Here is a 140553-nt window from a genome sequence, read left to right as displayed (position 1 = left end):
AGAATTGTTGGGAAGGTCAGATGAGAAAATGGATATGAAAGCGCAATATCGATGCTAGATGCTACCACCTACTCTAGGCAGTTGGGAAGGCAGATGAGGCTTGGAAGAGAGATGAGGTGGCCATTTAGAAATCATCTGCAAAGAGCTCCTAGCTGAAGCTCTGGAAGTGGACAAGATCACTCGGGAAAAACAGAGAGTGAGGACAGAGAGGACCAGAAAAAATGGTACCTTGAAGAATATCTCCAGCTAACCAGAGAAAGGAATTGAGAGGGAGGCACCAGAGAGGTAGGAGAAGACCCAAACTTTCCAGATGCTAAAGGCCTAACCTCCTGTGAAAAGCTGTCCTCATAGGCCAGGCCAAGATGAAGTCTATTACATTTGCCTTCTGCTCCCATCCTCAGCGGGGCCCAAAGCCATCTGGCTCTCATACCTCCTTCCCCTATTTGAACAGGGAAGGATCTGATGTCATTCATTTAAGAAGATTTCTAGTCTGTGTCCATTCTTGTGCTCATCACTTGGGATGCCAACATGAGTAAGAACTTGGGATCTGCCCTTGAGAAGTCCCTAGTCTGAAAGGATCAGGGCTGGGACTCGGGTGTGGCAACTGAGGCACCCTGGGCACAGAATTTAAGAAGACTCTTGTGCTCAGGGTTGTATAAGCACAGGGCTGGCACTTGCACAATCCAGAGTAAGGGCCTCCTTAAATTTTGCACCCTGGGTGTCTTGATTGCCTTACCCTAGTTCTGACCCTGGGGAAGATTCACATGTCAATGAAATAAGCAGAGTAGAATGTAATTGTTTCCCATTCTCCCCCAAGGAAGTTCAAGAAAGACCTCAGAGGTGACATGGGAGGTGGGTTTTCATGAAGAGTGGGCAGCAGTTTGTCAGGCAGAATAGAAGTGCAGGGAACCTTGTGTGCAAAGGTGAGTAGGTATAACAGAACATGGAATGTCTTCAAGGAAGGGAAGTTGAGCTGGAGAAAAGGTAGAGAGGGCATAGTGAAAGTTGTAGGTGTTTCTGGGAATGGAAGGAAAGATGAGGTTGTGAAAGGCATTGAATGCCATGCCACCCCATGCCCTGCCCTGCCAGGGTGACCAACCATCTCTGCTTGCCTGGTTCTTGCCCAGTTTTTAGTACTGAAAATCCTGCATCCCGGGAAACCAGCAAACAGGGACGGTTGGCATTCTAGCCCTGTCATACTTTGTCCCAGAAGCAGTGAAAAGCCATCAAAGGATTTCCACAGGGAACTGGCAAGACACGTTTCATGTTTTAAGATGACTCTAGCGTGTCTGGGTGATAGGGAAGAAGACCGGGTGCTGGAGAAACACAGGGGAGGCCAATTATGGGGAGACGATATGGCACAGAAGTGGTTATGGGCTTCACCTTTAGCATCTGGCAAGCATGAGTTCTTTCCTAACTGTGCAGCCTGGACAAGTTGCTTAACTGGTCTGGGCCTCAATTTCCTCATCTATAAAATGGGGACAATAATGGTGCTTACCTTCATGAATGGTAAGGAGATAACGCTTAGCACAGTGCCTAGTAGTTCTTTTTATCTACATTATCAGTTAGGAGATTATTGCAAGGTCCAAAGGAAGGCAACAGGGACAAAGGGAATGCTGAACAAGAAAGGGATTTGAAAAAGACTTGGGCAGCAGAATTACTGGGCCTTGTTGGTTGGTTACTTGATTATATTTTAGCATGAATGAATTGTGGTTGGTGCGAATTCCTCAAGGTAGCTGCATTTCAAGATATTTCTCTCTAATTGAGAAGTGAAGGACTTTGTTCCTTGTTCAAGGAATTTCAGGCATGGGGAAGGGAAGCCAGAGGGGGAACAGAAGGGGGAGAAAGGCAACTGCAGTCGCTGGCAGGTCTCAAAAGCTTATCTTGATTTAGGCCATGGGGGATAGAGGTTCTCTCCCCATCCCTGCACTCCCCAAATTGTCTTGCTTCCCAGGGATGGGTTATTTCTGTATCCTGCTCCAGGCAGATGTCCATAAACTGGCCCTCTCCCTCCTGATCACCCTTCTCTGTCTGAGTGCAGGGCAGCCCCTTCCTCAACCTTCACCATTTCTCTCCCTTAACTTTAGGAGTCCCAAACGCACATTTTGTTTTCTGGCAGGTTAATATTTAGGGATACTTTCGCATCATACTGAGCTCCTTCCACCTCCCCACCATATCTTGAAACACTTCCTAAGGCAGCATACATAGAGTGGGGTTACTTTAGTACTGGAGAAACAGTCCAGATTTGGGATTGGGATAGGCCTAGGTTTTAATTCTAGCTCTGCAGTTTTAAGCTGTGCAACCTTTAGACCGATTGCTTAGCCTCTCTGAGCCTCCATTTCCTCATCTACAAGTAAGGGGCTAATAGGAGCTACCTTGCCATTATTGAGAACAGGTATGTAAGTGCTTAATTTAGCACCATATCTGGCATATACTGGGTGCTCAAAAAACCGTATCTCCTTTCACCTGCCTGCATTCTTACTGAAAAGAAAAACCCATCCTTTTCATTAAAATTACAGCCAGCCTCCCACATACATACGAACGTGGTCATATGGACAGCCTCATATGGATGCAAACATACAGACTCACTTCTTCAAGCACACACATAGCTTATGACAATCAAGAGAGCATGTTGATTAGGTGAGACAGAGTTCAGCTCAGTGTTTAAGAGGGTTGGTGAAGAGCTGGGGGAATTGCAAAGTTGGTAAGATGAAATAGCACCCACTTATATAGCACTTACCATAGGCCTTGAAGTCCACTGTGAAATCACTCTGCCCTTTCTTCCATGGTTCACCAGCAATCTTAATACATCTATTTGTGCAGTTGTGGCCCTGACCTGAATCTCCTCAAGATCATCACAAGTCTCTCTATAATTTTGAGTGCAGAACTGCCTGTTGGTCTAGTAGGGGGATAACTTTGAAGCCTGCACGGGATAATTGAGAGGCTGAATTCCTGCACAAACTTCTGTGCAGGGTTTCTGAGACCCTTCACTGACTGGCCCCAACCTACAGTGCCAGTCTCACCTCCTACTCCAACCACCCCATCCCTAATCCCAAGCATTCTCAGCTCTAATCACACCAAAGGCACTCCACGCTTTCATGAGGCTGAACCTATTGTGGATTAAGCACATGCAAGTAATTACCGCACAGTACAATCAGCACTTCAATAGACATACCCTACAAGGTACTATGGGAGTTCAGGATGGAGGGGATGACAACTTCTCTCTGAGGGACTTGGGTAGGGGGAAGACAGAAGAAAGTTGAGGTTTTCCCATAGGAAATGACATTTGAGCTGAATTCTGAAGGATCAGGAGTTTGCCAGTCAAGGAAGGGGAAGGAAACCTCCAAATTATCTTTGGCTCCTCCTCCCCACACTCAGACATCAAGTCCTGTTGTAGATTCTCCATCCAAAATGGCTCACACCTGTCTCATCTTCTTATTCCTTCTGCCACTGCCCCAGTCCTACAGGCCCCACTTGGGTTATTGCAGTAGCTCCATAACGGGGTGTTCTGCCTCTAGTCTTTCCAACCCCCAATCCATTCTCCCTGCAGCTGCCAGAGTGAACCTCCAAACACCCAAATGTGAAGGACTTACTCCCCTGCTCAACACCCTTAATAGTTTCCCACTACATATAGGACAGAGTCTGAACCCCTTATAATAACATACCAGGCCCAACACCAGCTGGTCAGAGTTTATCTTTCCCATCTCACCTCTAAGCCATTCCACTCCTCCAATCCTCCATTCTAGCCACAAGCAGATTATTTGCCTAATTCTGAAGACACACCATATCCCTTTCAGTCATTTGTGTGTTTTTACCCTGCCTTATTCCCCCTCCCTAGAATACCCCCATTTTTTCCCCCACTAGACCCCGCAGGTTTAGCCTGGCCTAGTCCAGGAATCAGAGGGAGCCCAGCTTGGTAGGATTTCATAGCCCCTTCTCTAGCATAGGTCAGGTCTGACATTTTAGTATTGTGGAATCAGTAAATGGATCAAACATTCCCCTCTGGCCCCAACTGTGTGTGCCCAGGCTGTCTGATTAGGCATCTGAACCAGTTCGTGGTTGCCATGCCAATTCTCTATGGATACTGCAGCCTGCTCTGAAATCCCAAGTCAGCTGGCTGAGGCCTTGACTACTCTCCAATTCAGCCAGCCCTCTCCATCCAGAAGCTGACCCTGTGCCTTTACCCCCAGCTCCTGTCATCTCTGCACATAGATGTCCCTAAAAGACTAGAGAGGTCCCTAAAACCACTAATACCATGAGAAACAGTGTGTGAGAACACTAAGGTCCTTTCTCCCCCCAGATCGGATCCCTTGAATATTGACACTTAAATGTGTCACACTTGAGTTTGCAATATCGAACCAGACTTTGCTGTTTGGACTGCTGTCCACTCCCTGGAGGGAGCCAACCCTATTGCTGGTTCTTTCCAACAGCTCCAGCCTAGCTGAATCAGCCTCACTCCTTTCCAGCTCATCGGGAGTTCCCAGCATGCCTCAAGGCCATGATCTGGGTGCTTATGATGCCATCTTATTTTAATTTACAGTTTGTAAACAGCTTTTTTTTAAATTAGAGAAGTTGTAGGTTTACAGAATAATCATGCAGAAAATAGAGAGTTCCCATCTACCACCCTATTATTAGCACCTTGCATAAGTGTGGTACATTTGTTACAATTCACAATGGAATATTTCTATAACTGTACTATTCACTTTAGTCCTATAAACAGCTTTTGAGTACACCTTGTTTGATTCTCACAAAAGCCCTGGGAAAGAGGTGAGGAGGTTATTAACAGCCCTATGTCACAGATGAGGAAACTGAGACCTGGAGAGGGTGAGTATAATGTGTCTAAGGGGAGATAGCTAATAAATGAAGAAGCAGGTTTCCTAATTCCAGTACCTTCTTCATTACCCTGGTATCTACCATGCATCTACTAAGTGGCAGGGACGAAACCCCACTTGTCTCCTTGTCTCAAGTGAAAGGGTCAGCCCTGGGGTTAGCCTGACCGTCTCTTCTACCTCCCTGAGTCACAGGACACAAGAATAATGTGTCACCCATTTGGCTGTAACACCCAGCCCTGGTAGCTTTATTGTGCCACCACTGCCCCCTGGGGAGGAAAGCCTGGATCTGGAGTTGGAGACTCTCCAATGGAGACTGGTAGAATCCTTTGAAGAGAAAACAGATTTCTAAGGAGATGAGAGGTTTAGCATTTCTCAGTGTGGGGAGGGCATGACGTTCCCTCATGGACCAGGATGAAATTTTTAAAAAAAGAAAGTCTCTTGGTGGCTTTTTTTGGACGGAGGGGAGATGCTCTGCATTTGTTGTGTTGTGCTGTGTTATGGGTGGAGGGGATGGATTTCAATATGAAAAGGAACCTCTCCCACCATGAGGGGTGGGGTGGGGACTTCTCTGACAGGGTATGATGTCAGTTTCTAAGAAAAAAGGAAATCTCTAGCAGGAAAGGAATATTCCTCTAAAAGAGAAGGGGGTGGAGGAGGGAGTTCTCGTTCTCTTCCCTTTCTTTTCGAAAGGAGAAACTTCCTTGAATGAGGAAACCTCCCAAGCTTTCTCTCTGAAGGGAAAATAAACTGTCTTGAGAGGGAGAACAATTCTGATGAGATTTTATGCCTGACCCTCTCTTCCTTTCTGATATATTTCCCATCATGGAGTCAGCAAACTCTGAGAGGGAGTGGCAAATAATTTTTTTCTGTTTGGGAGGTAGGGCAGCTGAGAAGGGAACTCTTACCCTGTGGGGCCATTTGTCCGGCAGTAACTCAGAGATCGGGAAACCCCTGTGAGGCTAGGAAAGTCTTTCAGGAACCCCAGCAGCACAGAGCGTTGAAGAGAGCTTAGAGATGTGCTGGGCCAGCTCTTGTTTGCTCACCAGGAAACTGAGACTTGGGGAAGGGAATGCCTTGCCAATAAGTGACGGAACCAGGACTTGAACCCAGCTTTGTCAACTGGCACCAGTACTTTTCCTGCCACAGCTAACAGCAGCTGGAGGGGAGGCTACCTCCTGCTTCAAAGAGTGATGCCGGCCAGGAAACTGCTGCTGTGATATTTTTGACCTGTGGTAGAGGCATCTCTGGGGAGGGGGGGCATTGATTCCTGAGGGAAGGAAACTGGGGAAGAAGACAGAATCAGGGGCTATGTCCAGAGGAAAGGGTAGGATTTCAAGACATTGATTCGCAGGAAATGCTGAGTCTTGAGGGAGTAAAGGGGGATATCTTTCCCAGGAGTCTGGGGGAGGGAGCCCTTGCAAAGGTGCTGAGGGTGTGGGGGAGTATGTGCAAGTCTCTGGGATTGGAGAAATTTCTCTTATCACTTCCTGTCTCTCCAGAGGGAGTTGTCATTTTCATCTTTTCGAAATTAGTGGAGGGAGGCAAGCAAATTATATCTCAATACAGCCTGTTATTTAAAAAAAAACGTGAAAAACAAAAACAGAGGTGAGAATGGCCCAGGGTCTGGCTTTGCCAGGCCGGGAGTGCAGTGGTCCTTCATTTTGTAACTTTACCTACTTCAAATCACTATTTCTCTGGCCCCATTCCTTTCTCCATCAGCAAAAAGCCAAGGCCAGCTCGTCCACGGGGGAGGTCAGAGGTTGCAGGAGAAAGAACTTAAACACACAAGTCACCTCCTCATTTACTGCAAAATCCTGTTTAATGTGTAACATTTCAGGCAGAGAGAAATCTTGGGGACTAGAGGCAAAGGCAGCCCTGACCAACCCCCACTCCAACTTATCTGCCTGCTCCTCCTGTCCCTAACCCCCCCACCTCAGACCTGCCCTCCTTTTGCTTGTTCTTGCTACCCTCCCTCCTCCACCCGTGTGTCCACAGCACCCCTCCCTCCATGCCACTTGCCCACATCGCTCCTCTGCTGACATGACCCCCCAGAAATAGGGTCTCTGACAGCATGGGGTTAAGATTAGTTTCATAATCGGAGAAACTATCAGAGCATCCCATTTATGGTCCCCAGGGGGTCCCAGGAAGAGGGAGAGCTGCCTACATCCTCCCCCCAACACAACAACCTTGAGCACTGAGGTTAGGTGGCTTCCAGCTCCCCACCCCTCCAGCCCCTCAGATCAAAGGCCTCTGGGGGAAGAGGAGGAGGGGGGCTGGGAAGATTTCGCTCGAGCCTTCCATCCCTGGCAGGTAGAGAGGCCTGTGCCCTGGCAGGGAAGAGAAGGAGGGGCAGGCCTCTGGGAAGGGTGGGGTGGGACGGGAGGTGGCCTTCGAGGCGGCCTCAGCAGGCTGAGCAGCGGTCGCTCTTCTCAACCAGCCCGGCCCCAGTGCCCGGGCTGCGGCGCAGTATGTCTTTCAGGGAGCCATCCTGCTCGCTCAGCAGCTTGTTGATCTCATTCTGCTTGTATTCAGGGGAGAGCCGGTGGCCAAAGCCCGAGCCCTTGCGGGAGGGGGGATTGGAGCGGCGTTGGGCTCGGCGGGCACAGGCCCGGATGATGAGGTACACCACCTCAGCCACGTTGAGGATGATGCAGATGCCCGAGGCGGCCAGCATGAACACGGTGAAAACGGTTTTCTCAGTGGGGCGGGACACAAAGCAGTCCACTGTGTTGGGGCAGGGGTAGGTGTCACACTTGACCAGCCGCACCATGGTGTAGCCGGGGTAGAGCAGATAAAAGACATACATGAAGACAGCCTCGAACAGCAGCCGGAACACCACGCTGATGACATAGGTCCACCACAGTGTCCCCGAGATGTGGACCTTGTGCCTCTTCACCTCCTCCAGGTGCAGGGGGTCCCCGTGTCCCTCAAGCCGCAGCATTTTCTTCTCTATGTGCTGCTGGTGAGCCACATGCATGGCCACGAGGAGAGCTGGGGTGGAAACCAAGATGAGCTGCAAGGACCACAGGCGCACATGGGAAATGGGGAAAAAGTGGTCGTAGCAGACGCTGTTGCAGCCGGGCTGGAGGGTGTTGCAGATGAAGGAGGACTTCTCGTCACCCCACACGCTCTCGGCAGCCACCACCAGCACCATGATTCGGAAGATGAAGATGACCGAGAGCCACACTCGGCCGATGGCGGTGGAATGCCGGTTCACACCACTGAGCAACGTGTACAAACCTGTCCAGTTCATCCTGCCTCATTCACACCTGCAAAACATGAGCCGTAAAGCAAGCTTGTCGGAGAGCCGTGGCAGAGAGCTGGGCCCCAGCACTTAGCCATAGCTTTAGTCGTCAATCACCCCATCACCCTTACCTGCCTTTCCTCCTCCTCACTCATTTGAGGAGGGAGGATTTTAGAGTTCCAAGCACCCCCTGAGCCCCATCCCCCTTCTTTGCTTTCCTCCAACATTCTTTCCTCTCCGGCCCCTTTCTTTTCCAGGCTCGTCTTGTTCTCCCGACAGCCAGCCCCTCCCGCTCCCCATCCCTCAGCTCCTTACTTAGCTCTGGGCCTGGGGCGAACCCAAGCAAGCCCTGTTACCTTGGGGAGCGCCTATCCCTGAGGCCACCCAGACAGGTCCCCTATGGTCTCATGTCTGTGGAGGGGGAGTGGTCCCTGGGTCCGCGCCTGCGTCCCAATTCATCACCGCCCGGTGCTGGGGAGTCATATGCTGCTTTATACCCAGTGTCTGCACAATGGGACCTTTGTGGGGCTCTGAACAACGCCCTTTAGAATTCAGATCAAACGCCCTGACTTCCGCCCACCCTACACACACAGAGCACTTGTGTCCCAGCGCCGGACACCCAGCCTGCACCCACCTGTTCTGTGCCCACCCGGTCCATCGCCGCACCCGCCCCACAGCCCCGCCAGAAGAATGGCCCACCGGGGTGGGGGCAGGAGAGATGGAACAGAGACAGGTACACGTAAGAGGGGACTCCAGTGGACCAGGATTCTCTGGGCCGAGGGCCTACCCCAAGGCCCTACCAGAAACTTAGGGTCAACAGGATTTTTCTAGGATTGGGTCCCCTCTAGAGTATGGGTGAGCTAGAGAAAAGGAGGAAAGGAAAGGGAGCTCATATTTATCAAGCCAGGAACCTTGCTAAGTGTTTTCCTATACAGAATTTCTTTTAACACAACCAGTAAGCCTCTAAAGGCTGCTCCACCCGTTTTCCAGATGAGGAAGCTGAAGCTCAGATAAGTAACTGGCTCAAGATCACATAACTAGGAAGTGGTAGGGTAAGATGAAACAAAAGTATCTGAAGCAGAAGTCTAGGTTCTTTCCACAGTACACTCCTTGTGCTTTTGCAGATGGTGTCAGCAAAAGCAAAGGCTAGCAGTTAAGAAAAAAAAAAGAAGAAAAGCAAAGGCTAATGTTACCTATAAAAGCACAAGAAGAATGGAAGCTGTCGACCTGTGAGCACATTCCAACTCCTGTGTCACAGAGCAAACCTTGACCATCCCTTCCTGAGCTTCAGGAAAGGGAACCCAGCCAGGAGGTGGTCAGGTGGGTACCCGATGGGTATCAGGCAGCAGGAGAAAGCAGAGGGTCACTAAACAAACAGAAGGTCAGGAGATGCAATAGATAAGTCACCGAGCCTTGGGTTTGAATCCCAGTTCTTCACTTCATTCGACCTCGGGCTAGTTACTGAACTTCTCTGAGCCTGTTCACTCATCTACAGATGGGGTTAATACCCAGGGTTATTGGAAAGCTCAATGAGGCAACCTGCGAAAGTTCTTAGCCCAGCTCCAGTTCCATAGTCGGTGATCAAGGGGGGGCCAGCTCCTTCTGAGGAAGAGAAAACAATGTTGCTTGGGAGGGACTAAGGGGTCTGCCAAACCCCAAGAGCCCTCTTTTTTCTTCCCCAATGCTGTTGTTAACTTAGAATATCTGCCTGAGATAGAACAGACTGTTCCGTCCCTGCCCTGCCCCCAATGTCAAGTGCATACTGTAACTGGCTTTCATGAGCCTGCCAGTTGCTCTAGGGAAGAAATTACCTTCTCTGTCCCTTAGGTGGGCGAAAAAGACCTCCCCCACCTCCTGCCACTTTTGCTTTTAAATTCCAAGGACATCGTGCTAGAAGTAGAGAGCTGGGATGTGAGGAGAACACACAGGCCTTCCACACCACCCCCCGCCATCAACACTCCATGGCAGGGGCAGTGGTTGTGGTTGAAGCCTTATATCCATTTCTGGCTGGTCCTCTCTGTTGCAGAGGGCAGGGATCAAGAGTATCAGCAACTGGAAAAGGTTGGAAGATGGGATAAAAGAAACTGGGAGAAGAAGAAGGGACAGTCCATAAGACATAGGTTATGTTTTGGGGCAAGGCTTCTTCATTTAGCTAAAAAAAAAAAAAATACTCAAAAACAAAAAAGCCTTAATGTGTTCATGTTGAGTGCCCAAAACCTGTGTGGGGAAGAAGGAACACTGTGCCCTTTCTCCCAAGCCTGGGTTTCTGAAGGCAGAGCTGCAGCCGCAGGAGGCACCATAGTTAGCTCTCCAGAAGTGCTTCTTCTGGTGGTCACAGAGAATTCTTGATAATAACCATTGACTGAGCACCTGCTGGGTACCACACCTTGCACACACACTATCTCATTTAGTCCTCAGAACAACCCTGTGGGGTAGGTGTGCTTTTTTTTTTTTTTTTTTAATCATCATTTTATTGAGATATATTCACATACCACGCAGTCATACAAAACAAATTGTACTTTCGATTGTTTACAGTACCATTACATAGTTGTACATTCATCACCTAAATCAATCCCTGACACCTTCATTAGCACACACACAAAAATAACAAGAATAATAATTAGAGTGAAAAAGAGCAATTGAAGTAAAAAAGAACACTAGGTACCTTTGTCTGTTTGTTTGCTTCCCCTACTTTTCTACACATCGATCCATAAACTAGACAAAGTGGAGTTTGGTCCTTATGGCATTCCCAATCCCACTGTCACCCCTCATAAGCTACATTTTTATACAACTGTCTTCGAGATTCATGGGTTCTGGGTTGTAGTTTAATAGTTTCAGGTATCCACCACCAGCTACCCCAATTCTTTAGAACCTAAAAAAGGTTGTCTAAAGTGTGCGTAAGAGTGCCCACCAGAGTGATCTCTCGGCTCGTTTTGGAATCTCTCTGCCACTGAAGCTTATTTCATTTCCTTTCACATCCCCCTTTTGGTCAAGAAGATGTTCTCCATCCCACGATGCCGGGTCTACATTCCTCCCCGGGAGTCATATTCCACGTTGCCAGGGAGATTCACTTCCCTGGGTGTCTGATCCCACGTAGGGGGGAGGGCAGTGATTTCACCTTTCAAGTTGGCTCAGCCAGAGAGAGAGGGCCACATCTGAGCAACAAAGAGGCATTCAGGAGGAGACTCTTAGGCACAAACACAGGGAGGCCTAGCCTCTCCTTTGCAGCAACCGTCTTCCCAAGGGTAAAACTTATGGTAGAGGGCTCAACCCATCAAACCACCAGTCCCCCATGTCTGTGGTCATGTTAGCAACCATGGAGGTGGGGTAGGCGAATACCCCTGCATTCTCCACAGGCTCCTCAAGGGGGCACTACATCTTTTTTTTTTTTTTTTCCTTGTTTGTCTTTTTTCTTTTTTTTTTTTTTTTTAACTTTCCCTTCTTTTTTGAAATCAACTGTATGAAAAAAAAAGTTAAAAAGAAAACAAACATACAATAAAAGAACATTTCAAAGAGACCATAGCAAGGGAGTAAGAAAAAGACAACTAACCTAAGATAACTGCTTAACTTCCAACATGTTCCTACTTTACCCCAAGAAAGTTACATACTATAGCAACATTTCAGTGAACTTGTTCCTACTACATCCATCAGAAATTAACAGACCATAGTCATTTCTGGGCATCCCCAGAACGTTAAATAGCTTATCTGTTCTTCTTGGATTATTGTTCCCCCTTCCTTAATTGCTCTCTACTGCTAGTTCCCCTACATTCTACATTATAAACCATTTGTTTTACATTTTTCAAAGTTCACATTAGTGGTAGCATATAATATTTCTCTTTTTGTGCCTGGCTTATTTCGCTCAGCATTATGTCTTCAAGGTTCATCCATGTTGTCATATGTTTCACCAGATCGTTCCTTCTTACTGCCGCGTAGTATTCCATCGTGTGTATATACCACATTTTATTTATCCACTCATCTGTTGATGGACATTTGGGTTGTTTCCATCTCTTGGCAATTGTGAATAATGCTGCTATGAACATTGGCGTGCAGATATCTGTTCGTGTCACTGCTTTCCGATCTTCCGGGTATATCCCGAGAAGTGCAATCGCTGGATCGAATGGTAGCTCTATCTCTAGTTTTCTAAGGAACTGCCAGACTGACTTCCAGAGTGGCTGAACCATTATACAGTCCCACCAACAATGAATAAGAGTTCCAATTTCTCCACATCCCCTCCAGCATTTGTAGTTTCCTGTTTGTTTAATGGCAGCCATTCTAACCGGTGTTAGATGGTATCTCATTGTGGTCTTAATTTGCATCTCTCTAATAGCTAGTGAAGCTGAACATTTTTTCATGTGTTTCTTGGCCATTTGTATTTCCTCTTCAGAGAACTGTCTTTTCATATCTTTTGCCCATTTTATAATTGGGCTGTCTGTACTATTGTCATTGAGTTGTAGGATTTCCTTGTATATGCAAGATATCAGTCTTTTGTCAGATACATGGTTTCCAAAAATTTTTTCCCATTGAGTTGGCTGCCTCTTTACCTTTTTGAGAAATTCCTTTGAGGTGCAGAAACTTCTAAGCTTGAGGAGTTCCCATTTATCTATTTTCTCTTTTGTTGCTTGTGCTTTGGGTGTAAAGTCTAGGAAGTGGCCTCCTAATACAAGGTCTTGAAGATGTTTCCTACATTATCTTCTAGGAGTTTTATGGTACTTTCTTTTATATTGAGATCTTTGGTCCATTTTGAGTTAATTTTTGTGTAGGGGGTGAGGTAGGGGTCCTCTTTCATTCTTTTGGATATGGATATCCAACTCTCCCAGCCCCATTTGTTGAAAAGACCATTATGGCTCAGTTCGGTGACTTTGGGGGCCTTATCAAAGATCAGTCGGCCATAGATCTGAGGGTCTATCTCTGAATTCTCAATTCGATTCCATTGATCTATATGTCTATCTTTGTGCCAGTACCATGCTGTTTTGGCAACTGTGGCTTTATAATAAGCTTCAAAGTCAGGGAGTGTAAGTCCTCCCACTTCGTTTTTCTTTTTTAGAGTGTCTTTAGCAATTCGAGGCATCTTCCCTTTCCAAATAAATTTGATAACTAGCTTTTCCAAGTCTGCAAAGTAGGTTGTTGGAATTCTGATTGGGATTGCATTGAATCTGTAGATGAGTTTGGGTAGAATTGACATCTTAATGACATTTAGCCTTCCTATCCATGAACATGGAATATTTTTCCATCTTTTAAGGTCCCCTTCTATTTCTTTTAGTAGAGTTATGTAGTTTTCTTTGTATAGGTCTTTTACATCTTTGGTTAAGTTTATTCCTAGGTACTTGATTTTTTTAGTTGCTATTGAAAATGGTATCTTTTTCTTGAGTGTCTCTTCAGTTTGTTCATTTCTAGCATATAGAAACATTACTGACTTATGTGCATTAATCTTGTATCCCGCTACTTTGCTAAATTTGTTTATTAGCTCTAGTAGGTGTATCGTTGATTTCTCAGGGTTTTCTAGATATAAGATCATATCATCTGCAAACAATGACAGTTTTACTTCTTCTTTTCCAATTTGGATGCCTTTTATTTCTTTGTCTTGCCGGATTGCCCTGGCTAGCACTTCCAGCACAATGTTGAATAACAGTGGTGACAGCGGGCATCCTTGTCTTGTTCCTGATCTTAGAGGGAAGGCTTTCAGTCTCTCACCATTGAGTACTATGCTGGCTGTGGGTTTTTCATATATGCTCTTTATCATGTTGAGGAAGTTTCCTTCAATTCCTACCTTTTGAAGTGTTTTTATCAAAAAGGGATGTTGGATTTTGTCAAATGCTTTTTCAGCATCTATTGAGATGATCAATTGATTTTTCCCTTTCGAGTTTTTAATGTGTTGTAATACATTGATTGTTTTTCTTATGTTGAACCATCCTTGCATGCCTGGAATGAACCCCACTTGGTCATGGTGTATGATTTTTTTGATGTGTCTTTGGATTCGATTTGCAAGTATTTTGTTGAGGATTTTTGCATCTATATTCATTAGGGAGATTGGCCGGTAGTTTTCCTTTTTTGTAGCATCTTTGCCTGGTTTTGGTATTAGATTGATGTTAGCTTCATAAAATGAGTTAGGTAGTGTTCCATTTTCTTCAATGTTTTGAAAGAGTTTGAGTAAGATTGGTGTCAGTTCTTTCTGGAAAGTTTGGTAGAATTCCCCTGTGAAGCCATCTGGCCCTGGGCATTTATTTGTGGGAAGATTTTTGATGACTGATTGGATCTCTTTGCTTGTGATGGGTTGGTTGAGGTCTTCTATTTCTTCTCTGGTCAGTCTAGGTTGTTCATATGTTTCCAGGAAATTGTCCATTTCTTCTACATTATCCAGTTTGTTGCCATACAGTTGTTCATAATATCCTCTTATAATTTTTTTAATTTCTTCAGGATCTGCAGTTATGTCACCTTTTTCATCATTATTTTTGTTTATATGGGTCTTCTCTCTTTTGATTTTGTCAGTCTAGCTAGGGGCTTGTCAATCTTGTTGATCTTCTCAAAGAACCAACTTTTGGTGATATTTATCTTCTCTATTGTTTTTTTGTTCTCTATGTCATTTATTTCTGCTTTAATCCTTGTTATTTCTTTTCTTCTACTTGGTTTAGGATTGGTTTGCTGTTCATTTCTAGCTTCTTCAGTTGATCCATTAGTTCTTTGATTTTGGCTCTTTCTTCCTTTTTAATATATGCGTTTAGTGCTATAAATTTCCCCCTCAGCACTGCTTTTGCTGCATCCCACAGGTTTTGGTATGTTGTGTTCTCATTTTCATTCGTCTCTATATATTTAGCAATTTCTCTTGCTATTTCTTCTTTAACCCACTGATTGTTTAGGAGTGTGTTGTTTAACCTCCAGGTATTTGTGAATTTTCTAAGTCTCTGATGGTTATTGACTTCTAATTATATTCCATTGTGGTCAGAGAATGTGCTTTGAATAATTTCAATCTTTTTAAATTTATTGAGGCTTGTTTTATGTCCCAGCATATGATCTATTCTGGAGAAAGTTCCGTGAGCACTAGAAAAGTATGTGTATCCTGTTGATTTGGGATGTAATGTCCTGTAGATGTCTGTTAAATCTAATTCATTTATCAGATTGTTTAGGTTTTCAATTTCCTTATTGGTCTTCTGTCTGGTTGATCTATCTATAGGAGAGAGTGATGTGTTGAAGTCTCCCACAATTATTGTGGACACATCAATTGCTTCCTTTAGTTTTGCCAATGTTTCTCTCATGTATTTTGTGGCACCTTGATTGGGTGCATAGACATTTACGATTGTTATTTCTTCTTGCTGAATTGCCCCTTTTATTAGTATGTAGTGGCCTTCTTTGTCTCTCAAAACATCCCTGCATTTGAAGTCTATTTTATCTGAGATTAATATTGCTACACCTGCTTTCTTTTGGCTGTAGCTTGCATGAAATATTTTTTTCCATCCTTTCACTTTCAGTTTCTTTGTGTCCCTGTGTCTAAGATGAGTCTCTTGTATGCAACATATTGATGGTTCATTTTTTTTGATCCATTCTGCGAATCTATATCTTTTAATTGGGGAGTTTAATCCATTTACATTCAACGTTAAAACCGTGAAGGCATTTCTTGAATCGGCCATCTTATCCTTTGGATTATGTTTGCCATATTTTTCCCTCTCTCTATTAATATCCTTTATTGTACCCATACCGAATCTCTTTAGTACTGAACCTTTCTCCAAGTCTCTCTGTCCTGTCTTTGTTTCTCTGTCTGTAGGGCTCCCTTTAGTATCTCCAGTAGGGCAGGTCTCTTGTTAGCAAATTCTCTCAGCATTTCTTTGTCTGTGAAAAATTTAAGCTCTCCCTCAAATTTGAAGGAGAGCTTTGCTGGATAGAGTATTCTTGGCTGGAAATTCCTCTCACTCAGAATTTTAAATATATCGTGCCACTGCCTTCTCGCCTCCATGGTGGCTGCTGAGTAGTCACTACTTAGTCTTATGCTGTTTCCTTGTATGTGGTGAATTGCTTTTCTCTTGCTGCTTTCAGAACTTGCTCCTTCTCTTCTATGTTTGACAGTGTGATCAGTATATGTCTCGGAGTGGGTTTTTTTGGATTTATTCTATTTGGAGTTCGCTGAGCATTTATGATTTGTGTATTTATGTTGTTTAGAAGATTTGGGAAGTTTTCCCCAACAATTTCTTTGAATACTCTTCCTAGACCTTTACCCTTTTCTTCCCCTTCTGGGACACCAATGAGTCTTATATTCGGACGTTTCATATTATCTATCATATCCCTGAGGTCCATTTCGAGTTTTTCAATTTTTTCCCCATTCTTTCTTTTATGCTTTCATTTTCCATTCTGTCATCTTCCAGGTCACTGATTCGTTGTTCAACTTCCTCTAGTCTTGTACTATGAGTGTCCAGAATCGTTTTAATTTGGTCAACAGTTTCTTTAATTTCCATAAGATCATCCATTTTTTTATTTAGTCTTGCAATGTCTTCTTTATGCTCTTCTAGGGTCTTCTTGATTTCCTTCATATCCCGTACTAGGGTCTCATTGTTCATCTTTAGTTCTTTGAGTAGCTGCTCTAGGTGTGTCTCTTCTGGTCTTTTGATTTGGGTGCTTGGGCTTGGGTTATCCATATCGTCTGGTTTTTTCATATGCTTTATAATTTTCTGTTGTTTTTGGCCTCGTGGCATTTGCTGACCTTGATAGGGTTCTTTTAGGGTTTGTAGACCAGTTGAAGTCCTTATCTCTAATTTATCAGATCTACAGCTTCGTGGAGTACACTTTCTCTAACTAACCAGCAGGTGGCGTCCACGAGCCACCTGTTCTCCACAAGCCAGATCTCCCCTGCTTAGCCTTTTTGGTGAGTGGGGGAGTGAGTCTTGTGGGGCCCAATTGGTGTCCCAAGCTTGCGTGTGTAGTTGGTGTTGCCTGCCCTGTATGTGGGGCGTGTTTCTGGGCAGTCGGGGAGGGGGGGTGGCCCTAACAATCAAATCTCCCTGATGATCCTAGAGTTTTAAAGCTACTGCAATAGTCTAATCCTTCAGTTCAGTCCTGCCACAGTTTGTCTCTGCCACTGACCCACAAGTCTTTGGTATTGGCGTATGGCTCCTGAGACTTGCAAGTGGGCCCCTCTTCCAGGCTGTGCACCCCGGGTCCTCTGTTGAGGGATGACTGTGCTATGTCACAGGTGAGTGCCGTCCCCCCAGGGCAGTTCTGGGCTGCTGGGCTGTGTTGGGAGGCTCCCAGTCTGCTCAAATGATGGCTGAATGGGGCTCTGTTAATTCACACTGCTCCCCCTTCCCAGCTCTGGGACATTCAGCTGAGGTTGCAGGGAAGGCTAATGTCCACGCCCAGTTTTGTGGTGTGTGCCTGTTATTTGAAGCACTTCCGTCACACTGGGTTGTCTGGGACAGCTCTGGGCTATGGGGCTGGCGATGGGCAGGAGTGTTTCCTGTCCACCAGGATGGTGGCTGTGAGCGGACACCCCCCTTTTCTTGGGAAGTTGTGTTGTTTAGTGAATTTTCTCAGCCACTGGATTATTGCCTTTTGTCTCAGAGCTCTCTTAGTTCTGCTCTTGACTTGACGTGCCCAAATTTCAATTCTTTGAAGCTTTCTGTATTGAGCTTCTTAGAGTAATTGTTTTAGAAAAAGCAAAAAGGATTTAAAAAAAAAAAAAAAAAAAAAAAAAAAAAAAAAAAAAACGGTCCTCCTCAGAGATTTAATGGGTTATTGAAATGCTAATAGACAAAGCAACCAGGGCCATTAAGGAAAGGTGCCCAGGGCAGAGAGATCAGCCTTGCTTCGGGATTTGCATATGTGCCTCAAGGCCTGATCTCCGCCCTTCCCCTTTCTGTGTTCACCAGAACTCCAAAAATCCTCTGCTTTTATTTTGGAGTTTTTCGTGTTGTTTTTGTTCTATGCCTGTCTCCTCTCTGCTGGGCTGGCTGCTCTCAGAGTCTCTGGTGTCTGGCTTCAGTCTATCTATGGTTGGAGTTTTTTTTTTTTTTTTTTTTTTTTTTTTAATCATCATTTTATTGAGATATATTCACATACCACGCAGTCATACAAAACAAATTGTACTTTCGATTGTTTACAGTACCATTACATAGTTGTACATTCATCACCTAAATCAATCCCTGACACCTTCATTAGCACACACACAAAAATAACAAGAATAATAATTAGAGTGAAAAAGAGCAATTGAAGTAAAAAAGAACACTAGGTACCTTTGTCTGTTTGTTTGCTTCCCCTACTTTTCTACACATCGATCCATAAACTAGACAAAGTGGAGTTTGGTCCTTATGGCATTCCCAATCCCACTGTCACCCCTCATAAGCTACATTTTTATACAACTGTCTTCGAGATTCATGGGTTCTGGGTTGTAGTTTAATAGTTTCAGGTATCCACCACCAGCTACCCCAATTCTTTAGAACCTAAAAAAGGTTGTCTAAAGTGTGCGTAAGAGTGCCCACCAGAGTGATCTCTCGGCTCGTTTTGGAATCTCTCTGCCACTGAAGCTTATTTCATTTCCTTTCACATCCCCCTTTTGGTCAAGAAGATGTTCTCCATCCCACGATGCCGGGTCTACATTCCTCCCCGGGAGTCATATTCCACGTTGCCAGGGAGATTCACTTCCCTGGGTGTCTGATCCCACGTAGGGGGGAGGGCAGTGATTTCACCTTTCAAGTTGGCTTAGCCAGAGAGAGAGGGCCACATCTGAGCAACAAAGAGGCATTCAGGAGGAGACTCTTAGGCACAAATACAGGGAGGCCTAGCCTCTCCTTTGCAGCAAATATGGTTGGAGTTTGAATCAGTAGAATGAGTTTCCGGTAAGAGCAGCCACTGCAATTCTCGCTTCTCCTTCCTGGAGCTGACAGCCCCTCCTCCCCCGGGACTGAGCCTGGCAGGGAGGGGCGCGGGTCCCCTGGCCGCAAAAACTTACAGATTTCGCTGATCTCAGCAGTTCCACGTTTTCATGAGTGTTGTATGAAGTATGCCCAAAGACAGATTGCTCTGTGGTGTCCAGTCCACGCAGTTCCTGGCTTTTTACCTACTTTCCTGGAGGAGTAACTAAAACATACAGCTCACCAGTCTGCCATCTTGCCCCGCCTCTCCGGTAGGTGTGCTTTTGATCCTCATTTCACAAAGGAGGCAACAGAGGCAAAGGAACGACTTGAAGGGACTTGTCCAGGGGTCACACAGTTAGTGAGTGACAGAGCTGGGGTTGGAGCCCGGCCAAGCTGACTTCAGAGCCCAAACTCTTTCCCGTCAGCTCTACTGCCTTGGATAGGATTATAACTTTTCTTTCCATGGCTGTTCTCCCTCTCGCCCCCTGTCCTTCCTTCCCTGTGCAGTTTGTCCCTTCCTTTCCTCCCTCGGGCTGCTCACGCTAACTCCAAAGCAAACCCCAGCTGTTCTCTTCTCTTTTTCCCTTCAGTGGTGCCCCACAGTCGGCCTGGCCACAGCTGAGTTCCCAGATCCTCGTAGCTTTTCGCCTCTCATGCCTCAGGCCTCTAGGGCATAGCTGATAGCTCCTTTCAGGGGCTCCTAAGGACCCTTGTGTGGGCACTGGGATCTCCAGTTTTGTCTTCCTCTTTGGCAGGGGAGCTGATGGCTTATGTCAACATCAATACCTCGACGGTTTCATTTAAGAAACCAACAACCAAAAACATCCAGAGGTGGGGAGGGGGGTGACCTGATTTTGAAATCCAAACCGTTTTAGTGACTTTGGGTTTAAAGTCCAGGTACTGATATGCTCTGTGTTGCTCCAGGCATGTTTTGTTCTCATGTTTAATTAGACAGGCCCTCTCTGCCCGTGGCAGGCTTTGGCCCTGTCCTCAACTTCAGATTTGCCCCAGGACTCGAGCACGGTTCAAAATCAGGGGATCACATTGAATCCTTACAACGGTCCTGTAATATTATCCCCATTTTTCAGACAAGGAAATGGAGGCTCCAAGAGATTAAGTGACTTGCCTCAATAGCAGTTGTTGCACTGCTGCTAAGTGGAGAGTCAAGTTTCAAATGTATTTTCCTCTGACCCCAAAGCCTTTGTAACAAGCACTGCATTTGGCGGCTTCTCTGTCTTTAAGAGACCCGACTCACAACTCATAAGCTTATACTTTTTTCTGAGCACCCACACGCACACACATTCACCAAGTCTGTCTGTCCGTCTCTCTCTCTCTCTCTCTGCCCCCTCTGCTTCCCCTGTCCCTCCTTCCAACTATGGGAAAATCCTTGTGATTTGGGGGGTTTGGAGAAGAGGGGCCTGAAGGGTGGCTGAAGTTACATTCAGCCTCAGACTCCACACTCTGTCCCCTATTTCGCAGACAGCCCTAGACTCTCTTTCAGTGGCTTTAGTGAACTCCTCTCCACAGGCAACCCATTACCCAGCCTCTGGTCAGGAAAGCAGATGGGGCTGTCTTTTGAGATTTCCTTCCGAATTTTGGGCTGCCTTCATCAGTTTGGCGTGGTGAAGGCCAAACCCTGTCAAGCCCTCTTCCTCTTCCCTGCTTCTTTTCTCTGCCTCCATCCTGTGGCTGGACAGCATTTCAGTCACTGGACTTACCCTCTTCTCCCCTGCCATACACCCTCTGTGGCCAGGCTTGGGTCAGGACCAGTCGAGCTCATTAGGACTTTCTCTTGCCCTCGCTCTGCTGTGGTCTTTGCACAGAACTTCCGCTACTGTCTGCTCCCTTACCCACTGTTTGAACTACACCTCCTTACTCCTCTGTCACTCATCCAACTTCCTGCTGCTTGCTCCTAGAGCATATTATAACAGCAGCCACCTATGGAATGTCTACTGTGTGCTAAGAACCATATGTTCATTAACTCTCACCCTCACAACAACCCTGCAAACCATGGGTTATTGACCCATCTACACACGAGGAGATGGAGGCTCAAAGAAGCCAAGTAACTTCTCGCAGGGCTGCTAAGTGCTGGAGCTCGGATAAGGACCTCACCAAAGCGTGGGTCCCTTCCTCACTGCCATGCTGTGTCCTCAGCTATACTTCTCTCCAGTCAGAGCCTTCTTGCCTCTATTCTCCTTTCCTCATCTCATTTTCTAAGTCCATGCATTCTGCCACGCCATTCCCAACAGCTGGAACAACTTTCAAACAGATGGGGGGGCCACCTCTCCTGCAGATCTACAAACCATCGGTTTTTCTAAGCTCGGCTTCAGTCTGCCTGTCTCTCTCAAGAAAATGGAAATGCATGCTCCCCAATCCTCAGCCCTGTTGGCTGGCCCTCTGTTGCCCACTGAGTGCACCGTAGTCATCCACCTGCAGCACAGCAGCCCCCGTGTTGGTTGTATGCCTTGTTTATCTTGCAGTCGCAATCAGGGAAAGAAAACAGCTCCTGGCTGTGCCCAACAGTCCCGCCTAACCTTAATCCCGTGTGGCAGGAAACGTCTTATGGAAAAGAACTTGGCCATCCTGAGCCTAGAGGGTCCCTCAAGTCTTCCTGGGAATCTGGCCCAGTGGGGATGAGGGAAATCCTTGGCTGGGAAGAAAGAGTGACAGGACAAGGAACTTGGAGCCTAGAAAGGGGATGAGAGTTGGGGGCTGCAGAGGCTAAGCAGGCCTGACACCTGGCAGGACAGGCTTCCCCCCAGCTCAGAGGGAAGCACGGAAGGGATCTATGTGGCTGAATGCTGAGGCCAAAAGAAGGCAGGACCCGGGTCTCTTCCCAGCCCCCATTTCTGCCTCCCTGCTCCCCCTGCCCCCATGCCACACCAGCCCTCCCTGGCCCCTCTCCCTCAGCCCCCAGCCTCCTCACCTCCCCGACAGTGCCACACCTGGCTGCTGCTGCCCTTTCCTAGGCAATGTCTGCAGGCGTGTCTGCTCTATGCCACCAGGTACTGTCAGCCTAGCCCAGGGGAGGGACAAGGAGCCCAGGGCCGGAGCCAGATATGGCCCACAGCCCAAGAGGAACCAGACAAACATTAACCAGCTCCACCTCCTCCCACACTCAATCATTAAACAAGATTGATCCCCTGAGCTTCCAATGGGTTTGGAGAGGCAAATCACATAGCCTGGAGTCACTGCCCTGTCCCAGAGGGAGAGAGAGAGCCATCACTGTCACCCATGTGCCCATGTTTACCCCATCTGGAGGAACTGAACTGAACCTGGGCTCATCAGCGGGCCTCAGCCTTCCTCCACCCCCTGAAGCTGGCCTCAGGTGGGTCCAGTGTATCAGTGTATGGGCCAGCTGCAGAGAGGGCTCCTGCACTCAGTGCCAAGTCTAACTTTCTGACCCCTGACATCCCTTCCAGCACCTAGTCTCTAAAACTATAAGACTCTGGGGAGGAAAAAAGCCATGGGCGATGCCCACGGGCACCTGGGGTCGAGGTGGGGGGTGGCAGGGCTTCCCACCCAAATAGCAGTATCAAGGGGCTGCTCTTTGGTCCTCTGCTTATTGTCCACGTCCTGAGTTGCTGGGGATGGACCAAAGTATTTCCAGGCCTATCCCAGAATTCTACAACATCCTCAGAAATTGCCTTCCACCCTGGGGGCCAAAGCAGTTGAACTGCAAAATGTATTGTGCGTGGCAGCAAATCTTGGCAGGCATTAAGTAAACAGAGAATGTCAACCATTAACTGAGGGATCAGTCTAGCTTCAAAGTCTCCACAATTGAGGGTTTACCTGAAGACCCTGCTAACCCTGGAGGCCTCAGTGGCAGGGAAGAAATAAGCGAAATCAGCAGAAACCGGCCCATGGCCTACTGCTCTCTACCTCGGCTTGAGCTCACTGCCAGCAAGACAGCCAAAGCCTGAGCCTCTCTTGGCCAAATGCAGGCATATCAATACATCAACTTACAAGTCTTTACCGGACTCCTATTGGGTGCCTAGCCTACGACAACGTGCTAGGGGGTAGGTACAGGAGAGGGAAAAACATATCAACTGTTCTCAAATAATGTATTAATTTCCAGAGTAGATAAGGCCAAGACCCAAGAAATAGCCATGAAAGATATCAGTGTATGTTCACTTTTGTGGTTCTAAGTTTGACTGTGAAGGGAGTTCAAAGAAGGGGAAGACGAAAGTAAACTGAAGTAATCAGGGAAGACTTCCTGGAGGAGGCGAGGTTTGTGTGGAGAAGTAAAGGATGGGTAGAATTTGGAAAGGGGATGGGTTGTGTTAGCATTTCAGGGAGGAAGAACAGTGTGAGTAAGGCTCACAGGCAGGAATGAGCAACGCACATTTGGAAGACAGGAAGGAGGCAGGACTATGCTGGAGAGCAGTAAAAGATACTGTCAGTCAGGCAAGGGGCTCGGTGTATGGAGGACATTGTCAGGTAGAGATTTGTTTAGTGAGTGTCTGGTAAGTTTTTTTTTTAATTTTAAATTCAGTTTTATTGAGATATATTCACAAACCATACAATCATCCACAGTGTACAATCAACTGTTCACAGTTCCATCATATAGTTGTGCGTTCATCACCAGAATCAATTTTTGAATGTTTTCCTTACTCCAGAAAGAAAATATAAAAATAGAAGTAAAAAAGAACACCTAAAACATTCCATCCCCCCATCCCAGCCTATTTTCCATTTAGTTTTGTCCCCATTTTTCTACTCATCTGTCCATACACTGGATAAGGGAGTGTGAGCCACGAGGTTTTCACAATCACACAGTCACACCATGTAAGCTACATAGTAATGCAATCACCTTCAAGAATCAAGGCTACTGGGTTGCATTTCCACAGTTTCAGGTATTTCCTTCTAGCTATTCCAATACATTAAAAACTAAAAAGGGATATCTATATAGTGCATAAAAATGCCCTCCAGAGTGACCTTTTGACTCCATTTGAAATTTCTCAGCCACTGAAACTTTATTTTGTTTCATTTCTCTTCCCCCTTTTGGTCAAGAAGATTTTCTCAATCCCACGATGCCAGGTCCAGGCTCATCCCCGGGAGTCATGTCCCGCATTGCCAAGGAGATATACACCCCTGGGAGTCATGTCCCACGTAGGGTCTGGTAAGTTTTGTACCAGGTAAAACTGAGCCAGACACCATGAGGGACAGGTCGAATGCCATCCTTTGGTATTTGACAATTCCTGCTCAGAGTACAGGTTGCATTCCTTGAGTATTTAACGTGTGAAAGGCAATATTCAAAGTACTTTACATGTATTACCTTGTTTGATCTCCAAAATAGCCCTATGAAGTAGGGACTTTTTTTTTTTTTACCTAAATTTAAAAATTTTTTTTTTTTGAAGTAGGCACTGTTACTATCCCCACATTACAGGGAGAATTAAAGCACAGAGAGGTTAAGTGACATAATTGAGGTCACCCAGCTAGTAAGTAGCAAAGCTACTTTTGTACTCAGGCAGTCTGGCTCCAGAACTTGTTCACTTAACCACTACAGCACAGCTGATAAGCTCTGCAGGTCCCCTTGAGAATCTAGGTAAGAAATGGTCCCTAACTCTAGAAGGTTCCAAGCTAGTAGGAGAGATGAGACATGCACCCAAATGACTACAATAAGAGAGTATGTAGTAAGTGTCATATGCAGATACAAGGTGTCAGAAGGAATTCAGATATAGGAGAAAAGGCTAGATTTAATGGAAGGCAGAGTTGGACTTGGGTCATAAAGGAGATGGAGGGGCCAAGCATTCCAGGTGACAGGAAGCTGTGAGATGTGCTTAGGGAACCATGGGTAGACCTGTTTGACCAGAAGAGAGAGCTCCTATAGCAGAGTTCCTAGGGAGGGGGAACTACAGGTCAATATTAGTGTGCACTCATTGTTCCTTGGAGTTCTGGCAGGGTTTCTTTGGGGTGTTTGTAGTTCTAGGGTATAGTAAGTCTATTTGAATAGTTTTTAGATGTATAAAAATACTGTTGTTAGAATTGACTTGTCCCCTGCTTGTTTACTGCTACTTGAGAGCATCTTCAGAAAGGGGAGAGAGAGAGAGAGAGAAGAGAGAAGAGAGAAGGGAGGGGAAGGGAGGAAGAGGAGGGAAGGGAAAATGAAGAGAAGAGAGAGAAGAGAGGAGGAAACTGTACTCGAGCAAACAATGTAAATCCATTTGCTGTCAGCAGCTGAATGCAGCATCCACCTCGAAGCCTGGGCAGACTTTCTTATGAAGGATGTTCTGGGGAAATATTTTAAAACTGTATGTCAGTCAGCTTATTTCCTAGGATTCACTCAGGATCACTTCATTAGATCTTGAGACAAACAAGATAAGAGAGCCTGAATAGAAAGAAGCCTGCTGTCTCTGGCATGGCTTGAACATTCAAACATCAGCCCAAACACGGGCTGTCAGCATTCCTGTTCCACTGAAGTCTAGGACAGTCGATGGAGGAAACAGATCCCATCATTTAAGAGCACATTTCACCAGCAACATCCGTCATAGTTCAGAGGTTTGGATTTCAGAAACGGAATCAGCAGCCTGGTGAGAGCTCTGCTCATTACGTCATGGACTAGCGCCGGCTGCCCCAGCATGGCAATCTTGAGGCTTTCTTCAAGGATGGCATGCGGCAGCACTGCCTTGCATGTGGAGTCCATCATCCCAGCCCATCCCTGGGCCTCATTACTGAACAAAATGTGGCATCTTGTATGGCTTTGATCAATGAGACAGCATTGCTGTATGGCTCAGAAATCAAAGGGGACAGCCTCCAATATAAATGTTACTTGTGATACGCAGGCAAAAAAATCTTCCCAAATGCGTCCATAGGATTAAGGAAATAGCTAGCCCTGAAAATCTGCAGAACATTCCAGAAGTCTCCACCCCAGCTCAGGCTGTGGAAGGTTATGCAAACTGTTCCCAGTAAGGGCTGCTAGGGAAAGATGGAAGTGGCCTGGTATTCATAATTGGTAATGTTTTGCACAAAGCCTTTGCAAAAGTTCACACAATTATATGAATGCATCTGTGCCCCAGGAATTCATATTCTTAGAAGAGGCCAACTACAGGGAGATTATCGATATTTTTCCAAGGGGTTTTCTGAAGAACTGTACCCAGATATTACACCAATTCACTCGACAGATGTACACCTTTTGCTGTAAGAACAGTGGGGAGTGGGGAACGAAAGCAAAATTATTTCACTGTCCCCCCCAAAATCTAATTGTCTTAAATAGCTTAAAACCAAGTCCACATAGTCAGGATGGTACACTCATTCTGCCAGTAGTAAAGTTTAAAGGTAGAGCCTATAGATTTAAAGAGAGTAAAACTCTTAAGCAGCACTATATCCCCTCCCTGCAATTTGGAATTCATTTTGCCCTTTTTCCTTGTTTTATAAAGACCATAATTCCTGGGATTTGAGAATGGTAACCATATTTCACTGATGTCTGATCACGGGATCACCAGAGGGTGTGCTTGCAAAAGATTCCAAGAAGTTCCGCGTACTTTTCGTAGCCCAGGTAGTCAAGTGAAAAAAGTAAAATGGGAGATTGAAATTTTCGGGCTGCTGTCTTCATGTTGTTCATATTCAGCCCATACAGTGTGATGCTCATTTCCTGCTCTTGGGGGTGTAGTGGAGCACAGCAGGACGTGGCCCAGTGGCAGAACCTGCCCAGGTTGAATCCAATGCTGGATTTTTATCCAAGGGGACTAGAGGTAGTGTGGGAAGGGTGAGGAATCATACAGAAGTCAAGGTCATGGCCAGAAAAATGGGGCCAAGAGTCAAGTGTGAAGGGAGAGGTGAAAAGGATACAGAATTTAGCCTGTTCTTCTAATGGCCCAAGTTTAGGCTGCCAACCTGATGAGCTGCTGCCCTTCCCATTACGCTGTAAATAGCTTAGTCTATGTTTCCAGTTTTCTTTCTTTATATACACACCCATCATTAAAATCATATTTTGTATACAGGAGGTCCCCCCCCCCCCATAGGATCTTTCCCTGATGCTCTGGGGAGTGCCAGGCTGCTGCTGATACCCCGTAGGCCAAAGCTTCTGTTGACAAGCAATGCTGACAAAGGCAGTTTTCCTCCTACCCCACCTGACCCAGCCAACTCTGCTGAAAACTAGAAGACTGATTCTTAGGCCCATCCAGATCTCTGAGATTGTGAACTCCATTGCATTCTGCCCAAAGTGCTCCACCTTCCTGTCTAGGCACATCCATCTATCCATCTTATCAGAGATAGGAAGCTGGGGTATGAGATTACAGGGATTCCTGAACTCCAAGCCCCAGCAAGGCCAATTCCAGCACCTGGCCCAGGGAGAGAACTAGGGGCTAGAGGGGCACCTGTAAGAGCTTGAGTCCAACCTTAACCTTCAACCTGTAATGCTTTGTGCCTTCCATAGGACCAATTCAGCTCTAGCCCCAGTCAATACAGTGGAGATGGGGTGGAAGAGGTGTGGGAGACTCAAGAGGAAAAGGGGGTTCCAGTTCTGTATGCCTTCTTTAAACTCCCATAACTTTCCCTGCAAGACAGATGAGCAAAGGCTCTGCGCATGATGTAAAAGCGGAGCTCTATTATACCTTCACCTTCCACGGCCTTCGTTCTAACCTATTCGCCCTTAATCTGTTCCTTGCACCTGAACAGGGCAATCTTCCTCCCAAGCCTCCCAGTGAAAGATTCTGTCTCCCTTCTTTCTTCTATTTCTATCTTTGCCTTACCATTTGATTGAAGATTATGGTTCTCTCTTAAGGCTCTGCTGCCCTGGGCCTCCTCAGGTAAAAACCTCTTCTAGTTGGATGCCTCTCTCTGCTCACCCCAGAAGCAGACAAACCCAGAGAAGAAGGATTCCACAATCCATGGGGCCCCTGTTTCACATTAAAATAAGAGCTTCAGGCCCTCTGAGGAGGCCTTCATTTTGGTTATGTTTTCCTCCTACAAAAGATAAGGATTATCAAGCTACTTTATTGTCTCCTAGGAAATGGATGTTTAGTGGCCCTGGACCTGTCAGCCTGAGGGCGCTTTCCAGAATGTCAAGCAATTATTGTTGATTTCCAAATCTACACTAGTGCTTTACAATAAACATAAACTGCCCTCACTGTTGACATTTCACCTCACAGTGTTGGGCTGGGTGCACAGAACTGAGCTACACACATTGAGAAAGAAGTCCTCACTGTTATCAAATGAGTCACAAGAACTTCCATAACTTCTTAAAAATGCAGCCATGATTCATATTCATCAGAAGCCTTGGGGGGTGGGGGTGGGGGGCTCTTTTCCAAGAATTAACCTACACTCAAAATTATGTGACTACATATGCAGCCTTGGAGTATTTTGCTCAGTTTTGATGATGATAACGTTTGTCTCTGAGCCTGGTAGAGTAAGTTATGATGTTGATGGACTGAGCTGACTGCCACTTCCAATTCCAGACTGTGCTCTATCCTTTACACTGAGTCTGGATGTCAGAAGACCTTCAACGCCACCAAACATAGTGTGGGATTTCCAAACTGGATGATATCTTAAAGTGGGTTTCTGCCCTATCTCTTTCCTTTCCTAGCCAAGGTTTTGGTTGAGTTTTGGCTAAGTTTTGTAGACTTGCTGTCTACTCTTCTTCATCTCCAATTCCTCTTCAATTCCACTCCAATCTGACTTTTGTCTCCACTCCCCACTCCCCTGAAACAATTTTTACCAAGGTCGCTTTGTTGCTAAATCCAATAGACAGCCCTCAGAACTACTTTTCTTTTATAAACAGCTTTATTGAGATATAATTCACATACCATACAATTCACTCATTTAAAGTGTATAAATCAATGGTCTTCAGTATTTTCACAGATATACACAACCATCACTACAGTCAATTTTACAACATCTTCATTGCCTCATAAAGAAACCCTTTAGCTATCACCACCCCCTCACGCCCCCGCCCCAGCTTTCCATCCTCCTCTCAACCCTAAGCACTCAGAACAAGTCTTACAGTGCTTTTTGAGGGGTTTGATCCAGTTGATCAATCCCACCTTCTTGAAACTTTCTTTCTTTTTTGTTTTTACTTTTTATGATAACATTTTAATTTTTGCTGATAATACAAATGTGTGCTCTTTATAGAAAAACCAGGAAACAGAAAAAATAATAATGAAGAAAATAAATATAATCTGTAACACCACCACCCACAGATAACCATTACTAACAGGTGTGAAACCTTAGAATAGTTTTTCTATGAAAACTATATACATATACTTTTTAAACAAAATTGCTATTTGATAAATATTATTTTTGTATCCTACTTTTCTCAATTGCCATTATATCATGATCATTATAGAATGTTTTAGAATATTCCTCTAAAACATGATTTTTAATGGCTGCATAGTCTTCTTTGATATTTGTTACACTTTTCTCTACCGGCCTCTCTCTTATTTCTCGGACTACTCCTTCTTCTTCCTCCATGCTTTCCTCTTACTCTGCCCCTTAAATGTCGATATTCCTCAGAGTTCCATTCGCTGTTCTTTTTTTCCTTAAGCTTTTTATTTTTGCAATAATTTCAAACTTACAGGACAGCTGCAAAATAATACAAAACCCATACAGAGAACTCCAACACTCCACCCATACCCAGATCCACTGATTTTCACATTTTACTACCTTTGCTGCATCATTCTGTCAATCTATCATCTATCTATTTTCTAAACATTTGAGAATAGTTTATATACATCATGCTCTTTGAACATATAATACTTCCATGCACATTTTCTAAGAACAAGGATATTCACTTATGTATCCACCTTAAGTACAGTTATCCAGTTCAAGAAATTTAACATTGGTATAAAGCTTACAGTCTATATTCCAATTTTTTCCTATGTCTCAATAAAACCCTTCTGGGCATTTCCCCTTCCATTATTAGATCCAGTCTAGGATCATGTATTGCATTTAATTGTCATCTCTTTAGTTGCCCTTTTTTAAAAAAAATTGTGAAAAAATATACAAACATAAACTTTCCCATCTCAACCACCCCCGCCCCCCGCATATCACTCAGTGGGATTAATCACATTCACAATGTTGTGTAACTGTCACCACCTTTCATTCTCAGAACTTTCTCATCACCCAAACAGAAACCCTACACCCATTATGCATTAACTCCCCATTCCTCCTGCTCCCCACCAACCTGAACTCAACTTTCTGTCTCTGTGTATTTGCATATTCTATTTCTTATTAAGTGGAATCATACAACATTTGTTCCTTTGTGTCTGACTTCTTTCACTCAACATGATGTCTTCAAGGCTCATCCATATAGTGGCATGCATCAGGACTTCATTCCTTTTTAGGGCTGAATAATATTCCATTGTATACATATTTTGTTTATCCATTCATCTGCTGATGGACAGTTGGGTTGTTTCCATCTTTGGACTATTGTGAATAATGCTGCTATGAACATCGGTGTACAAATATCTGTCCAAGTCCCTACTCTCAATTCTTTTGGGTATATGCCTAGAAGTGGGATTGCCCGGTTATATGGTAATTCTATGTTTAACTTTTTGAGGAACTACCAAACTGTTTTCCACAGTGGCTGTACCATTTTATAGTCCCACCAACAATGTCTAAGGGTTCCTATTTTTCTGCATATCAGTCAGCACTTATTACTTTCCATTTTATAAAAATAATAGCCATTCTAGTGACTGTGAACTGGTATCTCATTGTGGTTTTGATTTGCATTTCTCTAGTGGCTAAGGATGTTGAGCATCTTTTCATGTGCTTATTGGCCATTTGTATTTCTTCTTTCATCTTCTCACTTTTTAAACTCTTCCTATGCTGTCTCACAGTCTTGTCCACTCCCATGGCTTTAACTACAGATACTTCCAAATCTGTATCTTCAAGCCAGACCTCACCCCTGGTCTCCAAAAATATATATCTCATCTCTTCTGCTCCCAAAAGTGCTTCTCCTCCAGTATCCCCTTTTCCCATGGACCCAGTTTTCCACGCCAAGAATCTGGGGAATCAGCATTGGCTGCCCCCTCTTGCTTATCCCCACCACTCCATATTCAATAAATAACCAAATCCTGTGGATTCTACCTCCTCACATCTTTTGACTCTTTCTCTTCCTTTATATCCAACTTCCACCACCTTAGTACAGACTCCCATAATGTTTCAACTGGATTAATAAATCTTCTTCCTAATTACCTCCCTACCTTCATTCATGGAGCTCTCCAATCCATTCTAAGTTTGGATCTAAAGCATGTCACTCTCCTGCCTAAAATCCTTCATTGATTCTTACTGCCTTTAGGATAAATCCACCTATGACACATACCGTTTCTCCATTTCTTTATCAACTCTTACTCATTCTTCAAAATTCAGCTCAGATATTCCGCCCTTCACATACAAAGGCTGAGAAGTGGTGAAAGGTAGCCAGTGGCCTTTTTTTTCTGGGTGGGGGGAGGGGCATGCCAAATTACTTTATTTGAAGGAATGGTACAAATGAAAGATCTTGGTGGATGTTCATACAACTTATGGAAAAGGTAAAGGTTAACCCAACATGCATGCACTGCCATGGTAGCCACAGAAGTCACTACATGGCTATGGGGAGAAGCCAGCCTAAGGCTTAGCTCTTGTCACCACTGTTTCCCAGGGTGTGCTTGTCAAAGAGATACTCTGCCAAGCCAGATTCCAGGGGCCCCATCTTGTGCAAGTTGGTTACCTAGTCACCTGATTCTTTGATGGATTTCACCTGCTCATTCAGATAAAGAGGCTCAATGAAATCACACAAGTGGGGGGCATTTTTGTCAGTAGCCAATTTGTGCAGTTCCAGTAGCGACTGATTCACCCTTTTTTCCAAGTGTAATGCAAACTCCATTGCCTTCAGCCCACTCTCCCAGTCGTCAAATTCTGGTTTCCTGATATCCTGAAGGAAGATTCAGCCACCTCGTTGGTTCTGCAACTTCATGAGTTTCTCAGCATGTTTCCTCTCCTCATGAGATAGGTGAAGAAAATATTTGACAAAGTTCTTCAAAGCCACATCCTCACCATCAAAGTAGTAAGGCATGGACAGGTAGAGGTAAGAAGTGCAGAGCTCCAGGTTGATCTGACAGTTGATGGCGGCCTGGCTGTAATTCTGACACACCTGTGATGGTGACGTGGTTAGCATGGCAGGCGGCTGAGGAGAGGCAGCGGCAGGTGGCCTTGTGGGGGCCCAAGGTGGCAGAGGGCTGGCTCTAGGCACCAGGTTCCATTCAGGCACTGTTGAAGCAGGAAACTAAGGCGACTCTCTGCTAAGACATCTGGCACCAGTGACCTTTTATGCTAAATTTAGGAGTTTAAGTTTTATTCCCTCCACTTTTCTTATCCCTCTGTGTCTCCTCTGCCCTGCATATCTCTATAACTCTTACCATAATCCACCATATTGTCTATTTACTTGTGTACCTAATAGTTGTGTACCTAAATAGTTTTTTTCAGGTATTCATCTCTGTATCAGGACCTATGTTCCTGGCATGTGATAGGTGTTTCAGAAAAAATTTGATGAATGATGATTGAATGGAATGAATGGAGGTGGCCAAAAAGGAAATGACTTGATGCGTTCAAGTTGCATTGAAGCTGTCAATGTGAGAAGGCAGTCATTTTTTTATCTTGGCCATACCCCAGGCAGCACTTCCAGAATTGGAATGTTCTGCACAGCAGTCTTAGCTAAAAGCCATGTCCAGAATGGCCTGGAACAGACCCTGCTACTGAAAGACCATAAAGGTGTGTCACACACGCCAAACTACTTGGCCTGCATCACCATCACAATTATCCATTCTTCCAAGGGAAATGACCCAGCAACCTCGGTGAAGAATCCCTTTCCAGGGAAATATTAATTTCTGGATCCTGGTAGCCTCCTTTTACAAATGGCTCCCAAGAGCATCTGCTCCCACCTCCTTGCCTCTTCAGCACCAGTCACTGCTCTCTGCAGCTTCTTATAACCCAGTGGTTGGGGACAATGGGTCTGCATTGACCTCAGTTGATTTTAAAGAACGGGTAAACAAGAACCTTATCTGAGCTGTCACCACTCCTCCCTCCTCACCCTCAATCAAATTCTTAGGTTGAAAGAGGAGTGAAAATTACTCAGGTTGCTCTGAAGCACATTGTTGGAGATTCACCAACAAGGTTTCCCAGATTTGTCTTCTCTCAACATGTCACTCCAAGTTCAACAACTGTAGTTGGCCTTGCTGAATTAATAATGAGATGATTTTGCAAGACTTGGCTCCACAGTTTTCATTTCATTCTATTTCATTTCAATAAATATGTGTTAAGTACCTAATGTGTGCCAGGAACTCTGTTTGGGGCCATAGAGGATGCAAAAATGAATGAGCCAAGTCTCTCTAGTTGTTTAAATAACTAGCTCTAATACAAAGTAAGAGAAATAAGTGTTAAACAGCAGTATAAGCATTATGTTGTGGGAGCACAGGTGAAGAAAGGAAGGGGGACAGGAACTCACATTTACTAAACACTTATCTAAGGCTAGTCCTGTACATATATTGTCACAGAGATTAAGTCTGACTAAGGGAATCTGAAAAGTCTTCATGCACCAGAACATTTGAGTTGGGCCTTAAAAGATGAGTAAGAATTTGATAGGAGGAAAAATCAAAAGAAGAACATTTAAAGTTGCAAGAACAGTATGTAAAAAGGCAAGAGAGCACAAAAGTGCATGAGCTTTTCAAGGAATACAAAGTACTGGGCAGGCTGGACCATGGGGGTATAAAAGGGTAGTATGGGAAATGAGGCATGGAAAGGTGGGCTGGCACCAGATTTTGGAGGAGTTGGAGATTTGGAATGTATTTAGTAAGTAATGAGGAAGTACTAAAACCTTTTCAATGAAGAGCACGACAAGGTAGAACTGATGTTTTTGGGAGATGAATTTGGCAGGATAAACCAGGGATGGGATAGACTAGAAGTCGCAAGAGTAGATGGGAGGCTGTGTCAACAATCCAGGCATGATGTTATAAGGATTTGATCTAGGAAGGTGGCAGTGGTGATGAAAAAGAGGTGACATAGCCAGCAAGACTGCAGGAGGCACCATGGTGTAGTACAGAGTACATTGTATTGGGGCTCCAATCACCCTGGGTTCCAGTCCTGACTTCCAAGTACAGGCTATGTGGTTTTACCTTTCAGGTGAAGCTTTGAGAAATAAGCATCTTCAAGGTCTCTTACAGCTCTAATGGTCTCTGGTTCAGGCTTAGTAACTTGCCCAAGGTCACAGAGCCAGGATTTGGGCCCAGGCAGTCTTCTCTCTCGAGTCGGTATACTTTCATTGACATTTATACAGGACTAAAGGACCCAACTTGGTAAGGGATTAGCTGAGTAGGAGATTGGAACTGCCATTAATAGGAATAGGGAAGGTAGCTATGGTTGTTTGGAGCTATGTAGCCCAGAAAAACATGTTCTTAAACTTAATCTATTCCTGCAAATGTAGACCCATCATAAGTAGGTCCTTTTGAAGAGGCTACTTCAGTTAAAGTGTGGCCCACCTCAGTCAGGATGAGTCTCAATCCTCTTACTGGAGTCCTTTATAAGAATGAAATTCAGACACACAGGAGAGAAAGCCAGGGGGAGCAAGAAACTGAAGGTCAATGGAACCCAGAAGAGAAGGCAGAGGCCAGGAGAGGCCACTACATATATTGCCATATGACAGAGGAGCCCAGAACCATGGATCACCAGTAGCCAGCCCCAGAACATCACAGTCCTCGGGGACAAAGCATCACCTTGATGATGCCTTGATTTGGACTTTTCTCCTAGCCTCATAACCCTGAGCTAACATATTCCCATTGTTTAAGTCAACCTATTGCAAGGCATTTGCTTGAGCAGCCAAGGAAACTAAAACAGTAGCCTTGTGGGGGAAAATGGTGTTTCAGACATGTTGAGTGTGGGTGTTAGTGGAACAACTAGCTAGCTATTAGAAAGGTGGGATAGCAGCTTCTGGAGAGAGGCAAGGACAGGAAATTTCAAATTAGCAATCAAAAGCCTAAAGGCAATACTTGAAGCTAGGCAAACAGAGGAGTTTATAGAAAGAGGAAGCGAGTATAGGAGAGCAAAGAGCAAAAGCTGTGGGAAGTAAGAAAAGGATAAAAAAGACAAGGAACAACTGACTATGAATCTTGAACAAGTTGCTTCCATTTTCTGGCTCTTTAGTCTCCTGATTTGTAAAATGAGGGGGCTGGAATAAGTGAGCTCTATAAGGCTTTCAGGTCTGACATCTTATGCATAACCAGAGAAGATCGAAGACAACAGAACACCATGGAAACTGAAAAAGAGAGTTTCTAAAACTTGTATCCAATGCTTCAGAGATGTCAGGGACTGAGGACTTAGATGAAGCCACCACATTTAGCGATTTGAAGACCCTGTGAAAGGTAAGCACACTCTCTCTCCCTCTCATGATACTTATTTTCTCCTACCATCTCTAAATGTGAAGATTCTGCACAATTCCATTCTCTGCCTTTCACAAAGGCTCAACCACTCTGTGAACTGTTATCTCGACAAGGTGAATCCAAAGTCTCTGGTCCATACGATCCATTTTCACTTCCAAGCATATTTCCAACTGTCTATTGTACATATCTACCAGTCATTGAAATTTAGCTTACAGTAAAAAATAATATTAATAATAATAGCTAACATTTATTGAATACTTACTCTGTTTGGGGCCCTGTGCTAATCATATCACATACATTACCTCCTTTACTTTTTACAACTATTCTGTAAGGTTAGGTATTTTATTATGTCCATTTTGCAGGTGAGGAAGCTGAGGCTCAGAGATGTCGAATAATGTGCCCAAGGTCACACAACTGGGGATATTTCAGAGACAGGATTCTTCCTGATTCCAGAGCCCAAGAACATAATAATTTTACTATGATCAATCTAAAATCAAGTCATCATCTTTATTTCCTAAACCAGCTCACCTCTCTTACTTCTCTATTTCTATTTCTTTCTTCCCTAACATCTTGCCACTGTCTTAGAACAGGCCCTCATCCCCTGATGCTCAGATAATTATGGAAGTCTCTCAACTGGTCTCCCTGCTTGCAGTTTTACCCTTCCAATTTTGGACACGCAACCGACCTGACTTAAAAAAAAAAATTGCTGAAGCTTTCTCATTGTCTACATTACAGAATAAAGTCCAAACTCCTTAACATGGCTAGAAGACCCACCCTTCACAATCTGGCTCTGAGCACCCTTCACTTGAGGTGTATTGAGCCATTAGTCATCCCCAGACATGAACACAGACCTTCATATTTGCATGCCTGTGCTCACGCAGCCTTCTATCTACAATGCCCTCTCCACCCTTCACCAGAACTTCTACTCACCTTTCAAATCTCAGCTCCAACGTCATTTCCTCTGTGAAGACGTCTCTGATTCAACTCCTTCTTCCAACAGAAATGATGCTCCCTCTTCAGTACCCCCAGGTCTCTATGCCTCTCTTCTACTACACTGTGAATACCTTGGGGATAGCAACCATGACTTCTTCCTCTTCCTCTTCATATTCCTGACAGCCAAGGCACCCAATAAATGTTTGCTGGAATTAAAAGAGAGTTTGATAGTCATTTTCTGTCCATTGGTTACTGAATACATGGTGACTGGTATTGCTACTTTTTTTTTTCTAAGTGCACAGACTCTGGTCTCCTTGTGATGACCCACCGGGGTCCTTGCTTTCTCATCTCTCCTATCTCTACAACAAGAATCACCCACAGCCTCAGTCCTGATCCAGTCTCTCTAGACAGGCCTGCATCTACGCAGGGGGGACTTTGAAGGAATTTGACAGCTTGGCACGAAGCCAGATATGCATTTAAACTTTTTCCTCTTATAGAGACCTCGTTCTATCAGTAATCTCTCTCTTGCAAATTCTTCCTCTTCATTTTTTTCTACCAACCTGTACAATGTTCAACTCTCCAGAAACTTAAAAAAAAAAGGTTTTCCCTCTAGCTACAGCCCTATCTTCTGCCTTCTTTTCTCAGCCAGCTTTTCAGAAAAAGTAGTTCACACTCACCTTACCTCCCATCATACTTCAGTCCATTACAATCTGGCTTCTGCTCAACCAACCACTAAAAGTACTTTCATTATGGTCAGAAGTGACCTACACATTGCAAAAGCTAATGGACATACTTCAGAGGGAACTTCTCTGTAGTAGCCAATGCTATGAACAAACCACAATTCTGGAAAATTTCTCCTCTTTCAGTTTCCATGATATCATGCTCATGATTTCCTTCCTTGCTCTCCTTCCTCAGCTACTCCTCCTCTGTAGGTGTACCCCGAATCCTAGTCTCAGATTTCTTCCCTTCTTACTCCAACACTCTTAGTGAGTGATCTTGACTTCAACTGCCATCTGTCTGCAGATGACGCCTCCATCTTTATCTCAGATATTGATAGCTCCTGCCCACTCCCACCCCACCCCTCCAGCCCATTCCAGCTATTCCCAATATGAGCATCCATTTATCTGCAGACTGCCTCACTCCTCTCCTGGAATCTGTGTGAGGTCAGTGGATGAATATGCCAACAGTCTTCACCTTACATATGGGAAGATTTTTAAATTTATTTATATCCTATCGTGTGGTGAAGAGCAAAGTTTCTGGGGACTCCTGTGAGTGTATCGGATAGCAGCCATTTGTGGATATAGTGATGTCCGTTATAAGCATATTAAACTGAGATGAATGGATTCACCTAAAGATTTAGAGAGAGAAAAAAAATTAGATAGTCCAGGGGTTTCCCCCTCTCCCCACCACTATTCTCAATCAATAAATGTGGGCCCTGTAGTGAGATATGGCAGGAGATGTAGATCTCTTGCTTTTTCCTAATTGATCTCTGGCCCCATGGGAAAGTATGTTGGTCTCCAGTGTGACATCTTCCTCATGGATTTTTATTTAGGATGAATGTAACTGCTGTTGCTGGGGAGGAAGAGAAAATACAAAAGGGGAGGAGGCATTGGATTAAGGGCAATTTAAAGAAAAATCTTAAGTAAATAATAGTAAAAGTGGCCACATGGATATGGCAAAAATTGTGAGGGTAATGTTTGAATGACCAAAGTTTGGGAAACGTTGCTGGAGTATTCAGGTGGGAGGACTGGGCTAAACTGTGTCCTGGGAGAGTCTAGCAAGACACTCTAGCACTGAGTTGCAAAAAGACTAAATCACAATCCAACTGGTTTGTGGGGGGTGAATTCCTTTGGTTCTAGCTGAGGGCTGAGGGAGCCTATCCCAAGAGGGCAAGCGCATGGGCAGGCTCATCGGGAATAGCTGGGGCAGGGCAAGGACTGAGGCAAGGACCAACCAGGGCAAGGGCAGATGATCCCCGACCTTGCTAACTCTAGATCTGTGTTCCCAAAGGCCTTCTAAACACCGCTTGGATGTTCCTCAGGCACCTCTACTGGTATGCTGGAGCTGGCTTATACTGGCAGCCAATTGTTAACTCTTCAGGAATTTCACGAGTGGGTTGATGTCACATTGGCAGTTTGAAATTGGCCATGATGGGAATATTCACACCATGGAACTTGGTAAATCAAGCCTCCCCTTTCTAGAGCTGATGTTAAACATTTACCAACATTTACCAGCTCACCACTGGGCATCTCCAACTCAATATGCCCCAAAGTGAATTCCTTATGCCCTCCGTCAATAAAACCTGCTCCCCCTCCTATATTCCATAGCTCTATGTGAATGGTGTAACTATGAACCCACTTCAAGCAAGAAATCGTTGGAGTTGTCCACAACTCCCCTCTCTCCCTCGCTCACCATAGCAATCAATGAGTCTTGCCAACTCTCACTCAGAAATGTCTTCCTGAACTAATTCTCTCTGTCACTGTCTTAGTTCCAGCTCCCATCATTTTTTGCATGGACAATTGCAATAAGTCCCTGAGTGATCTGCCTGCCTCCAGTGCATCTCAGCACTGCTTCCCATGTGGTCTTCCTGAGATACTCCAATGCAATCCAGTCACTTGCCAACTTAAAGACCCCTTCCTAAGCTGGCTCTCCTTTACCTATAGGAGAATGTTCAAGATCTTCAGCGGCACTCACAAAAGCCTTCATAATCTGGTCAGGCCTTCTCCAGACTCACTACCATCTACCTCATGGTTCAGTATGAATTGCTTACTATTTCCCCAAACATGCCCTACTCTTCCAAAACTTTGGGCCTTTGCCCATGTTATTCCTTCTGCATAAATCCTCCTCACCATTCTAAGCCTGGAAGATTTCCCCTCTCCTTTTAAATACCCAGCTCAGAGTTAATATTCTTTGTGAACTCTCCTCGAGAAAAGTTAGTCCCCTCTGCCAACTACACACAATCTGTTTGTGCCTCTAATATAGGACTTGTCCTACAGTATTGTAGCTACCTGTTTTACAATGTGGCTCCCCCACTAGACTGTGTCTGACTTTTCATTGTACCCCAGAGCCTAGCATAGCACTGGAAACATAGTGCAAGCTCCAAAACACGTTGTTGAAAGAATAGATGGGAGAGAGAATGCGCGGGGTTGGTCCCCAGCTCTAATAACTGGGCTGTTCCCTGGTACATTGTATATAAAAGTCCCGGCCTTACACCCCTCTTCTGGTGCCCCCCGAATCCTACCTTGGTGCCCTGTCTGGCACCTCAGTTTTTGCAGGATTAGTGCTTCATCTAGTTCTTGCCAGTCCTTTTGACACCTGGCATCCTGCTCTGGAAGCCCAGGCCCTGTGGCAGGGCCTCTGTCTATGGCTGCCAGACACTCTAGCTGCCAACCACCTGCCTGCCTGGGCTTCCCCCAAGTGTCTGCTGCCTCCTGGTTACCCAGATGCTTGTTCTACTGCCTGTCTAAATAGCTGGCCAAGGGCTCTGTTTCTGCTTCTGCTGGGACCTTGTGGGACCTTCTGCTTTATCTTGGCCCATCCACCTGCTCTCAAAGCCATGCCCTCCTGTTCTGGCTTCCCTTGCCACCAAGAGTCCCATTTCTATCATTGTTCAACTTGAAGATGGAGATTAGGTAGAACATATTGGTGACATTCATGGGCTCTCGACTCTAACTGCCTCGAGTCAAATCCCACCTCTTCCACTTACAGCTATCTTGTGTGATCTTGGGGCAGGTCACTTCATCTCTTTGATCTACGTTTGCCTCACCCGCAAAATGGGCATAATGATGACACCTACATCATAAGATCAATGCGAGATTTAAATAAGATAATGTGTTTAACACAGTAACTGGCACATAGTAAACATCAGTAACTATTTACTTTCATTATTATTTTTATGCTCCATCCAGGACAAAGTTGGCACCCAGCAAATGTGGGTTGAGAGGAGAGGAAGAGGAGGAATAAGAATCACTGGTTATTGACAGTGTGCTGATTAAAGTCTATTCTAGCTGCTAACCCCACTCCCACCTCAAGATGCAAATAAATACCTTGTGGACATGTGGTTCTGTCACTTAGCTATTTCTGAAATCCTACCTCCTCTAGGAATCCTTTGCCTGTGAGAGCCAATAGGTTTCCCGGTCCCAATCTGCCTACATCTAAACCTCTTCCCACCCCCACTTTTCACTGTAATTACATGCATTCATCCTGATTTCTTAGCCCCAAATTGCACTGACCTCTCAGATGTGAGGTTGATGTGAACATTCTGGGATTACACATTTTACACATTAGCCTCTCTACCTACCCACGGCATGCACACTTTCTGCATTTTTCGGAGTCACTCAGCCTTTGCTGTCACTGATTGTTAGGGCAAGGACCGTTTATAAACTAACCAGGATAGAGCTTTGGATAGAGAGATGCTTCAGAATTGTTTGGTGATGAAGATGAAGGAGAGGAGCTGGAAGCAGAAGCCAGGGAGGGAGTAGGATTTGTGTCTCCACTCACTCTTCACCCCAGCAGGGACAGAAAGCATGCTGCCTTTTTCCTGTTCATTGGCTGCATTCCTCCCAGAGGCCAGAGGGGCAAGCCTGGACGATGCAAATGAGCCCTAGATGGGACTTAGCCAAGGGGCCTCCTACGGGAGAGCAGGGGGGCTTGGCCAGGAGGGAATAGAAAAGGAAGGTGCCTATGTTTTTCTCAGCACCTTCTTTCTTTTCCCCAAGCGGCAAACTACTTTCCTCTCCCAGATCCTGAAGTGCAACAGCTCCCTCAGAATGTATTCCTGAGTCTGAGAACACGAACTCTTTGCAGACCAGGTGGTCCCTGAGGCTCTAGCCTTTAGTATGAGACACCGACTCAGGGGTATGTGTTGTGCACCCATTGTGTACAATGTCTTATACAAGACAGTATGAAACCTATGTGAAACTGGAAGCTTTCAATCACAGGGTTTAGCTGAGGGATAAGAGACATACCAGAGAAGTGATGATGATTGTGTGAGCATGAAGGAGCAGCTAAAACTACAGGAAGCAGCCCAAAGGCCAATTCATTGCCAACTTCCCACTACAGATCTTCTACTGGCTACACCTGACCCTATGCAGCAAAGCACTGTCATGAGGATATGTGTGGGCATGACATAGCTAGGGTCCCTTGCCCAGTCAGGTGAGAGTTCATTCATTCATCTATTTAAGCAGACTGGTTCGAAGACAGCTTCTTAGTTCAGTCTCAGCCCCAATTCTCTTGCCCCCACCCCCCAGCCCCAGCCCCATCCATTAGCGACTGCAGGTGTATTTCCTCTTTAGGGCTGCAGTCCCCAGCAAAGTTGTCAGGTGCCTGATGCAAATGCCCAAGGGAAACACGGAAACATCTGTCAACTTCCAACCCTAACTGTGCCTCCCTCGAGTCCTCCTTTAGTTAGGCCGGGGTCCTAGGGTCTGGAGTTGAACCGAACACCTAAGAGGCAAAAATCCCGGCTATCGTTTCTCCCTTACCCACCCCCAACATGTGAATGGGAAAGCTCCAAGAATAGTGACGGGTTAAGCTCCTTATAAGGAAATGAACCTCCTCTTTCCTGTGCGGAAATTGTTTTTTGCTTCTATATGTTTAAAGTACTTTAACACTGTAAAAACCATACCCGACGGGATTCACAAAAACCACTCCCCGAGGTGAGGGGGTGGGGAAGTAGGAGCGAAGGGGAAACGATGGCGGGGAGGGGCGGGTATCAGGAAGGCGAGTGAGCGAAGAATCTGAGGTGTGAGTCATCAAAAAGAAGCCGGGAAAGCGAGCGGAACTAGTAATCTGAGCTGGGAAATAGACGATCATTCATTAGTCGCAGGTTGTGTCAATCACATCCGCTCCGCAAATGACCGGCGAGCCTCTCGGGCCTCTCAGACCGGAAAAAGGGTCTTGGTGGGCGGGCTAAAGGCTTTGAAATCGGAAAAGGCAGAGCATGAGTGCGCCGTCAGAGGGGTCTGATGCAGCGTCGGCGGGCTTCGTAGAAAGATGGCGTATGCCATCAAGGTCACATGGCCTCTTTAGGGGACTAAAACAAAATACTAGCTAAAAACGATAGGAAAGGCCATCACATGATTCACATTTTCAGAAGTAGCCTCGATTCCAATTTTTTTTTTCAATTAGATTCATGAACTCACTTTTATTTGTTAGAACACGTGTCCTAATTTGGGGTTCAGAAAATGTCATCTGAACAGTATTATGTGAAGGTAGGAGTTTCATTGGGGCCCGTCTCCCTCAGGGGGACGGGAACCAGGGGTTGAGGGGAAGCCAGGGGACCAAGGCAACTGCAGAATCAGAAGGCAGCACAGGCCAGACCGGAAGCTCAGGCTCTAAGGTCTTTGCGTAGAGAGCAATGTGGGAAGCAGATTTTGGGAGGGACGGCAAATCTCACCAGATCTACGTCAGGCTAAAGTCTAGGCAGCTTTGTCTAACCTCTGACCACTCACCTATTTTGAAAGCTGCCCTGGCAAAAAGGACTTTATGTTGGGCACCCAGAAGGTTCATCTGTGGTTAGTAGTGGGGTACCACAGAAATTAAACTCAGGCTTCAAAGGTGTGCAAGAACAGAGGCAGTAGCAGAGGGATTAACCTTTTCATTAGGCTGGTCTTGTTAAGAAGCTCTGTCCATCCCAGTTCAAGCCATCCCCTCAATCTACTAAAACCCCAATTATGAGGAATAATCAGGCCATTCTAGTTCTAGCTTTATTGATAGCTTTGAATCTATTCAGGAATAGGGTTTGAGGGAAAAGGGGGCCACCATCTGTCTTATTCCTTGAGGCCCCGTTTCTCCCTCCCCTAACTTTCTAGAAGGGCTGTACGGATCCTAAGTATAGACTTAGGGAACAGATTTCTTGTGGAGGAGTTTGGGCTCAGTCATTCTAGAACGGAATAGTCCATTCAGGAGGAAATGTCACCTGAACTTGAACTCATGAGGGAACCAGACCTTTTTACCATTTACTCCCTTGGCCACCCTAGAGATGCACAATAATTTCTCTTGGTCAAATCTGAAAGAGAGATCTTGTATCATCTGTTCCAGATATTCAAGCCATCATAAGAGTGTGTGTGAGTTGGGGGTGGGTGGAGAGAGGGGGGCTGGCACCGTTACCCAGATCAGAGTGCCTCTGAAAGGCTGACTACACCCTACATAGATGTCTGTAGTCTGGTGCTCTCAATTTAGGAAGGAGGGAAAGGAGGTTGCTATGCAAGTGTGCTGTATCCTAGCTCTGCCACCAGGTGGCACCAAATCACAACCATAGCTCCAAAGGAAATCAGGAAATGGACCTTGAGAGCCCTTGAACTATTTTTCTCTCCCTCGCAGCACCCCTCATGGAATTAAAGACTAAGAAGCCTTTCAGATATGGTGGATAACTAAAGAACACTCCTTCATTGAGAACGCGTGAATCCTTACGCTAGAGCCACTTTCAGCTGAAGATTCCTAGGATTTAAATGTGGCCTTAGTTCCCACCCTTCCCTGAGAACTGTTTCTCAGTTTCTCTCAGATAAGGAGAAAGGTGATTTTCCTAGAATCCTTCCAGATGCCTCCATCCTCCAGAAAAGTTATTTTTCTTCAAGAAAGTCAGTTGAAGAACAACAGACATGAGACCAAGGAGGCTTTGCTCAAATTCTGGTCCCCCATCTGAATGTTCTATCATGGGCATGCTGGGAAGACCTTTATGTAATGTAAAGGAGTTAAGTGGCCAACTAGCCTCTCATCGCCTGTTAGAGTAGAACAGAACTGCTTCGAGCACCTCAAACATGCTCCACGAATTCCCATTCCCTGGAGGCTACCTTCTCTCAGCCGTCTCTATCTGTTGAATCAGTCCCACTTGTCAAGGTGCAGATTAAATTTCATGAAGCCTTCTTGGGTTTCCCCCAGTCTGAAGGGATTGCCTTCTCTTCTAAACTGCCACAACAATTTGTACTCCTCTTGTGCCGTTTGACCCAGTTTTCTACTTTATATTATGGCTATTCGTGAATATATCTCCCCTACAAAATTGTGAGCTCCCCGAGGGCAAGGACCATGTCTTATTTATCTTTTTATGCCCTGTACTGATAAACACAGTAGGCACTCCATTAGTAATAATAATAGTAATAATATTTTACATTTTTATAGCACTTACAGTTTACAAAGCACATTCACATACATTTTCTCATTTAGTCCTGACAACAACAACCCTGTGAGGTAGGTTTTATGATCCCTGTTTTACAGATGAGCAAACAGACTCGGAGAAGTTAAACAACTTGCCCAAGGTCATAAGGCTAGGAAGGGGCAGAGTGGATCTGAGAGAGAATGTAGGTCTTCTAACCCTAAATTCAGTTCTTTCAACGTGAGCCGAGCCGTTTGACTGGAAATTCTTTCATGGGGACAAGCCTTGGGGCTCATTCTGGGGACTGGGGAGAAGGAAGGAGAAGATCTAAAGGTCAAACTCCTCTCATTTCAGTCCCACTCCCTTTTCCCTCCCCACTCCCTTGTTTCAAAAGAGGATTTTGGAAAACACTCTTATTTTAAGAATGACCTGATGGGAGATATCTTGTGGATAAGAAGGGAAAATGTGGAAATGTGGGGTGAAGATAGGCCAGTAAGGTGTACTCGCAGCTGGATGAACAGCTATAACCCGAAGAGTGTTGACTAATGGATCTTTGTCAGCCTGGAGGGAGGTCTACCAACGTGTTCTGTCCTTGTCTCTGGCCTGTCCAATAATTTAATTGATGACTTGGATTGGGACATTGATGGCATACTGATCAAATTTGTAAATGACATGAAGCTGGTTTCGTTTAAGATCCCAAGAGGCTCTAATGAGTCAGGAAGATGCAGTGTAAAGTTTCATATTCGAGCTTGTCACAACCAAATGCTTAAGTGCAAGGTAGTAGAGACACAACTTAATAACAGTCTGTGTGAAAAGATTTTAGGTGTTCGAGGGGACGGTAAGCTCCTCTATTTTTGACACTAGCTGCCCAAAATGCTAATGCATTCAGATCCAGAATGAGGGAGATTACAGTTCTGCTTTCTTCTCTGCTCATTAGACCACAGTGGAGTCTTGTCTTCAGTCTTGGACATCTTACATGAACAGGGACATTTGCAGCCTGGAGCATGTACAAAAGAGAGGGACCAGGAGTGTGGAAGGACTTTAAAAATGTTCTTATATGATCCTCTGGAGCTATTTATTCTGGAGAAGGGATCAAAAGAGTGATCAACAGGTGGGGGGTTGGGATCCAGTTTTCAAATATTGGAAGCTCCATTATATAAAAGAGGGATTTGGATGTGTTTTTCTTTGTAAGAGAGCACAATCAAGAGCAAAAGGTGGGTGCTATGGGGAAACAGATTTTGACTTATCCTAAGGAACAACTTTAACATGGTTTGGGATGACCAGATACGCCATGGTCTGCTTTGAGAGGAAGAGATTTTCCCATCACTGGAGGCATTTAAGTGGAAGCAAGATAACTACGTGGCAAGGAGGTTGCTGAAGGGAATCAAGCATCAGATCATAAGGGAGGGGAACTAGGCAACCATTAAGGCTGACACTATAATTTTGGGATTCAAGTGGGGGGGATAGAGGTGAAAATAGTTGGCGGTCTTAGAGTGGGTACCTCTTAACTAGCTATTAGCTGTTTCCAGTCTCTCCTTCTCCAGCTCGCCCTGCACCTAGGCTCCAGAAATATTTTCCTGAAAACTTGACCATGAGACCTTCCAGCTCAAGGGTCGTGAAAATCTCAGTAACCCTAGCAGTCATCTGGTTCTGTCCTTTATTAGAGGTTTCAATCCCCTTCACGTTGTCCATGCTGAATGGGTATCCTGTCACTGCTTGGATATCTCTAGTGATGGAGAGCTGTGTGCCTTTTAAGCAATTTTGGAGAGCACTACTAATCATTAGAAAGCTCTTCCTGAAACAGCGCGAAATGCTTATGCTAGGATGTTGGGATTAGGAATTTTTTTTCTTCTCTGTTTTTCAAACTGTTGGTAATAAATTTCAAAGGACGTCGACAGGCTGGAATCATGAGTCAAATTTTTTTATTACCTATTTTTTTCTTTATAAAAAAGAAGGAGAAGAAAACCATCTTCCTGATATTAAACCAAGATCTGCTTTCCTATAACTTCTCCCCATTAGATCTTGGCACTCTTGGAGTCATACGGAAATAATCTACAGCCTCCTCTTCCCCATGAGTCCTGTTATGATCTGGTGACAGTGGCCAAGTTTCTCCCGGGGTTCCCTGGTCCCTTAGCTATTCTCAATACTCTTCTCTGGATATGCTTTTGTTAACATCTGAATATGCTTTTGGCAACATCTCCCCTGTCGTGTGGTGCCCGTAACTGAACAGAGGTGTGGCCTGACCTGTGTACAGTAGCACAAGATGATCACCACCTTTATTCTGGGTATCATTCTCTTTTAATACAGCCCAAGGTCACAACAGTTTTTGTAGCAACCAAACAACACTTTCAGCTCATGACTCATGATGAGCTTTCATTTACACTAAAAACCCTCTAAGCCACATATCTCACATCCTACACATGTACTGTTACATTTTGGAATGCAAATAAGGGATTTTATATTTGTCCCTGTTCATTTTCATTTTGCCTTGGTGAGTCCATCATTACCAGCCTCTTGACATCTCTATGAATCCTGATTCTGTCATCTCACATATTGGCTCTACCTCCCAGCTTTGTGTAATTTGCAAATTTGATCTAGTGACATTAAAACAGAGCCCTTTTGTGTGCAGTTATTCAACCAGTTAATAATCCACCTAGGTTTACCTTTACCCACTCCACATGTCTCCAAATTGTCCCAAGAGTATCATAAGAGAACGTTTTGTTGAACTCCAGATTCACCCTGGGTATAGCATTCCTCTCATCTATCCATCCAGTCTCCCTATCAAAGGAAATGAGCTGAGCAAGGGCATGATTTGTTTTTCCTGAATCCATGCAGGAGCTGAGTGGTCTTCAAGTGCTCACCAACCATCCTTTTAATCATTTGCCCTATAATTTTGCTCTGAATCAATATCAAAGTTATTGATCTGCAATTTGTGGAATTCATCTCGTCCCATTTGTAAAAGCAGGGGGCCCACATCTGCCCATCCACAAGCTGCAGCATGCATCTTCTCCATTCCCCCTGTGGGGTTTTCAAAACCGCCACCAATTGTCCTGCAATTTGAGCTGCAAGTCCTCTCAGTGCCCTGGGCTGTTATTGACCAAGACTGTGAGGTGGAGTTACTCAGAGCAGCTAAAAGCTCTCTTTTACTCGACTGCTTTCAGGAGCCTCTCTCTTGGTGTTCATTCTGTCCTTTCTGTTCATTCTGAAAATCCTTCTTGTGGCAGAAGAGGAGGTGAGGAGTCTTTGTTTTCTCTCTAAAACCCTTAGTAAAAGAGTTCTGTCAGGGCGTTCCCATCACTCATCCCATAATACCCAAACTCTTCTGCTGCTATGAAAACCTCCACGACCCGCCTTTCCAATCGGATTTCTCACCATTTCCTTTGAACATTCTACTTCGGTCAGGTCAGTCTCCCTACTGCTCCCTAAATGTGCCTTAGGCCTTATCTCCGTGCTTTGGCTGAGGCTCTTCTCCCAATCTGGAATGCCCACTACTCCACCCACCCACTCACCCCCACAAATCCCACCATAACCTTTCTTGAAATTTCCCCTGCCTCTTTACCCTTTACCGTACACTGGAGTTCACATGCTAGATTATCTGTTTCATTCAGTTGATCATGGTCCAGTTTTGTCTTCCAGATTGTCTGCCTATCCCCACCCCCCCAAAGGGGTGTCTTCTATCCCTCATAGTATATAAACTAGCACTGGGTCAGGCCCACAGTCCTGGTAATGCTTCCTATGGAGACTTCCACAGGAACCAACTTCTGGTCCCTAGATAGTTGTGTCCAGCTCTCAAAAGGACTAGAATAGAAACCAGAGAAATCTATGGAGGCAGACGGGACCCAGTCTAGGCACGAATGAGTTTTGCATTGTGAAATGAAATCCAAGTATATCCTCAGCCTCTCTTCAAACAGGGAGCTGGACTTTTCAGGTGGGCTGAGGGTAGTCAGCATCAAGGCTGAGAATACTGCTACCCTGGGGCACAGCATTGACTGTCAGTTAGAAGGAAATCCTGCTTGTCTTGGAGGTCACCTTTTCCATCCAGACTTCTCAAAGGTGTGAAGACCAACTGAAACCACTCACTGATGGGCTCCCAATAGGGTTGGATCTGGTTTTGCCATAACACCTTTTTTTTTTTTTTAATCTTCATTTTATTGAGATATATTCACATACCACGCAGTCATACAAAACAAATCGTACATTCGATTGTTCACAGTACCATTACATAGTTGTACATTCATCACCTAAATCAATCCCTGACACCTTCATTAGCATACACACAAAAATAATAAGAATAATAATTAAAGTGAAAAAGAGCAATTGAAGTAAAAAAGAACACTGGGTACCTTTGTCTGTTTGTTTGTTTGTTTCCTTCCCCTATTTTTCTACTCATCCATCCATAAACTAGACAAAGTGGAGTGTGGTCCTCATGGTTTTCCCAATCCCATTGTCACTCCTCATAAGCAACATTTTTATACAATTGTCTTCGAGATTCATGGGTTCTGGGTTGTAGTTTGATAGTTTTAGGTATTTACTGCTAGCTATTCCAATTCATTAGAACCTAAAAGGGTTGTCTAAATTGTGCGTAAGAGTGCCCACCAGAGTGACCTCTCGGCTCCTTTTGGAATCTCTCTGCCACTGAAGCTTATTTCATTTCCTTTCACATCCCCCTTTTGGTCAAGAAGATGTTCTCCGTCCCACGATGCCGGGTCTACATTCCTCCCCGGGAGTCATATTCCACGTTGCCAGGGAGATTCACTCCCTTGGGTGTCTGATCCCACGTAGGGGGGAGGGCAGTGATTTCACCTTTCAAGTTGGCTTAGCTAGAGAGACAGGGCCACATCTGAGCAACAAAGAGGCATTCGGGAGGAGGCTCTTAGGCACAATTATAGGGAGGCCTAGCCTCTCCTTTGCAGCAACCGTCTTCCCAAGGGTAAAACCTACGGTAGAGGGCTCAACCCATCAAACCACCAGTTCCCTATGTCTGTGGCCATGTTAGCAACCATTGAGGTGGGGTAGGCCAATACCCCTGCATTCTCCACAGGCTCCTCAAGGGGGCACTACATATTTTTTTCCTGTTTTTTTTTTTGTTTGTTTGTTTGTTTTTTAACCTGTTCTTCCTTTTTAAATCAACTGTATGGAAAAAAAAAATTAAAAACAAACAAACAAACAAACAAACAAACAAAAAGGAAAAACATACAATAAAAGAACATTTCAAAGAGACCATAACAAGGGAGTAAGAAAAAGACAACTAACCTAAGATAACTGCTTTACTTCCAACCTGTTCCTACTTTACCCCAAGGAAGTTACATAATATAGCAACATTTCTGTGAACTTGCTCCTACTATATCCATCAGAAATTAACAGACCATAGTCATTCCTGGGCATCCCCAGAACGTTAAATAGCATATCTGTTCTTCTTGGATTACTGTTCCCCCTTCCTTAATTGCTCTCTATTACTAGTTCCCCTACATTCTACATTATAAACCATTCGTTTTACATTTTTCAAAGTTCACATTAGTGGTAGCATGTAATATTTCTCTTTCTGTGCCTGGCTTATTTCGCTCAGCATTATGTCTTCAAGGTTCATCCATGTTGTCATATGTTTCACGAGGTCGTTCCTTCTCACTGCCGTGTAGTATTCCACCGTGTGTATATACCACATTTTATTTATCCACTCATCTGTTGAAGGACATTTGGGTTGTTTCCATCTTTTGGCAATTGTGAATAATGCTGCTATGAACATTGGCGTGCAGATATCTGTTCGTGTCACTGCTTTCCGCTCTTCCGGGTATATACCGAGAAGTGCAATCGCTGGATCGAATGGTAACTCTATATCTAGTTTTCTAAGGAACTGCCAGACCGACTTCCAGAGTGGCTGAACCATTATACAGTCCCACCAACAATGAATAAGAGTTCCAGTTTCTCCACATCCCCTCCAGCATTTGTAGTTTCCTGTTTGTTTAATGGCAGCCACTCTAATAGGTGTTAGATGGTATCTCATTGTGGTCTTAATTTGCATCTCTCTAATAGCTAGTGAAGCCGAACATTTTTTCATGTGTTTCTTGGCCATTTGTATTTCCTCTTCAGAGAACTGTCTTTTCATATCTTTTGCCCATTTTATAATTGGGCTGTCTGTACTATTGTCATTGAGTTGTAGGATTTCTTTATATATGCAAGATATCAGTCTTTTGTCAGATACATGGTTTCCAAAAATTTTTTCCCATTGAGTTGGCTGCCTCTTTACCTTTTTGAGAAATTCCTTTGAGGTGCAGAAACTTCTAAGCTTGAGGAGTTCCCATTTATCTATTTTCTCTTTTGTTGCTTGTGCTTTGGGTGTAAAGTCTAGGAAGTGGCCGCCTAATACAAGGTCTTGAAGATGTTTTCCTACATTATCTTCTAGGAGTTTTATGGTACTTTCTTTTATATTGAGATCTTTGGTCCATTTTGAGTTAATTTTTGTGTAGGGTGTGAGGTAGGGGTCCTCTTTCATTCTTTTGGATATGGATAGCCAACTCTCCCAGCCCCATTTGTTGAATAGACCATTATGACTCAGTTCATTGACTTTGGGGGCCTTATCAAAGATCAGTCGGCCATAGATCTGAGGGTCTATCTCTGAATTCTCAATTCGATTCCATTGATCTATATGTCTATCTTTGTGCCAGTACCATGCTGTTTTGACAACTGTGGCTTTATAATAAGCTTCAAAGTCAGGGAGTGTACGTCATTGCCATAACACCTTGAATTCTTAAAGGAGAGGCAGTGTCTAAGTACCCACCCACCCCACCCCCGTCAAATAGAGAGCCTCCTAATTTGGAGGTACACACACACACACACACACACACACACCAGGATAGGAGGCCCAGTTTGGTAATATCTGAGATGGAACAATCAAAGGATCATAAAACCGAAGACTCTGAATCAGCCTCATAAGGTCACAAAATCCAGCCCTCAGTTTTCAGGAAGATGAAAACCACCAGCGCTTTTCTTTGTAATCATTCATTCAATTTGGCAACTGTTACTGAGGATTTACTAGGTGCCCATGATCATCTCCTATCCATACCAGAGTTTTTCTGAGTGTCTAACTTAATCTCATTTTCCCCTCTACCATTCTCAGATGAAATGGAGAACAAGTCATAAGCTCTGTCCTGATTTAGGAGTAACCATTTTTAAGATGGTTACACACACTTGTCACATAGTAGGTACACTGCAGTGATCGAATGTTACTTCATCAGCTTCTGTCTTTCTAAATTAAAAAAAAAAACAAAACCACTCAGTCTTTTGGCATATTGTTTTTGCTCTTTTCCAGACCCCCTCCAAGCTTTTCCACACACTGTGAAAATTGTTGACCAAGGGTAGACCCATTAATACTTTAAAGGGCCTAACTGGTGCTAGGTAGAGTGGGAAAAGTCGAGTAATCTCAACTTGATTTTATTTGATAACTGGATTGCATTCTAGGTCTGTTTCTGACATTCACTGTGAGGTTGGATTTTTCTGGGCCCATTTCCCCAGCTATAAAATGAGTGCATTGGACCAGATGACGCGAAGGTTTCTTCTAGTTCTAAAATTCAGACTCTGATTACTTCCCAACTCCTCCATTGCTGTATTTTTATGATATGCCAGTATCCACATTAGTTTTAGAAAGCAGAAAGGAAAGAAGGGAGGAATAAAGGAAGAAAATCAGTTCTACACTATAGACTCCTTCTACTTGTGACTCACCCTGACGCCTTCCTCCCCCCACCCCCAGCCCCCAGTTTTTAAAATTAAAAAAAAAATTTTTAAGTGTACTTGTGTCAAGTCAATCATTGTCCATCTCTCTCATACCCATGTACCATATTACTAGATCAGTTCTGGCTTTTGGTCTTTGTGTATACTACCTGTCTTCGTCCCCTCTGAGTATCATCCTGGTCATGATGGTTCATTTCACTCGTTTTGTCAGGGTCACTTTGAAGAATTCTATTCCTGGTTTCTGAGGTGTCAGCAACCCCACCCAATTGTCATACTCGATGAGCAGACTCCCAGTTCAATCCTTCAAGTCAGTGCGAATAATACAAAAGACCACAAATACTAACCCAGTGGGGCCCCACTGAATCCATCCCCCAGGGTTGACAGGGAGCCACGTTATCACAATCCTGGAGACATCTCGCTCCCAGGGCCCCAAGGCCTTTTCCAATTCTAATTCACAGAACAGGAAACAAACATCCCTGGGGAAGGAGAGTGCCTCTGCTCTGTCAGTCACCCAAGGACAGGGAGTCCACATGTCTGATGCTGCACTGGATTCAGATACAACACAGAATTTCAGGATGTTAGAGGTCAAACCTCCTCCCAGCCCCTAGTCCAGGATGGGGGCAGAGAGTGGTGGCGATGGCGGTGGTGGAAGTGGAGACAGCAGTGGCGGCAGCAGAGGAGGAAGGAAGTATTATGTTTGCCGTTTAATAAGGAGGCCCGAGGTATTGAGAGAAGGCTTCAGCAGCAGGAACCCAGAGCCGTGGGGAATGGGGAGCGAAGGGGGGGGGTGCGGTTGGGGAGGTGGGGACAGTGACTTGTTTCAGATTGGAAAGGCCTTGGTGCAGGGGGCCAGCACAGTGAAACCCAGACTTGTGTCAACTTAAAGGTGTAGGAGGCAGAGGGAACATGGCTAATTCCTAGCCCCCAGAGGCATTCCACTTGGAGGTCTGTTAGGGCAAGGCCTGTGCAAGGGAGGCAGGTTGGGAGTGCTAACTGGATTTTTTTATTTTTATATCAAGACACTGTGTTTAAAATTTTTACAAAGGACAAACTCCATGGGTTTCTGTTAGTGTTTTAAGAATTTTTCTTTAAAAAAGAAAAAAGCCAAAGACAACGACAACAACAACAAAAAAACACCGCCTTTTTAAAAAGAGAAATGACAGACACAAAAGAGACTCCATAAAGAAAATGGGGTGATTTTCTGATAGCATTACCCCAAGGTCAGAGGCAGAGCCCAGATTATACCCAGGGGCCCAATAATGACATGGCCTCCACAGAACCTTGTTCACCAAATCCAGTGTCCCTTGGTCTAGCTAGGCCAATGCCACTGGCTTTTGGGGGAAGCAGGTCACCCTGCAGTCTCTGCAGCCCTCCACCGAGACACAGAGATGGTTGGAGATCTCTTCCCTATGGCCCTCCAACCCCATTCATCATTAGCCCCTTCCTCCTTCCACCCCATGGTTTCTTTCTTGGGGGTTCTGCTCCTCGGTATGATGGTGTGAACACGGGCTTCCAGAGCCAGAGAGACCTGGGCCTAAGTCTTCCCTTCCAGAGCCTCTTTGAACTCATGGGTTGGAGAGGCATTTGCTCCAAAATTTAAAAAAAAATCAACAAAAATGAGACCCAGAAAAAAGATCAAGTCTGGGGGAGGAAGAGCTACTCTGCTCTTTAAAGCTCCCAAGTCTGGAGTTGGTTGGTGGTGCAGTTCCAAGAGAGGCCGAAGGCGAGCACCAAGGGGGTGTCTGGCTGTGGCTTTCGGGTCCCCCCAGGAGTGTCTGTGGTCAGGCTCAGGGAGCTGGGTTCAGCTGCTGTTCCACGGGTCCTCAGTTTACCAAGAACTTGCTTGCATCCCCACTTGAAGGGACTGTTAGGGTTTACATCAGTAGTTGTGTTTTTGTACATGCGGGTGCATGTCCACATCTGTCTGTCTGTGCGGATGATTTGCTGTAGGGTGTGGGTGCACGCATATACATATGTCTGTATGTGTCTGTGCATGGTGTGTGTATGTGTGTGTGTGTCGGGATGTGTGCATGTTTGTGGATCTGGGAGGGAGTGAGCCGGGAGACGGGCTATGCTCTGGGCTGGAGCTATACCCGGGTGGTGGAGTGTGAGTGGGGCAGACCAGTACTGTTGAACCCTGCGGCGAAGGTGTTATAGGGGTGCAGTGTCTGCAGCCCTACCAGGGAGTTGGGAATCATCGTGATGGTGTTGGGGGTCATGAGTGGGATGTCGTTGGGGGAGCGCCGCAAGGTCAGGGTGTAGTCGGGCAGTGCAGTGAGGCGCAGTGTGTCATGGGGGGGGCCTGCCTCACACTCATGGTGGGCGGGACCCAGCTGTAATGCTGCCAACTCCTCCTCAGGAGCAGCTCCCAATTCAGGGGCCCCAGCACCTCTCTGAGGGCTGGGCTGCCGCAGGGGCTCCTGACGCCGTTTGTCCTTACGGTAGTAGAGGGCAGCAAAGGCCAGAACATTAAGAAACAGGAGGGAGGCCCCCACAGCAATGGTGACACTTAATTCAGTGGAGTAGTCTCGAGGGTTCTCCACCAGAAGTGGCCCTGCATCCTGGTCCCCGTTCCAGGACCCTTGGGCGTTCTCGTTGCTGTAGGCAGGTGAGATGGCTGGCCGCTTGGTGCTCCAGGTCTTGCCGTTGGGTCGGCGGGTAATGTGGGAGCTGTGGGTGGTATCCGGGGGTGGCACTTTGGTGGTTGTGGACGTATAGTGGAACATGTCATGCAGGTTGTATAGGTGGGGCACCAGGTGTTTCCAAAAGGCCACCTTAGTGGCCCGGTAATGGTCGCGGACCCTTGGTTTCAGCCCGATGTGAAGGTAGAGCTGGTCTCGGGGATTGTATTTGGACCAGGCCACTTCCTCAAAGCGGTTGGCCTTGGTGTGAATGAACTTGGTGTCCTGGGGGACCGGCTTGTTGGGATCCCTGAAATACCACATGGAAATCTGGGGTCACCACTCTACCTGGATGAGAAAACGGCCCAGCATTCTTCCTCTCACACCCACCCCGAAACCTCCTGCCCAGTTCAAAACGTCCCACCTATTCCATCTTTCTTAGGGTCCCTCCCTCTGCCCATATCCCTCTTTTTCCCCAGGACTTGAATTCCTATGCCCTATGGCATCATGGAAACTGTCTCATCCTCTAAGATCAGGCTGTATGTACTTTTCCTTCTCACATGCTCCCGAGCATCCATCAATCCTTTCAGCTGCCCAGTTGCCCTGATGTACTTTATCCCCACTTCACATGGCCTCTGACCATCTAACCTTGAATCCCATAGTTCTGCCAATAACTCTCCCTCTTGCTTAGTCATAATGCTAACGAAGTTCTGAGACATGGCAAAATTTTTGAAGGAAGAAAAATGTCATGAAAGACTTCAGGGTGGGAGGGAGGGAGGGGAGCAAAAGAGTTACCCAGCAAGAGTTGAGGGACTATCTCAGGAAGGGAGATTACGGCTGAGGTTTGGAGAGAGGAGCAGAGAGCATGCTGGGGGTCCAAAAGAAGAAGAACGCCCATATCTCCTTACCCAGTCTTGGCAAAGTTGGTCCAGTAGGTCATGACGACAGCACTGAGCATGACGTCATTCTTGGAGAAGTTGCAGGGGAAGAGGTCGGTGGGGCCTACCATAGGGACACCAAAAACGTAGGGTACTTCATCCCCATGAGCTGCATCTGACCAAGCAGGCTTCATGAGGCTCTGGCAGTGATGATAGAAGGCGTAGAAGTAGGTAGGTGAGCCATAGCGTGCATGCAGATCAGCTGTCACTACTGAGGGCTCCACCCACTGATGGTCAGTGAAGAGTGCCACCAGTGTTTTACGGCGGGTCTCGGGGTTGTCACGGTCTGCCCAGTCTGTGTACATGAACTTGATGGTCTCCCGCAGGGTGTCCTTACCCTCTGGATAGCCATACAGATTGTCCACAAAGTTGGAGACTGAATAGTCAAAGTCAGTGCCAGAGACTCCATCCTCAGGATCCACTACCCCTTCCACAAATTTGAGACCCTCACCCTGGTTGACACCTAGCATGATATCATAGTTGAGGAACTCGCCCTGTTCCATGAGGATCTCAGGGTCATCAGGAATGACATCACCATCAATCACAGGACCAAAGGCCACATGGTAGCGGGCTGGCTGGATGTCCTGCTCTACCAGCTCCTTAGCACTCTTTTGCCGAAGACAGTCCACCATATCCACTGTGTCTAGCACGTTACAGCCCACCTTGTCTGCCAGCAGGCTGGTATACTTCACCGGCTGGTAGTTCACAGCCCAGCTAGACAGAGCAGAACCACTTTGGATGATGGCTCTCTGGAAAAGCCCTATAGAAGACAGGCAGCACCACGTCAGATCTGTCACATCACCCATAGCCTAGGCCTCCCTTGCCTGTCCCTGAGGAACACACATAACACCTCCTCATTCCTTTGTAACCAAGGCTGCCCTGTGGTTTGAATGGGCTAGGAAGGAGGAAGGACTCTTTTAGGCTGGGGGTGATGGGTTGAGACCAGAGGAGGGGTTTCTGTGTCCCTTCCCTGACTGGTCCCCTGCATGGTTCTTCCTTGGCTTCCCTATCCTATGGCTGTGGTTGGTAACGTGGGGGTTAAGGACATACCAGGGGGAATTAACCCCTTGGATCCCAGACATCAGCTTCCTTATGCTCCCTCTCTCTATCTCTCATTGTCTTCCCCTCTTGCTTCCTGCCCAGCTGGACCCAGCTCTGTGCCAGCGCACCACCAGGGAGCTGGCGCTTACACCACAAAGGGGTCTTTTTCATGAGAGATGAGAAATGCAGGCAGGAGAGAGCCTCACATTCTGGGAGTGTGGCGATGGACCCTAGGGCAAAGGCCTTGGGGCCTGAAAGTCGCCAGGAAACGTGCCCTCTCAGTCTGTGGTCTCCACAATATGAGAGATTCCTTTTACTGAAGCGACTGATGCCTCAGATAAAGAGTTCCCTCTAGCTGAGAGGGAGCCAGTCCCCCAAACTCAAAATGAGGATGACTGCCCTTCTTAGGAAAAAAAACAGGGTACAGTTCTTGCCCTGGTCTCGACATTCCCAGGAGAGAATTTGGCCCTTGGACACATAATTCCCCTCTAAGAGAAAGGCAGTTTGCCTAGGTGGAAAGAGGAGGCGAGAAATATAGATTGCTGGTTAAGAGAGACAGCTTCGTTTCTTTAAAGATTATTCTCCATGAGTCAATTACAGAAAGAGAGAAAAAATCTTTAAAGAAGCCAGGCCTCCAGAGACAGAGGCCCCCTCTGCGAGAGATTATAGCATCATTCCAGAAAAGTCCTTCTCCTCCCAGGGAAATAGTCCCCGGTCAGAGGAGGCCCCACTCCACTTTTCAGATACAGGCATCCTCACAGGCAGTCATTTTACCCTCCTTTGTGAGAAAAAGGGGTTCCTCTTCTCACTGCCGACCCCGAGAAACACATTCTCTCTTTAGAGAAGCAGAGCCCACCTTAGTCTTCCCTTGTCAGGGAAGTCCCTGGAGGGGCAGAGACAGAATTGCAGGTTCAGAGAATGTGGTTTTTCTCTCTCAAAGACAGACAGGCCATCTTCAAAGAGAGACTGAAAGTCATGTCTTCCTGTGAGAATATCACAAACTCATGGGGTTGATTTCAATGAAAAAAAAAAACCTGTCCTCTCTCACAGATTTCCTTACTTCAGAGAAGGACACCTATTGCAGGAAGATCTTTACTTTGTGGGAAGTTCAGCTTTGCCTCTCAGAGACAGTATGTTCCCTGTAGTCCAGAGGTGGAGAGAACACTTCCTCCCAAGCATCAAAGGGCCTATCGGGCCTCCTTGGAAGAGTCGATTGGCAAAGAGGCCCATTGCAAGGAGAGAGGCTTCCCTTCAGGCTGAAAATGAGTGTCTCCCCTTAGGTAGGCTGCCCAGCCCTGGAGGAGGTTTGGAGTATGAGAACTGACCACAGACCCTCAGCAAAAGCCCACCTCATGGCTTAACAATTCTCACTTCAGACCCACCTCCCCTCTCAAGGACACTTCCCCTCTTGTACAGAGAGCAAGGCAGAGAATGAGTGTTGTTTTCCCCTAAGAACTGGTTCCCACCCTACAGCTGTACCCTAAAGTAACATGTTTTTCACAAACTGAAAGATTTCCCCTGCCCAAGATCAACCTTTGTTCCTTCAGAGAGAGGTCTCTTAATCCCAGTCCCCAGATAAGATTCCCTTGCCAGAGGGTGGGGGATGACCTTGTGTTCTCAGAATATAAACAGGATTCTCTCCTTCCTTCTCTTACATCAGGAGAATTACTTCTTCCTCCAGATAAACATTTCCCTTCCATTCCTCCCAAAGGGATCCTAAGCTGGAAGGAGAGGGTGGCCTGATCCCTCTGGGTGCTCCTGGGGCATGGGGCTAGGCCTTCTGGAGCCTAGAAGGCCTGAGGTTCAGGGGTGGGCAGCCAGCACTTTTCTAGTTCGCCTTTGGCCTCAAGAGCTACTCACCCTCAGAGTGATGTGACAGTGTGAGGAGGCTGACACAGGATGCCCCAATGCCTGAACCAAAGACGGTAATACGGCGGGGGTCTCCACCGAAGAAGGCGATGTTCTCGCTCACCCAGCGGAGGGCCTGGATTTGGTCAAGGAGCCCATAGTTGCCCTTGGCAGCCTGATCTCCAGTGCTCAGGAAACCTGGATTCGACAAAGTACATGAGGACAGTGAAGGCAGAGGGATGGAGGATTTAGGTTACGGTGGGAGGTAGGAATTGGGGGGAGGTGAGAACAAAGGAAGATCATGTAGTGCAGCCCTTTCCACCTAATTAATATAAACCATTGCTCCTTTATACAAGATTCAGCATCCTCAGTGTAGGAAGAGATGATTCCCTGCCCCCACCCCCACCCCCACCCCCACAACCCATTACCCAGTTTGGGAGGAAGAGTCTCCAGACAGTTTGAAATGGATGCTTCCAGTTAAGAGACTTAAATGGCCTGCAAATGGCCAGAACTCAGCATCCTCTGTCCTGATGTACTAGGCGGGGACATTATCCTAGTACCTGGCAAGATACGGAAAGGGTAGGGACCTTGGCATCAGATAGTCCTGGGCTGAAATCCTGGCTCTAATCAGTTATGTAGCCTTGGGTGAGAAATTTTAAATCTCTGGGCCATAGTTTCCTCTTATGTAAAATGGGGATAAAATTACCTCATAGGGTGTGATAACAGCACTGAATTATGTGATTATGGTTGAAAGGGGAACTTTAGGGTCATGTTTGTCAGTAGAAGAAAAGCTAGAGGATAAAACATGGGACCCTACAACCCTCTTGTGGATGATGACAGTGGTTAATAACACAAATATAAGAATGTCCTTCCATGAATTAGAACAAATGTATGTTACTATTACAAGGTGTTTAATAATAGGGTGGTATATGGGGTGTGTGTGTGTGTGTGTGTGTGTGTGAAATGCACCTATTGCAAACTATGGACTACAAGTTAACAGTAACATTGTAATATTTTTTCATCAACTGTAACAAAAGTACTACGCCAATGATAAGGGTCAATAATAGAGGGGGGATAAGGGGTATGGTGTTTTTTTTCAGAGTCCTGAAAATGTCTAAAATTGATTGTGGTGATGAATGCAGAACTCTGTGATGATACTGCGAGCCATTGATTGTATACTTTGGATAGAGTACATGGTGTGTGAATATATCTCAATAAAACTGCTTTTACAAAAAAATCTCAGAGGGTTATATCAAGGATAAAATGAACATGAGCATATACAATATGCTCAGTGCAGGGTAAGATCCAAAGTTACTTCTCTTTTCCCTTTCTTCTCTCTCTAAAGGAAGTGACCATCCCCAAAGGCAACAATCCCTAAGCAATCTTGCACTTCCTGTTCAAGTTAGTCCATCTCCACTTCTTTCCAGGGCCTCGGCTGGCCTCCTTCCCCTCATTCTCATCGCAGGTCCTCGTTTCTTTTGCTCCCAGACCTAATGAATCAGAAACTCTGGAGGCGGGGCCCAGCAAGCTGTGTTTGTAACAAGCCCTCCAGGTGATCCTGATGCCTGCTGAAGTTGGAAAACCTCTGGGTTAGGCCATCTTTTTGGTCTGATGGAGAAACGGGGAAGTCAGTGCAGTGTGTTACCACAGAAACAGGTCTTCCCGCCCACCCACTGGGATTTGCTGCTGAGGAGACATGTCACCATGGAGACTACCTTCCCACCCACCTGCTGGGATTTGCTGCTGTGGAGACTTGTTGCCATGGAGACTACCTTCCCGCCCACCTGCTGGCTATCCCACAGAGATGTCCTATATTTCCCCCAACCCTGCCTCCATTTTAGCCTGATCCTGCTGCCTTATTTCATCTCTCTTCCCTTATCCTTTGGTTCCTTGAAAGGCCCTATCTTCTCCTGCCCTAGACTTTTGGGAGGGTTCTTTCCAGGTGGGTAATCGTAGTGCTCCTACACACTGGAAACCCATCCCTGGATCAGTAGTCTTTGCCTCACCAGTTAAAAGCTCATTTGCAGCACCTGAAGTCAGCTTTCTGTGCTGCTGTTTGCAAGAGGCACCCCGGGCTCAGAGAAAGCTCTCTGAAAGTCTATGCGCAGAAAGTGGATTCAAGTAGACCAAAAGCAGGCACAAGACCTCATCACTGTCTTTCTCAAGTCCTTCTCTGTCTAGCTTCTACAAAAGAGCTCATTTCACCCTCTTCAAGTGTGTTATTAATTTACCTTTGTTACAATTAAGTATGTAAAGTACTTAGTCATTCCTCTCAGGACCTTGTTACAAGCCCTCTTCAACCCCAGGTTCCAGATGAGGAAATGAGAAGGAATTAAAGAAAGCTTGAATGGGGATGAAGGGAGGAGCCCTTGTTCCTCTTGACAAGGGAACCAGCTTCTCCTTTGTCTGGTCCATTCACAAACTTAAGCTGCTGCTGTGAGTCTTAAAAACTACGCTGATGAAGATCCAACCCATCTGTCCAAGCCTTAAGACCCTCCAGCAAAAGTGACGATGTGCTTCTCTTAGCCTGTCTTCTCTCCCTACCCCTTCCTTCCCCCAGATTCTCTTTTCCTTTTCTCTCATTTAGGCAGTAGCAGACTTGGCTTCAGCCTTTGCCAAGACATCATTCAGTGAAATGTGTCAAATATGTCGGCCCTCATCAGCAGGAAGAGCCTGCATTTGGATGTAGTAAAGTAGATCTCTCCAAAATGGACTGATTTACTGGGTTAGGAATGAAGGCCTGAAAAGTCTGGGTGGAGGATTCCACCATCGCTGCCTGCTGCCTTGAATCCCACGAACCTTGAGATGAGGGGCACTGAAGCACACAGGTGATGCCATGCCAGCCACTGGAAAAGTCCTGCTTGTAGCACTACCTCCAACAGACTCAGGCTGATGATCCTGCAAACACGACCAACCACAAGCACGCGAAACCTGGCAGTCTGGGAGAGTTGTCACTCTCTGTTATTCCCCCCAGTAACTCAGCCATCCACAAAAACAACATGAGGATGGGGGCTGAAATACCAAACTCTGTAAACTGATGGTATAAATTAAAGCCAGTCTCTTTGAACCCAAGTTTTTATGGTGGTATATGGTAAACTGCTTGTCAACAGAAGACAGAGGATCTGGCAGATTGTATCAAAACCAGATATTTGTGTCACTCAAGGCCAGACGTTTACTTGGTTTTCAGTTTGCCTGAAGGGTACCAAAGCAAGGATGTAGAATTAAATTCTGGGACCCAGAATAAAACTTGGCGAGCCCCTACTTCCTCAGCCCAGGGATATCCACATCCTATTTCCTATCTTTTATTGGCCCCAAGCCCAGTGGGAGCTTCTCAAATAATGGCTACCCTTCTGCCTTGGAGGGATGAGTGGATTAGCCTGTGACATTCTCAACATATGTGAATCATCTTAGATGTCTAGAGATGCACCTTAGAGTGAACCATCTGTTTGGGCTCAGTGTTCCAAGAAGCTGACAGAAGGAAGGGTAAACTAATGTACATGATTGGGATCCACAACTGGCCACCTGTTCTTAGATGCTTTGGAAAATGAAACAACAAAAGCCTTCAGCTACACAGCAACCCCCCCCCACCAAGTATCAGGAACAAACCCATGTTCTCTATCTGGTGCCAAGAGCCAAAAACATCTGGGATGTGTCCACAATCCAATCAGTGGCTTCTGGATTATATTTGTGTTTCGGAACAGGACTGAAGGGTACATAGGAAGGGTTGGGGAACTCGGGACCAAATCTCAGTTTAATGACTCCTTCTGAAGTTTGGGTAATGTTATTTCGATCAGTAACTGTTTAAGCCCAAAGAATAATATACCTGCCTCTCAGACATGCTATTCTGGTCATCCTAATGAGAGGAGGTTGTAAAGTGAGGGTCCTTCACCTGGGTTTCATGAAGAAGCATCAGGAAGGTCAGTGAGATTGTTTCTCTAAGTTTTTATGTGCACGTGCCTTTTTTGGCCTTCATAGAATTCCAAAGGGTCCACGACCCCAAAACAGGTTGAGAACTTCTGATCTAGAAGCTCAAGGATTAGAGCAGTTGAAGTGATGTGAAGAAATCAGCTAATCAGAATATCTTAGGGAGTGCTCACCAGCAATAATAGCTTTCTGTGCAGCCCGCAGCTCCCAACTCAGCCTTCAAATCCCATGAGTCTCCCTCCTGGTTCCTCTCTGCTTCCTTCCCATGTCACTCTCTTCCTCTTTTTTTTCTCCCCCCTCATTTTCTTCTCTTCCTTACTTTCTCCTATCCCCTCTCCTTCATTCCGAGCTGGTCCTAAAATTTGGAACCGAGGCATCTTTTTGATAATTTCTGTACTCAATAAACTTTATAGAAGGGAGCTTTGTGTTTGTCACTTAAAAAAAAGCAGCTAATTTAAACATTTTCCAACACTCATTAAGAAAAGAAAGTCGCTAATATACTTTTGGCCTTCAGTGACTGTGTGCGTGTCTGTATATCTGTGTGTGATTATGTTTGTATATTAATTAATCTTGAAGGAACTGCACAGACTGAGTGTTTGAGCTTGCAGCCACCTTCATGATACCAACTTTACTGTCAAGAGACTCAGATCCCCTTTCTCAACTGGAGAGAACAGCTAACGGGAGCCTTCCATGATGCCTGAAGCAACTCAGAAAGACAAGGGAACAGCAGTAGAACAATGAAATCCCAAACCCACCAGACAGTTGAGAGAGACCAAAGAGATGCCTTGCACACTCCATTCCTGGTATCCCAGGTGCCACTGAAGGGGACTCAAACTCCACTGTTGTCAGGGCATATTGTTTCTCCATTCTGAATTCAAACAAGGTGTCTTCCCATCCCACATAGTAGAAAAGAAGTCAAGAGGAGACTGCCATTCTGCACACTCAATCGCACCCAGAAGTGAAATGCAGCCCCACGGCCTTGGGGATTGGAACTGGCAAAGCAATATACTCAACAGCAAATTAAAATAAGGTCCTGTCAGCCAGTTGGTCATGGAGTAAGCCATACCTAACTGGTGGTTCAGCACTCCGGCCTAGAGACCTGTCAAACAGCCTAGCCCCTTACTGGAATGTTGAGGACACAAACCCTCTGGGCAAGAAGTTGGCTTCTTCATGCTACTACAGAGATATGGGGCTGCACATGTCCTCTGAGGCATCTGAGGTGAGCATCAAAAGGGAGCAAGGCCCTGAGGGCTTGCTTGCCCTCTCTGAAGCATATGTTTACCTCAAGACCTTGGACACTGATAGGCATCAGCAGTCATTAAGGGAGGTACAAGGTAGAGGGGTCAGTGTAAATCTCTGAAACAAGCATGGGGACTATAGAGTATGTGTGGGAAGGGTGTATGGGTGTGTACAAGGAGGTCTTTGAGAGATAATTTGTGGTAGTGTGCATGCAACATGGGGTAAGAGTATATGGGGATGAGTGTGTGGAGAGGGTAGAAGGAATGTGTGTGTGTGTACATACAGGATGTGGAAGGGTGGGGTGTGAATGAGTGTAGTTGAGGGTGGGGAGAGCTGTGTGTTTATGGATGTTGATGGCAGGAGTGGGTATATGGATGCATATATAATTGTGGAGTGGGGTGAGGGAATACGTACGTGTATATTTTAGGTGGATCTTTGTGGAGTATGTATGGGAAGAGTGTATGTGTGTGTGTGTTGTGTTTGTGTGGGTATATGTGTAGGGGGCCTATGGGTGTGGGCATATGTGGGGGGAATATATAAGTAGTTTATGAGATGTGTATAGATGTGGAAGCAGGGATGTAGGGGTATGTGCGTGTGTATGTGTGTGTAATATTAGTGTATGTGTGGGCCTGGGAGGTATGGACATGCAGGTATGGGTATATGTGGTGTAGGGTAGATCTATGTGGTTTGTGTCTACGTGGGGAAGGTGAGGGAAATGTGCGTATGTGTGTAGTATGTGGGTATGTAGAGTGGATGTGGAAGTGGGGCTGTATAGGGAGATGTGAGTATATAAGTGCATGTGTGTCAGAGGCTGGAAGGGATAGTTATCTACATGTAAGATGTGTATGTGGAAGTTGTGTATGTGTGGAGTTTGTGTGTAGACGTGCAGGGTATGAGTCTTGGTGTAGAGCATATATATGGGGATAGAGGAAAGTGTGAGTGTGGATAAGTGTAGTGTGGAAGAGTGTATGGGAATGTGTGTGGCTATATGGGAAGGGTGAGAAAATCTGTATATATGTGCAGCATGAGTGTGGAGTGTATTGGGGTACATGCTCCATACCTGGATATATGTGGAGTTGGGGAGGAGACTATGTGTAGAGTGTATATGTATGTGTGTATATGGGTGGGGGTCTGTAGATGTGCATGTGGGGTATATATGTGTCCAGGTATGTGTGAATGCTTGTGGGGGTGGGTGAGAGAAGTAATTGTATACATATGAATGGATGTGTGTGAGGTGTGAGTATATGGATATGTGGTGGGTTAGAAGGATGATTTGTGTGTGGGTAGGGATGAGGACAGGACACTAGAAAAACAAATGGACCCTATAAAACTCAGCCAAGCAAAGAAAAAAAAAACAAAACAAAACTTGTAGCAGAGAGAAGGTGTGGAGGTTGAATGGCCAGTGACTTCGAAACATTCTGAGAAAGGGCCTGAGGGTATGGGGAAACTTCCAGCGCTTGGGATAGCAAGTTTGGCTGTGGTAGTCAGCACCAGCTAGAGACCCGAGGCTGCCTGTTCTTAACTCCTCAGCATTCTTTCCTTCCCCCTCGAGAACTCCGCCTTCCTTTCAGGCACCTGGCAGGGAACCATACCTAGCACCCCAACCCGATAGTTGAGGGTGATGACGATGACATTGCCATAACTGGCGAGGACACTGCCGTCAATCATGTTGCCTGTGCCTTCCATGTATGAGCCTCCGTGGATGTAGACCATGACGGGCTTAGCACCACTGTCCCGGATGTCTACAAGGAGAAGGGGTGGGACATAGGCTGGGTGGGATGCCCTTCTACCCCCACCCCCACTGTCCCTGCGGTGGGGAGGGGAGTGCGGGCAGCAAAGCTATCCCAGGTGCCAGGACACCACTGCCATCCCTGAGGGCAGGACTCACAGGGTTGCTCAGTCTGGGGCTTGAGCAATGGCCAGAGCCAGAGCCAGTAATGTTTTTAAAGACTCTGTTCCAAGTGCCTCCCAGCTGACGGCAGGCAGGCAGGCCTGGTCCTAGGTTGAGAGCTAGGCCTAGGCGGGCCATGGCTGGGCTTTGGGGGTGGGAGCAGCTGGAAGAGGAAGGGCTGGTCCCTTGACTGGATCAAGTGAGTCCCTGCCCTGGGCACCCAGGAGTCCTGGGACCTGACATGGCTTTAGAGAGCAGGGGCTGGGGAGCCCTGAAACCCCCACAACTAGACCAGTTACATGGAAATATGGCCATTGGCAGCAGCTGGCCCCCCAGTGCAGACAGAGACAAGAGGGGTGGGAATAAGGGGTGGATGGGGAGAGACCAAGGAAGGATGTGGGGAAAAGGGAGTGAATGGCAGAGATGGGGGGGGGGGGGCCACGAGGACATGGTTTCTCAGCCATGTGCCCATTTTACCCCATTCTCCCTGGGCTCCAGGCAGACTTAACTGGAAACACTAGGGATGGGGAAGAGGAAAGGGGCAGAACTAAGAACAAGGGAGCCTGCCCCCAGTCAGTCATTGAGATGAAGACGGAGCCTCCCAGAGGTCATTCAATGAGGGACATCAATGTGGCTGCTCCCAAGCCCGGACAACATGGGGTTGGGGCTGGGAAGTCAAGAGAAAGCTCCAGGCCTGACCACCTCTGCCCATAGCCCTCTCCATTTGTGAGCTGGACCAACACCCCGCCACATCCATTCCACCCTACTGGTCACCAGTGGGCCCACCTGAGCTGTCTGACCCCTCCAGGGGCAGGGGGGCAGGGCCAGGGCATGGAGATAAAAGGAAATGCTCTCTGCTGAGGAGCACAAACAGAACCCATTTTCCCGAGAAGGAAGGCTGGTCCGATAACCACCCAAGGAACATACCATCTACTGACCGGGCTCTGGTGCCCTGGCCTCAGCCTGGCATTTAGCCCACAGTTTTTCTGGCCCTGGCCTAAGCTTTATAGCAGCCCCTGGCCCTGAGATCACCTCTCCCTTTCTGGGAGAAGGCTGGGGAGGTTGTAGGTGGTGCTATTTTCCGGTCCCACCCCACCCCACCCCTCGGTCATCACTGTCTCACTGCTCAGTTCAACATCCTGCTGGGCCCCTCTTCCAGGAGCCAGTCTCCCCATGAAACGCAGGTGTCTCCTCAGTGAAACACAGGCATCTCCTCACCATCCAGTTTCCTTTGAGCCTCTCCCCAGGCCCGGCCTTCTTGCCACTCTCCCTGCTGCTCAGTAGGGGCAGGTGCCCGCGAGCCATAAAAGATAGGGAAGGAAACTGTCACCAACAGTGACCGTTCCTACTGTAGAACTGAGGACAGGGGTGGGGAACCCAGGTCCAGCCAGCCGTGTCCATCACCCCGGAACTCCCAGTGGCCAACCAGGCCAAAGACGGATGAACAGATCAACGGCCTTGTACAGGAACAGAAACACACCAACGGACGGACAGACAGACAGACGGGGCTTCTCCCCATCGAGAGGGGGAGGGGCTCTGTGCCATGCACCAGCCGCCGCGCCCTGCAGCCCCCAAATACCTTCATCTTCATCCCCGTCATTATCCGCTAAGTCCTCGCCCTGTTTCTTAGCGCCGGATCCTGGGGACCAGACACGGGGAGACACAACAGCACAGAACAGAGAACAAAACAGAGAGAATTCAAAAACAGCATGACTGCAGTGTGGCCCAGCAAGCCAGCTCTGGGCCTGGGCCCAGGACAGGCAGGAGGGATGGCAAGAACTGAGGGAATGGGTGGGCTGAGACCTTCGTCAGGATGATGGTGTGGCAGGCCCCTGCCGTGCTGACCTCCCTGCACCTCCCTGCCCCACCTCTCTGTCCCCGATGGCCCATCTCGACCTTGGCACACCCTAGGCCTTCCCAGTGAGGAAGGAGGTAGAAGGAGGTGGGCCAGGACGCAGCGCCAGAGACCCACTCAAGGAGAGGATTTGTTCTGGGTGGAAGGGGCCGTGCGTGTGGACACAGGCAGGGTGAGCTGGGAGAGCGGGGCCAGGCACTGAGAACAAGAGGTGGCCCTGCCAGCATGTATGGATATCGATGTGAGGTATTGGGGCAGAGATATGCCCTAGCCCTGAACTCACTACCCAGGCCTGGTGGACAGGCTCCAGCTGGCCCTCAGCTGACCCCGATTCCCACAGAAGATGGAAGACGCAGCAGCTTTCCCTCCGGTCCTGCTCTGGTTAATGGCAAATGGAGTTTCTGCCCTCAGGGACCAGGCCTGAGAGTGGCCAGCATTGCTCTGAGATATAGAGCGAGCCAGAGAGAGAGGGAGGGAAAGAAGAAATGGGAAAAGGAGAAAGGGGCAATGAGAGAGAGAAACAAAGAGATAAGAATAATGGGAATAGCTCCTACCACATACTGAATCTTTACCATGTGCCAGAGCTCTACTTAGACCACAGCTCTCGATCATCATACCCCAATGAGGTAGGTGCTATTCTTATTCCTGTTTCACAGATGGGGAAACTGAGGTTCAGAGAGGTAAAGTGACTTGCTCAAGACCCCACAGCTAGAAGTGCTAGAGGTGGGATTCAAACCCAGGTCTGCTTGATTCCAAAGCCCATGGTCTTTCCACTGCACCATTCCACCTCTCTGGAACAGGGGAAAGGGAAGGGAAGAAGGAGCTAAGAAAGGAAGTGGAGCATGGAAGGGAGGGGAAGAGAGAGGAGGAGAGCAAAGAAGAGACTAAAAGAGAGAAGAGAGACGTTTAGGACCCAGGGGTAAAGCTGGCACCGATCCTCCTTTCTGTTCTAAGGAGACTAGAAGTGCACCTTGGAGCTGAGAATGGCTGTGGAGAAAGAGGACCTACGGCCTGGATGCCTGTCAGTGAGTGTGGAAACGGGTAATTGTGGCCAGAACCCTCTCAGGTCTAGGACACCAGATACCTTCAGCCCAGAGGCAGCAACCCTTCTCTCTCAGCTGGTTTGCACTCTGGTGACAGACTTTCCTTACGACTATTAATTAAACCAGGGCCCTCCTCTCCTCCTACTACACAACTTGCAACTTTTCAACTGGAACAAGAGCCCAGCCCTAGGGGTAGAAACCTCCTGGGGCCTCCTGAACTTCCCTTGGCGCCTACAATCTCAAAACACTCAACACCTGCCAACACTTGCCCTCAGAAGCCCTGTGGGGATGGGGCCTTATCACCCACACAGGGACGGCCCAACAAACAGAAAGGAATTACCCCATTCCCAGACGTGAATTCCCTCCAACTTGACAGGGGGTGGGTCGGGGAGGGGTTGGGCAGGTCTTCCGCCAGAATCCTCTGCTTCCCATCAGCCCTAACTTAGATGAGGTGCCCCCTGTGCCCCTACTCTGGAGGGGGGTGTCCCTGGGTTGCAGCATTGTCCCAGTCTTCTCCGCACAGTTGCCTTTGCTCCTTCGGCTTAGCACTTGCTGAGCAACCCCTTGCTGCCATGCCTCTCACCCAGGCCAACTCGACCACCATCCCCAGACACTGAGCCGCCCCAGGACCCCATCGAGGTAAAGCTCAAGATGGCCTCTGGGCATGGATGGGTCTCTCCCCAACCCCGGAGGCAGGACTGGTAACTGTGTTCCAAATGCTATACAGATCCTGGATAGGGAACTAATTTCAACAGCCAAATGACCCTTGCCACACTGTCTGGAATCCCACCTCCCAGCTTGGCCTCTGGGGCTTAGGGAAACTAGCTGGGTTTTAACACTAGGCTGGGAGTGTCTTCAGAGTAGCGGGATAGGACTTTTCTAAATCTAGGAGTAGTCCTTTCTAACTTTTTCCTCGACCTCACATCCCTCCACATCCCAACAGTACCCAGTGCAGGGCCTTGCCCATAGTCAACAATTGTGATTGGTAAATGTTTGTACTCGAGCGGTGGTCTTCCAGTCAGCTCTCTGGTCAAACTCTCTGGGCTGTACTGTACTGCCCTGGGCTCTTACTGGAATAATGCTAATGTCACCTTTTCCCTGTCCCTCTTCCTCACAGGAGCAGATTTAAGAGATCTGCTTCCTGACTTTGTTCCTAGGCTAAGGGACTGTTAAGGTCAGAATGGTTCCCTACCACCTTCAGATGTGGAAACAGAGGTTCTTCAAGGAAAAGACTTGCCTAAGGTCTTAGAAGCAGAACTGGGCCTCAGTCCCAGACCCGTAGTCTTTCTGCCGCACCATAATGCTTCTTCATTTGTTCAAAAAATATTTACTGACTGTCCCCTGTGCACGAGGTCGTGGACTGGGTGTGGGTATATGGTGAAACACTACCTCTAGGGCAGCAGATCTCACTCAGTGTTCTCATGTGCATCAGAATCGCTCAGGGCACATACTCAACAGGCAGAGTCTTGGGATCTGCCCCCAGAGATTCTTGTTCAGTAGGTCTGGGGATCATCGTGTCCCAGGAATCCTGCTGACCCACTCTGAGAAACCCTGCCCTAGGATCATTAAAAGGAGAAACAAACTCCAAGCCTGCCTCAGGGTGGTAGTGACCAGGGCTGTGGTTTTCCACCTGTTCCTCAGGCTGTCACTGTACCCAAATCTGCCCAGCCCATTTACATTTCACTACTTTTTCGGACGTGAGGAGGTCAGGAATGACCACATGGGAGTTCCCACGTGTGCTACACTGGAAAGAACACTGCCTCAGGGGTCCAGAGACCCACGTTCTGGTCCCAGCTCTGCCACAGACCAGTGACGTGGCCTTGAGCCCCAGCAAGTCACTCCCCTGTGCCCATTTCCTCGTCTGGAAAATTGAGAGACCGATTCCTGCCTTAGACACTTCCAGAGATGTAGGGACGATTTTATGAGGCAAGTATTAAAGTGCTTTGCGGAAAACAGAAGGTGGTACGCAGACACGAAGAATTATTAGCCAGGGGAATGAACTCTCTCTCAGCAAGAGGGGAGACTGAAAATTCAGGATCTTTTGCCTCCTTTAGAGTTCACAGTTCCCAGAGACACCCCCACACTCCCACCTCCTCTGGCCCCTCCAAGGTCTGCCACCAGAGTAGCCTGCGTCTCTCAGCTATGCCTCTGGTCACAGAGATGGTGGCAGTGGTGGCAGGGGTTCCTAAGCATGTGTACATGTGGTTGTCTATGCTTCAGGGCCGAAGAGTTGCATCTAGACTTTCAACCTGGGGAAAAGCACAGAGAGATGGCTCCATCCACCAGGAAAAGGGTGGAGCCTCTGGCTCCATTTTGGCTGCCTGGAGTTTCTCCTGAGGTGTCACGGAAAGAGCCACTACTGCTCTATCCTTTGGCACACGCTTCGGGGTTGGGGGTGGGAGGTGGGGAATAGATTTTGAGGCCGGGAAGATTGGAAGAAATTGGGTTGCTGCTTCTACTCTGAACCTGCCTTGGGCCACGAGATCCTCCCTGAAAAGCAGCCAGGGCCCTGGGATGAGGTAGAGCTTAGGCCTGCTCACCTTCCCCCCAAGCCTGGGATACTTGAAGAAAGTCTGGGTCCTCAGGGGCAAGGGCAGGTGGGCAGGCAGCCCTCCCTCTCTCTCTCTCTCCCTCCCCGCCGGCTCGCTACCTACCTCCTTTCCTACAAATTTTCTTGTTGGGCTTTCTGGCGCATTCCTTGGAAATCCGCTTTACTGTAAAATGAATAAAAAACTAAAAAATAACAGGAGGCCTCTGCCCAGGGGCATGCACCCCCACCACCACCCCCCAGGCCCCAAGAGCTGCTCTGCAGGCGGGCACATGGCAGAGAGCCTGTCCCACCATTTCCTTGCTTCTGTCACTTACCTTAGTGTGACCCCCGCGGGAGGAGGCATCAGCTAGTAAAAGAGGAGGCACCTAAGCGTTGCCCACCAGGCTTACCCCCTGCCCCCCCCCCCACCAACCCAGTTCCCTTGGCCACACACACCTACCACCTTTCAAAGCAGGTGGAATGGTAACAGGGGGGCCTGGTGGAGCCAGCATCCTCCCGCGGGCAGCTGCCAGCCGTGACCCATACTCCCCCAGGGACACCCCCCCCCCCCAATCCAGCACTCTGGCCCTAGACTTGTCAAAGCTCTCAGGCCCTGACCAGGCCGCTTTCGGTAGCCGTGTCACTCACACATGGGAGCTCGGACAATGCTGGGACGGGGGTGGAGGGGTGGGGGTGGGAAGAAAAAGGAAGGGGAAGGGGGAGGCCAAGCAGAGTGATGGTTAGAAGCATTTTCACAGACAGACGGACGGCATGCTGCAGGGCACACCACCACATGCGAGCCACAAACAACAGGGCAGGCAGGAGGCAGGGAGGGCCCATTGCCTGGCCGCAGTGCTCACCATCCTCCGTGGGCACGTAGACGTTCAGGTAGAGGCAGTCTTCGTTGGGTTCCTGAATGTAAGTGGCGACGATATCCAAGTTGGCCGTGAACCAGACGGGCAGCATGACTTCGGGCACAGCTGTGTGGATGTTCTGGGGGCACACTGGGGGAAAGTGTGTGGCGTTCCGGATGCCCGACCAGGATGGGGGTGGTTCGGGGGGCAGAAAACGTTTCTCGCCGATTGGCGGAGCTGCATAGGGCACCCCCAGGTATTGGTCCACAGGCCCTAGGATCTCACTGGGCAATGGTACCCGGGCGCCCCTTAGCTTCCCAAAGTGAGTATTGACTGTGGGTGCTGGGGCCTGGGTACTGGCCCTCAGCACCAAGCTGAACCACAGGGTGAGGCACAGGCTCCGGCCAACTGTGGGCTTGGGGCTCAGGGACAGCAAGGGCGGGCCAAGCCGCAGCCACATGTTCCGGGCAGGGGGACTGTCAGGAGAAGCAGACTCCAGGGTCACAGCACCAGCCCAATAGGCAGCCCCTTCATGGCCACACTGACTTGAACCTCAAAACTGAGCTCTCGAGGGACACCTACAGATGCCCAGCAATGGAGAGAGCAGGTCGTCCAAGCACCACAGCTTCAGAAAGGGGACTCCCTCAGGGCCAGACAGGCCTGTGAAAAGAGGGAAGTAGGAGTCATCCAAGATGGTCTGGGAGGGCTACAGAGTGAGTCATGGGGGTCCTGCTGGCCTTGGGCTGATCTACACTTAGGAGAGGTGGAAAATGTCCAGGGTTCCAAGTTCCAACAGGCAATCTCCACTGCCAGTCCGAACCCTTCTATGCTCCTGGTCACGGCTGGAAGATCCAAGGGGACTGACAGAGTGACCTCACAATCCCCAACTTCGACTCCACAGCCAGTCAGCTGGAACCAGTGTAGCATGTGGTGGCAGGGCCTGGGGAGAACTGGCAATGGAGCCCGAGTCACTGGACATACTGTATGAACCCTGAGCTGTCTAAGCCCCTGGGACCGGGGAAAGCCCACCCAGGGACCTTCATGTTAGGAGGGTGTAGGATTTGTTAACCTCACTCCGGGACACTGAGGCATAAGAAGAGGAAACAGCAGAGAGGCAAAGGGTCCCACAGAGAGACTGATGAGTCTCTGCCCTCAGGCAGGGCAGGGCGGCCATTCACCAGAGTCCCCAGACCCTCCTGTACATTTCTCCTCAGCCCTCACCGCTCCTGAATCCTTAAGCCTTGGCCCTTTCTGTGGGCTATCGCTAATTGACGCGGAGTGCCAGAACCGAGCCCAACACCTTTCTGCCGGGCACCCTAGGCATCACTGATGATGAGCCAGTGCAAAATAAACAACGGAGTGCGGGAGACATGCATTCAGAGTCACAGAAATAAACTCACAAAGACTCAAAGAGTGAGGGAGAGAGACCAAGCCAGTATCCCCAGACACTGTGATATTCACTCGCAGAGACATACATTCCAAACCCACAGAGATCCCCTCATATAGTCCCACATTCTGAGACAGAGCGCCTCACAGAGTCAGAGACACAGAGAGATACATTCAGAGACGCACACAGAGACTTACTGAAATCTAATCACACACACCCGCCTAGGTAAATATCCAGAGACACATGCAGCATAATGGTGACACATAGGTGGAGACAGAAACAGAAATAGCAACACACTCAGACACACGGGCTTTCTGACACACAGTTACACAGACGACACATACACACAGGCATCCACAGAGGCTCTTGCATGGACACACACACACAGACACACCCAGTCACACACACACACACACAAGCACACATATTTTGTGCCAGCCCCCCATCCCACTCAGTTTTCTCCCGCCTTTCAAGATTGAAGGGCTGCTCCTTTAAGAACTGGCTGAAGGGGTGGGGGAGGGCGATTGGGAACGCCCGGCAATCGGCCACCACCAGTCGGGAATGAGAATGTGTGTGAGTGTGTGAGTGTGTGAGAGAGAGGGAGAGAGGGCGGGCAAAGCCACTGAAGGGGTGGGAGCTCAGAGGAAATGGGGAGCAAAGTATTGGGTGGGGGGAAGATCCCAGACACTGCCCAGAATGCACCCAGGTGGGGGGAGGAGGGGAAGGAAGGGGTAGGAGTAAGGAGGTAGGGCAGGAGGGAGTGGGTGTGTGTGCGTATGGGGTGGGGGTGGGGGGGCGGAGGGGGGGAGTCCGCAGCTGAGTTCACACAATCCCCCCATTCACCGTCTCCATGGCAACTCAGGGGCACAGACCGCTCATTCACAGGGCTTCCCCGCCAGCAAACCCCCCCCATTAACCCTCTCGATGCCACCCCTCCCCACACATTCCTTTAACCCTTTCGGGATGCCTCCCTCTCCAGTAACCCTTCGGCGCCAAAAGCCATTCCCCTTTGAGTCAATTCCCTGCAGCCCCACTCCCGTGAACACCTAGACAAACCGACCGACCCCCAAACGCCCTCTGTACCCTAGGACCCACACTCTGAGTCCCCAGAGCCAAGATCTCCAACCTGGTTCAACTTGCAATCTGGAGGAGAACAAGGGGAGGTGGCAGTACCGGGCATGAGGATGGCATTGGGGGTACTTTAGGGGCTGATGGGGTATTGGGTGAGGGGCATTCTGCAGAAATGGTATGGTACTGAGAACTGCAGTACTGAGGGCTATGTGGGTTCCGAATGGTATTGGGGGACAGAGCTGCACCAGAATGGGGGAGGATAAGATAAAGACCTGGGGAGGGGGGGCTGCAGAAAGTGGGGGAAGGAGCCTGGCCGGGAGATGCTATGATGAAAGGGGGATGGGGTTGCTCCGCGGGGGAGGGGGGCCTGGCAATGTGCAATACAGCCGGGTTCAGGAATGGGGCTGGGGGCCCTCAGGGCTATTTTGATGAGCATGAGGGCCTGGCCGTGGAAATAGAGGGACCCTGGGTAGGAGGATGATAGGCATGAGGGATTCAGGGAGGAGGAGAGGAGAGGGAGAGCAGCGGGAGAGGACTAGGGGGTCAGGGGTGCCAATGGAGAACACGGGGTTGCGAGGGATGGGGGGCACTGACTGGGCAGCGGAGGAGTCTGGGATTGGGAGGGAATAGGATGGGGGAATAGGTCTGGGCAGCTAGAGGATGAGAGACCGGGGCAGGCGGCCTCACCTGTTCCCCGGGCTGTTGCGAGCGAGTGAACCGGGCCGCGGACCACCCATATCGCCTCCAGGCCAAGGGCCCAAGGGCTCCGCACCCGAATCCCCGAGATCTGCTCTCCGGCAGCCTGGCTGCTGTGCCCGCGCACCGAGGGGGCGCGCTGCGCGTGCCCGGACATGGGGGGGGTGCGGTCCCTGCCATTAACTCCTTTTGTGCCAGAGATGGCTCAAGTCCTGGGGCATGGCCCAGCTCCCCCATGCTTAAGCGTGCTCGCTCACGCTGGCTCTGTCACGCTCTCTCTCCCTCGCACATACACCCACACCTCAAATCGCAGTCTATCAGAAAGGTGATCTTCCATGGCAGCCAGTGAAAACTTTACTTGCAAAGTTTGAGACCTTGGAACAAAGGGATAAACTGAGGCAAGGCCTGCAGGAGCACCCACTCAAACTCCACAAAGACGTGCCTCCATCTCAGCTCGGCATCCCTCACCTCTCCTCAGCACCGGCACTATCCAAGCAGCAACCAGTGGGGCCACTTTGCCCTCATCCCAAAGGTCAATGCTGTGCCTTTCTCCTGCTTCTGCTGGGGCATGTCAGATGTAACTGTCCTGACCATTTCAGTCTCTCCCCTCCGTATCTGGCTGCTTTTGGGTCTTGTGTTTCTGTATGTCGTTCACCTGTCCAGTTTGTCTAGTATCTCCAAACCCCTCTGAATGTACCTTATCCCAGCCAAGCCTCAACCCCTGTAGAATGTTTGTCAGGACAGAATAGGTCAGAAGAAGGCTTCAGTCATTTTGCTATGACTCTTGTCACAGAGTTCCATTCTTTGAACACACACTCTTAAACTTGGTAAGTCCCGTATGAGCAAGGGCTTCAAGGATCTCAAAGAGGGATTTTACTTTTTTATTTTTTATAACTTGGGTATTGATTGTGCTCTTGGTTTTACCAGCACACTTGACACTTCCCAGTGGTACGGTCCAACCTTGGCCGGGACGGTATCCTTAAATTGTCAAATCGTCCAGCCCCAGCTAGGCAGACCAATAGACTCCATTAGGGTAAACCAGTTGGTCCTCCTGGATAACCTTGGATCTAAGACCCCAAACCTGAAGTCAACTGAATGTCCCTGTCACAGCTCCAGATGTGACTCTGGAGCAATGGTTTTAAGTTTTCCCTCCTGTAAAATGGGGATGAGCAAGTCATCCTGGGTAACTGCCAAGTTACCTGGATAACTGGTTCACGTGAAAACAAGTGGTTCAAGCAAAAGGGCAACAAGAGAAAAGGGTGCTTCCTTTTACTGATCTTCCTTCCTCCTAGAACCAAACCATCCTTCCACTACCTATTCTATGACACTTGCCAAGGGAGGGTGATTTTTCTTCCCAGAAATACGACTCTCAGGGAACTCCTATGTCCTATGAAAAGGATGCATCTTGGTCAACCATGGGGACCACACAAGGTGGCACAAAGGGGAGGGGCAGTGTCTTGTCATCTTCCCCCTTAGCTTGTTCAAGGCCTGACACTTGGGGTTTATGGAGGGAGAATCAGGTTCCATTGATTTTTCCTCTGGTCTAACAGCCCCCCGCCCCAAACCCAGGAGTATAGCCCCCATGGAGACAAGCTGTAAAGAAGCTGCAACATTTTGCTGAGAAGGGAAGCTGCAGTTCTTAAGAAACCAAAGGGCCCATACCTTAATATGTTGCCACGGTGAAGAAGGGAAGGGGAGCAATCCAATTCAAATTAAGAAATTTAGGGGGTGGAAGGTCAACAGAAGACATGATCTTGAATGAAGGCTCTGTCTTGTCGGCCGGACCCCCAGCACTCTCCCAACACCCTGCCCTTCCCAGACATGCAGAACTCACACAATCCCTTTGCAAAGAAGCTCTGTGTATTGGGTGCAACAGCTCTAGGGTCTCTATATAAATAATATACAAAACCCAACAGCTCAATGCCTCACATTAACAAAAATACTAAAAACTCATTAAAAATGGAGCCTGAGGGAAGGGCCCCAACCACTACCCGTGCAAGCCCGGGAAGGGGATTGGGAATTAAGAGGAAAGGGTGGGGCCACATCCAGTGCACAAGCAGTTCCTCCAGGAGGCTCAGTAGCGTCCAAATATGTTGGTACTGGGCTGTGGCTGGGTATCTGCAAAAAACCAGAGATTATCAGGGGTGGGAGCCCAAGAAGAGGTGTGGGTAATGCATGAGGAAAGCTATTCGATTCATGTACCAAGGGAAAGTAATGTAATGCTCCCCCCCATACCCCAAGCTGGGCCTGAAGCAATCATCTTGGCAACTTTTGCCTACCCCACCCCCTCCTTTATTCCATGGGGCCTTCCTTGAGAAGGAAGGCAGGCTTACTGGAGAGCTGTTGTTGGAGTTGCCGGACCAAAGCTGCTGTCTGTTGCTGCTGCTGGGTCTGCTGAAGTCCCTGGCGCTGGAACTGAGGTGGGAAAATGGAAACGGGAAGTGGAGGACCGACCTCTGACCTTTCACCTCTTTCTCCAACCTCATCTCCTAACCCTTTTTTTTTTTTAAAGAGTTTCATGCCTTGCCTCCCACCTCTGCCCCATTCCACTCTGGCCCCAGCCTGGTTCACTGGCTGCGTGCCCAACCTGGGCAGCTCTCCCTGAGCCTGGGGCTGTAGTCCAGCAGCTACCTGGGGCTGGGACTGGGGTTGGGGTTGGGGAGGAGCCGCCTGCTGCTGCTGCTGCTGGTGTTGCTGCTGCTGCTGCTGCTGCTGCTGCTGTTGCTGCTGCTGCTGCTGTTGCTGCTGCTGCTGCTGTTGTTGCTGCTGCTGCTGCTGTTGCTGCTGCTGCTGCTGCAAGGAGAACATGAGATACTTTTGAAGGAGAGCAAGGGAGCTGAAAGCCAGTGTTGGAGGGATGGGGAAAGGGAATGAAGAAGTAGGGAGGGAACTCTGGGTCCACTGCCTTCCCTTCTCAGGCAGCTGCAGACAATCCCCCACCCCCGCCCACTCTGATCCCTGGAAAATGGAAATGGGAAGGAAGGTAGGGAGTTATCTTTTATTAAGCACCCACTTGATGCCAGGCCACTCTATTGGGTGCTCTAGGTACACTGCCTCGTTTGGTCTTGATTAACAGCCTGGGCAGAACTTGGGCTTCTCCTCTTCCTCAGGCCCCTGGATGAAATTCCAGTGCCTTACCCGCAGGATCTGCTGCTGCTGCTGCTGCCGGATATGGTACTGCTGCTGCTGCTGCTGCTGCTGCTGTTGCTGCTGCTGCTGCTGCTGCTGCTGTTGCTGCTGCTGCTGCTGCTGCTCGGGTAGGATGGCAGTTGATCGGACGCCCGCTTGGACTCCCTGGGCACTCAGGGGAGCCATGGTACCCATCATGGGTGCCTGCTGCAGCGTCTGGTGTGAAAACCTACAAAGATGAGAGGTCCAGAGGTCAAGGTATGGGGCGGGGGTGGGGGTAGGGGTAGGGGTGGGGGTGGCGACTCCTAAACCCTGGGTCCCTGACCTGCAAAAAACTTTACATGTCATTTCATCCATTCCTCTTGTCACCAACCAGAGGAGCCCGTTCAGGTGCTGATAGGCTTCTAGATTGGGGCATTAAGGGACAAAAGACAAGACCCTATTTTAGTGTTGCAGACCATAATGGCTAAGAAGTTTCCCTGATTGTGTTCTAGCAATTTTTCTCTTATGAAAATGAAAAACAGTCTTAGCATGTAATAGGCATTCTAGAAACACTCTGAGTTTTTTTTTTTTTTTTATTGTTGTTGATCCCCAGTAACATTTCAGGCTTTCTCCCAGTGTGTAGCGTTGCTGCATCAGTCCAGTAGCGGGGCTCCCTGTCTCAAGTCTTCTCCCACCTTCCACTATGTATCCTCTCCACTCTTTCAACAGTCACCTTTCCAACTCATCAAGTTGATCAAAAGAACCTTTTGTGGGTTCAGGTTTCAGTTCGGCAGCTGAGCATTCAAGGCTCTCTGTCAACCTGCCCATACCTATCCCACACCCTACTACTTCCCTGGCACAAATTTTATGCTCCTTCCAAGCTCATCTCCCTCCTGTCCTCCCAGCCACCGTATACATTGTGGTCCTCATGTCTTTGTTCACACAATGTCCTCTACCTGGAATGCCCTCCCTCTTCCTCCTCTTCATAAATCCAAACCATAGCTATCCTTCACAGGCCAGGTCAAGTCTGACCTCCTTCATGACACTTCCCCCCATGACCTAGGCCCACATTAATATTGTACCACACTTGTTTGGAATTCCTATTGCACATCACAGCATACAACCACACACTTGCTTATATACTTCCTCGTGTGATTCTCGCAATGCTCTGTGTAAGTCTCAACTCCCCAACTCTGCAGTGAGGGAGGGATCATGCATTTTACTTTTGCATAGCTTTCCCCCCACCCCACCCAGTCCCAGCATAGTGTTGGCCACACACAGCATGTAGTTAATCAGCATGTGCAAGTGGAAGACTTTTTCTCTGGCTCACACTCCAGTGTTGTAAACCCTACGCTGCAGAGCCTAAAATGATTACAGTGTGTTAACTAAGCCTTGGCTATTATCAATCATGGTGGGAGGATTCATTTGTCTGTCAGTCCATGCCCATGTTAAACTATTCCAACACAGGCTTTATGACTCCTTATTGTATGGTGCATCTATGAAATCCAGAGCTTTTCTTACCCTAGTCGTATGAATGATTTCCCCTCTCTGGGCCTCAAGGAACCGGTGGGGAAGTTAGTGGGAGACTACTGGTCTCTAGGGTCCCTTCCAGCTCCAAGCCTTTTGTGGCCATAGGACATGTGGCTGGGTCAGCGTTCTTGATGTCTCTAAAAGTTGTGACTAGTCTCATCACCCCCAGGCACAGACTTCCCCAAGTCGAATATCCCCTCATACCCCGGTCTCTTCCTAGTCTGCCACTGCTTTGGGTACCTTTGAGTGGAGGTCAGCCCATGTCCATAAGTTGGGGCCTGCTGGTGCACATAGCCACTGGGCCGCTGCTGTAAGTGGCGAGTAGGATCTACAAGAGTAGGAGTGGTAGAAGGGTGGGTGCTCTGATAAGGCTGGCTGGAGTAGCTGGGGGGCACCATGGTGCCTGCAGGGCCTGCGTGTTGCTGTAATCCCACATGAGACACGTAAGGAGTGTAGCCCTGGGGGGGGAAGGATGAGAGAGGGCAGTCAGGGCTGAGAGTGCTGAGATTAGCTTGCCTCACTCTCTCCGATGCTCATGATCCTGTGCCCTTACCTGGGAGGTCTGCAAACCATAGGAAGAGCTGGGCGTCATTTGGTGGACAGATGACTGTCCCAACATTCCCTGGCTCTGCTAAAGGGGAAGAGGAGAAAAAAACTCAAACTCAAGAAATGCTTTCTTCTGTCGCATTTCCTGTTATCTCCTCCGCACCCCTGCATGTCTTTGTGAAGAACTCAAGGGTTTCCTCAGTCCCGTGGCCCTGAAAAGCCCCTCTCCCTGACAGCCCTCCCTACTGCCCCTCTCACTATCTTTGCCTGGAGCTGTTGGCGAAGGCGCTGTCCTTGGGGCACTGCAGGTTGTTGCTGTCGGTACACAGAAGTCTTGTAAGAGGAGGGATCTAGTCCCATGACACCAGTCATGGTGGTGGGCAGCACTCCAGGGTAAGTGGGTCGGGCTGGCAACTTCTGCATTGGTAACCGCACAGGGCGGTATGGGTCCACACGAGGGCCACCTGGAAAGGAGAGCAGACTGACCTCTCTAGGCTCCTTATCCCCCTGCCCCTTGCTCAGTGTCCTATTCATCCACAGCTCCCTGCCAGGGGAGTGGCATTATCCCTTGGGTGGGAGGAATGTTCCGGAAACTCTGTTGTTCCTAGTGGCTGGCACTCACCTGCAGGCAGTGGCTGGTTTTGGGTGTACAGGCCTATGGATCCCTGCCTGTAGCTAAGATGGGATATGGAGCCAGAGTTCGGGTGGTGTAAGAGGTCTGTAGGCACTGTCACCCCATAGGGGCCACTCCGGCTCGGGCCCATTCCATAGTCCTGTGAAACAGGTAGGGGAGGAAGGTGAGTGGGTTGTGGCTGAACGGGAGTAGGGTGAGCTGGGGTAGGAGGTGGGGAAGAGGAGCTGGATATACATGGTTAATTTTTCTTAGAATTCTAATGTTGCCCCTTCCCCACACCCCTCCCCCATCCCCTTCCACAAATCAGAAACTGGGAAGAATCACGCAGAGAGAGGAAGGGCTGTGCAAAGACCCTAACGGGGTGGGGGGGACGACATACTAACTTCTGTCTTGGTGGTTGGCTGGTTGCGCTTCTTGCCCTTGGTGGCCTTCTTCTTGCGTTCCTCAGTACTTGGTGGAGCAGCCCCAGGTTTGTCAGTTTTGGGGGGCTCTGGAGCCTTTTTCTCAGGCTCGAGGAGGGTGGGAGCAGGAGGCTCCTCATCTTCAGGCGGCAGTGGCAGCGGCTCCAGGTAATAGGCACGGGGCCGGGGCCTCAGGTGTGTGTGGTAGAGCAGCAACCGCTGCTGCTCCTCTCCTCGGGCCACTCGCCGGTCGACCCGGACGGTTCCAAACCAGCCCCAAGAGAGCGGTGCTGATGGCTTTAACCCCTCAAAAAGATCCCAGGGAGAGATCTTTTGTTTGGTGGAAACCTGTAGGCCCTGCTCCAGAAAATGAGAAACAGTGAGCTGCTGAGACTTGGAAACAGAAGGGAGACCCTGAAAACTTGTAGGAGAGGGTAAAATAACTGTGGGCAATAAAAGAAAGAAAAGGTCATAGGTAGATTCAGGGGGAGATGGGGCAAGGAAGAAAGAGACTGATAACAGGCACACCCACACAGACACATACACACCCCCTCACAGCGGGAAGAGAGTTAAAAGGGGAGCGAGAGATGGGTGTGTGGGGGGAAGAGTGATGAAGAGGAAAGATGGAGCTGGAGAGAAGGAGCGATGGAGTGGCAGAGCCAAGGGAGAGGCAGAACCAGGAGAAGAAGCAGAGGGGAAGAGAGAGAGAGAGAGAGAGAGAGAGAGAGAGAGAGAGAGAGAGAGAGAGAGAGAGAGAGAGAGAAGCTGGGAAAAAGAGATGGGTAGGCAGAGAAAAACATTCAGAGTAGGACAGAGATAGAAAGAGGACATCAGAGAGAGACAGAGAAAAAAAGGCAGAGAGAAACTAAATACAGGCAGAGAAAGTCAGATGCAGACAGAGAGAGAGAGAAAGACAGGCCAAGAGAGAAAAACAGAAACAGACAGGTGGAAAACGGCAAGGAAAAGGCAAAGAGAAAGTCAGGCCGAGAGAGTGAGCAAAGAGAGGCAGAGACGTTCAGAAAGAGAGAAAGAGACAGATGGGCCAGGAAAAAAGAGGAGAATATATGTTTGAATGGGTTGAAGTTTACATTTTAAAAATCTGCATCTTCTTTTCTCCTCACTCTCTACCTTTACACAGCGATTCATTGTTACTAAACAAACACTGCGACTGACAAAAAGGGGGCAAAAGAGAAAACCGTGCAGAATTTCAAAGATGAGTGGGGGTGGAGTGGGGAATGCAGGGATAAGAGAGAGATGGCTGTCAGTTAGCCAGCCAGGAGAGTGGGGCACAGGCAGGGGTGGGGTAAGACAGGAGGCAGGTAGGGCCAAGGAAAGAGGAGGAGGAGGGCGGGGTGCTGAGAAATGGGCGGTATGTTAAAAGGTGGGTGGGGATAATGAGAGGTGGGTAAGGGTGAAGGGTGAGCCCTAGGAAAGAGGGTGAGCCTCCCAAAGAGGGTAAGGAAAGTTAAGTGATTATTAGCTCAAAACCTCAGAGATAGTTTTCAGCAGCGGAGCCCTCAGGCACCCTAGCCTGATGAGCATGTTGTAAGTGGTCAGTGCAAGGAAGGCTCTTGCCCCAAGGGAAAAAGAGGCAGGGTGAGGGTGGGGGGACGGGGGACAACGAAACATGCCTCCTTCTTGAAGATGGAATCGAAGCCGGCAATCTTATTGCCCTTGGTGTCAATGAGGGAGCCCTGTGGCTCACATGTGATGACATCTCGTGTCTGCTTGGGCAGTGGCAGCAGCTGGCGAACCTTTTCCAGACTGTCCGACTGGCGCTCCCCCAACTCTTTCTGCAGGCACAAGAAGATGGGGCAAGAGTTCAAGGACACAGAAGAAGACGGACAGGAAATATCAAGGAGATAGCCCAGAACCTGGCATAAAGAAGACCCTCTGTACAAACAATGAACCCTAAGTTCAACCGCAGACTATAGTTAATAGTACAACTATAAAAATGTGCTCTCATCAATTGTAACAAAGGTTCCACAACAATGCAAGGTGTTAATAATCGGGGTGGTTGACTCCCGGGGTGTAAATCTCCCTGGCAATGCAGGATATGACTCCCGGGGATGAATCTGGACCCGGCATCGTGGGATTGAGAATATCTTCCTGACCAAAAGGGGGATGCAAAATGAGATGAAATAGTTTCAGTGGCTGAGAGATTTCAAATGGAGTCGAGAGGTCACTCTGGTAGACATTCTTATGCACTATATAGATAACACCTCTTAGGTTTTAATGTATTGGAATAGCTAGAAGTAAATACCTGAAACTACCAAACTCCAACCCAGGGGTCTGGACTCCTGAAGACGATTATATAATAATGTAGATTACAAGGGGTGACAGTGTGATTGGAAAACCTTGTGGATCACACTCCCTTTATCTAGTGTATGGATGGATGAGTAGAAAAATGGGGATAAAAACTAAATGACAAATAGGGTGGGATGGGGGGGATGGTTTGGGTGTTCTTTACTTTTATTCTGATTCTGATTCTTTCTGATGTAAGGAAAATGTTCAGAAATAGATTGTGGTGATGAATGCATAACTATATGATCATACTGTGAAGAGTTGATTGTATACCATGGATGATTGTATGGAATGTGAATATATTTCAATAAAACTGAATTAAAAACAAAAACAAAAACAAAAAAACAAACAAAAAAATAATTGGGGTGGTATATGGGAATCCTGTATTTTATGCATGATTGTTTTGTAAACCCACAACTTCTCTGATAAAGAAAAAAAAAAAACGAAAGAGGACATCCTGTAAATCTGCGCTGTGTGAATAACAAAGGAAAAAGGACGCAGAAGGCAAGGGTAGAGGGTTCAGACCAGAATGAAGTCTCTGAGGCTGGAAAGCAGACACAAGGTCAGGGGAGATGGAGCTGATTCCAGTCCCCCCCCACCCCCCGGGGACCTTGCCCCTGCCTCCTCTGCTCACCCGCAGCTTCTTCACCAGGTTCATGTAGGCACGTTTGTTTTCCTCCATGCTGCCCTGAGAGATGCTAGACATGTCCGCGGCCAATGTCCCATTGATGAGCACACTCAGCATGTCCAATACAGTAGTGAAGAGCTCACTGCAACAGAAAGCCAGAGAGGAAACCAAAGAAAGAGGTGAAGAGAGAAAATGGCATCAGGGTGGGAAATGGGCAGGAGGCAGTGCTGAGTCATCCCAAAGGTACCAAGGTAACTGCATGCCCAGGACCATGGGGTCCACAGCTGTCACCCACGCCAATCTCTGTGGTTCAGGCACCTGGCGTGGGGGGTTGGGGAGATGTTCTTGGATACAAAATGGAATCAAGGTGGGGGGATTGGGGACGCTTTACTTGTTGGACTGCATGTCAACGGTGCCACTGATGATGATCTCCAGGAGAAGCACGGCCCACTCTGTGGTCTGCTGGGTGCTGCGCTGCACTGTGTCAAACATGCCCCCCACCTGCCAGGACCACAGAAACTCAGTCAGATGGCTCAGGGAGTAAAATCCAGCATGTAAGGAAAGCTCCGAAGCCAGGCTGGGATGCCCGAGGTCATGTCCCATTGCATCTCTGATTCCCTACCCGATCTCGGGCTATTGCCTTCATTCTGGACATCTCAAGGCCTCAGTTTCCTCACTTACAAAATGATGGGGGTTGAACTAGATGAGTTCCAGGATTCCATTCAATAGTTCAGAATGCTAGGGTTTCTAGTCCCAGCAGAGAACCTGGGATACTGAGGCAGAGTCCCTGCCAGGATCCGGGGTATGCAACCTGTTGGGCCCTGATCCAACAGGTCAGGGCTAGCGAGCTAGTGTCCCTAACCCCATTCATGCCCTGCATCCTCTAAGAGAACTGGGTTAACACTTGAAGACCCAGAAAAACCTGTGGTCTCCATCCTCTCATCCCTGGCCCCCTCCCAGCCTGGGGCTTTTTTACTCTATATTTCTAGCCCTGCCCTGCTCCATCTTCTCTTCGGCTGCCCCTCTCACCAGGTTAAGCCGCAGTTTGAGTGCCTCATGCATTAGCTGCTTTGGTTTGCAGTCGTCTAAGTACTGGTCATCTCGCCAATTATTCACAATCTGGGAGAGAAACAAGCAAAAAAAATACAGCTCATTTCCATCCCAATGCCCTCGATGGGTCCATCAGAGAGCACTGAAGGTCCAGAGTAGCTGGTGGTCTCTTAGGTGTAGCCTTCTCTGCCCTCCTGCCCACCTCTATGGCCCTGAGACCTGTACCTGATGCACCTGGCTGTAGAGGGAGGTGAGGAGTCCCTCGCGTTGCTCGTCCTGCCCTTTCAGACAAGTCAGCACCAGGGATAAGAAGGGTTGCTGGCTCAGTAGGGACATGCTAGAGACCAGAGAAGGAGAAAAGGAGAGAGAGAGAGAAAAGGAGGGGACCATGGTTTGGGGGTGAGGCATACAGAGACTTGCCAGCTTCCAAGTTCATTCTTCCAAGCTCCAGACTGTACTCCCCTAAGATCTGTCTTCTTGCTCAGCTATACCTACTCTTATCCTGATTTTCTACTTTTCTATGATTTCTATCCTTGTCCCTCATTTCATTCTTTCCTGGGCCCACCTCCTCTCCTCCCCGCACCCCCCCCAAACTGGTCCCTAGCCCCTTTACCTCTTCTGCTTCTGTCGATCACGTTCTTTGCGGGAAGAAGATCCCAGGTGCTGACCTTTCTCCAGTTCCTCCCCGGCAGCCTTCAACACATGCCCCTGCACTGAGGTGGGCAGTTTAGCAATGAGGGGGGCCACCAGCCACACACCAGAGCGCTCTAGAGAGCTGCAAGACAGATGGAGCATACCGGGTCACGGGGAGCCAGGCCAGGTTGGAACAGTCCATCCTCTCCTCTCCCTGATGGACATGCCTGGACCCTCCATGTGGATGAAATAATTCGTGCTATCCGAACAGAAACTCATTAAGGGGAGCAGGTCCTAACACGCTTCTACTCGACCTGAGCACAGGCTTGGTCTTGCTGCTGCTGGGCATGTTGCTTGCAGTGCTTCCGGAAGATGACCCTGTCTCGGCAGACTGCTGGAAAACCTCAATTGTGGCCTTGGCAATGTTCTCTAAGAGGGAGTTCATCTCCTGGGGAGGATGAAAGGCACAGGAGAGCTAAGTAGCTAGCTGAGGGTGAAGGAAAACAGATGGTGGGAAAGATGGGAGATGAGGGTGAAGGAAGGCATCTGTGGAGGTTGATGGCAGGGGAGGGACACGACTCTGTTCTGAGTAGTATCCTCCAGCACCTCTATATTTCTCCACTCCCCCACAGTCTCCTGCTTTACAGATCTCCTGACATTTTTTGGCCACAGAAATGGCCTCCACCACCAACACCTCCAACCTTCCCCACACCTCAGAGCCTGAACACTCCCAAACTATTTCCCTTATCACTGACTCCACACATGTGCCATCTTCCCATCCCGTCCCCTCTTATCTCTCTCAGTTCAAGAGCTCAAGGGTAGGACCTAGATTCTTCTATGGTGGCCCACTGCCCAAACACATGGAGCTGGAAGTGGGCGTGGGAAACAGAGGGCCCAGACACTACTCACGTTGTTAGGGGTTTGCTTAATCATAAGCTGCAGCTCCAAGGAAGACTGGCGCATGGTCCACTGGTCCAAGTTCTGTGACAGAAGCCCCGCCCCCAGCTAGTTATCATCGTGTCACCCTGAGGCCAACTCAGGATCTCACAACCTTAAATCACAGACTCCTGGAGGTATGAAAGGGACCTCTAAGTCCCCATCTTTAAGAAAGACTACATTTAAATTATCCGAAATGGTTGAAAATTTCTCCTATTTGCCAAACAATTCAGGAGTTTACTGTTCCAGAGCCTCACATCCTCAGCATCAGGAAGTTCTGCTTAATGTTTTTTTCCTTCCCCACTCCTGCTTAACATTTAACCTAAATCTTTGATGTTAAAGTTGGGGCCTGCCTCTCTTTAGACCAGCCACTCACAATCTCTCAAAGTCTTTCACAGACCTGAAGGCTACTGTTAGCTAATCTCCCTTCAGCATTATCTCCTCTGGGCCAAAGAGACCTCCTTCCTTTCAGTTTGTCCTCTGTGGAGGCTTTATTTTTCCACCCTCCAGTCATCTCAGTCTCTGCAGCAGCGTGGCAAAGTGGAAAGGGCAAATGCAGACCTGACTTCACACAATGACTCTAATCTTCAGGGCCATGTGACCTTGGGCAAGTTACCTCACCTCTCCAAGCCTCAGTTTCCTCATCGTTAAACAGGGATGCTCACACCTACCTTGCAGGATCGTCAAGACTAAAGGAGAAAAATGTGTGCAAAGTGCCCAGCACAGTGCATGGCACAAATTATAGCCATGACCGTTTGGTTTCTGCATCACGGCCAAAATGCCAAACATACAAGGCCAAAAGACCATGTCTCTCAGATACTATGCCTGCCACTGGTGAGCTACCTTCACTCCAGAGATCTGTGCCCTCACACAATAGTCTACTCTAGAATCTAGACCAGATTTAATTTACTGTGGACCATTTTTCTTTCTCCTACCTCCCGGTTTAGCTTCCTGAAAACTTCTTTCTCCCCTCTTTTCCTCTCAAGGTTCCTATTGTTTCTCCCAGGCTCAGGCGCCATTGCTTCCTCCAAGATCCCCATCGCTCTTATCCTCAGTCCCCTTGGCATACCTGGAGAATACGCTTGATGCGCTGACGCTGGGGGTTTTCCCCATCCTCGTTGTCCAGCAGCCGATGTGGGTAGCAGATAAGCTGCATGAGGCGCTGGGCCTGCGCACTACTCAACACCGGGTCCTGTAGGTCGTTGCTGTCCTCACACAACGACTTAAGGCAACGTTCTCCTACCCATTCCTGAGGAAGCTGATAATCAGGGGACTGGGGGGCAACCGGTGAGGGGGTTGGGAATAAGGGAGGTGGGTTGGGGGTCGGTGAGGGACGCAAGGTAAGGTAGAGAGGCCGCGTGATTGCGGGCTGGAAACAGGAATAGGTTACACGGAGGCATTTGGGAGGTGTGGGGGGAAGGTGAGACTGACCTGTTGGCAGATGCTGCGCAGCACGTACTTGGCATAGACGTCCAGACTGGCCGTCTCCACAGAGATGTTGCGGCCACCCTGCCTCCGACCGCCACTGCCACCTCCTCCCTCCTCCTCTGGAAGTTCTTCTGTTCCTCCTGTCACAGTGAAGCCGGAACCCTTCAGTTCTGCATCCCCTTTGGTTGCCGGGTGGGAGATAGGGAGGGCAGAGTGAGATCAGAACACCGTGTGGGGACCAACCCCAGACCCACAGAAGCAGAAACTCCCCAAATCCTGTTCTATGGGACAGAAATATACTTTCTTCCCTCCTCTCCTCCCCAAAGGTCAGAGAGACCACTTGCAGGAGAGAGAAAGACTGTCCTTTGTAGTTTAGCTGACACTCTACCCTATACACACTTCTGGCACCACTGCCTTCTTACCCCCGTACCAAGTACAAACACAGCCTTGAGAACAGCAAACACAGCTCCATCCACGATGCGGTTCTGGGAGGCAGCCAGCAGGTGGCGGTCACAGGAGGAGCGGATTCCCACAGTAGGCTTGTCTGGGGAGGGAGCTGAAGTCAGGGGAAGCAAAAGTAGAAACGGTGGCGGTGGCATAGCCACACTTTCTACTGCTGGCTGACTTGGCTTGTGGTCACTTACTTCCATCAGTCTGGCAAGGGTTGAGTTGTGGTGTCTTGAAAAGGTGGAGGAGGATGCGGCAGGTAAGCCGGGCTCCCGGCTCGGAGTCCTGTTCGCTACAAGCTGAAAGGAAGACAGGGCAGATCTGGAAAGGATGAAGCAGAACTGGGTGTGGGGTTGTGGGTCAGGGGATAAGAGGAAAGAAGAGGTAAGGTGCAAAGAACAAGGTAATACTAGAACAGAGGTAGAGCAGAGAACTGTTAGGCAGTGTAAGGGTCAACAACTGAAAGACTGGGGTTGCAAATCAAGGGTTAGAAAATAGGCCCCCTTCCAGCCTGGGGTGCTAAAGGACTGGCCTTCGGGAGTCACAGTGGTCTCCCCCACTGAATACTGAGAGCACAGCCATAGAATTGTGTATTGAAATTAGGGGTCCAGAAATTCTGGGGGGGGGGTTATGGATTAGTAGTTCACCTGCATTAAGGAGCGAAGGGATGGCGGCACAGCGAATCAGATCTTCTAGGAGCAAACACTGCCGAGCAATGAGGATGGCAACAAAAGTAGCCAGGGAGTCATGAAAAGACAGATCACTGACCTGGAAAAAAAAAGAAGACAGACATCATGCCTCACAGTTGAGAGAGTGAGCCCACTCAAAGCTGGGCACCTCTGCTCAACAAAACGGTCTCTCTAACCACCTTGATTACTGTGATCAGACTTCTGCCCTGGTAATTGCCCCATGCCCCAGCATGACCCCAAGTCTCACATCCACATTGCAGAGGAGATCGTTGAACCCACAAGTGCCATTGTTTGAGGAGCAGCACAGGGCCTTAAGAACTCCTAGCCATTCTGCACTTAGTGACTTGCAATAGCCGGTCAGCTCTGCACACAGAATGGCGATGTCATTCACCCTAGGGAGAAGAACAAACACCCTCAGGGGATCAGGGATTCCTGCTTAACTTTGTTCCATACCACCTCAGACTCATTCCCTTTTCATCTCCATGCCTGTCATAACCAAGGCCATAGTACCTCTCGCTTATCTCTCCCTCCCGCACCACCCTCCCCTGCCGTCCCCTGCCCCCACCACCAGTATGAGGCGGGAACATGGGGCCCAGTCCTCATTCAGGATGCCCCCATACCTGTCAGGGTCGTGGTGCCCCACGCAGACGTGCATGAGGGCATTGCAGACGAAGCTGTAGCGGTTGGCGGGGTTCTCGCTAAGACTCTTGCCTAGCCCTGTGTAGGTGAAGGTGTGGGCTGCAGGGTTCTCCAGAGTGTCAATCATAAACTCAGGTGCCCAGCGCATATTTGATTCGGATGGCTCCACATTGCAGTAGATGGTGTTCTTCACCTTTGAGCAAAAGTCACTGTGGGGATGGGGGGAAAGGAGAGAGCAGTGTTGAAGAAGGTCTGGTGAGGTAGGGGGATGGTTGGGAAAGGAGGGAAGAGAAACAAAAGGAGAAAGCAGGGGACAAGAAAAAGGGAGCTAGGACAAGGCAGAATGGGCAGGAAAGGAGCTAAGCGAGAATAAGGAATGGGGGCCTCTGGAGACCAGGAGGAATGGATGGGGGCCCCGCAGAGATGGGCTAGAGGCAAGGCTGGCGAGGAAGAAGACCCATTCTCAACGATGTGAGAACAGAAGCCAAGCATAGGTAGAGGACACAGTCCATAAAAGACCCCAGAAAGACAGCAGGGTCCCGGGCTGTGCTCTCCTCCTGAGTTGGGTGGTAATGGGAAGGAGATGGGACTGGTCCCACTCTCTACCCCTTACCTCCCACCTCTCTTACCTGAAGAGCTCCCCAAATTTGCTCTTTAAATGGCTACAGGAGGTGTACAAATCATAGAGATAAGCAAGGATACAGCGTTCTGCAGAAGAGCCATCGGACCGGTTCATCCCATGCTTCACGACACCACACAGCCTGCCGTAAAGCGGGATTTCGGTTAGGAGGGCTCCGTAGACGGTGAACAGGGGCCAGGACACAAAGGTTCCTTGATGATACTATTCCTTCCCCATGCTGAGGCCCCACATGTCCTGCCCAGACCACTACCACCTGCATTCACCAGAGCCCTGTGCATTTTTGAGGTTATTTGGAAGCCCTGCTTACCCCTCAAAGACCTGTGCCATCTGGTCCTGGTTGAGGATGAGGCAGGCATGGTAGTGCCGCAGGACAGCAACAATGCACAGGCACAGGCTGGTGGTGTAGCTGCCCACCAGATCCGAGGACTTGAGAAGCAGTTCAGCCTCAACTACACTCAGTTCATTCAGCAGCTAACAGAGCGAGTGGGGAGAGGGGTGAGGAGTGAGAAGAGGTCCCTCACAGTATAACCCCCTTCCTGCTGGAGCCACCTCCATCTATAGAAGGGTCCTTGATGCCATGTGCCCACTGTCCCTTATTCTTTTAATGATGGAAGCCACATCAACCATATAACTTAAGTCTCCCACGATACAGTTAACTCCACAGCGGGAGGATGGTCTGTGACCAACGTACTACTTGGGCTCTTGGGCCTCCCCAGGGAGCACTTCAGTCTCTATTCCTGCAGTCTTATCTCATGTTCCACTCCCCCTGTACTTAGTCTTTCTGCCCCTCCAAACAGCCTCAGACACTGTCTTGAACATCTATCTCTGTCCTATGACTACACCTATAGAGAGAAAGAGAGACCCTACACAGTCCTCCACCCCTATCTCCCCCAACTTCCCCACCTGAATGGCAAAGTCGATGAGGCCACTGATGCTGAGTGAATATTCCATGAGGTCGAAGATGAACTGCACATGCTGCACCAGAGGCAAGTGGTATGACATGCCAAGGGCAAAGCTCGTGATCTGCTCCAGAACATTCCGGGAGACCTGATAAGGGCAGTGGGAGTGAGACCGGAGTGGAGAGAGATGGGAAGAACCAGGGAAAGCAGGAAAGGATGATGGTGGAGGGGATGAAACCAGGAGGCTTAGCCTGCCTAGGGGGGGATAAAAATAAGGGGGGAAGGAAAAACAGGACAGGAGGCCAGAATGTGGGAAGGGGACCGGACTTTGGCCCACACCTGAGCCGTGACCTGGTGTTGGTCATAATGGGAAAGGTGCTGGAACTTAGCAAAGATATCTTCAGCAGTGGGGAAGGCTTCAGGCCGACTGCGCCGCCGCTTCTGCCCATCCTCCCCACCTGAAGGGACAGTTGAAAGGAGTCAGTCAGAACAGGGAAGATAACTAGTTGACTGGGGGTAGGGAGGGGTTATGGAGAGAAGGCTATGGGCGGGAGGGAGGAAGGGAGAAGGGAAGGAAGGGAGGAAGGAAGGGAGGGAGGGAAGGAAGAGGAAAGGAGGGAAGGGAGGGTCAAGGAAGGGATGGGGGAGGGACGGAAGGGAGGGGACAGTGAAGCAAAGGTCTAGAGGACCACAGACTATGTGGACCTTAGAGGAATACGTACAGGGAGGTGCTAGGTTGAGGGCGGGAAGGGAGAGGGAGGGAGGGCAGTATGGGGCTTACTGTGAGGTACCTAAGAATGTCAGGTCTCCAGGATTCAGAGGCACAATAGGAGCAAGCTGGTCTGCAGAGGGGGGGAATGAGGGGGGAAGTTTCAAAAGGACTAGAGCTCTCAGGAGACTCCAAGAGACAGGACATTGGGATATGACTGGGCAGTTCCCTACACTGGGGAAGGGGAGACTGACTAGGGTAGCTCTTTGGGGGAGAACTGTCTAAGGAGCCTCAAACCTACCAGTTTCTGCTGTCCCCTTGCGGTTCAGAACCTTCAGGATATCCTTGGTAATTTTCTTGATAGCATGGCGGGCATCGTCTCGCTGCTTCCCCACCCCAAACAGTACGACCAACCGCTGGTTGCACTCATGGCTGCATGACTCCTCCTGCATCCCAGCAGCACCATCAGACTCCAGCAGGGATTTCCATCCCTCCTCTGAAGCATGCTCCATTCCCCTTGGCATCCCAGTGCTCAACCACCTTCCCAACGAACCCACACCCTCCGGAACAGCTCCAACCCTCAGCGTTTTCCTTGGCCAGAAGTCTATGCTCGAGACCTATTGTCACAAGGTGTGTCGGGGAATAATACCTGGGGGATGGGAAAGTGTGTGGCATACTGCACATGTCGTGGCTGGTCATAAAGAACCCCCAGGGTCCCTTCTATCTTCTCCTTGGGCGGGGGCTTCACCTCCTTCTCAACATCGGGTTTCTCAGGGGATGGGCTGCCCTTCCCCTCACAGGGCATAGTAGGGGAGAACAACTAAGAGAGAGGCAAAAGGGCAGAACATTTTAGAAGAAGAAAAGGGGCTGAGGGGGCATAGAGAAATTCCACAAAGAGGCAAAACGGGAGGCTCTAAGGAGCTAGATTCTTCTCCACTTGGGATCAAACTTACTGAGAAATCAGGCTTCTCCATGTCCTCAAAGAGTACACTGGAACTGGGGTCAATGTCCATAGATTCTGAGAGCCCTGGATCCTAAGGACATAGAACAGAAGGGAAGTTGCTCTGGCCCCACCATCCAGAAACTTGGCAGGGCAATCAGAGAAAGGAGACCACACTGGGAAAAGTACAGGATCTGGATTTGAGCCTTGCCCGTTCGCTTTAACCAGTAGGGGCCTCGGTTTCCTTCACCTTTAAAAAGGGGATAAGAGGACCTCACAGGGATGTGAAGATGGAAGGAAAATTTAACTGATGTGAGGGTGCTTTGGAAACTACCAAGTGCTGAGCAACTACTGCTGTTGTCATCAGGCAAAGGCACATCTCAGAGGCCCCTGGAGGCCATGAAGATGGGAATGTCAGAAGGGCAAGGAAAAGCACACTCACCTCAAGCTTGCTACTGCTGCTACCCTCAGCCTCCTTGCGCTCTGGGTCATCGGCAGGGTCATCGAAGGGAGAGGGAGGCCGGGGACCAGGGGCTCCAAAGGCAAGGTCCCCTCGGGAGATGAGGGTGCAAGTATACATGTTGTGGGAGAAAACATCATGTCGGATCAGTTCACAGAATAGCAATACCAAGTTAAAGAATTCCACCCGCTGGCTCTCACTTCGGGGGTCCGCTGGAGAGAGGGAGAGAGGGAAGATGAGTTAGGAGAGCCCAAAAGACATGGGCAGAAAGAGGGAGGAGGGACACACCTAAGGCACGGAGCTCCTAGAGTACCTGAGGCAGGCAGTAATAGGAACTACCCAAAAAAACACAAAAATCACAAAAACTGTCAGGGAACCCGCTGCCCCATACACCATCTCAAAAAGGAACCTAACTTGGCTGCCATTTATATGATGAAAAAACTTTAATCACGTGTTCTTGGTTTTATTCTTCTCTTGATTGTTCTGCTCTGTTCAACTGCAAGATGATCAGGGACTAGAATTACATCTACAAGTCACTCTGTATGAAGCCCAGGGCAGAAATATTCAGCAGAAAGCCCTTAATGACACTTTCGGATGACAGTGACAGGTAACTGAGTCTAGGCCAAAGTAACTAGAGGGTGGCAGGGGTCCATACTCAGCATGGGAGCCTGTGTGTCCAGAAATTGCAGGAGGACATCCTGGAAAATGGGAGCACTAGGAGCAGATAGGGAGCCAGAGGCAATGGAACCCTTCTCATCTGCTGCTTCTGATTCTCCACAACGCTACAAGGAGAGAGAACAAATTGTAGGATCAATTTTTACCCTGCTGTTCCTTTGCTCCTCAATGCAGAACTCTTGAACTACCACCTATTTTGCCTCCACCCCAAGCTTTTAACTTCCACCCCTGCCTCTGACCTTCATTTTCTCTACCATCTCCCAACTACTCTCTCTTTACTTCTGCCTAATATCCTTAACTTTCCCTTTAAGTTCTCTACCACTTCTTTATTCTCACACCTTCAACTTTGATCTCACTGCCACCTCACTTTCTCTGACTCCAACCCCAGTTAGATTCCTTCCCGCTGGCCAGTCTCATTCTCTTATCTCTGACTCCCCTAACCTCAGCCTCAATCTCTGCTTGTCTCTTTTCCAGGAGCTTGGCTACCACCATTGCACGATGCCGACCAGAACGCTTGCAGCTGACAGCCCATTCACATAGTAATGACACCACTGCGTCATCATCTGAGGAGATCTGGGGACCAGAGGAAGAAAGGGATGATGAAAAAGGTAGGGTTGGGGACAAAGAACTGAGTGCACATTTCTTTGACAAACCTCATCTTAAAACATCCCGGGCCCAGGAAGGTCATCTCTTCGGACATCCCCCAGTTTCCATGTTTCACCATGCCTTTCCTGCACACCCCATTGTTGCTCTTGTGATGTTTCTGCTCCTTCTATTTCCTTCTTACTTACCTCATGTCCATCCTTGCTGGGCCCCAATCCAAAAATTCGGTTACAAAGGGAGTCAAGAGAGTTGCTGAAGTCAGAACGTTCAAAACTATGGCTGTCTAGCACTTCCAGAGTATGGAGCACCCGTCCAATGGTGAACCCTAAGGAGGAAAAGTGGTAAAGGGGACTTACTGGAGACCTGATGTCTTCTTATTTTCAGGTCTAGCTACATGTCTTTACCACCCCTATCATTTTCTCAAATACCCTTCCTACTATCTGTCCACTGGCACCCACCTGCAGTGGCTTCCTGGCACTTATCAAAAGACCAGCGAACCTCAACTGCTTGTCCCCGCTCCCTGATCTGCTGCTCAATCTCCCGCAACTTTGCACGGACCTGCAACATCAAGAAGGAAGGCTTTAAGGATGTACTGAGGCATATAAAAGGTCAAGGCCCCAGGCTAAAATAAAAGTTGCAGACTCCAAATCACTATTTCTGAAAGAGTAATTTGGCCTCATATCCCAACCTGGGAGTACCAGGCTATTGGTCAGACTCACCTGCTGAGTGAAAGCACTGTTGCCCTCAGGCATGGGCAGGTTGGAGGGGGCAATAGGGAGGTGGTCAAGTGGTGAGCCAGTCTTAATTCGGCTATCAGTCAGTGAATAGTGCCAAACCAGAGCACTAGGACAACACAGGAGAATAGTCTGCCAGACAAAAACAGCAAAGTCAAGTTCAGTTACCATGGCCACCTCTCCAGCATCCCACTGTTAAGACCCAACTCTTAGCTTCTGAATCCAAAAAGTTATTCTGACTGAGTCCCTGGGGCAGGCATCAGTCCATCCCTGAGCCCCTCCCTTCGCTCGCTTTCTGAAAAGGCTTTGGGCCTACTCTTTAGCCCCGGAAGGGAAAAGATGGCGAAAACCCCCAAAAGGGGTTGCCCCAACCCCCAAAACACCCCTTAGCGAGAAGCAACAATCTCCAGGCAAGTACTCAGTTCCTACTCCCACCGCCAATTTAGAATCACCCCCATTCTCCAGGATGGGTGCCCAACTCTTCTCATAGTCCCTCTCAATGTTTCCTTGGGGCCACCTAGTACTTACCTGTAGGATACAGCTGAGGCCAAAAACCAGGGGCCGGTGCTGAGGGCACATAAGCAGGTCACTAAAGGGTGTAGAGGGTGTGCTGCTTGTTGGAGGCTGAGGAGCGGGAGTGGTGGGCAATGTGCTTGTTGACTGAGCAGATATAACATGAGATGAGTGGCTGCTCACGCCATCCAGTTGCAGGGCCAATCTCCGGGTACAGAAGTAGGCAAGGCGGCGGGAGAGGTAGGCAGACTGAACAAACTCCCCAGAGTACTGTGAAGACATGACGATCAGAACCCCCAGTTCTCTCCAAGGGCCACTGCTCTAAAGTTTTGGTCTTCCTCAAATTCCCCTCTACCCCCAAATCCTAAGGGTCTTACCCGAAGCAGTAGCGGCAGCAGCAGTTTAAGCAATTCATCCTCTCCGGGACGGATTTTCTCAAAACACTCAAGTACCCAGGTCAGGAACTCATGTCTGTCCAGCATTCCATCCTATAGGTCCCAGGGGTGGGAAGAATATTAATTCAGCCTAAGGACTACTGGTGATGAAGCAGATAAAGTAACTGAAAGGATGAAGGGAACCACAACAGGGGCAGGTGGCAGGCAGATTCTATTCTATACTGGCAGAGAGCAAGACCAGGCTCAATCCAGTGCCCCCTGCACTACATGCCCTACTCTCTACCTGAAACATGAACATGGCCAGCTTCTCGTTGTAGTCCCACTGCCGGATTGCCACCTCCACATCATGGGGCAAGGGCCCAATAGTGGAACTGCAGCCCCCACTTCCTGCAGGCCCTGGCCGGTAGTACTCGGCCATCTTCTGTAGCTGCTCCCACAGGTATTTGGTGATGATCTGAGTCCATTCTAGAGGAAAGATGAAACCAGGGCTATTTCACACTGTCCCTCTGCTTGGCTATCTTCTCTCCCCTACCCCACCCCCACTCACCATACTTCTAAATCCTTAGGCTAAAGTTACATGCCACCTTCTAAAGCCTTCCCAGGTATCCCCCAAAGAAAGTAATCTTTCTGTTCACTGACATCTCAAAGTACCTTCTGCCTCCTCTTTTTGACAGTGACCACTTTCCCCATTTAATTTTGTTATTTCTACATGTGCCTTAGCATCCCTCCTCGATTATAAGCCTCTTAAGGGCAGGAATCATGCACTGGTCATCTTTACAGCTCAGTATGTGCACATAGTAGAGACTCAGAATACTCGATGGCTAGTAATTGAATGAGTGCAAGATACAAGCAGAAACCAGGGTTCTAGATTAAGAAGGAGAATAATTCCAGGGGTCTATCACTCCCTGAAGGGATCAGGGGTACATCTGGTATTAGGAGTTACTCACCCATGAAGGGATCAATGACATGTCTCTTCTTAACCTTGGTCTCAGTGATTGCTGCATAGTAGGCACAGGTCATCTTAATGAGCCAGGCGGCCCGCATCACAGGCACTGTGTACTTGGCTAAGTATCCAAACACTTCTTCCTTCTTACTGAAAATGGGGACCTGGATGGACATTAAAAATAATGAGGCCTCTATTAACCCCATGAGTGGGCACCCGTGTAACTTAATCTGGGAATGGGAGGGGGGTACCCACACTTCCTCCCTTAGCCTGAAGAACAGGAAACAGTACCTCACCTTTTTGGCTAGTTGTGTGAGTGGCTTGGTGCCAGCCAGATCAGTGAACCAAGTGTTAATGGCACTCTGGGATCGTGCGGTCACCAGCCAGAAGTTGTCCTTCTGGTTCACTTGGGGCTTCCGGCGACCAGTGTCAGGGAGGGTGTTACAACGTAATTTCTCTGCGATAATGCTGCTGAAGTTGGAACTGATCTGAGGGAAGAAAACTACACCTCAGGGTGGGCAGAAGGGGCAGATAGGTGGTCGTGCCTTTGATGGGCAAACGCCAATGTGGTATATTAGATTAGGAAGGAAAAGAACTCAGCCATTTAGGTTGTCCCTTTAGGTCTTCCCAACCCGGGGCCTTTACTCCTTCTCAGATTCTTCCAGCCTTTTCCTTTAGCCTGGCAGGGTTGCCTCACCTTGGCAGGATTGAAGTTGACGTTCTTGGCACTGCCATGTTCATCCCCAGACACAGCAGGCTGGTTATTGAAACCTTGTTTTACATTCAAGGCTGTCAGTTCATCCTGAGGCAAGAAAACGACATTTTAACCTTTTTTTTTTCCTGGGGGTAGTGGTGAGGGTGGGGGGTAGAGCAGCAGGAGAGGAGGGCAGGAGAAAGGAAGGGAACAAGGAAAAAAAGCTAGGAGGGGGATTCTGAGCAGAACAGATGGTTATTTAAGGGTAGGCCCTATATTCATTTGGAGCCCACCCTCACTCCCACAGTCTCTAAGGTTCCCAACCATTCAGAGCTTCCTCAACATCACTCTTCCTCAGCGACTTGCAGTACCTCACCAAGCAACCTCGGCAGACAACTTTCTGAGGTGTGTGTGAGTGTGTGTGTGTTTGTGTGTGTGTGTGTGTGTGTGTAGGAGGAGCGCCCTACGTCATTCCCTATTCACAATCAGGAGCCCCTCATCCCACCCCCAAATTCTACTCTCCGACACCAGCCCACTTTACTCTTCCAACCCTTTCGGGACTTTCGCTCTCACCTAACCGCCCCGCCCCCCACTCCTTTCCTCTCATTTCGCAAACCGGCAATGCCTACCCCCGCCCCTCCCCCGTGCTGATCACTTGCCCCTGTTCCCTCAAGAGCCCCGATTTTCGAACGTACCTCTTTCTGTTTGGGATCTTGAGGGTACACATCGGGAGGCCCCAGCCGCGGCCGCTTCAAAGGCCGGTGTTCGTAGCTCAAGATCCCGAAGGCCGCCATCTTGCCCAGCCCGTAGCGCCAGAGGCGCCAGCAGGGCCAGGCTGAGGTGGGGGGTAAGAGGGAAGAGGGAGCCGAGAAGGGGGGCGGCGGTTGGGCGGACAGCGGCCGAAACAGCAAGGGGGCACGTTAGAAACTCTCGATCATTGCCGGAAACTGCCGAGTGAAGCCGAGGGACGCCGGGAACCATCGGACAATACCGACTGCAGAGGGGGCGGGTCCTGGCCCGGCGTGAGGCGGAGCTCCACGCCAGAAAATCGACTTCACTCAGCGAGTATCTATGAAACCTTTGTGAGCCAAGTACCGCGGCTGGGCAAAGCAGGGGGCAGCCGTCGTGCTGAACTCTGACTGGAATGGGGTCCCCAGCGCTAGCTCAGTTCTTGGCCTAAGAACAGGTGCTCAATAATGTGTGAATTGATTCGGAACTCGGCCTTTTACCAACCACTTCTTCGCTTCTTGGTCTCCACATCTGACAAGCGGGTGTACTAATACCTCCTTCGAAGACCTGTTGTGAAGATTAGAAACTACATATGCATAAGAAAGCACCTATTAAACCATGAAAGACTGGCTTTAACCCTTCAACGTCTAGCACTGAGGTTCTTAACTTCTTTTGATTCTCAAGTCCTTTAATATGCTGATGAAAGCTGTGGACTTTCTTCCCCCCAAAATGCGCATATGGACATACTTTTGTATGCCATCCCGGGAGATTCTTAGACCCTCTGAAGCTCATTCCTGTATCCCCCTACGTGTCCGTGAACCCCGAGGTTAAAAACCCTTGCTCAGTTTCCTGTGGGTAGACAGACCTTGTGGCCTAAAAAACAAAACCAGAGAGGAGTCTTGTTTGAGGCTTCCTCTGGCCCGTGTCATCCTGTCCATCGCCCGCTGTCGCTCTCCCGTTTAGAAGCGTGTTTCCACCGGCTGTATCTAACACAATGCGTTTTAAAAAAATTATGTTTGCATTCAAGACAACAAAATCCTTATTAAAAAGAAAAACAACCTTGCTCTAGCGAAAGAGGTATCTACTGGGTGTCAGATGCTTCACAGACGTTACATCATTTAATCCTCAAACCCCATGAGTTGGGAATTATTATTGCCCCATTTTACAGATGAGGAAGTTGATTTTCCAAGATGGGCAATAGACTTGCTAAAGAGTAACAGAGTTAGGAGCATAATTCTTTCTTGACTCTAGAGTCAATATTCTTTCTACTATGGTTTTGCCTTTTAGAGAAAAGACAGCCAGAGTGCTATAACAAAAGTACAAAATGCTATTTAATCGCAGTGGGAAGAAAAATTAATTTTGATTGGAGAAAGGAAAACATCTTGGAGGAGGTAACATTTGATCTGATCCTGAAGGATTTTAATACATAAAAAATCAGGGAGTGGCTAATTCCAGTCAGAGAGCAGATGCATGTGATGTATTCAATATGGCTGCAGGTGATGATGGGAGTTTGGACATTATCCTTAAGGCCACAGTTAGTTTCTGAAGACTTTTTTTTTTTTTTTATTAAATTCAGTTTCTGAAGACTTTTAAGTTGCAGAATGCCCTCTGTGGTGGGTTGAATGGTGGCTGCCAAAAGATATGTCCACCTGGAACCCTTGTATATGAACTTGTTTGAGAAAAAGGGTCTTTGCAGATGCAATTAATTAATTAAGGTAAGGACCTCGAGATGCGATCTTTCTGGATTAGGGTGGACCCTATATCCAACGCAAAGAGTCCTTAAAAAAGAAGCAAAGGGGTGATGGAGAGTTTTAGTAATGGATGATGGGGATGGAGGCCCAATTTTGTGTATGCAATTAATACCACTGAAATGCATGTTCAAAGAGAGATAAAAAAGGAGATTTTAGATTGTGAGTTTCCACACACAAAACTCCACAGTGCTGTACAACACAGTATAAACACTGAACTAAACATTAATAGCATAATTATAACAATATTGTTTCATGAATTGTAACAAAGCTATCATACCAATGTAAAATGTTAATAATAGGGAAATCTGTATGTGTGCGCCGGAGGTATATGGAAATTCCATACTTCCTGTAGGTTTCTGTAAACCTACAACTGCTCTTAAAAAAAGAGTAGTGGGGAAAACCAAAGGGGTGGGGGAGGGAAGGGAAGGGAAGGGAAGGGAAGAGAAAGGAAGAGAGAGAGAGAGAGAGAGAAAGAGAGAGAGAGAGGAAAAGGGGAAAGGAGAGAAGGTGATGCGACCCGGAGGCAGGGACTGGAGTGATGTGTCTACAAGCCAAGGAACACCAAGGATTGTTGGCAGCCACAAGAACCTAGGCATGGAATGGATTCTCCCCAAAAGCCTCCGGGAGGAACCAACCTTGCTGATCCTTTGATTTCGGACTTTTGGCCTCCGGAACCATGAGAGAATACATTTCTGTTGTTGTAAGCCATCCAGTTTGTGGTCGTGATGATTTGTTACAACAACCCTAGGAAATCAATTCATCCTCGAATATCAGGGCTGGAAGAGACTTTAGTGGTCTTCCAATACAACCTTCTCATTTTACCAGTGAGTCCCAGAGAGAGAAATTATTTGCTTAGATAATAGCTATGAAAAGAAAACTATAATCCAGATTTCTTCAGACTCCCAGTCAAGTGCTCTTTTCCTCTGCCTGATGCCCTACCCTTTTTCTGGCTGGTAAAATTCTATTCATTCTTTAAGATTCCACATATTCTTTAAGATTGCACTCAAATAGCACCTCTTCAGCAAAGCCTTCCCTGAACTACCTCCTACCCCCAAGCCTGGTAAACTTAATTACTTGTTTCATGCTCACACACTCTGTAGTATCTCCATATCTATGCTATAGAACATATTTCATGGTATTAGACTATTTGTTTATGTCTTCCCCCTCTGAGCTCCTAGAAGGGTGAGAATGTCTTATTCATCTGTATAGTCTCAGAACATAAGCACATACCTGGCACATAGTAATGGCTCAGTAAATGTTTGCTGAATAAACTATTTCTGTTACTAGTGTCTCCAATCAGCTCTGTGTTTTTGGGGGAGGTAAATCTGGTAATGGGGTAAAGAATGAATTGGAAATCCTTTAGATCTTTAGAAAGGTAGACCAGTTCATGGATTCTAGTAATCATCATGACTAGGGGCACTGAGGGCCTGATTTAACACTGTGACTATGGTAATGGAAAGGAGGAGACGGCTGGGAGAAACACCAAAGAGGCAGAGCTGATTGGCTTCTCAGGGCCAGAGAGAGGGAGAAATTGAAGATGACTCTGAGGCTTCAAGTCTGGGTGCCTGAGAGAGTGACGCTGCCATTCACAGAAGAAGGGAACACAGGAAGGGAAGCAGATTTCAGGGAAGATGAGGAGCTTGAAGAGTATTATTATTATTCTGTTTCCAGAATAACCGAAGATTTCTTCACCACTTTCAACAGGGACCCAGCTCAGGCAGTAGCTAAGGGTGGGTATTCTGGTTCCGATTAGGTCCGAGGAAAGACAGTACCCCACAGGAGCCCAGATTTTTGCCTATTTTCACATGGCATTCTCCTCTCTGGGTCTGTGTCTCTGTATCTCTGTCCACATTTCCCTCTTCTTAAAGAAATACCCTAATCCTGTATGACCTCATCTTTAACTAATTACATCTGCAAAGATCCTATTTCCCAATAAGGTCACATTTACAGGCACCAGTGTTTAGGATTTGAACATATGTTTTTTTATGGGGGTGTGGATCACAATTCAATCTACAATGGGATTCCACACATTGCTTCTGTCTAAGGAACATATTTAATGGTGAAAGAATTGTAGCAAAGTGCTTATGTCCATGGAGCTCACTGGTGAGCCAAGACTATTTTCCACCCTCCCAAGACAGAGATTTAAGGGTGAGAGAACCAAGGGAGAAGGATAGGAGAGGATAGGAAGACAGATTCAGACCCTCCAAAATATAAGCTAATGATTTAGAAGAGGTTAACTGGAAACCGTGGCAGTGGTGAACAGATCCTTCCCAGGGATGTGCCCTGAGGATTCTTGAGTCTGTGGCAATACCCAGGCTCGATCTCTACTTAATCCCCCCTCACAGAAGTACCTAATCTCCCAGAGGGTTTAGCCTGTGTCACAGTACTCATTTGCCACACCCTTGGTAAAGCCCTGGTCTCTAAGGTTCTTTCCACCGGAAGCTATGACAGAAGGAAATGTGTGGGTGAGGAGGGGTAGTGGGTGAGGGGCCTGGGTTCCTGACACAGACTACACCCGGATAACGAAGAGCAAGCGCCATGTTGAAGCCATCATTGCCACTCAGTCCTTTCTTATTCCTGCAGCTGCCTCTGCTGGGGGTGGGACTGACCCCGACGGTCCTCACACCCAATGGGAATGAAGACATCACAGCTGGTGGGGAACCTGGGGCTGGAGGGGGTTGGTGAGAAGGGAGGCTGTGGGGAAGGGACTGTACAGCAATCTGGATGCTGCTACTGGACATTAAGACAATGGGGGCAGCATTTCAGAGAGTGGGGAGGGCAAGGGGAAAGGCTTCCTGTCTTACGCTACTCCCTCTGACCATCATTTATCCTCTTCCCCTCCCCCACTTCATTTTCTCTCCAACCTAGATTTATTCCTGACTTCTCTGTCCCCTGGATCCCTCAACGTTTCCACCCTGCCCCTCCCAGAGGTTCAGTGTTTTGTATTCAATGTCGAGTACATGAATTGCACTTGGAATAGCAGCTCTGAGCCCCAGCCTACTAATCTGACTCTGCGCTATCGGTATGAGAAGGGAGGAGGGGGTGGCAGAGGGGAGGAGGAGGAGGTGGGCTGGATGAGAGAGACTGCATGGGGACCAAGAAAGAGGATAGCCAGCATCCCAGACTACCCACTATTTCTCAGGGGTAAGTCAGAAGTCAGTTCAAAGGCAATGAGGCTGGGCTGCGGACATCTGTAGTACCCAAATTTGCCCCACTTTTCTTCTTCCTTTTAACCTTTCTCTAGGTACGACGCCTCTGATGATGAAGTCCAGGAGTGTGGCCACTATCTAGTCTCTGAAGAGATCACGTCTGGCTGTTTGTTTCAAAAAGAAGAGATCCATCTCTATAAAACATTTGTTGTCCAGCTCCAGGACCCAAGGGAACCCAGGAGGCAGGCCAGGCAGACGCTAAAACTGCAGGATCTGGGTATTTGGAAAGAGGGGGGTCAAGAGTCTATGGATTTTGTGGGGCATTGGGGTATATGGAGTGGGGCTCGTTCACCATAAGGCTACTTTGGCAGTAAGGAGGAGGTGGGGGATCGGGATGGAGAAGGGATAAAGGGCACTGCCTTGAGGATCCTAACTTGTCTAGGCCAGGGGAATGACCACACACGCACACATATCTCCAGTGATCCCCTGGGCACCGGAAAATCTAACAGTTCGCAACCTGCATGAATCCCAGCTAGAACTGAGCTGGACCAACAGATTCTTGGACCATTGTTTGGAGCACCTTGTGCAGTACCGGACTGACCGGGACCACAGCTGGACTGTGAGTGATGGGAAATGAATGTAGCAGCAAAGGTCAAGCAACTGGAGAGATGCCAGAAAGGAGGGCCTAACCCCAAACCCCTGTTCTTCTGCCTCCCAGTTCCTCTGCCCACTGTCTACCACCCTCCTTTCCCTATCATCATCACCAGAGAGTTTTCATTAAACTTTCCCTACTCAGACTTTCCATAATAGCAGATAGACAAGTCAACAAAAGGCAGCTTTAAGGGGATCTGGAGGGGAGGCATTAGATTCAAGTCAGTGAAGGGAGCATTGTGGCTTGAGCAGTCAGCAGAAGAGGAAAGAACTGGGAAGAACCAGATGACATTGGGATGGGGGGAAGGAGCAGTATGTTTCAATTCTCCCTTTTGTATTGACACCCATCTTTCTCTCACCCTCTTTCTCCCCAAGGAACAATCAGTGAGCCACAGACCTAGCTTCTCTCTGCCCAGCGTGGATGCACAGAAACTCTACACGTTCCGTGTTCGGAGCCGTTATTACCCACTCTGTGGAAGTGCTCAGCATTGGAGTGAGTGGAGCCACCCAATCCACTGGGGGAGCAATACTTCAAAAGGTAAAACGGGCCCAATACATGACTCCAATCCCTAAGCCCAACATCCCCAACTTTTCTAACATCACTATCTTTTACTCTACCTCTCTACCCCTAAGTCCCCAAACTTGGTGTCCCATCTCCCCTCACTGTTCAACCCCAACCCCCAGGAAGCAGGGTATTTCTGTATAGGATCAGGCCTGCGTGTTGTTAGAGTAGAGGGTTGGATCCGCAAGGAGGCAGAGAAGTGCACAAGGTGGCTACAGAATGGATAGGATTTCCCTTCGGGATTCCCGGAGAGCCTGCATGGTAAAGATGGCTTTGGAACCAGACAAATATGGGGTTTAAACTGAGTTCTACTACTTACTGCCTCTTTGGCCTTGGGCACATCCCTAACCTCTTCTATTCTGTTTCCTTATTTGTAATATGGGGACAATAATTGTTCCTCCCTCTCAGCTGGTATTGTGAGGATTAAGTATATGGAAAGTGTTTAGCACAGTGCCTGGCACCAAGTTGGGGGATCCACAAATGCTGGCACACAGTAGGGGCACCATAAATGTTAGTTCCCTTTTCCTTTCCTCTTTTCTATAGAGAATCCTTCGTTGTTTGCATTGGAAGCTGTGTTTATCCCTCTTGGCTCCATGGGTTTGATTATTAGCCTCATCTTTGTGTATTGCTGGCTGGAACGGTGAGACTCTGGGAAGACCAGACAAATGAGGTGGGGGTGGCTGGGAATAATAGAGGAGGGTTTTTGCCGGGTTTCCATGAGCAGGGAGCAGGTCAGTAAGGAACGAAGGATCACTCTTGAGGGCACAGTGACGTGATGGGTGGAAGCTACAGGCACAGAGAACACAGAAGCACTCCGTTCTGTTCCTTATGGGGAACTGGGAGAAGGGTCATATGAGAACTTAACCGATATGCTCCTGCTCCCTCTTCCTCTCCACCCAGGACGATGCCTCGAATTCCCACTCTCAAGAACCTGGAGGATCTAGTTACTGAATACCATGGGAACTTTTCGGTGAGAGCATTGCCATAAGCAGACTGAACCCTGTTAACTGCCGACTGCCCTTCCACAAGACAGAGAATGGGGGGGTGGGTGGAGGAGAGGGGGAGGGAGGCCTGAACTAACTGTCAGGATGTGGCCGACCAAATGGGGGATGGGGTAGACAGAGTGAGACACACTGGCTGGTTGTAGATTGGGTGGGACCGATGGAAACGGTGGGACTGGGGGCCCAGGAGTCTGTGTGTCCCTTCCGTAATCACAGCAGTTGCAGACACTGTGAGATCTCCCTTGGCACGGAGCTGGGTCTTTTACTTCCTGCTCATAACTGAACTCTGACCTGGAGATATCTGTCTTTTAGGCCTGGAGTGGTGTGTCTAAGGGACTGGCGGAGAGTCTGCAGCCAGACTACAGTGAACGACTCTGCCACGTCAGTGAAATTCCCCCAAAAGGAGGAGCCCTAGGGGAGGGGCCTGGGGGCTCCCCCTGCAGCCAGCATAGCCCCTACTGGGCCCCCCCAGGTTACACCCTGAAACCTGAGCCTTGATACACTGACAGAGCCCCAGGGTCCTGTAGCCCCAAGTTGTTGTAACTTCCCCTCATCCAACCAGTCTGGGTCCTGTGCTCACCTCGCCCCCCTGTGGCTGATTTAGAATTTTGTGCCCCGTATAACTCGCCTTTCATTCAGTATCCCCTACTTGAGAATTGCTCCTTTGCCCTGTACATATTTTTCCCCCTCCCCAGCCCTTCCTTTTCTCAGGATTCTCTCTCCCTCAGCCCCTTTCTCTCTTTCCATCTGTCCTTCAATTGTTCCTGAATCAATAGAAAAAATAAAGTTTCTGTTGATAATCAACAAGCATGTCTGTCATGGGGGGAGCAGGGGACATGTGGGGTACAATAGGGGTGGGAGGCATGGTGCTGAGGGTAGGAAAAAGGAGTAGTAGACTCATACACTGGAAGGGATAGTACTAAAAATTAAGTACAAAAGAGTACTGTTACAGAAACTTTTCTCTAGGTGTCCCACACTCATTCCAAGGTCCAGATTAGAGCTAGACTTACTTACCCTGTTGCCCTCCTGCCCCGCACTTCTCAGCAAATCTTTTATAGACTCTACCCAAGTTCTTCTCTTCTTATCCTTACTTGACCCTCTGCCACACATCTGACATCTGACCTCATAATCCCTCAACTGCAGCCTCAGGCCCCACCCTTAGCAATGCTGATTATCCACAACTGCCAATAGCTCCCTCCTCTCTGCCCAGTTTGGGCCTTCTTGGCCTATGGGATCCATCTGGTCCCCCACTCCCCCAACCCCATGGCCCCCACTTGACCTCCCCCCAAGATCTCCTGAACACCCTACTTCTGCATGAGTGATCACGCCCCTCTCTGAAGACTGAGACAATCTTGAGAGTATGTTCATCTACATCAAACATGGAGGTGAGGGGCACCACAGAGCTGGAATCCATGTATTGGGGAGAGGAGGTGGGGTTTGAAGGCAATGGAGATCATAGGGATTGTATAACTAAAGAAGGGCCCACACATGCCCCACCCCATCTCTTTTCAGATAATCAGCAGTTTCTGGTCAATACCAATTGCGCTGTCCTCCTGTTGCTGCATTACACCCGCAGTAAATTGGGGTTGTCTAAAACAGGTGAGACGTTTGGGGAGGGGACTAATGGCCAGGGGTCAGAAGTCCTAGGATCATCCCTAGTTCCCAAACCCTCTTCCTGGCAAGAAAGGAGTTCCTCTTATCCATACAGCTTCCTTCAACCCATTCATTATAGGACCACTGGGCCCTTTTGCTCCTACTCTTTCCATAGCTGCCCCAATTACCTTGTGGCCTCCCCCTAGACACCATCGATTTGTGTGATGAAACGGGGACAATGAAGATGCTATTCCTGACGAAGACCCCAGGAGACTACGCCAGCAATTTCCTTACACCCCGAAACACCTACTACGTTTGTAGGGTGGACCGTGGGCCATGAGGTAGAGACTTGGGAGCCCTCCCCAGAGATAGAGCAAGGCCTGAAAATGGATCATGACCTTGTCCAGAAAATAGGGCATCTTTAACCAGATCCAAACTGACCAACTCTTGTTATCCTAAGAAAAGGCACTGCATCTATGATAATAGGTTGGGTTCACACATACCGCGTCCTCCCACCTTACGCTAGGGGTAGATCGAAGGGGAGGTAATAAGGTAAACCTGTCAAAGTTAGTTTTTGGTGTTAGGGTCCTGAAATCTTGGGCTTTGGGAGAGTGGAGACTTGGGGACAGTGACTAGTGAGAGCACACTGCTGTGTTCACAGGAACCCGATTTGAGAATGCCTACAGAGCTTTTGTGCCTCTCCTGAAGAATCCAGAGCCTGAGCTAATTGGTAAGGAGTATGATGGAGGAGGGAAGAACATGGAGAGTGCTGTTCGTAGCTGTGTGATGGAGAATATAGGGTGAGATCATGGGATTTCAGGGAAAGGGGTCAGACTGGAATCGAGGTCCATGTCCATGGCAGGAGAGACGTTTAGCTCAAACCAGGTGGAGTATTGCCTGCGTTTCTCACATCCCCTCTCCCATGTCTCAGCCATCTTCTCAGAATACCTCCCTACCACCACCCCATCATTTCCATCTTTCTCTTCATTCTTTTTTCTTTGATGTCTTAGTATCCCAATTCCCACTGAAAGGGGCAAAGCTTAGGGACCTTCAGATTATGCCTCAGCTTAGCTTTTGGCCAGGTTATTCCCAGTGATGATTTGAATGATGGGGGTGGTTAGGATGAGTAAGGTCTCTGGTCCTCAGAGGTCTGGGTGACTTTTCCTGGTTCCTAGACGCATTGCACACACAATGTGACTTCCTAGAGAGGAACAGAATAAAAATGCTTAGAAGCCAAGAAGTCAAGAAGGTCATTCCAGTTGAGTCTTCCGTGCACCTACCAGTACGAACCCCCAAACGAGGTCTGTTCCAGTGCCTTCCTCTTTTGACCAGCCCGTTGAGGGGTCCTCTACCCCCACCCTCCCACCCCCACCCTAACCCCAACACCCATCCCCAAGACCTGCCTCTAACCTCTTTGTCCTTCCTTTAGCCCTAGTTTGTAGAAATCTTCCTTGGAGGAGCCCCTTTGTTTATTTACTTACTGACTCTTCTTCTTTCCAGTACAAATTATCAGGATGAGCAGAGGAAGAGGGGGCCACTAGTCTGCTCTTTAAGACCAGAGCAGACTTTCTCAGCAGGAGGGAAAAATATCGCTAACTAAATAAACTCACCAAGCTAAAGCAGTAATACTAGGTATGAAATTACTGGGATTTAACATGAGGTCCCCTTTTCTAGAAAGACTCCTTCCCCCAATATCTGCCCCAAGAGTTAAGTAGCCCTGGGCATCATGGAGATTCTGAGGGTAGGTTGGGGCGGGAGGACAGAGCAAGGGTGAGCACATGGGTGGGGGTGAGGGAAGACTGTGAAGTCTAGTACAATGAGCCTTTGAGGGATGGAGTAGGGGGTAGGATTCTCTCAGACCAGACTATCTCCCCTGCAAAGTCTATTCCACAGCCCACCTACTCCTACTGGGGCATTTTCCCTCTCCTGCCACACTCCACCACCTCCCCCAGCTGAAATCCCCCACCCCCCACCTCTCTGCCTCTGGGCAATCCCACCCTACTGCCCTGCTCTTCCCCTCCGCCTTCCCCCTTATCCCAGGGGAGCAGCAAGGCGGCAGAAACCAGAGCTGGTTATAGGCATTTATTGAATTTATTCATTTATTGATTTGACACACTTCCCCACTCCAATCTAGCACATGATACAATCTGGGTAGGCCAGGCGCTGACACAGGAAATGATGGGAACCCACAGCAGGGGTGGGGGAGGGGACAATGCAAAGGGGACTGGGGGAGGGGCCGCTTTGGGGGCTGGGGTGGAGGAGCCCCAGATGGCCTCCCTGGCAGGTGCTAGTAAACCTGATCCCCACCCCCCCATCCCTGCTCATTTCCCAGACCCTCAGCCAAGCTCTCCAGCTCCCCCTTCCCTGTTTCTCCCCTCCCCCCTGCCTGCCACCACACACACTTCCACATAACCCCTGTAGTCAGGGAAGAGGAAGAAGGGCAGGGACAGCTGTCAGAGGCCTTGAACAGGGAGGTCTCTGTACCTAACTTTACCACCCGAAATCCTTCCCTCCTTCTCTCCCCCTGCCCCTTCCCAGGCCCCACGCTAATTCCAGGCCTTCAATGCACTCTCCCCTGTAGCACTAACCCACACTGGGTCATACAAGAGTGTGGCTGCATCCCAACACCACACACTCCCAGGTACAACTTGACAGAACGAGGGGACCTGGCTTAGCCTTTTCCTTGGGGAACTGCCAACCAATTTCCACACAGACTTTATTCTAGACGTGATCCAAATGGGAGCTCTTCCCCTTGTACACTGTTGCTCCCCACTGCATCTCCCCGTTTTCCTTCTCTGTTTTGGCCTCAAGTTCTCTCTCCCATTTCCCCGTGTCACCCCCAGTATTGTCTGTAGTGTTTTGCATCATGTCACTATGACAAAGCCGTCAGAAAGAAAAGGATTCTCTCCCCATCGCTAGCACCTTGCCACTGTTAAAAATCTATTTGTGTTTATATTTCTTTAAAAGTTTTATAAAAAGCCTCTCTGTTATCTGCAGCCTTCCAATGGGTGATTTGGCCTGGCTAACCATTCCAGCGCACAGACCTTGGCCCTTCCAGCTCTCCCCTAGTCCCCCCACCCCCACACCACTGGCCCAAGGGGCCACTGCATAAAAGTCCCAGGCTCAACCTAGCTGGCCCAGCTCAGATAAGACTCTACAAAAGATCCTGCTCCCAAAGGCAGGGGTAAGGCCACTGGTGACTTCACATTTCCAACGGCATTGCCTGCCCCTGCCACAAAGCCTAGGGGGTAGGAATGGGGGAAGCCAAGAATGGCTCCAGGGAGGGGGCCTTACCCCCTAATTGGCACAGTGGGAATAATCCCTCTCCTTTTCCCCCTCCCATTTCCCTCCCCCCCCCATAGTCCCCATATGGGGCAACTTTATCTTTATAATTTCCTCATCACCCTTGTGTGACCAGACCCCACCCTAGCTCTAAAGCAGGGTACCAAATTCCCCGGGAGGAGTCAAGGGCAAAGAGTGGATATGCACACGCCTGGCTCCACCTCTGAAGCGGGGCGGAGAGAGAAAGCTTCCAGCCATGGCTCAGGGATCTGAGGGAAGAAGAAGTGGAGAATGAGGTAAGAGGCTTATCTGGGGCATGGCAACTTCCCACCACCCATGTTCACACCAGGGAAAAGAGACCTCTCCCCAGCCAGATGCCCCCACCAACCACACATACCTCCTCTGTGCCTCCTTGTAGGGGTGAGCACTGCCAAGGGGCCCAGAATTCCCATCAAGAAATTATGCCACTCGGACACAAGCTATCCTTTCTCTAATTCCCCAGGAGCTCCAGCTATCCCATGTTCTAAATCTCCCCCTTGCTCAGATTATGGGACTAGCTGGGCACTAAAGAGAGGACATGGGTCATGAGATGCACGAGTGATTAAAGAGTGCTGTACCTGGCTCGAAGTTGAAGTCCAGTCCCTCGCCCCCATCCATGAGGTCACTGATGATGTTATCCATGTCACACTCCAGGTTCTCCATGTACATATCAAGATCTAGATCCTGAGGCATTCTGTCTTGGCTTGCAGTGTCAGTAGAGGGTGTGAGCACAGGAATCCCCAGGGTCTTGGGGATGGGCGCACTGGCCATGACCGGAGGTGGTGATATCATAGAAAGGGTAGGAACCAGACCGCTGGGGCCTGGAGCCTCAAGGGCCTTGGGGCATGGGCCGACTCCTGTGGCTAGCTTACTGGAGGAAGGCAATCCCCCCAGCAACAGAAGTGTCGGAGCCTGGGATAGGATGGGATCTACCTGGGTCATGAGAACGTCAGCAGGGGATGGTGGCGTATCAGAGGTGAGCAGGGCCTCCAGAGGCTGGGAGCTTGAGAAGCACCCTTCTCCTGCTGACAGGGACCCCTCTGCTGTGCTGAAGAGGGAGGTGCTGTAGGTGTGTAAGGGGCCAGGAACCCCAGGATGCTGCAAAGAGAAGCCAGAGAGACTGCTCCGAGATAGCAGGGAATGGGAAGATGTGAGATTGAGCCCATCTAACAGCTCTAGATCCTCGTTTAGGCGGGGAGGGACACCCCCTGAATAGCTGCTGACTGAGGCTGGTATTTCCTCCTCCGCCAGCACCTCGGGCTCTGGCCTCTTGGGGGACAGCCGGGTGCTGACAGTGCTAGCATTGGAACTGCTTCGTGGACGGAAGGTGGTCCACACATCGGTTTCCTCACGGTTTCGAGAGCAAGGGCTGCCTGACCACTTGGCAAAGTGGCCAACAGGGCTTGTCGGAGTGGCACCTTCAGGTGGAGCTGGCAGCACAGCTGGTTTCTTCTTGGGGGCCTTGCCGCGGCCCCGGAGCAGCTTGCCGCTGCTATCCATGGAGGCTGCCCGGCGGCGGGGCGCCTTGCCGCTCTTGCCTCCCTCCGGGTTCAGCATCCACCAGGAGCTCTTGCCGGTGGCCTCGTTGTGAACCTTGATGAACTTGCTGTGCAGGGACAGGTTGTGGCGGATCGAGTTCTGGAGGGGGCAGAGGCAGAAGGAAAGGGGAATGAAGTGTGTGTGGGGGGAAGGTCAGGGTCTAGCAGTCTAGTCTAAAAGGGTGCTGGGACACAGCAGGGGCATTTCCGGGGACTCAGAGAAAGCCAAATCCCAGGAGGAAAACAAATGGGCAGAGGCAGGGATGAGGAGGGAGGAGACCACGCACAGTTCCCCCCCCTAAGACTAGCTGCTCAGTTTCTGTTCCAAACTATCTGCACAGGGCCCCGGAAATCGGGTCTGAACAGCATTCTTCTGCAGAGGGCACTGCGCCTATCTTGGAAAAGCTCACAGCACCCTACTCCTCCGGAGTTCTCAGAGGGGCTGTCTGGGGTTGGTGGGGTGGGGGAGGCACACCCCTGGTCTAGCAAGAACTTGGCTCGGGTGGGAAAAGAGCATTCCATACCTCCACCCCTTTCCTTGAGAGCAGGCTTGGGTGGAGTTTACAGGACAGTGGTGTAACACCAGCCAGTGACTGACCCATCCTGTCTTGAGCCAGTTCTCTGAATAGGCTGAGGGGCTGGGGCCTCAGCCCAGTTGGTGCTCCATCCCCACAGGGCATTTGGGCCCCGGCTCTCCATATGATTTGAACATTCCCTTTTCCTCCTTAACTCCAACCTTATTTCTCCCAAACCCCGACACACACCCTCAACTATGCCTCCAACACACAAGGTGCGTTCTTCCCTTCCTTCTCCTGAGAACTGTCTCCCCTCCCTAAATTCTACGGGTTCATCAAGACCGAGCTGAAATCGCCGCTTGACTTCTGCAGCCGAACGTCCACAGTGTTTTTCATCGGTTCCACACAATTTTACTCGATCTCTATTGTACTGTTTACAGTTTCACGTAATTAGTTCATCAACTGTAAGTAAGTACCGAGTGCCTGGATCATGTCCCCCATTCCCGCATCCCCTAACAGTGCCTCTCAGAGTGCCAGACTCACGGAACGTAGTAGATCACTATTTGTTACCTGATTGGTGGGAAGCTCCTCTTGAGGCTCTGTCAGCTCTTGAATGCCTTGGGTATTGGAAGCTATGTCTTTTCTCTAGGGCTGAGTTTCCTTGGGGGGCCCAGGGAGCCGAGATTGGCAGGTTCTTGAGTCCTCAGCACTACTTATTTCTAACTGGTCGCCCAAGGCTAGTTACACCACTGTCCCTCCCCCCACCTCCCTTCTTTTCCCAATCTCCTTCCTAGCTCCTTTCCCCCACTTCTCCTCAGGAATTTATGCTTAAGCTCTCCAACCTTAGGGGCATTTGACCTCCTACATGGAGATATTTAGTGTTTAGAAACTCAGGAGGAGCTGCTAAGGGCTTGGAGCAATTAGGCTGAGGCTATAAACAGAAAGCACTTGATGTGGTTTCTCCGACTGGTGCTCTCTAAGTTAAGGAGACCCTTTGCCTGGGGAAAGATGCTTGAGCAGCTTCTTGTTCCAGGGCTCTTCAGCCAAAGGACTCTTTGCCTCCCCGAAACCCTGCCGTAATGGCACTCCAACTACTCTGCCTGCACTGATGCTCCTAGCTCCTTCAAGGAGTCCCACTTGTCCATCCAGCCTGGGCTCTTAGCAACTGAGGACCACAGTGATTTCTGGCACCACGAATTCCCCCTTTCTATCCTCTAACTCTGAGTCTGTTGAGAAGGCCCATTCGTTCCCTACTACTTAGGATCCATATGGTCCATTTGTTCATCCCCTCTTCTTTAGGCCTCAGAACTAGTAAGTGGTACGGCTTCCTATCTGGAGAGGTGAGCTCCCTAGAAAAGCCCACAACTCTTACACGCTGGAAAGGGGGTGGCTGCTAATTGCTCCCCAAGCCATCTTCCCTAAGCTTTCTTGTTCTAAGTGAGTGCCGCCCCCTGGTGGGGTGGGAGTAACCTTGGCACATCACCAGGGAAGCTAGTTTAGGCTCAAGGCTTTTCCCTACCTCCCCAGGGCTTTGAGGCCTGAGGCTCAGCCTGACTTGGTTTTGCCTTCATTCCAAGAGCAAGTCATGCTCTTCTTAGGTTCTGGAAGAGAATTTGGCAGCATGGACTAGCAAGAAAGAGCATATGAGTTATAGTTAGAAGACCTGGGTTCAAATCCTCATCCTACTGATAGATGGCAATTTTCCTAACCTTTCTGTACCTTAGTTTCCTAATATTTAAATGTGGGGTCACAGAATTGCCCTGAAGATTAATGGAATAAATAATTTTAAAAATACTTTAGGAACCAAAAAGCCCTGTATTAAGTGTGACTTTTCAGGAGGGACTACACTCCTACAGCATAACTAACAACTCGTGGTTATTTCTTTTGCCCTGGAAAATGAACCTAAGAGAAAAGAAAAACAGCTGTGTAGGCTGGGTCCAAGGAGGGGAGCTCTTTATGAGCTGAGACTATGGCCTGGTAGTCCACCCAGAAATAGTGCCAAGGGTCTCAGTCAGCTGTCCCTTTTTCTGTTCTGCGCAGCCCCTTGGGATATCACAGATCTGATCCCTCATTCTCCTATACCTCTGCTCATTCGACCCTCTGTATGTCATTGTACACTGAGCTCACCACCTACCTGGGAGGGGGGGTAGATGGGTTTATGAGACATCAGTAGAGGTTAGGGATTAGAGCCTCATTATTTCTCAGGACAAGTTTTCAGAGCATTTCTGAGATCTTTCCTTGCGATTTCTTTATGGAAGGCCAAGGGGACTCCCAAACTGGTGCTCTGAAGTCAGAGCCTTGCCTCCTTTTTTATGACTAATATTCCTCAATAGTAAATAAAGAACTTTCCCCCAAATTGGATAGTCCCTTGCAAGGGAGAGTTTCTTGGCATTATAGGGTAAACTGAGGCAGGTAGTAGCTCATAGCTCTTTTTCTTCCTAGTACACAAGAGCAACTACCTTACCCCATGAATAGCACACATTTTACCTTCTGCCTCCCCCACTCCCTCCTCTGGGACAGAACAGCCCTAGAACAGTACCTCTATCCTGAGGTATTGGGAGGCAAGCAGGGAATCCAAGTAATCCCACAGGAATGGGAGAAAAGGTATTGGGATGGGAGGTGGGGAAGAGGGAAGGCTAGGCTCATGTGGGGAATCCACACAGTTCCTGCTGTACATAGGATAAAGACTTCTCTGTGGAAATAAGTATTTGGGGCAGCCCAAGCCAAAGTGCTGGGAGTGTTGAGCAGTGCGCTGAGAATTCAATTTTCTCCAGGGAAGGGATAGTGTCTTATTCATCTGTGATCCTCCTGCATCAAGCACTGAGCATGGCAAATACTAGTACTAAGTACGTGTTTGTCTAATTGACCATAGAAGGTGGATCTCTGGGCTTTCTAAGGGGGTGGGCACGGTAAAAGGGGCCCCAGAGTAGAAGTAGGGAGGCTAGGGGACCCAGGGGTAGGTGGCGTTGGGACAGAGGTAAACGGGTCATAGTTACCTTCCATCCTGCTGAGCTGTTGCTGTCACCCTTGTCCTTGAAGTAGGGCACTGTGCAGACCATCCACTCATAGATTTGGGCGAGTGTCAGTCGCTTCTCCGGGGCGCTTTCAATGGCCTGGCTGATGAGTTCTGCATATGACTGATTTCCCCAGGCATTCCGACGGGAGCCTCCCTTCCGAGGACCTGTTACAGCCCCCAGGATCCCGGACTGGGGGCCCCCTGCCGGCTCTGGGAGCCGGGAGGGCAACAGGATCGGGTCTGAGCGCCCCTCCGAGTGTACCTTCTCTCTTAGACCTGGCTCCACCTCGGGCGGCTCGGATGGCTCGGTAGCAAGCTCTGGGCGAGGAAGGGGCCAGGTGCAGGAGCGAGGTCGGCTCTGGGGTTCGAAGTCGGGATCGAGGTCTATGATCGCGGCAGCCTCTGTGGCTGAATTCTCATTCCCTGGATCCATACGTAGAGTCGGACCTCCGCGGCTCAGCGTTCAGTGGAGCCTGCCACAGTCCCTCGCGATGCCTCCCCCCAGGGGGGAAGCATCGAGGGCTAGGGGGCACATTCCTGCCAGTCCTCAGAAAGTCGCGAACTTCCCCCTCGCCACAGGACTCTGGCCCCCAAGCTGTCCCTTCCACACAGTTCTCCGCTTCTCTTCCCGACTATAGCCTCCGAGCTCTTTCCGAGACACCACCTGTAACCTCCCTCCAGCGAAGACACTTTTTCTCCAACCTCTCACTCAGCTTCCTGCTCTTTTAAACCTGAGGCACCGTATCCCCTCATACACTGCGCTCCCATCACCGATCTTCTCCTTAGCCGCAGTTCCCTCCCCCTTTTAAGTTGCTGCCCCCCGGACACTCCTACCAAATTTCCTTCACTCGGATCGCTGCCCTCCCCCACGCCCCGCTCCCCCGCGTCACTTGCCCCTCCCCTGGCTTCCCCTCCCCCCCTCCCTTCCCTCCACTCTTAATAGGGTCCAGGTTCACGCGGCCCTGGCCTCTCTTATTCCCGCAACAATTCCCCTATCAAACCCCCCACCCCCCGCCCCCCGGGTTTCCCTTTTGTTTTGCTCCAAGCAGCAGCCCCCGCCTGACGTCTCTGTTTACCACTCGCCGGGGGAGCCATCTGCGCACGCGCTGGAGAGCCAGTTGGGAAACCGAGTTCTTCAGTCGTGCCACCCTGGTCAGCCTTGAGGACTACATCTCCCGTCTTACTTCGCGGCCAGGAGCCCCATACCGGTGGCAGGAGAGCGGCGTGGCAGGATATAGGAAGGTGGAACTCTTATTTATTAGAGGCCGTGGCGGACTCTCTTTCATTTCTTAAAAATCGCTTTCCACCTATCTCCCTTTTCCTCTCTCTTCCTGGCGATTGAGAGGCACTAGACCTTTCCCTCCTTTAGTGAAGAGAGGGCACAAGAAGCCGAAAACCGAGAAGCTGGAAAATAGGATTTATGCATGTTGGGGAGTGGGGTGGAGGGCTTGTGCCGTGTGGCATAAACAATGGTTAGTTAATGGTAGTGTCTCGCCCCCTCCCACACTACGCAATTCCACACTGACAGTGCGGTTACTTACCAGCCAGTTTGCTCCACGGGCTCTTCTGGCCAACCCTTAAATATTGGTATTCTCCAGGTTTCTATCTTCAACGGCTTCACTTCTCATTCAGCAGGTCCCAACTGAACTTATCTGTTTTTGCACCCACGCCCCTATCCTCTGGCTACCTTTATCTCTGACTTTGGTTGTCTTGGTCCAGCCGGGTCTCCCAAGCTAGAATTTCCCTTCACCTTTTCATCTGCCTAGCTTCCTACACCCAAAGTCCAGTTTAAGACCTTATTTATAGCCGGAATTAAATTGTAGTATCATCTTCATTGGGCTTCCTTCCATCAGTCTTTGCCCTACTACAGTTTATATTCTGTGCTAACAAAGTTACCTTTCTAAGAAACCCACCTGGTAATGATAGTTAAAGTTTACGGAGCACTTACTATTTGCCAGGCACTGTGCTGATTGTTTTCCATACATTTGCTCACTGACTCCTCAAAAATACTTTGTGAGGTGGATACTACTATTATTCCCATGGTGTAGATAAAGACATCTGTATGCCCCAAGATTAAGTGACTTGCCCAAAGTCACATGTCTAGGAAGCAGAAGAACTGTGGTCCTATCACTTACATATATAGATGTAATTTCATGCTTAAAAACCTCCTCTGATTTTCCCCATTACCTGTGTGATAAAGTTCAAACTCCTTAGCAAGGTGTAGGAAGTCCAGATTCAGGCTACATCCCGCCTTTCCTGTCTTACCTTTCCTTAGGCACACTAAGTTCCACCTGGACAGAGTTTCATATTATTCCCTGGATATCCCGTGCCCTTTTATACCCTTCCCTCTGCCTCCTGGGATGTTGTCCATCTCATTATCCCCCCCCCCCATCCTTTCCCCCTCTTTCCTCAGGTGCGGTTATTTCTCCCTTTATGGCTTTCCCAAGCACTTTGTGGAGGCTTATCTTATAGAGCACAGATCATATTGTATGTATTGTAATGGTTTGTTTACATGTCTGTCTCTCCCACTAAACTGTGAGCTCCTTTGGGCCAGAGACAAGTTTTATGTATGTTTGTGACCCTAGCTCAGCACATAGTAGACACTCAATAAATTTCTGTTGAATGAATGAATGAATGAATGAATAGAATCAGAAACCAAATGACATTGCACTTGTACATTTAACAACTTTTTAGTAAACATATTGTATGTGTTTTCTGCCTGGCTGTGTCCCAATTTTTCTGCTAGACAGCAAACCCCAAGGGCAGGGCCTGTATTTTATCTTGCCCATATATGCCTGGCATTATACCATTTGTGGTGGTTGCTTGATACATGCTCTGTGTTGATGAGGCCTTTGTCCTGTGAGGAGTGATATCCCTGCATCCAGCATTATTGGATTCCTCAGAGGTGGCGGCATGTTGGGCCATCAAAGGGATATTTGCCTGCTCATGGTAACATGAGCCTTGAGTTCATTCACTGTCTTGGTTCTCAATATTCCCGTCTCCTTCTTACCCCAACATGCATTTGTCCTCCACTTGTCATGTAGGGGGTATACAGAAGACCATGTATTCATTTGTACCTTAGGTCCAGACTGGAGAGATGGGACCTAGTTGCTCACAATGCCTGCAAACATTTCCTGCATACACCTCTTCCTCTTCCAGCCCAGCATGAGTGGTGAATTTGGTAGAGGAGAGAGCTTGGTGGGCACTAGGTCACAAGGTGCTCTCTTCTAAGTCAAACAGGTGTGGTGGCAGATCATGCTGAGCTGCTGAGACAGGGAAATAGCAGGGTGGGGCAGGCACCTGTCCTGGCTTGAGTTATATCTTGCATTGTCTCCCTTTGTGCATTTGTTTGAAATGGTCCACCTCTCCACCAACTCGTGTCCATCACATCCTTAAATTTCCAAGCCAAAGCTCAAAACTTACGTGCTCTTGGAAACTGGCTCTGACTAGCCCAACCTGACAGATAACTTATCTACTTTGTGTCTCCTGACCCTCTATGAACTCCATTCATATTCTTTTATTTTATGTTTGGGGTGACTATCACTTTGCATTTCATGAGGGTATGTTGCTCCCCCAACTAGATTATAAACCCTGCAGTTAATCAACAAATGTTTATTGGGCCTTTTCTATTAAGATTAGAGCATAACTTAAAACCCTGGATGCATCAAAATGACCATAAACCACAGGGACAAGATGATTTAGAAGGGTGAGCTGAAGGATCGGTGGGAAGATAAAAACATCATGACGTTAAATCCTGCAGCTAGAGAGGCCAGAGTTACTCACCTTATTACTGTAGGAGGGTTAGAATATATTTTAGCCAAGAGACCAAGTTAGCAAGATAGCCTTGGACATAGACGAGACATGGGTCAGGAAACAGGACTAACAAAGGCCCCTAGAAAATCACTGTTAGTCATAAGTTATGAACAGATATGGCAGGATATGGGGGCACAAGCCTTTCTCCCAGTTGAAACCCCAACTGGCTCTCCGTTCATGACTCATTTTGTTTTCCTCTTGAAGGTCATAGAAGTTTGGCCCTTTTGCGTCTTTCACTGCCACTGCCCACTCTTCTTCCTTGGGTGGGGTACCTCCCACCCAAGCCTGCTGCCAAACTGGCTCTATTAATTTGAATTGAGATAGATGGCTCCCCACTTCTCTCTTACCCTGCCTGGCTTTGAAAAAACATGCAACCCCCACCTAGAGTTTTTATAGGATTTTTTGCTAATGACTACGGGGAAAGATGCAAGAGTTAACAATAATAATGAAAAAGTTAAAGGAATCTCAGAAAGTGTATCCTCTGCTTGTCCCTGGTCTCCATAGATATATATGGGACATACATATTTTTGGTAGTCCCCCTCCCTCAGTCCCTTCTTACATGTTTCTGTGGAAAATTTCTAGTCCTTGTCTCAGAAGCCAGCATCACTCTCCCAACCTTGTCTGTTGTTGATTTTAAATCTTTTCAGTTAAACATTTCTTAAGAACCTACTAGGGCCCAAATCAACAGTAATCCCCCAAATCCTAAAGAATACCCAGGTCCGTATCGGAGACTCTATAAAAGTTTCACTCATGAAGTTTATTTCTCAGAAACTTAAATCCTCCAGGGTGTTCCTATGCCAGATAAGTCCCAAAACCCAGAGGAAACAGCCTCTTCAAGAACATCAATCAGATGCATCCCCCTTCCCCATAATGTCAACACTGTTTTTCAACATGAACAAGTAAGGGTGGTCACTGCCCAGATATTCCCAAAGATTGAGACAGTGATCAAATGAGAGGGAGGAGTAGCAACAGACAAGATAGGATTTAACAAAGGATTATGAATACTGAATCTTTATATAAATTTTTTTTTAGTCTCTAGGGTATTAGAACAGCTAGAAGGAAGTAACTGAAATGGTGAAATTGTAACCCATAACATTCTTTGAAATTTGCTCTATAACTACTTGTTAAATCATACTTTGAAAGTTATCACTTTTCTGTACTTACATTTCACAATAAGGAAACAACTGAAATTGTGGAACCATAACCCATAAAATTTTTTGAAATTTGTTCTAGAACTACTTGTTAAATTGTACTTTGAAAATTATCACTTTTCTGTATATATATTATATTTCACAATTAAAAAAATGTTAAAAAAAGAAAGAACCTACTAGGTTCTTAAGAACCTAGCCAGATATCAGGCTAGGTGCTTTCATATAAAGTGCATCCTAGACTTAAGTATTCAGGTTTTAGCCCTAAACAGATTTGAGGTGGTACCACTACTAAGTTTGGGGGGAACTTTCAGTCCTTTCTGGACCCTGGAAATCAGTCTGGTGCACTGAAAGAGCACTAGATTGAGTCAGGAGTCTGTGTTCCTGTTATAGCTCTGTCACTAACCACTTGAATAATGATGATAACTACACTAATGTTAATAACTGACATTTATTGAACTTTTATTATGTGTTAGGCATTGTGCTAAGTGCTTTACATGGATTATCTGATTTAATCCCCACAATAAGCATATGAGTTAAATGCTATCACTGCTTTCATTTCACAGAAGAAAATGAGACTTAAGAGAGGGTAAAAGGACCCGCTTAACATCAGAAGTTATTAAGTGGTGGAGCAGAGGTACAAATCCAGGCAGTCTGACTCCAGAGTCTACACAAGTCAATTTACCTCTTTTGGCTTTGGTGGTTTCCTCATTTGTAAAATGAGAACGTTGTATTAGATGATCTCTAAAGTCTCTTTTGACTCTAAACTCCTGTTTCCTGAGATTTTTCAATCTGGGTACAAGACCCCAGATTGCTTTTTTTGGCTTTAGGCTGTCCTGAGCTTACACTTCGCACCCACACAGGTTCTGCCCTGGCCCCCCATGTGAATAACGTCCTCAAAGCTATGTATGACCTATGACTTTGGGCCAGCCTGCCCTGACCTTCAGGCTTTGTCTTTCATGTCTCCTGTAGGGCCTCTAGGGCCCAAACCTCTGAAAGTCCTACTGGCATGATATTTATAAAGAGTTTTCAATAAAACTAAAGCATGCTTATATGAAAAGTTACATGAAAAAAGCAGGATATGATACCTTTATATACTATATATATGCTCATACTTTTTGTTTTAAAATACCTTTAGAAAAGATAGGAAGAAATATCCAAAAGTGTTAACAATGGTTATCTTTTTTTTACTTATATTTTTCTGAATTACTATGACTATGACTATGAATTACTATGACTATTACTATGACTATGACTTTTAAACTACAAGGGATTTGAAGCACCTTACCAAAAAATAATACAAGTACAATAAGGTTTAGAAATAAAAAATCAGAAGCCTGGAAAGGAAGAGGAAGCTGATGTGTGATGACTGAGCATTAAATTCACCTCTTTGGGTAGCCAGGGGAAAAGGGGAAACACAGTAAATTACACAATTCTTGTTATCAGAAAGAAAGAAGCATAGCAATTCCTCAAGAGAGACAAAGATTTTCCTGTCACTAAGTTTTTTTCTCCCCCAATTGAAAAGACAAGGCTATAGCACACAAAAATTTGTGGGAAAAAAATACAACACTTATGATCCCATTGCCTCATACAGTTTTCATCTTTGCCTATCAGCTTTCAGTCCTTGTCCACAGACACATATAATTTTACATGGCTGCAATTAGAGTCTGTATGCCATTTTGTGTTCTGCTTTTTTTCAATGAACATATCATAAACTCCTTTTCATATTTAGTCTTCCATAATTATAATTTTTAACAGCTACATCACGGTCCATTGCTGGCACTAAATTCCATAGAAAATGTCTCATGTGGAATTAACATAAGGGACAATGTCCTCAGTAACAGTTTCATAACACACACAGAAGTGATTTTCATATTACTTTCTTGCAATGATCCTGGCTAAGAGCCAGGGGTGTAACATTAAAGCATTTCTGCAGGGGCCGAGCTAGTATGGTTCAGGCATGTAAACTTCTGGTGCTCTAACTTGATCTGAGGACACAACTTAAAATGCCACCTAAAGGAGTGGATGGATGGAATGTCCCTTAGAATATATTCCATAAATATCTCTTCTCACAGCCAGGCTTTTGACAGGACCTCAGAGGCAGACTACACTTATTCTTGATGAAGGCCATAAGAATTGGTATGCTCTGTTGTTGACAGAGGCAGGATCCATATGTTTTGGAAGCCAGATGAACAGGTGGTAGGGTGACCGGGTTAATATTCTGGCTTGAAAGTTGACAAGCTCAGCCAGTGTTGTTGCCCGTGTGGAAGTTTATCTCGCATCCCCGTGGAGGTAGGGTGCAGACAAAACCAAATTTTTTTTAGGAAGCAACTTTTGGATCCGAGTTGCATGCCACAGAGGAGGGATTTTGATCTGCACATTTTTCAAAGCCCATAACCAGTCAGGTGGCCTGGGTGTAACAAGGAAAACCTCACAAATATTCCAATGGGAACTCTAGTTTTAGGAACCGTAGGGTCCCAGTGTGCCTGCCAGTATGAATTAGCTGCAGAATGGGGGTTATCTCGACCAATTGAAGTTTGGAGACTATTACCAAAGGTGATTAAAATTTTTGACATTAATGATATTGAGCTGTTATTTCTGGCCCTGATTATACACCAGAGCCAATTGTCTCTTAAGAACTACACCTAATATGTGATAATGTAAATATGTTACTGGCATAAAGGCGGGATCAGTTTTTATTTTAAAATTTCTATTGAAGAAACATTACAGCCAGAAAACAAAAAACTTTTTTTTAAATGGAGAAAAAGAAGAAAATCCTGCCCACTATCCTGCTGTTGTAATGCAACTATCATTAGGGTTTTGTGTATTTCTCTTATTTTTTCATATTTTTACATATTTATATTCATATTGAATATATACACTTGTGTCCTGTTTTGATAATTCTAGTTGCACAGGTAATATATGAATATACTTTCCTTTTAAAAGTTACAACATTTCAGTAAAAGCTAAAAGTTCCTTTGGACCCTTATCCCATACTCCACCCCCAGGCCCCCCACCGAACAAACCACTGTCATGAATTTGATATGTATTCTTCCAGAACTTTAAAAAAAAGCTCCTACATAGGAAAAATATAGCATCTTTTCATGTTTTTCTTTGCAACTTGTTTTTTTTTTTTTTTTTAATCTTCATTTTATTGAGATATATTCACATACCACGCAGTCATACAAAACAAATCGTACTTTCGATTGTTTACAGTACCATTACATAGTGGTACATTCATCACCCAAATCAATCCCTGACACCTTCATTAGCACACACACAAAAATAACAAGAATAATAATTAGAGTGAAAAAGAGCAATTGAAGTAAAAAAGAACACTGGGTACCTTTGTCTGTTTGTTTCCTTCCCCTATTTTTCTACTCATCCATCCATAAACTAGACAAAGTGGAGTGTGGTCCTTATGGCTTTCCCAATCCCATTGTCACCCCTCATAAGCTACATTTTATACAACTGTCTTCGAGATTCATGGGTTCTGGGTTGTAGTTTGATAGTTTCAGGTATCCACCACCAGCTACCCCAGTTCTTTAGAACCTAAAAAGGGTTGTCTAAAGTGTGCATAAGAGTGCCCACCAGAGTGACCTCTCGGCTCCTTTTGGATTCTCTCTGCCACTGAAGCTTATTTCATTTCCTTTCACATCCCCCTTTTGGTCAAGAAGATGTTCTCCGTCCCACGATGCCAGGTCTACATTCCTCCCCGGGAGTCATATTCCACGTTGCCAGGGAGATTCACTCCCTTGGGTGTCTGATCCCACGTAGGGGGGAGGGCAGTGATTTCACCTTTCAAGTTGGCTTAGCTAGAGAGACAGGGCCACATCTGAGCAACAAAGAGGCATTCGGGAGGAGGCTCTTAGGCACAACCATAGGGAGGCCTAGCCTCTCCTTTGCAGCAACCGTCTTCCCAAGGGTAAAACCTGTGGTAGAGGGCTCAACCCATCAAACCACCAGTCCCCTATGTCTGTGGTCATGTTAGCAACCATGGAGGTGGGGTAGGCGAATACCCCTGCATTCTCCACAGGCTCCTCAAGGGGGCACTACATCTTTTTTTTTCCCCTGTTTTTCTTTTTTTTTTTTTTTTTAACTTTCCCTTCTTTTTTAAATCAACTGTATGAAAAAAAAGTTAAAAAGAAAACAAACATACAATAAAAGAACATTTCAAAGAGACCATAACAAGGGAGTAAGAAAAAGACAACTAACCTAAGATAACTGCTTAACTTCCAACATGTGCAACTTGTTTTTTTCACACAAAAATGTTTTTGAGATTAATCCATATTGAGATCTCTAGTTCATTCCCTTTGGCTGCTGTCTTGTATTTAATTTAATGAATATAACACATTTTAGTTAGCCATTCCCGAAAGGAGAATTCTTATTTCTTTTTTATTGTGGCAAGAGGGTTAATAAGTCTGCTAAACTGCCCCAATTTCCCCAGTTTCACTCTGAGCATGCCAGTGCAAAGAGATAAACTGAAGTAAGCAAACAAAACAAACCAAAACCTGTCACTTTACATGCAGATGCAGAGATGTCTGGTCCCCAGAGCACCATCCTGTGAGTCTAGTTTCACAGTGCTGTCCACCAGAACTTTCTGCAATGAGGGAAATGTCCTATATCTATGCCCTCTGAGAAAGTAGCCACTAGCCTCATACGGCTATTGAGCACTTGAAATGTGGCCAGTGTAACTGAGCAACTGAATTTAAAATTTTATTTCAGTATACATTAATCCAAATTTAAATTTAGCTACATGTCACTAGTGGCTACCGTATTGAATGTTGCAGGACTGAAGCATATGGTAATAAAAGCTGCAATCTTTTATATTACAAAATACATCATCAGGAGCTCTACAACAATTGTGTCCACCCTCTAAAGGTCAATGGATGATGCTAAAATCTTGCATCGGTCCTCTTACATGCCTTCCTTTCAGGTTAAGTCTCCTTGTTCCTGGCCTCTGGTGGGTTGAAAGATGCACTATCATACAGAAAAGACAATGTTCCTAGAATGCCTATCTTTCTGGGAAATTACTAAACTCAAACTCAAACCAAACCAACACTCAACACCCTCACTTGACATTTAATTAATGAAAATCCCACAGCAGTCATCCCACTAGCCAACTAAAAGCTACAAGGATGACAAGTAGTACACGAAATCAACAGAATAGTATAAACATCTTACAAAAACGGTCTTGGCTAAGAGCCAGCATTGTTCAGTTAGTTGGGTTGTGCGTCACAAATGGGGTTTAGACCCAGGGAGAACTGATCTACCTTCTTGGTTTCCATAAATGTCTCTGGGGTTCCCTGAATCTCCATCCAGTTCTCCTTTATCACTCAGAAAGTTCCTGACTGTCCCGTATATCCTGCTACATCTGTAGCTCACATATATAGGCATGTGGTTATGCAATTTGCTCTCAGAATAGGCTCCAGAATGTCCAGATCTAGTGTTCAGTTGATGTTCTCTGGCAGCACCAAGCAGATATGACAGCACAAGTGGTATGAAGAAATATACAGCCTGTCCCTGGGAGGAATAGTGAGGGGCACAACGGCCTTAAACATCCACTTTCGGATAGTGAACACACACTCTTAATACAGCAATAATAAAATAGCATGAAAAATGTGCTAGCTATGCCTGCTATAAAAATCCATTTCTAGCTCCTCTTTTTCATATGGGCCCTGATATATGAAAGTATACCTACCCTTAGGTTCTTCCCTCCCCCCTCCCATTTCCTGTTCATTCATGTTTACTTTCTCTGATCTCTTTGTTTAGTGGCTTCTTCTGCCTCTGGCAATTTCCACTGCTGATCCCCTTTCTTCTTTTCCCGAGGCCAGACTTATAGCATCCTTCAACAAGGTCATGCACTCAGTTAATTTATAGCTGGTGTCAGACCATTAAGATATAAGTTAAAGAGAAAGGAGGCTTAAACACAGTGCTGCTTTACTCATAATTGTGGTTTGGTGTACCAGGGGACTTCTCCTACCTACCCTGAGACTTTCTAGTTTAAACTTTTAAAAAAGAAAGTTTCCCTCCTCACTATAGGAGTAATACATGTTTATTAAAGAAAAATTGTAAAATACAGAGGAGTTAAAAAAGAAAAAGCACACATAGTCCCACCAATCCAATGAAAACTGCAGTTAATATTTTGTTATATTTCTTTCTAGTATTCTTTTTTTCCCTTCTGCATGGTTTAAAAAAAAAACACTGTCATAAACTGTATATACAATTTTCTAATTTTGTTTTTTTTCCCATTTAATATATAGGCAATTTTTCAAGTGAATTACATATGTTCATAAATATAATTTTAGTGCCTACATAATATTATATCAGTAGGATATACAATAGTTTACTTAATCATTCCCTTACTGTTAGTAATTTATTTTGAAGTGGTATTAAAATGAGGATTTGCCCAAACAATAATTGCCAAGGATCTACATTAAGCACATATAGATTGTCCCAAAACAGAAATTGCCCATGTAATCACAGGAAAATGATAGTGCAATGAAAACTTCAGTTTTTCAGTGAACAGTAAATTTCTCCAACAAGTTTAAGAGAGTATAATTGTAATGAATCTGATAGTAGTGTTAGGACTTCCCTCTCCATAATGGCAGCCTGGCATAGAAGAAGAAAAATAGACTTTGGAATCAGACATTCTTTCCTTCATTCAACAAATATTGAGTGCCAAGGGCTGTAAGGACACCAATCAAAAAAAAAAAGTGCCTGCCCACACAGAGCATATAGTCTAGTGGAGTTTACAGGCAATCAAACAAGCAATTACATACAGCATGATATATCTTGGGATAGGGGAAATATGAAGTGCTATAGGTATACAAAAGAGGGACATCTAATTTGGACTTGGAGGGTCTGGGAAGGCTTCCTGGAGGAAGTGGCATCTAAGCTTAGATAGGAAGGATGAGTAGCAGTTAGCAAATTGAAGATAGGGAAGGAATTGTGCATTCCAGACAGTTTGAATAGCAAGCACAAAGACTTAGAAGCATGAGAGAAATTCCCTCTTATCTGGATATATATATTTTTTGCCTTCATTCTTGAAGGATATTTTCACTGAACATAGAGAAACAGTGCTATTCTTTCAGCAATTTAAAGATATTGTTCCACCATCTTTTGGCCTTAGTAGTTTCTAGTGAGAAGTCCATGGTAATTTGAAACGTTATGTGTAACATGTTTTTCTCTGGCTGCTTTTGATATTTTCTCTTTGGTTTTCTGCAGTTTGCTATGATATGACTAGGTGTGGTTTTCTTCACATTTATCCTATTTGGGCTTTGCTGAGCTTGAATCTGTAAATGTATGTCTTTTGCCAAATTTGGGAAGGGTTCATTGCTTCTGCAAATAATGTTTCTCCTCCATTCTCTCTTTTCTCTCCTTCTGGGACTCTGATTACATGTAATTTAGACCTCTGATATTGTCCCACTGGTCTGTGAGGCTGTGTTCATTTTTTTTCCCCAATCTTTTCTCTCTCTTCTACAGATTGTATAATTTTTATTGTTCTGTCTTCAAGTTTACTGATTCCTTCCTCTGTCAGTTCCATTATGCTATTAAGCCCATCCAGTTAAGTTTTTTTTTGTTTTTTGTTTTTTTAGTTGTGTATTTTTAAAAATTTTTTTAATAATTCAATTTTATTGAGATATATTCACATACCATGCAGTCATACAAAACAAATTGTACATTCAATTGTTCACAGTACCATTATGTAGTTGTACATTCATCATCAAAATCAATCCCTGACACCTTCATTACCACACACACAAAAATAACAAGAATAATAATTAAAGTGAAAGAGGGCAATTAAAGTAAAAAAGAACACTGGGTGCCTTTGTTTGTTTGTTTGTTTTTTTCCTTCCCCCATTTTTCTACTCATCCATCCATAAACTAGACAAAGGGCAGTGTGGTCCATATGGCTTTCCCAATCACATTGTCACCCCTCATAAGCTACATTTTTATACAATCGTCTTCAAGATTCAAGGGTTCTGGGTTGTAGTTTCATAGTTTCAGGTATTTACTGCTGGCTATTCCAATTCATTAGAAACTAAAAAGGGTTATCTATATTGCATGTAAGAGTGCCCACCAGAGTGACCTCTCAGCTCATTTTGGAATCTCTCAGCCACTGAAACTTATTTCATTTCCTTGCACATCCCCCTTTTGGTCAAGAAGTTGTTCTCCATCCCACGATGCCAGGTCTAGATTCCTCCTCGGGAGTCATATTCCACGCTGCCAGGGGTATTTACACCCCTGGGTGTCAGATCCCACATAGGAGGGAGGCATCCAGTTAAGTTTTATTTCAGATATTGTATTTTCAGTTCTAGAATTTCCATTTATTTGATTTTTATATTTTTTATTTCTCTGCTGAGGTATCCTTTTTTGCATTCATTACCAAGGTATTTTTCTCTCCTCCTTGAGCATCGCTATCACAGAGTTTACCTCCATCAATTGTCTTTCCCATGAGAATGGATCACGTTTTCCTGATTTTTCATATATTAAGTAATTTTAGATTGTTTCCTGGACATTGTGAATGTTATGTTGTGGAGATTCTGGATTCTATTTTATTCCTCTGATGAGTGTGGATGTGCTTGTTTTTAGCAGGCAGTTAGTTTGGTTAAATTCAAACTGCAAACTCTGACTTTCCTGTAGTGGGAGGCAGCTCAAATCCCAGTTCAGTTCTTTTAGTCTTAGCTGGAAGCTGCTTTGAGTCGGTCCCATGCATGCATAGTTCAGAATAAGAATTTACACAGATAATTTGGGGCTCCTCTTCTCAGGAGCTCTCCTTTCTGACATATCCCCTCATTTCTAAAGACTGTGGTTGCCCCAGGCTCTGTTCTCTGGTTCTTCAGGCTTGAAAGATGAGGATTTCCTAATGGAGTTTTAGTGGTGTGGCTGGTGACTGCAGGTTGCCCTCAGGCAAAAGCCATAAAAATGGGAAACTCATCCCATGTTGATCCCTTATTGCATTTCAACTCCCCTCCCAAATCTGCCTGCTTCTATTCACTTTCTGGAGCCTTCAGGTGGTTTTTTTAAATGCAATTTTATTGAGATATATTCACAAACCATACAATCCATCCAAAGTATACAATCAATGGCTCACAGTATCATCATGTAGCTGGTGATCGCTTTTTGTTTGTTTGTTTGCTTTCGTATTTTGTCCAGAGTTTATAGTTGTCATCTATTGGGAGTTCATGCCATCATACTGAGACTGGAACCTGAGAGAGGCTCTCAGATTAGCTTGCTTCACTTTTTGGGGGTTGGGTTGGGGTGGGAATCAAAGCCCTCTCCTTTACATCTTAACATTTTCTATATCATCACTTATATTCTCTTGCTTCAGGGAAAGCATCTCCTCTTTGTGGTAGGACCTACAATTCATCTGTCCATCCATTCAGTTATTCAACAAACTTGTATTGACCCAGGTACTATGCTAGGTGTTAGGGGTAACAAGAGTAAGCAAAAATAGATCCTACTTCACTGAGACTTCTCTTTTCAAGGTCATCAAAGGTCTGGCCTCTTAGTCACCAGATCCCATGACTTTTTCTCAGCTTTTATCCTCCTTAACTTTATTGCTCCATTCTTGACTGACTCTAATGACCACCTGTTCCTTTAAACTCTCTCCTCTGTCTTCCAGGTCTCCTCATACTTCATTAACGTCTTCTCTCACCTTCCAAGTGGAGGAATTCTCAAAGACTTTGTCCTCGGCACCTTTCTGCTCTCATCCTTGGCAGTCTGACTCAGTATCGGTGTTTTACCTACCACTTCCATGCTGAAGACTCCCAAATGTCTATCTTTAGCTCTGACCTCTCTCTTGAGGTTGGGACTTGAATTTCAGCTGTTTGCCTTCACCTGGTTGTCTAATAGTTACATTAAGCTGCATATGATCAAAATACAACTCATTATCTTGCCCCTGAATCTACTCTTCCTTCTCTATTTCCTGTTTCAGTTATTCCTGATACTGGAAGCATATATTTAAATAAAAGCTGGATCAGGCTGTTGTAAAAGGGATTCTAGAGTTGGGTGGGCAATTTGACGTTAGGGGAAGCTCTAAAGTCCCTTCCAGTTCTATGATTCTATTATGTGTTATGTGTTTCCTTCAAGGAGCTCACAATTGAGTTGGAGGGGATAAAACAATTTGACTTTAAATGCAGAAGGAGTTCCAAGAAAGGAGACAGTGGGGAAAAAGAGACCCAAGCTAATATATTCAAAGGAAGTAGCTATGTCTTCTATTTCATCTCTATCCCCACCGCACCATTCTCTGCACACTTGGAAACTCCATGCAGGATCTTTGAATGACTTTGTAATCATTATTAATGTTTATTGAATACACATTGAGTGCATAGTTCTTCAATACATAAAGTGGAACTGGGGGTTAACCAAGATTTGATGCAATTTCTGACCTTTTTCAATCGATCAGTTAACCAACAAATATTTACTGAGTGTCTATTGTTTGCAATACATTGTGCTAAGCATTATGGGGGATGCAAGAATCAAAAGAAATATAAGTCATAGACCCTTCCCTTAGGGAGTTTATAATGTGGTTTGTAAGATGAGACATATACACACACAAAGCTAACCAAGAATGTGAGTGAGACAAAAGAGCATTACAGACAATACGTCTGTAAAAAGTTTAAAAAATACTGATTATTGTAGACTGGATGGATATGGAGGCTTTATGGAGGAGGCAAGACCTACACTGGGCTTTGTAGGATGGGCAGACATTAAATAGGCTTGAAGTTCTTATAGTTATTAAGAAGATGGAATTCAGCCCACAAAAAGTTTCAGGCTAAAAAGCAAGCACAGATGAAGAACAACATCTCGGCAAGAGTAGGCAGCTTATACCAGAATGTTACTGAGCAGTTGCTAGTGACATTCTACCCCTTCCCACCATATGTACATTTTTTGTCTTTCTCTCCTTTTTTCTTTTTTTTTCAAATCTTTTCCCCCCTCTTACTTTGTGGTGACACACAGGACTAAAAGATTCTTTTCTGAGAAGAAGATTAAAAGCTTGGGCTCAAAACCAGACTGCTGTGATGAAAAAAGTTTAGGTAATGGGTGTTGGTGGTCAAGGGCAATAATGTGCATGTATTTACTATCACTGAATTGTACACCTGAAAATGGTTAAAATGGGAAATTTTGAGTTGTATATATGTTACCAAATAAAAAGTAAAAAAGGGGGGGGGGAGGCAACACAAGGGATCCTTGTGGTAATGGAAATGTTCTGCATCTTGACTGTGTCAATGTCAATATCCTGGTTGTGATTTGAACTATAATTTTGCAAGATGTTGCCATTTGAGGAACTGGTTAACGGGATCTTTCTGTATTGTTTCTTACAACTACCTGTCAATCTGCAATTATCTCTTAAATGGGACCTCCTCAAAACTGAAGACTTTTTGTGCTTCAAAGGACTTTGTCAAAAAGGCAGTCTACTCAACAGGAGAAAATACTTGGAAACCACATATGCAATAAGGGTTTAATATCCAGAATATATAAAGAAACCCTACAACTCAATCATAAAGACAAACAACCCATTTTAATAATGGGCAAAAGACTTGAATAGACATTTCTTCAAAGAGGATATACAAATGGCTAAAAAGCACATGAAAAGATGATCAACATCATTAGCTATTAGGGAAATGCAAATTAAAACCACAGTGAGATATCATTTCACTCCTACTAAAATGGCCACTATTAAATAAACAGAAAACTACATGTGTTAGAGAGGATGCGAAGAAATAGGAACAATTATTCACTGATGGTGGGAATGTGGAATGGTACAGCCACTGTGGAAGACAGTTTGGTGGTTCCTCAGGAAGCTAAGTATATAACTGCCATATGATCCGGCAATCCTGCTATTAGGTTTAAACTCAGAAGAACAGAAAGCAGGGACATGAACAGACATTTGCGCACTGATGTTCATAGTGGCACTATTCACAATTGCCAAAAGATGGAAGCAACCCAAGTGTCCATCAACTGATGAATGGATAAACAAAATGTTGTATATACATACCATGAAATATTATTCAGCTGTAAGAAGAAATGAAGTCCTGATGCATGCGACAATTTGTATGAACCTTGAGGACATTATGTTGAGTGAAATAAGCCGGACACAAAAGGATAAATATTGTCTGATCTCACTAATATGAACTAAATATAATGAGCAAAATCATAGAGTTAATATCTAGAATATAGGTTACCAGGAGACAGAATGAGGGTAGAGAATGGGGTGCTGATGCTTAATTTGTGCAGAATTTTTAATAAGGTTGATTGTAAACATTTGGAAATGGATAGAGGTGATGGTAGCACAATATTGTGAGTGCAATTAACAGTGCTGAATCATATGTGTGATTGTGGTTGAAAGGGTAAGTTTAGGGTCATGTATGTCACTAGAAGGAAAGCTAGAGGATGAAACATGGGATTGTATAACATAGTGAACCCTGTTGTGGACAAAGAAGGTGGTTAATAGTATAAATATAAGAATGTTCTTCCATGAACTAGAATAAATGTATGCCACTATTACAAGGTGTTAATAATAGGGTGGAATATGGAGAAAAATATACCTAATGCAAATTATGGACTATAGTTAATAGCAATATAATATTCTTCCATCAACTGTAACAAAAGTATTACACCAGTGCTGAGTGTCAATAATAGGGGGGTATAAGGGGTATAGGGTTCTTTTTGGAGCAATGAAAATGTTCTCAAATTGATTGTGGTGATGAAAGTACAACTCTGTGATTATATTGAGGGCCATTGATTGTACACGTTGGATGGATTCTATGGTGTGGGAATGAAACTGCTTTAATAAAAATCTGCAACCATCTCAAAATAAAAATTTCACTCAATTGAAAAAACGCATACTGCCTGGGTTCAAACCTTGGCTTTCCCATTACTAGCTGCATGATTTTGGGCAAGTTGCTTAATCAGCCTGTGCCTCATCAGTAAAATGCATATTAAAATAGTACTTATGTTATAGGATCTTTCAAGGATTAACTGAGTTAAATTATATAAAGTACTTAAAACAGTGCCTGGTACCTAATAAGTGCTCAAAAAATGTTAACTTTTATTAAGGGAAGAAGACTGGTTAATCACAACATTATCTTTCCAGTTCTTATTGTTGCTAGATAATTAATTATATAATTAATGAACACCTCTATGGAAGCTGGAGGCCAGGTTCTCTTGTCAGCTAGTGGGTTAGGTCTTTGGCAACCCCCAGTAAACCTGTATACACACTCACACACTTAGGCCACACCACTTTTTCCCAGATTGCTCTCACCCTAAGGTGATCCAGAGATACTTTGGAAAAATATATAAAATCATTGACTTAAGCAGACAAGTTGAGTGTTTAAAGGGCACTTCATCAACCTAGGGAGGGAACTGACAAATTTCAGAAGGGATTTAGTTTAGAGACCACTCCTAGGGAGGTGTCAGGTGAAATTAGGGTTAAATGAATTTCAATTAGGGGAGAAGTCACTAATGATAACAGGCAGCCTGCGGGGTGTATGGGGAAAGAGAGAGGGGGGGCTACACAGAAGGGCAGCTAAACCATGAATCCCGATCCCCTGGGGTACAGAGTGTGTATATGAGTCCTGCCCTTTTGTTTTCATCACTGCACTACCTCTTTTTACACCCAGACCCTCCCTCCCTGCTCCCTCCTTGCAGTTCTAGCCCCCTGCTCCCAAGAGGAACTGCAAACATCACAAATCGCAGGGGCTTTTGATTTGCCATTTTCTTGGGACCTCCTGAATAGAGAAAAGAAAGAAGTTCTTGTCAGTATTGTGTAACACTGAGTCGGAGATTGGGAAATCTCCACCAGAAAAAATTAAGGGCTGGAAGATGGATAGGTGTCTGTTTAAGGCACAGTATTATTGCCTGTGGGCAGGAGTATGAACTAAATGAAGTTCCTTCCAATTTAAGGATCCTAAATCCACCCCCCCTTTCATTCTTGACTTCGTTTGGCACGGAATGAACATGGCCAAGGAAACCCAATGGAGAGGAAATTAGCATAGCTCACATCAAGTTTTGATGTTACCTGTTTGCCAAGAGATTTGACTTGGCTATTCCTTTTGTTGGTGTGATAATTGAGGTACAAAGGAAAAGTGTGCCTTGTCCGGCATCACTTGGTAACTCTGAAGCTCTATGCCTTTCATGAAAAACAACAAGGTCTGTGTGTGTGTGTGTGTGTGTGTGTGTGCATACATGTGTGTATCTAAGGGAGCCAGCTAGTAACAGCTGTTATTTATGTTACCACAAAGGATTTAATTAATCCAGTACCCTCTACTCTCCTCCTCTCTCCACCCCATCAAATCTTTCCTTAAAAAAAAAGACAGTATATCAGTTATTTATACCTCATTGTGAGTTTAACTCACACAATTATCCTAGGGCCATTTGATTTTAAGCTACATCTCTTTACTTTCCTGTATATTCAACTTCTCACTTTCAATTAAATCCTCCCCTCTAGCCTCTAAGCATATTCAAATCTCTCCTATCCTTAAAACAAACAAACAAACAAACAAACAAATCCTTCTTTGACACTGCATCGCCCTCTAGCTACCATATTCCTTTTTTAGGCAAGCTTCTCAAAAGAATAGTCTCTACTAAATGTTTTATCACTTCACCTCTGAGTCAATTGTCAATCTACTGCGATGTGAGTTCTACCTCCAGGGGTCTATGAAACTGCTCTCATTTAGATAATTGTCAAATCTAGTGGACACTTCTCAGGCCTCATTTTATTTGGCCTTTCTACTGTATTAAACACTGTTAACCACTTACTTCCTTCTCTTGGAAACTCTTTTCTCCCTTGCCTTCAGACACTATAGTCTCCTGGTTTTCTTCCTCTCTGACCACTCCTTCCAGATCTCCTTTACAAACTTCTTTTCCTGTGCCTGCCCTTTAATATTTTTCCCAAATGGAAATAGTTTTATTATTTTTTGTCTGATTAAAAAAAAGCAATATTTGCTCATTGTTAAAAAAATCAGATCCTTTAGAAAATTATAAATAAAAATTTAAAATCCATCAAACGCCACCATGCAGAGATAACCACTGCTAACATGGTGCATATTCTTCCAGACTTAAAAATTTTTATATATTATACCATATACATTAATAAAAATGGTATCATCCTACAATATTGTTTTTTAAATTTGTACTCTGTTACTATATATACAACCTAATGTTTCCCCTTTTAACCACATTCAGATAGATATTTCAGTGCTGTTAATCATGACAATATTGTTTTGTAAATAGCTTTCTTCATGGACATCATTCCATACTAATAAATATAAAACCACATTATTTTAAATGGATACATAGCAGAATGCTGAATTTTACATTTACACAACAGAATGAGTTTTTTAATGGAAGTGACTGAGATGCTGAGTCTGTAAAATACAGAATCCACTACCCCTTTGTAAGACTTGTCATAAACAAATTCAAAAATCAGGAAAAAAAAATGGCTACAGAATATTCCATTGCATGAATGACCAATTACCTACTCTTGAAAGCTAGATCTGTATACTGGTATGTTTATGTGATTGTCTGATTATTTTATCAGGATAAATTATTTGAAATGAAATTACTGAGTCAAAGGTCTCTGTAAATAATATTAAAAATTTTTTAAATACAAAAGACTTAAACATAATAAATGAAAAAAAAAAAAAAAACACAACTCTCCCTGTCATCCCTAACTCCTGTTCTTCAGTTCTGCTCTCCAGAGACAACCAGTGTTACAAGTTTCTTGAGGTCAAAGGTTTTTAGATACATACTGCCAATTTGCCTTCCAGAAAAATTGTTCAGGTTTGCACTCTGACCAACACTGCATGTGAGTACACTTTCACCAACTTTTAAATCTTCTGTTCTTGCCTCTTCACATTTTTCTTTCTAGACTCTCCCGTTGTGATCTCATCTACTTCTCTGACTCTGATTCTCATCTGTGTGCTGATGACTCCTAAATCTCTATCTTTAACACTGATCAAGCCCTCGAGCTCCAGGCAAGCTGGACATCTTCACCTGGATGTCCTACAGACACCCCAGATTTATCTATATTGAACTCATTGTCTTCCCTCCGAAACTACTCTTCTGTAATTCCAATTTTGGTTGGTGATATCAGCATCCACCAGTTACTTAAATCAGAAACCTAGGAGTCATTTTCAATTCCTTCTTCTCCTCTCAAATAGTAAAATTAGCTACAATAATAACTAAGTTACTGAACACATACTATTGGCACATATTTTATTTCACTTAATTCTCACAGCAGCCCCAGAAGTCGCTTTTAGTTTTATCATATCCATTTTACAGAACAGGAAAACTAAGGCTGAGAGTGTTTGGATAACTGGTTCAAGATTATATAGCTAGGAAGCAGCGATTTAAACTCAGGCAATTTGACTCCATAGCCCATATGTTTAAGCCATACACTATACTACCACTATATCTAATCAGATACAAGTCCTATCTGTTTTATTTTCTCAATTGCTGTCCTATTTCTTCCCTTTGCTCTGTTCCCATCACCACCTGATTCCAAGTCCAATTGTCGATAGCCTCGTAATTAGTTGCATTCAACACCAATATGTCTTCCATGCTGCCTGCAACACAATCTGATCGTATCTTTTCTCCTGCTTAGGATCCTTCAGTGGCTCCCTCTTTCCTGCACCATAAAGCCAGAGATCCTTTGCTTAATGTAGAAGGACAGCCCTCATCTGCCCACTCCCCGCCAGCCTACCTCTCTAAACACTTCCATCACAAAATCTGAACTAGTTATAATTGCCAAAAAATACGGTGCTATTTCATCTCGCTATGACTTTGCATATGTTATTGCCTATGCACTAAATTACTTCTCCGTTTTCACTATTTGTCCTCTACGTCCTTTCTTGTCTGTCAAATTCAGGTCTTATCTCCTCCAGGAAGCCTGCCCTAATTTCTCTAATTATTCATGTCCTATACACAGCTTTGAACATTCGATTATTTTGTATTTGTCACATTACATTAGTTTTATTTACTTGCCTCCCTTGTTAGAATGTTAACTCCTTGAGGAACTGACTTATTCAATTCTATGCTTTAATGTTTAACATGGTGCCTGGCACATACATAGTTGCTTAGATGTTGGTTAAACTGAATTAAATAACTTAATTGTGAAATTGCAGGGCCTTGTATTCAGTTGAAGGAATTTCAAGTATTGTGATATGGGAAATACTTTTTGAACAGAGGAGGGCAGGTGGCAGGATGAAGATGACCCGAAATCACCACTCTGTCTACCCCTTAAAGTGGGGCATTTGTAAATTAGCCATACATATTAATATTTATATACATGTTCTGGTGTGTAGGTGTATTCTATCTCTATTACGGGTTGCAAGCGACCTTAGAACAGTGCCAAGTGTGCAGTTCTGCAGGACAAAGATAGAAGAGATTAAATAAATGCCCTCAATTTGCTGAGAAATGGAATACCCGAGAACTCGTGGAATTAGCTTTTATGTGGCAAGTGGAGGATGAAGACATGCCCAAATTTTCCTAAAAAGTGAGAATGAGAAATCATTCGAAATGCTCGCAGCTTTCTTGGAACCACAGATAGTGCTGAGTGCTCAAATGCTTCTGGAACGAACTGAAACTATCTGTGGCGCAAGCGGCCAGGCTGCGTTCTAGGTTCTTGATACCACTGTTGGATCCTCACCCTTTGGAGACCACTCTTCTATCTTCAAGGAGAACCCTGACTTATTCAGGTCCCGAGGCTTCAGCTTATCACTGTAGGATCCTAGCTTGTGGGGCAGTGCCCACTGCTGACTGATACGTGGTATAAGACAATGTCTCGGGTCGAGGGGCAGCGATTGGCGGAGCCTGCCTGCCGAGCTCCGGAGGACATTGGGTGGTGTGTTCTGGGAGATGCAGGTTCCGGGGCGGCAACAAACGCCGCCCGGAAGTCTGAATGAGGCCTCCCTGGGACCGGCTGCACCGCCATCAGCTTGGCGGCTATTCAGGGCGCAGGGCCTGTTCCAGGGGGCGTGCGCATGCGTGCGTGCGTGCGTGCGTTGGTGCGCGTGCTCGGGGCCGTTCTCTGTGGGTTGGTTGGTTATTTTGCAGGCGGGAGGGGCTGTGCACGCTCTTGCCTCCCGCCTCTGTCCCCCCCCCCCCCCCCCCCGGTCCCAGTCTCTCTTTCGGAAAGATGTCGGACACGGCAGTAGCTGATACTCGGCGCCTTAACTCGAAGCCGCAGGACCTGACTGACGCTTACGGACCGCCGAGTAACTTCCTGGAGATCGACATCTTTAATCCACAGACGGTGGGCGTGGGCCGCGCGCGCTTCACCACCTATGAGGTTCGCATGCGGGTGAGTCACGGGGTGAGGGAGACAGCTGAAGGAGGACCGAGCGGGGGGGCGGAGGCGGGGGGTGGGCTGCCATGGGGACGACTATTGCGGAGAAGACGCTTGAAGGGGTCATTTGGGTGTTAGGGGGGTTAATAGGTTTGGAGAGCGATCTGCAGTCTCGGTTGTGGCCAGAGGGTACAGAAAACAACTGAAGGGGCTCCAGACAGGGGTGAGGGAAGCCATGAGAAAGAAGTGAAGCTTGGCTGGATGGAGTGGGGAGGATGGAGAAAGATTGGAGTGAGGAATTCAAGGAGACCGGAATCGTGACTGTAGTGACAGAAGGAAGGGAGGGTGGAAGAGGGCTGGGGGATGGGAAGCCACGGCAACATGTAGCTGGGTTCCATAACTAAACTGGGTTGTAGGAAAAGTCAGCCTGAAGCGAGAGGGCAGGAAGGCCCAGGTTCTTCTTAATGAGGTCTCTCTGGGATGGGAGTCAAGCAAGGCCTTGGATTAAGGAGAAGATAGACTTATGGAAAGGGAGACAATGGGCTTGTGGGAGTAGAAATAAGAAATCTTGGGAGTCTCTTGAAGACTGAGTGCTTCCTTGACTCGTGTAGGATTAGCATCTGAAAGAGAGAAGTATTTGATATTTAAGTTTCTTCAGGTACTACATATGCTGTGTCTCACCGTGAAACCCGGCATGCCTTGGGATTGGTGGTTTGTCAAGTGCTGCTCTCATCTTATGCTGACCCTTAAGATTTGAAGTATCCAGAATGTTTACTTAATGTTTATTGGCTCTCATTTGGGTTCTCTGTATATTAATGGGCATTTGTTCACTCTGTCCTAAATTAACCTTTTGGATTCAGACCCTGACCTGTAGTTTCTTTAATACATGATATTTCTGTTCTGGCCCGGGAGTGGTTTCTGCCAGAGTGCACTACAGAGGACGTTATTCTCTAGTACTTAGTCCCCAAGGCAAGGATGGAATGTGCAGATTGAGTACATGGTTTGCAGGTTATTTTGCCCACTTGAAGTGGTTACAGACCAAAAAGTTTAAGAAGCATTTGTTTTCTTTCCAGACTAGAGGGCCAGAATATTTTCTATGGACAGCATCCTGCTCGAGCAGCATTGAAGGCCTAAAAGAGTGTGTGCTTTCATTTTTGAATGACTACATTGAATGAGAGTGTGGTCTCCTACCTGGGCTTTGAAATATAATTAAGAAATGATAATTCCCAAATTCCAAGTTTGGCAAAGTTCAATCTGAAGAGAGAAAAGTGAATAGCAAAAATTGAGGATGCCCTGTTTGACTTGTCTGTATAAGACATATTTGAAATCATTTCTGCTGGAGAAG

General features: G+C 47.0%; 7 protein-coding genes and 1 pseudogene across 20 annotated transcripts in view; 3 read left to right on the top strand and 5 right to left on the bottom strand.

Annotated features, from left to right (window-relative positions):
- Positions 1-6650: 6650 nt before the first annotated feature.
- On the bottom strand, positions 6651-21937 carry GJB1 (gap junction protein beta 1). 6 transcript variants are annotated; one of them, XM_037822569.1, is made up of 2 exons: positions 21838-21937; positions 6651-8101 (listed from the first exon to the last, which is right to left on the bottom strand). In XM_037822569.1, the coding sequence occupies exon 2, from the start codon at positions 8083-8085 to the stop codon at positions 7234-7236; it is 852 nt and encodes a 283-aa protein (XP_037678497.1). In that variant the 5' UTR covers positions 8086-8101; positions 21838-21937; the 3' UTR covers positions 6651-7233. The 6 variants fall into 6 exon arrangements, with proteins under 6 accessions (XP_037678497.1, XP_037678500.1, XP_037678501.1 ...); XM_037822572.1 differs by having other exon boundaries at positions 21857-21937; XM_037822573.1 differs by lacking the exon at positions 21838-21937 and adding an exon at positions 9270-9399.
- Positions 21938-31461: 9524 nt separating this feature from the next.
- Positions 31462-32075, bottom strand: LOC119523317 (annotated as a pseudogene).
- A 20998-nt stretch (positions 32076-53073) lies between these two features.
- On the bottom strand, positions 53074-75088 carry NLGN3 (neuroligin 3). 6 transcript variants are annotated; one of them, XM_037822104.1, is made up of 9 exons: positions 74937-75088; positions 72374-72451; positions 71798-71941; positions 71062-71121; positions 67089-67148; positions 65211-65360; positions 58468-58653; positions 55537-56326; positions 53074-54938 (listed from the first exon to the last, which is right to left on the bottom strand). In XM_037822104.1, the coding sequence occupies exons 3-9, from the start codon at positions 71901-71903 to the stop codon at positions 54095-54097; spliced, it is 2196 nt and encodes a 731-aa protein (XP_037678032.1). In that variant the 5' UTR covers positions 71904-71941; positions 72374-72451; positions 74937-75088; the 3' UTR covers positions 53074-54094. The 6 variants fall into 6 exon arrangements, with proteins under 6 accessions (XP_037678032.1, XP_037678030.1, XP_037678034.1 ...); XM_037822102.1 differs by having other exon boundaries at positions 71798-72451; positions 74937-75003; XM_037822106.1 differs by lacking the exon at positions 72374-72451 and having other exon boundaries at positions 74937-74955.
- A 1695-nt stretch (positions 75089-76783) lies between these two features.
- MED12 (mediator complex subunit 12) lies at positions 76784-99115 on the bottom strand. 3 transcript variants are annotated; one of them, XM_037821462.1, is made up of 45 exons: positions 98822-99114; positions 98130-98234; positions 97729-97920; positions 97437-97596; positions 96773-96954; positions 96472-96582; positions 96110-96364; positions 95567-95713; positions 95306-95405; positions 95036-95172; positions 94686-94817; positions 94225-94351; positions 93552-93781; positions 93123-93203; positions 92819-92989; positions 92471-92615; positions 92252-92302; positions 91800-91918; positions 91465-91608; positions 90869-91032; positions 90551-90682; positions 89903-90130; positions 89530-89674; positions 89241-89361; positions 88791-88892; positions 88577-88690; positions 88150-88325; positions 87788-87967; positions 86692-86763; positions 86097-86230; positions 85763-85924; positions 85375-85486; positions 85129-85218; positions 84491-84600; positions 84106-84241; positions 82799-82960; positions 81150-81524; positions 80755-80905; positions 80391-80596; positions 80140-80217; positions 79827-80044; positions 78084-78303; positions 77577-77738; positions 77279-77360; positions 76784-77063 (listed from the first exon to the last, which is right to left on the bottom strand). In XM_037821462.1, exons 1-45 carry the CDS (start codon positions 98918-98920, stop codon positions 77020-77022), a joined length of 6564 nt encoding a protein of 2187 aa, XP_037677390.1. In that variant the 5' UTR covers positions 98921-99114; the 3' UTR covers positions 76784-77019. The 3 variants fall into 3 exon arrangements, with proteins under 3 accessions (XP_037677390.1, XP_037677392.1, XP_037677391.1); XM_037821464.1 differs by having other exon boundaries at positions 77577-77717; positions 80400-80596; XM_037821463.1 differs by lacking the exons at positions 76784-77063; positions 77279-77360; positions 77577-77738 and adding an exon at positions 78400-78478 and having other exon boundaries at positions 78167-78303; positions 88577-88702; positions 98822-99115.
- Positions 99116-103102: 3987 nt separating this feature from the next.
- IL2RG (interleukin 2 receptor subunit gamma) lies at positions 103103-106773 on the top strand. Its single transcript, XM_037821661.1, has 8 exons — positions 103103-103259; positions 103475-103628; positions 103851-104032; positions 104235-104374; positions 104782-104944; positions 105512-105608; positions 105869-105938; positions 106282-106773. The coding sequence occupies exons 1-8, from the start codon at positions 103145-103147 to the stop codon at positions 106465-106467; spliced, it is 1107 nt and encodes a 368-aa protein (XP_037677589.1). The 5' UTR covers positions 103103-103144; the 3' UTR covers positions 106468-106773.
- A 51-nt stretch (positions 106774-106824) lies between these two features.
- CXHXorf65 (chromosome X CXorf65 homolog) lies at positions 106825-109754 on the top strand. Its single transcript, XM_037821662.1, is given in 6 exon segments — positions 106825-107354; positions 107482-107568; positions 107769-107903; positions 108224-108292; positions 108738-108863; positions 109063-109754. Coding segments are annotated over 6 exon segments (483 nt in total). The 5' UTR covers positions 106825-107329; the 3' UTR covers positions 109104-109754.
- FOXO4 (forkhead box O4) lies at positions 109648-116805 on the bottom strand. The gene is made up of 3 exons (XM_037821660.1): positions 115933-116805; positions 111462-112521; positions 109648-111113 (listed from the first exon to the last, which is right to left on the bottom strand). The coding sequence occupies exons 1-3, from the start codon at positions 116383-116385 to the stop codon at positions 111106-111108; spliced, it is 1521 nt and encodes a 506-aa protein (XP_037677588.1). The 5' UTR covers positions 116386-116805; the 3' UTR covers positions 109648-111105.
- Positions 116806-139017: 22212 nt separating this feature from the next.
- The window catches only part of SNX12 (sorting nexin 12), an 8715-nt gene continuing 7179 nt past the window's right edge, over positions 139018-140553 (top strand). Inside the window, exon 1 of one of the 2 annotated variants that reach the window (XM_037822364.1) lies at positions 139018-139211. In XM_037822364.1, coding sequence (XP_037678292.1) covers positions 139059-139211 — 153 coding nt within the window. In that variant the 5' untranslated portion in view covers positions 139018-139058. Of the gene's footprint in view, positions 139224-140553 lie in introns of both variants that reach the window. The other variant, XM_037822362.1, reaches the window with a different exon arrangement.

This window comes from Choloepus didactylus, chromosome X (genome assembly GCF_015220235.1).
Source record: "Choloepus didactylus isolate mChoDid1 chromosome X, mChoDid1.pri, whole genome shotgun sequence".
Classification (NCBI taxonomy): Eukaryota; Metazoa; Chordata; class Mammalia; order Pilosa; family Megalonychidae; genus Choloepus; species Choloepus didactylus.
This window is presented reverse-complemented; position numbering and strand designations above follow the sequence as displayed.

Excerpts from the sequence above, each read along its gene's own strand:
- MED12 (XM_037821462.1), bottom strand. The coding sequence starts at position 98,920 with ATGGCGGCCTTCGGGATCTTGAGCTACGAACACCGGCCTTTGAAGCGG. Across the intron at positions 92,303-92,470 it reads CAAGGGGACAGCAGAAACTG|ACCAGCTTGCTCCTATTGTG; the intron begins GTAGGTTTGAGG and ends CCCCCTCTGCAG. Across the intron at positions 89,362-89,529 it reads ATCTCCTCTGCAATGTGGAT|GTCAGTGATCTGTCTTTTCA; the intron begins GTGAGACTTGGG and ends TTTTTTTTCCAG.
- FOXO4 (XM_037821660.1), bottom strand. The coding sequence starts at position 116,385 with ATGGATCCAGGGAATGAGAATTCAGCCACAGAGGCTGCCGCGATCATA. Across the intron at positions 112,522-115,932 it reads ACAGCTCAGCAGGATGGAAG|AACTCGATCCGCCACAACCT; the intron begins GTAACTATGACC and ends TGCCCCCTCCAG.
- GJB1 (XM_037822569.1), bottom strand. The coding sequence starts at position 8,085 with ATGAACTGGACAGGTTTGTACACGTTGCTCAGTGGTGTGAACCGGCAT.
- IL2RG (XM_037821661.1), top strand. The coding sequence starts at position 103,145 with ATGTTGAAGCCATCATTGCCACTCAGTCCTTTCTTATTCCTGCAGCTG. Across the intron at positions 103,629-103,850 it reads AATCTGACTCTGCGCTATCG|GTACGACGCCTCTGATGATG; the intron begins GTATGAGAAGGG and ends ACCTTTCTCTAG. Across the intron at positions 105,939-106,281 it reads AATACCATGGGAACTTTTCG|GCCTGGAGTGGTGTGTCTAA; the intron begins GTGAGAGCATTG and ends TCTGTCTTTTAG.
- NLGN3 (XM_037822102.1), bottom strand. The coding sequence starts at position 72,251 with ATGTGGCTGCGGCTTGGCCCGCCCTTGCTGTCCCTGAGCCCCAAGCCC. Across the intron at positions 67,149-71,061 it reads GAAAATTTGTAGGAAAGGAG|GATCCGGCGCTAAGAAACAG; the intron begins GTAGGTAGCGAG and ends TCTGGTCCCCAG. Across the intron at positions 56,327-58,467 it reads ACTGTCACATCACTCTGAGG|GGCTTTTCCAGAGAGCCATC; the intron begins GTGAGTAGCTCT and ends TGTCTTCTATAG.